Source organism: Drosophila melanogaster, chromosome 2L (assembly GCF_000001215.4).
Source record: "Drosophila melanogaster chromosome 2L".
NCBI lineage: Eukaryota > Metazoa > Arthropoda > Insecta > Diptera > Drosophilidae > Drosophila > Drosophila melanogaster.
Genome location: NT_033779.5, coordinates 21,851,979 through 21,994,108, shown reverse-complemented (window position 1 = coordinate 21,994,108; position 142,130 = coordinate 21,851,979). Strand labels below are relative to the sequence as shown.

Below are 142,130 nucleotides of genomic sequence, written 5' to 3'. Positions count from 1 at the left end.
AATTAACTACCACTGCAGAGTCACAGAACAGAATCAAACTTATGCAGGATCGTCGATCTTAATTCTTCAGGGAATCGGAGAAGGCAGTGATAGTAGCAGCGCGAAAGAACGGGACAGCAACACAAATAATTCGCTTTAATGAGATCGCAATCTCGGCGATTTGCGACAAAAACACAAGCGTTTTCATCTCTATACCCTCCGTTCGAGATGCAGATACAGAACCCAATTCAGGTCTGCTCTGGTGTAGTGTGTATGCTTTGCGTGTGTCTGATCACTTCAGAGATGAAGACGAGCCAATGTTAAAATTCTCGATCTTGATCAAGCCACAAATCTGCAATGACGATCACAAAGCCCAGCTTCCAATCGATGCAACAACGTAGTATGATCGTTGGCTACCAGCATATGCTATGGAGGAACTACACTGTTTTATAAAATAAAGTCCAGAAGAAACAAATTTAGTCAATGGTAGCGATCTTACCAGCTCTCCTGTTAACCTGTTTTATCATAAACATTATTATTAATCAATTTCAAAATATTTAATGTCAGACGTTAATGTAACAGAAAGCTTATTGGTGCCAATTTGATTAGCCGAGGGTGACTTTAGATGACAAAGAAAAAAAAAAGTAAGCTTAACGTTGCAAGCACCTACAATATTTTATATAATTAGGTACGCGGCCCCACATATTTTTCACAGTGCAACTGTTGTAACCAACGATCTCTGCTGCTGGTGCGCTCATGTTGGCTGTCAGCGCTCTTGACTTGTTGCCTTTCTGGCCTCCGTCGCCCTTCTGTCTTTCTTTTTCCCGGGCTGTGTATCGCCCCTTGTTGACATGCTCAGCATGCTTAGGCTTACAAAAATTACACCAATAAGAGCAAGTGCACCAATCAGAAAGGCGCCCCAGAGATGTCATGTGTCGTGGAAGGGGGCCTTACGGCGGAATAGACGGTATAGATGGTATGCGCGACACATCGTATAGGAATTTAAATACTTTAATTTAGACCTCCAGTCTAATGGATAACCATTATCCTAACCGTTTGCATCCGAAAGGGCCTAATCATTCATTTGTGCAAACTGACGCACTGCTCTAGAAAGAGGTAAACATTAAAACTGTTAGGAGTTGGCTTACTAAGTTATGTCATTATACATTTAAAATTTGCCGTTTATTTAGGAAACACAGATACTGAAATTTATTTTCCATCTTTTCCCACTTATTTTTAATCGCATATTTATGTCTCGCTCGGACGCTTTGGTCCAGAGTCCAACGGACTTAAGTCGGTCAGTCGAGGAAGCAAGTCTTAGAATTGTGTATCCAGAGGCACGAAAGGATGGAAGATTCGAAGAAATGATACACGGGTATAAAATAAAAGACGTTTATCGGTGGCTTGAAGATCCAGACTCTGTAGACACTCAACAATTTGTGAATGCGCAGAACAACATTAGCCAATCCTTCCTTGAAAGAAGTGCGGAACGGGAGAATATCAATTCCAAACTGACAAAGCTGTGGAATTTCCCGAAGTATGGGTGTCCCATGCGTCACGGTAACTACTATTATTTTTTTAAGAATACTGGCCTGCAAAATCAGAGTGTTTTGATGCAGCAAAAGACTTTAGAGAGCCCAGAGTCTATTTTCCTTGACACCAATAGCATATCTTCCGATGGAACCACTGCAATTAGCCATATCAAGTTCTCGGAAGATGGGGCGTTCATGGCCTATGGACTGAGCGAAAGTGGTTCCGATTGGAATAAAATCCGAATACGAAATACCAAGGAAGGTATCGACTTACCTGAAATTCTGGAAAAAGTGAAGTTCTCTAATGTCTCCTGGACGAAAGACAGCAAGGGATTCTTCTATGGTCGATATACCGATCAAGACGGGATATTTGACGGATCAGAAACAAAGCTGGCTGAGAATCAGAAACTGTATTACCATCTACTAGGAGAGAGCCCCCATCAAGATATATTGATCGCAGAGTTCCCCGAACACCCGTCTTGGCGATTCAAAACCGATATTTCCGACTGCGGAAAATACCTTATCTTATCGATAAGTCACACGGTTCGTGACAATATGCTGTACTATGCTGAATTAGGATCGGAAGAGAAAAACGCATTCCAACTGGAACTTAAGCCAATTGTAGATAAATTTGAGGCTGACTTCGATTACATTACCAACGAGGGGTCTAATTTGTACTTCCACACAAACAAGGATGCCCCTAATTACCGGGTGATTGTGATTGATGTTAATAATCCAGCAGAGGAACACTGGACCACCCCAATACCCGAGCATAAGAAAGATGTTTTGGAGTGGGCCAAGTGCGTTGATGGGAATAAATTAGTCGTTTGCTATAACTGTGATGTAAAGCATATTCTTCAAGCCCGCGATCTTAGCACAGGAAAGCTCATCCGTCAATTTGGCCTGGATATTGGCTCAATAAATGGGATTTCAGGAAAGAAGAGTAATTCGGAAATATTTTATGGTTTCTCATCGTTCTTATCACCAGGTATAATATTTTACTATGACTTTGCCAAACCATCCGAAAAGCCGACAGTTCTGCGCGAAATTAGTCTAAATTTGGAGGGCTTTAGCCGGGATAACTACAGCGTGGAACAAGTGTTTTATAAAAGCACTGATGACACCGATATACCTATGTTTATTGTACAACGAAAGAGAGATATTGCGGAACCCCGCCCTTGTTTACTATACGGATATGGTGGATTTAACTACAGCCTAATGCCATCCTTCGGCATACTGAGTCTGATGTTCATGGATACGTTTGATGGAGTTTTGGCTTTTCCAAATTTGAGAGGAGGCGGAGAATATGGCATGGAATGGCACAATGGGGGTAGAATGTTGAGCAAACAAAACGTTTTTAATGATTTTCAAGCCGCCGCTGAGTTTTTGACCAAGAATAACTATACAACCAAGGATCGATTGGCTATACAGGGCGCCTCGAATGGTGGACTTTTGGTGGGTGCTTGCATCAATCAGCGTCCTGATCTTTTCGGAGCGGCCGTGGCCCAAGTTGGTGTAATGGATATGTTGCGATTCCACAAGTTTACTATCGGTCATGCCTGGTGTTCCGATTATGGCAATCCCGATGAAAAGGTACACTTCGCGAATCTTATTAAATTCTCGCCTCTTCACAACGTTCATATTCCTCTGAATCCAAATCAGGAGTACCCATCGACATTAATTCTGACAGCCGATCACGACGACCGTGTAAGTCCTTTGCACTCCTATAAATTTGTTGCTGCCCTTCAGGAAGCTGTTCACACATGAACACGAATATATTTAAAGACTTACAATTTTGGGCTCCGTTCATATCTTATGTAAATGAATCGAGAGCGATAAATTATATTTAGGATTTTGTTATCTAAGGCGACATGGGTGCATTGCTCAAAAACATGTAATTTAAGTGCACACTACATGAGTCAGTCACTTGAGATCGTTCCCCGCCTCCTAAAATAGTCCCTTAGTGGGAGACCACAGATAAGGTCCTCGCCGCTCAAGATAGGCAGATGTGCCCGAGCGTGGGACCTCGATAAGGCGGGGACTATTTACTTAGGCCTCTGCGTAGGCCATTTACTTTAAGATGCGATTCTCATGTCACCTATTTAAACCGAAGATATTTCCAAATAAAATCAGTTTCTTACAAAAACTCAACGAGTAAAGTCTTCTTATTTGGGATTTTACATTTGGTCAATCGAGCCTTTAATCGACTCTGCAGTTTCCCCCTACCAAAGGTAAGGAACTCAGAGAAAGGCCAGCTCCTTTAAGCATCTTACAGCTAAAGGTAGCAAAAATAAGTAACTCTTGTTTCCCCCTACCAAAGGTAAGGAACAGAGTATAAATATAAAAAGCAAAAGATACAAAAGAATCTTTTATGTTTTAAAACAAGCACCTTATAGTCTATAGCTAAAGGTTGCTTTGTGTACCATTATAAATTGTGGTAAGGCGTGCTTGAGGCCATACATCAGCAATTGTGAAATTAAAAAGTGCATAACAAAAGTGCCTTATAAATGCTCTAATAGCATTAAATCAGCTCATAAATAGAGTGCAGTGTATATGCCATAAGAGCATAAATTAAATAAAAAGTGCCTGAAAACAGTGCCTTATAAATGCTCTAATAGCATTAAATCAGCTCATAAATAGAGTGCAGTGTATATGCCAAAAGAGCATAAATGCCGAAATAAATGGCTAAAAAACAAAAAATCTGACTGGACTACAAAAATAATAAAACGTGCCAAAAAAAAAAAAAAAAAAAATCATCTTTAAACATCGACGGAGCCTTAAAGAAGAGAAGGAAGTCAAATTCAAAGGAGCCTCTACCAGCAGCAGAAGCAGCAACAACAGCAGCAGCAGAAGCAGCAACAGCAGTAGCAACAGCAGCAACAACAGCAGCAACAGCAGCAGCAACAACAACGACATCAGCTAAGTCAAAACAAGAATTTTCTGTTTATCCAAACACACATATATATATAAATACATATAAAATACATATACACGTACTATATATATTAAGAAATTACAAAAAATTTTCAAAATGATGTCAGAAAAGACTATTCAATTCCTTAAGAAGCAGTCCGAAATTATTTTGGAAATTAGAAAGTTGGAAGTAAAACCAACATTAACAGATGTAGAAATTCTAAAATTAAATGAGCTTCAAAAATGTTTCATTGCTAATCATAGCAATTTGTTAAAGATCGGCGTTGTCGATCATGAATATTTTAACGCGAAGCAGTATGATTTAATAATGATGGTGTTAGAAAAAATTAAAAATAAAAATGAAAAAATTAAGGGCGAGTCGGTAGAAAACACTTTCCCTAAATCAAACACTGTCCCTAAATCAAACCCTCCCCCTACATTAAACCTTGAAATGCGTGGTCACCCTGAAAAAGAGGGTATAGCACAAAACAACGCTTTAAAAGTAGAGCAGGCATTTCGTAATAATGTTGGCCAATTTCGAGTATATCTAGAAGATACGTCTAAACTAATAGACAGTAGTCCAGATTTCCTTAAAATAAGGAAAAATAAAATTGAATTTTTATGGCATAAAATAGATAACCTGATTGAACAGGTGAATAGTCATTTTGAGAGTTCGCTATTCGAAGAAGAAATTAGCGAACTTGAATTTGACAAACAAAATATTCTTACAGCCATTAATAGTCGACTCAGTGGCACAATAAATAAAGCTGAAATGTCGACGGTTGTTAAGGCGGAGGAGTTACCAACCCTGCCTAAAATACAGATTCCCACCTTCTTTGGTGATTCCAAAGAATGGGATCTTTTTAATGAACTCTTTACAGAGCTCATACATGTGAGAGAGGATCTCAGTCCTTCTCTCAAATTTAATTATCTAAAGTCAGCATTAAAAGGAGAAGCCAGAAATGTGGTTACTCATTTACTGCTCGGCTCTGGAGAAAATTATGAAGCCACTTGGGAGTTTTTGACCAAGCGATATGAGAATAAAAGAAACATATTCTCAGATCATATGAATAGGCTTATGGATATGCCAAATTTAAATTTAGAATCCAATAAGCAAATAAAGACATTTATTGACACGATTAACGAGTCAATTTATATTATAAAATTAAAGGCACAATTACCAGAAGATGTGGATGCAATTTTCGCTCACATAATTCTTCGGAAATTCAATAAAGAATCACTCAATTTATATGAAAGCCATGTTAAAAAGACAAAAGAAATACAGGCACTTTCTGATGTCATGGACTTTTTAGAGCAAAGGCTCAATTCTATATCATCATTCTCACAGGAAGTAAAACCTGTAAAGAAAATGATTAATAATAACAAGAATAAAAATTATAGTGACAATTGTGCATATTGCAAACTACCAGGGCATTATTTAATTCAATGCCATAAATTTAAAATAATGAATCCAGCAGAACGGTCTGACTGGGTAAGAAAAAATGGGATTTGCCTAAGATGTCTGAGGCATCCGTTTGGTAAAAAATGTATAAGCGAGCAGCTTTGTTCGACTTGTCGTAAACCTCACCACACGTTACTTCACTTTGCAGGTCATAATCCAGAAAAAGTGAATACGTGTAGAACAACAGGTCAAGCCTTGTTGGCCACGGCCTTGATTCAAGTAAAGTCGAGGTATGGAGGCTTTGAACAATTAAGAGCATTGATTGATAGTGGCTCTCAAAGCACAATTATTTCAGAAGAGTCTGCACAGATTCTAAAATTGAAAAAATTTCGGTCTCATACTGAAATAAGTGGAGTATCTTCCACAGGAACGTGCATCTCCAAGCACAAAGCGGTTATTTCGATAAGAAATTCTCCGAAAAATTTAGAAATTGAAGCAATTATTCTCCCAAAACTTATGAAGGCACTTCCAGTCAACACGATTAATGTTGATCAGAAAAAATGGAAGAACTTTAAATTAGCCGACCCCGATTTTAATAAACCGGGTCGCATTGATTTAATCATTGGAGCAGACGTATATACTCACATTCTGCAAAATGGAGTTATAAAAATAGACGGTCTCCTTGGGCAAAAAACTGATTTCGGGTGGATAGTTTCTGGATGTAAAAAATCCAAAGGAAAAGAAACCATTGTAGCCACAACAATAGAAATAAAAGAGTTAGATCGCTACTGGGAAGTGGAAGAAGAAGAAAAAGATGATATCGAGTCTGAAATCTGTGAAAATAAATTTATCAAAACGACAAAAAAAGATTCAGATGGGCGATACATTGTGTCAATTCCATTCAAGGAGGATGTCACCTTAGGAGATTCAAAGAAACAAGCGATAGCTCGTTACATGAATCTGGAGAAAAAACTAAAAAGAAATGAAAAACTTAAGGTTGACTACACTAAATTCATGAATGAATACATGGATTTAGGACACATGATTGAAGTGAGTGATGAAGGCAAATATTTTTTACCGCACCAGGCAGTGATTAGAGATTCAAGCCTTACGACTAAATTGAGAGTAGTTTTTGATGCTTCAGCAAAAACTACGAATAACAAAAGTTTGAACGACATAATGTGGGTTGGGCCACGAGTTCAAAAAGATATTTTTGACATTATTATTAAATGGAGAAAATGGGAATTTGTTGTTTCGGCAGACATTGAAAAGATGTACCGACAAATTAAAATAGATAATAATGATCAAAAATATCAATATATTTTATGGAGAAATTCTCCAAAAGAAAAAATTAAAACATATAAATTAACCACAGTCACTTACGGAACTGCATCTGCACCATATTTGGCTACCAGGGTTCTGGTAGATATTGCAGATAAATGTAAAAACCAAGTTATTAGTGCAATAATTAGGAATGATTTCTATATGGATGACCTAATGACTGGAGCTGATTCGGTAGAAGAAGCTAATAAATTAATAACATTAATTCCCCATGAATTGCAGAAAGTTGGATTCAACTTAAGGAAATGGATTTCCAACAATTCCAAAATATTAACCACTGTGGAGGACACAGGGGACAATAAGGTTCTCAATATTATCGAAAATGAATGTGTTAAAACTTTAGGACTAAAATGGGAACCTCAAAAGGATTTATTTAAGTTCAGCGTAAATTGTAATGATGAATCAAAAAATATAAATAAGCGCGTTGTGTTATCAACGCTAGCAAAAATATTTGATCCGTTAGGATGGTTGGCACCAGTCACGGTTTCAGGAAAACTTTTTATTCAAAAACTTTGGATAAATAAAAGTGAATGGGATCAGGAATTATCCATAGAAGATAAAAATTATTGGGAAAAATATAAAGAAAATTTATTATTGTTAGAGAATATTCGAATCCCAAGGTGGATTAATTCAAACAGTTCTTCAGTCATTCAGATTCACGGATTTGCGGACGCCTCCGAAAAAGCATATGCTGCAGTAGTCTATGCTAAAGTAGGACCTCATGTTAATATAATAGCTAGCAAAAGTAGAGTCAACCCTATAAAAAATAGGAAGACAATTCCCAAACTCGAGCTGTGTGCAGCTCACCTGCTTAGTGAATTAATCCAAAGACTAAAAGGATCAATTGACAATATAATGGAGATCTATGCTTGGAGTGATTCCACGATTACCTTAGCATGGATTAACAGTGGTCAAAGTAAGATCAAATTTATAAAAAGAAGAACGGATGACATTCGGAAATTAAAAAATACTGAATGGAATCATGTTAAGTCAGAGGATAATCCAGCAGATTTAGCATCCAGGGGAGTGGATTCTAACCAGTTGATCAACTGTGATTTTTGGTGGAAAGGTCCGAAATGGCTAGCAGACCCAAAAGAACTTTGGCCTCGGCAGCAGTCTGTAGAAGAACCTGTCTTAATAAATACGGTATTAAATGACAAAATAGATGATCCTATTTACGAACTAATAGAAAGGTATTCCAGTATAGAAAAACTTATACGTATAATAGCATACATAAATAGATTCGTGCAGATGAAAACAAGAAATAAAGCCTATTCATCAATTATTTCAGTAAAGGAGATAAGAATAGCGGAAACAGTTGTTATTAAGAAACAACAAGAATACCAGTTTAGGCAAGAGATAAAGTGCCTTAAAATCAAAAAGGAAATCAAGACAAATAATAAAATATTGTCATTGAATCCATTTTTGGACAAGGATGGGGTTCTAAGAGTTGGAGGAAGATTGCAAAATTCCAATGCAGAATTTAATGTTAAACATCCAATCATTTTAGAAAAATGCCACCTAACAAGCTTATTAATAAAAAATGCTCATAAGGAAACATTGCATGGAGGGATAAACCTAATGCGAAACTATATCCAAAGAAAGTATTGGATTTTCGGGTTGAAAAATTCGTTGAAAAAGTATTTAAGAGAATGTGTAACGTGTGCAAGGTATAAACAAAATACAGCTCAGCAAATAATGGGTAACTTGCCAAAATATAGAGTGACGATGACATTCCCGTTTCTTAATACTGGAATAGATTACGCAGGTCCTTATTATGTTAAATGTTCAAAAAATCGTGGCCAAAAAACATTTAAAGGATACGTTGCTGTATTCGTTTGCATGGCCACCAAAGCCATACACTTAGAAATGGTAAGCGATCTAACTTCAGACGCATTTTTAGCAGCACTCAGAAGATTTATTGCTAGACGGGGAAAATGTTCCAATATCTATTCAGACAACGGAACAAATTTTGTAGGAGCTGCAAGAAAATTAGATCAAGAGTTATTTAATGCAATACAAGAAAATATAACGATTGCAGCGCAGCTTGAAAAGGACAGGATTGATTGGCATTTTATTCCCCCGGCAGGACCTCACTTCGGAGGTATTTGGGAAGCTGGAGTTAAGTCAATGAAATACCATTTAAAGCGTATAATCGGCGACACTATTTTGACTTACGAAGAAATGTCAACTCTTTTATGTCAAATAGAAGCATGCTTAAATTCAAGGCCATTATACACTATAGTTAGTGAGAAGGACCAACAAGAAGTTTTAACACCAGGTCATTTTTTAATTGGAAGACCACCTTTAGAAATAGTCGAACCAATGGAAGATGAAAAAATCGGAAATTTGGATAGGTGGAGACTTATCCAAAAAATGAAGAAAGATTTCTGGGTTAAGTGGAAAAGTGAATATTTGCATACGCTCCAGCAAAGGAATAAATGGAAAAAGGAAATTCCTAATATAGAAGAAGGGCAAATAGTTTTATTAAAGGATGAGAATTGTCATCCTGCAAGATGGCCTTTAGGAAAGGTGGAAAAGGTGCATAAGGGGAATGATGATAAGGTCCGAGTGGCTAAAGTAAAGATGCAGGAAGGATATATCACTAGACCCATTACTAAAATTTGTCCCTTGGAAGGAATAAAGTCTGTTGACAAAAATGAGGCTGACCAAGAGCCAAAAAGACGAACTAGAGCGACATCGGGAATGTCCAAGATCGGAATCATTATGGCAATGTTGTTGTTTGTGTTAAGTTGTCAAGTTTCTAGCGCATTACCTAAAGATATAGCACCAAGATATTCTATAGACAAAATAAATAAAACCTCAGCAATATATCTAGACCCGCTAGGAGATGTTGAGATTGTGAGTACTTCTTGGAATTTGGTTATCTATTATAAAATGGATCCATATTTTAAAATGTTAACAAAGGGTAATGCGCTTATACAAAGTATGAGGAAAGTTTGCGAAAGACTTCATAGCTTTGAAGAGCAATGTAGTCTAGTCTTAGATAATATGCAAAGTCAGTTATCGGAACTTGAAGAAAACAATAAATTGTTTATGATACAGTCTAGATCTAGAAGCAAGCGTGCTCCTTTCGAATTTATGGGTTCCTTGTATCATATTTTATTTGGTATAATGGATGAAGATGATAGAGAGCAATTAGAAGAAAATATGAAGAATTTGTTAGATAACCAGAACAACCTTGATAAACTAATTCAAAAACAAACATCTGTGGTTGATTCAACTTCTAATCTATTAAAGAGAACAACAGAAGATGTTAACTCCAATTTTAGAAGTATGCAAATAAGAATTGAGAACATGACAGAAGTTCTTAAAGAAAATTATTATGTTTATAAGGAATCAATAAAATTCTTTATGATTACGAAACAGCTACACTCATTGATTGAAGAAGGCGAAAAAATTCAAGCAGGCATTATAAGCCTGTTGATTGATATTAATCACGGTAGGCTAAATACAAATATTCTCAGGCCAAATCAGCTTAAAAAAGAAATTGCCAAAATTCAGCAGAGTCTTTCGGAGAACCTAGTAATTCCAGGAAAACGGTCAGGTACGGAACTTAAGGAGGTGTATACACTGTTAACAGCCAGGGGTTTATTCATCGACGATAAATTGATCATTAGTGCAAAAGTGCCTCTGTTTAGCAGGCATCCATCCAAATTGTTCAGGCTTATTCCGGTGCCAATTCGAAATGAAGATCGGATAATAATGGTGCATACAACGTCCGAATATTTAATTTATAATTTTGAGATAGATTCCTATCACATAATGACGGAAGCCACATTAAATCAATGTCAGAAATGGCAACTAAATAAGAGAATATGCAAAGGAAGTTGGCCCTGGAATTCAGCGAATGATAATGCATGTGAGATTCAGCCTCTAAAGCCAGATAAAGCGGCGAACTGCATCTATAAAACAGTAGTCGACTCTAAAAGTTACTGGGTAGAGTTAGAAAAGAAAAGTAGTTGGTTGTTTAAGGTTCCTGCGAATTCAAAAGTCCGTCTGCAATGTACTGGCTCTCAAATTGAATTGTTTGATTTGCCTCAGCAAGGAGTTTTAAGCATTGCGCCATATTGTACGGCAAGAACCGACGATAAAATTCTAGTTGCCCACCATAACATTCAGTCCGAAAGTGAAGAATTATTATCAACACCTTATATAGGAGAAGTTAGTGAAGCGCCGAAGATTATTTGGGATCCGCTGAAACTATCAATATTAAATCATACTGAGGAATTTGAACGATTGAATAATGAAATTAAATTTATGAAAGAGAACCATCAAAAATTGAAAGATTTACATTTCCATCATATTTCCGGACATGCTGGATTAATTATTGCTTTAATACTAATGATAGTATTAATAATATATTTCATACGGAAATGTGCTGTGCAACAAAGAATGCAAGCAATAACCTTTGCAGGTCCGTTGCCAGTACTATAAATATCAATAGTAAATAAACAATAAAATAATATAACAAATAAAAATATACAGTCCACTATATCGTTGTTTAATAGAAAATGTACTTCTACATAGAAAAGGCAAAATGTTTAAAATAAGTTAATTGAGTACAAATTGTTGAATTAAAAATAATATAAACCATAATTGTAATCCAATAAAATTAAAAGCCAGAAAAACTAGGCCCATTGAAATCTTAGTTGCAAAATAAATGAACATATATCAAATAAATACAGTCCACTACTGTTATAAATGCAACTAATATACTAATGTACATCTCAGCTTGCTGGCCCTTTGGCAGAATGTTCACACATGAACACGAATATATTTAAAGACTTACAATTTTGGGCTCCGTTCATATCTTATGTAAATGAATCGAGAGCGATAAATTATATTTAGGATTTTGTTATCTAAGGCGACATGGGTGCATTGCTCAAAAACATGTAATTTAAGTGCACACTACATGAGTCAGTCACTTGAGATCGTTCCCCGCCTCCTAAAATAGTCCCTTAGTGGGAGACCACAGATAAGGTCCTCGCCGCTCAAGATAGGCAGATGTGCCCGAGCGTGGGACCTCGATAAGGCGGGGACTATTTACTTAGGCCTCTGCGTAGGCCATTTACTTTAAGATGCGATTCTCATGTCACCTATTTAAACCGAAGATATTTCCAAATAAAATCAGTTTCTTACAAAAACTCAACGAGTAAAGTCTTCTTATTTGGGATTTTACAGGAAGCAGTGCGCTACTCGGAATATCAACTGAATCCAATATTATTAAGGGTTTATACGAAGGCAGGTCATGGAGCTGGAAAGCCAACAAAAATGCGCATTAGTGAGGCCACAGACATTATAACGTTTTTCAAAAAGACACTCAATGTCGATTGTATTAATCTATGAATGATGATATGAATCAAAAATAAAATTGGCAATCATTTTGAAAAAACTTATTTTTACAAGCCTAATTATTTACCTTTACCAAAATGTGTTGTAAAATATGTTTATACATTTGAAAAGTTATCAAAAATAAGAGAAAATGCTATAATCGAGTTCCCCGACTATCAGAATAAAATTAGACAAAATTTATAAATTGCCTATTGCGTTAGAGTGGAAAAAAAAAATGGCAAAAGACTAATAAAACTATGAAAAATTATTTAAAAGCTTTTCAAAATCAATATAAATTTACAAGACTAATAAAACTGTGAAAAGATATCACCACAATATGCGCTGCGTGTTTACCTCTAGAATCTGTGTGCTGAATCTCAACCTTCTAGCTTTTATAGTTCCTGAGATCTCGACGTTCATTGGGACAGAAGGACATGGCCAGACCGAATTGGCTGTGGATCCTGATCAAGAATATATATACCTTATATGGTCGGAAACGCTTCCTTTTGCCTGTTACATACTTTTCCACGAATCTAGTATGCCCTTTTTACTCTACGAGGAACGGGTATAACCATAGTGAACGCTGTTGTCGAATTTCTTTCTTACAATTCTAAGTGCTTTGAGGACTAAAAAGCGCTACATTCACGTCACTAAAATGTGCATACTTAACATTTTTACCTATTTAGTCGAGGGCTACGACTATCAGATACCCGCCCCTCAGATCGAGAAATTAATCTATTTTCGAGAAGATGAAGGTAAAATAACTTTGTCGCACGAAATAGACGGCTTCATTCTGAAATTAAATTCGTAAAAATAAGTATTAAAGTATTATTGTATTATTTTTATTATACAAAATCATCATAAGCTATGGACGTTTCGTCGTACATCATCTGCTTAATTAGTTGAATGCAATTAATGAAAAGCCTCCCGAACATCAAAGCTGTCATGGCCCAGATTGTTTCCTTTGGAAAGATCCTTCACTCCATAATCGCATGATAGTCGAACGATTAGAGTTCAATATGGTCGATGAGCATGCGATATAAGGGGGTAGGGAGAACCGGACTGAGAACAACATCGGGAAAGACAGAAGCTGGGCTGAGGCGACCAGATCGCCTGGTCTGCCCACTGACTTTGGAGCTGGACCGAGAGAGGCTTAGTCGTTTTGTAATGTCTGCTGCCAACTTTAGTGTCCCAGCATGGGTCTACACATCCCGAATCCCATTCTCGGCCTCTGGATATCGGGGCCCCGCGATCGAGAATGGATTTATATCAATATCGACTCACTAACATGATTCCAATAAATTAATATGCATACATGGCAAGCACACAGGCAGCGACTCTTGTCTGGCTTTTGGCCGAAGTATGGGCTATGGAGCGCGGGATCTCGTATCTGGTGTCTGGAGATCCCGATCGACATCGCAACACGATGATGCATGTGCAGTGCCTCTGAGTTGTGATCGTGCTAATGTAAATAATTGCCAGACAGTTGGACGAGGCCCAGTCGAATGGTCCTGTAGTGTGGTATTCTACATGTAATTAAAATCTTTCTGCTTCTCAAATTTGGCCGGCATTTAAAGCAGCTTGTTGTGCGTTGCCCAAGAAAGATTGCTCTTGACTGATAGGCGAGTGCGACTTACACGCAAGGCTTTTTCCCTCGGACGTCCTTTATTTTGACTTTGGAATCCTGGGGTTGACAGGTAACGAACTTGAGATTGGGACTTGGAGCGCTTAAGTATCTTGATTCACTTAAATTGCCTTGTTATTGGTTTACTTAATTGCATTAGGTTAACGAATGGTTTGTTTATAAATATCTATTTATTTAATATCTATTTTTAATAATATATAATGTCCTCTTGAACATTTATTATCAAAGTCTCATCTTTTGAAATGTATCCATCGTTAACCTGTTCTTTACTTTACACTAAATGATTTGTTTTTTTAATTATTTTAAGTTAGTTATTTTAATTTTTTTTAATTTTCAGATTCGTCCCGAAAACAGTTTTATAAATGAAGATAAGTGCATAGAACCCAAACTCAAAATAAGGGGAAAGGAACTTGGCGACTTAGCTTTTGGGTTTCGAACTTCACGTACTCTTCTGTCAAGATGGCAAAAACGATCCGAGACAAGGCTTTTGTATCGATACACTGCACTTGGCCCGGCTAATTTATGGCCCTAGATGCAAAAGATATAGGGCCAGACTAAAACGAAGGCGAGATGGGAATTAAACAAGTAACTTTGCGTGGATTGTTTTAGAACAGATGTCGGTAAGCGCTGTTGGCAGAAAAAGTAACACAATAATAACCAGTGAGCAAAATACTGCCATTGCTGACGATTTCCTCAACATTACACAGCTGTGTATTTTCTCTAAGCAGATAAAGCAAACATTTGACAGTTATTAAGGAACCAAAGCACCGCATTTAATAAGTTTAGGCCAATTCAGTTCAAGCCCTACAATTTTTTTTTTACATAAATTATTTATCTAAAATTTCCCTGTGAGGACGGCAGTACAGTAGTTTATTTATTTAGTAGAATGTAAAAGAATGTATTAAAAGTAGGATCGGCACTAGTTTTTTGCCTTGTTCGGAGGTGTTTTTGTTTTCTTTTTTTTATTAGTCTAAACTTTACAATGAGTCCATCATAAAAGATTATATCATAAAGTAGCCAAAAAACGACCCGTTTAACGTTCGTTAAACCTGTCGTCTTTCGAACGCATAAAATTTTAATCCCATATCTTTTACCTTATTTATATCCGTTACATAGAGAGTAAAATGGTATACTCGTTAAAAATTATGTAACAAGGAAGAAAGAAGGAAACGCTTACGATCAAAGTCCATACATAGATCAGAAGATTAACGTCTAATCATATGCCAAAACAGCTTTTTGCCACGCCCACTCCAACGCACACAAATCGCCCAAACCTGGTACGAAAAATATTCTGATCTTCTTTCTTATTTGTATCAGTCTTATATCCATATCTCGATGTATTTAATAACACCACTTTTGCCACGCCCACTCTAACGCCCACAAGCCACCAATTTTTTCATTATATTCTCCAATAACTATCGATATGCCAGAAAAATGATGAAATGTTTGCGTGACACCGATCTTTGCCCGTTGATAGTTTCCTGCAATAAAATGAGTATTTATTTTCAATGGAGGCGCTCAAGTGCGGCTTCCACGAATATCATGGATACGCTGACATGCAGATTGAGATGCAGATGTCGATGCCGGAGTTGGAGTTCAGGTAGAAGTCGGTTCCGACGCAGCTGCAATCTTGGTCGAGACTAGGGCCGCTTGTTATTGTAGGCCCGTGGTACTTAGAGCAGTGCATGTGTTCTTAGTGCCGTTGGTGTTTTCCCCGACCGATTTGACTGAAATTATTAATGGGGGAGGCTGCAGGGCCTCAAGCACTGTGCATATCAAAATAATCAAGTTTTTGATTGAGTGCAGTTAGTGCGGTTGTGTTTACACATTCTAGATCGCGATGGTCGAAAGATCGATTCGACTCATTTTCATCGCCCGAGGAGCATGCGTTTCGTTTTCAGTTTTATGTCCAATCATGTTGTTGATATTGATAATGACATTGATGGCATCGACTTGGCCCGAGTGACTATGGGGCTGCACAGGGAAAAAAACTTTATCTTTAATTTTTGTCATACCAAAACGTGTTTCGTTGTCATTGGAGTGAAATATATATACTTTATATACTATACTTATATACTTTTTATACTTTTCTATACAACTAAAAATATCTATATTTATTTATATTTTTATTTAAATAGGAAATACGGTGCTAACGAAGAAGAATATCATTTTTTTGTATGTGTCAGTACAGTCTTACAACTTGCACTCGATCAAAATCCTGAGCTCAATTTCGAGTGCGTATGAATTCAATTTCTGTTTACGCGTTTTTTTTTAATTCGAATTTTTTCTGATGCCTGATGGCTGTCAATCCGGTGAAATCCGGCTCAGTTCGATGGAATTGGATATGGAATCGAGACACCCCAAGACGAACGATGATATTGACATTATCGAGACACTTAAAAAATGGCCTGCACACAGCCAAATGCTCAAGTGCCAATGCGCAATGATATGTTAAAAACACTCTTGTCGAATTGTTATGGTTTTCTCATTATTAAACTTGCGATACTCTAGTCGATGAGGCTTTGGCGCGTTCATCAGGCGAAGTCGGACTTCAACATGATGGATTCGACGCACTTGACATGTGAGATAAGCAAGCCCAAGTGAAAGCTGTGTAAGGTATTATTCGAATTAATTTGTGTTCAACATACTGAGAGTCCACTCAGATGGTTTTTTGTTTAGTTCGTGTGGGACTACTTATTGGGGAGTACACTATTGGAGGCGATACTTAAATTCCCCCACTAAACATCATTGACAAACCAACTTTTGTATAAGAAGTCTGTTGGTGCTAATAGCATCTTTATTTAACAGCCTCACAACTGAGTTCTAGCTGAGTAGCTCAATGGCAACAAGCCATTACCATTTTTACGTTTTACAAAATGCGATCCATAGAGTCCTTACTGTCCTTATAATTTTGTCAACAAGGGTCAACAGTTGGTTGTGCATGGCATAGGTGTGAGGGTATTAATTAATTCGTCGAAGTGGATGTTACAGGGATAACAAAGGTTTAAAATTGGCCCAATTAGAAAAGAATATCTATCTATTGTTTTGTGACCGATCACTTAATGCTGCAATGTAAGTTAAAACGTGACTTGGAACTCTTTGCTAATCAACACTGTAAAAAAAACCACCGGCTTTAAACAAGGACCAATGTTAAAGCTAGATTATTATTATATTATATATATGTATATCCAAACTAGCTCCTTAGAATTAATATTACTTACAACCATTCAATTTTCTTTATCGGAAATGATAGACAGTGTAAAAATTAAATGCATAAACTTAAACGTAGTACTGTTTAATATTTTCTCTGTATGTATGCATTACGCTTTTCGAGTTTTGGACGCTTATACACAAATCGAAAGGTCAAAACTCTTTCGTTTTGATTTGATCAAATTGTTTTGAGTGCACTCATACACTCTTGTAATCGGACGGCAGCCCCGAGGAGGTTTTGGTTATTTATAATTCGAAGCGATTGATTGATGGAAGCGCTGCGAAGTCGGTGACACTTCGCACTGAAGCAAAAATAAATAACCGAACCGATGCTGGGCGAGGCATTGACAGCTGATTGCGAAAGTCCATTAAGGGACTCCGGACGAGGATATGGACGAGGTGCTGGCCACATGTACTGAAGACCAAATGGGCAGAGTAAGGGACGGTTAGTGGAGTGCGAGTGCTGCATCTGCATTGAAGTTTTGTGGCCTTGGCAGCGGCATCAAAAGTGCAGTCAATCAAGTGAACAAAATTGGATAATTTGGTCCGGAAAAAGTAACGTTTCCGTTTGGTATTCGAGCAACTTCCCAGCCTTCTGTGAATGATTATCTGTCTATTCGTGGGTTTACCCAAATCAGACAACACTACGAAGTATTTCGAGAATCCTAGCCATATAATAACCAATTTCTGTTGCGGACAGGAAGCTTAATAAATAGAACGAAGATGCTACATTGCAAAACTGCTAGGCAAATCAGATTTTCATGAATTGAAAGAAATAAAATGTTCGTTTGTGACTTACCAAACCTACCATTTACGAAGGGATTGCAGGGTTTCCTCCACAATTGTATTTAAGTATAAATAATGACAGGAACCTCCATCCTTGACTAATGTCTATGTTTATTTGCTGCTATTTCTTTATAATTGGATCTGTAAACTTCAAAAAAGTGTATCACCGATTGATGATATATGTATATATAAGATATATCAAGTAGAAGTCCCTGTTTTGACAAAAAATAATTTCTTGTAGACAGCACAAATATTTTTCAACCATATTTACCCACTTGCCTGTCGCATGATGATCGGCAATAAATTTATCCGGAATTCGACCGAGCCTTTGGTGCGAAGTGGACTGAGTCAGCTAAAAGCACAACGCATAGACGGGTGGGTATATCGATAAATAAATCCATTTTATTGTAATTTGTTTAATTCGTTAAACTCGGAGATCCTTTAATTGCAATTTATGATTTATGAGCTTACGATGCATATCAAATTTCTCGCAATGCCGCTCCGAAGGTGGAGCACACACCTGAAAGAAGGCTAAATAATTCAAGCTGAAATCATTTACTCGCGCTTCTCACATTTACTTCACGCCGACGGTGAAGTGCTCGACTTGTCTGTGACATGTGGACGTGGACAATGGACAGTTAATGGTCATGATGCTGCTCCAGCTACACAGATAACAAACAAAAACGACCACAAAAATGCTTTGGAAATAAAACCGACTCACCAACGCAACATAAATTTCAAAACTAGCCCGCACCCAGCTTTTCCTGGGCTGTTTGAAGGAAAGAAGGGCACTCCGGCTGTATCCCCCATCTGCCACACACATTTCACGCAGTGACGACATGCATCCGCCGACATAAACACATAAACCAGGACTCCATTCCGTTCACACGAACGCACGAAAATACACTCACAAAAGATTAGCAAAGCATAATACACGAAGGGAAAAGTAACCCAAAAACAAAAATGGGCAGTAAAGAAAGGCCCGGCCGGTGCTGGGAAATCTGAAGTGTATCAACGGTACGTATTGTTGGCCTTACAAATTAGTTAGTATGTGTAAACTCCGTTTTAAGTTTCATATCATAGGTTTGAAGAGTGTGACACCTGTCGATGATATTCTACAATCCACATTTTATGCCTTTTATTTTTACAAGCTTTTTAAAATATAAATCGAGGCTGTGAACCACTCCGTAGCTGAACAACTAACAAAACTAAGGTTTGTGCTATTAAAATTTACGATTAATTGGACAATACAAAACATTTCCGTTCACTGTACAAATTAAACGTACTTATTTTTTCTGAGCGTAGAGAAAGCTAGAGTAGGGGATCCAAAAATAGCTAGAGAGGCCCAAGAGGAATGGGCACCGTTCCACAGGACATTTGCAGACTTGAGGACCAGAACTAGCAGACCTGTGGACACTATGTGGCGTGGCGTGCAGCCGTGGCCAAATTGGTTGATAGCTCGAAAAACAGTTTCTGCACAGCTCCGTCAAATTGCATTTGGTGTGACAGACCGCAAAATGCATCATCACCAACATGAGCGATGGGTGTTGTTGTTCTAGTTGTTGGCCCTCCGACGTTGTTGATGTTTATATTTTCCAGGCATGACCGTCCCTGCTCTTGCCCGTGCTGCCTTCATCTCCAATCAGCATCGCCACTCCACATTGTCCAGTAATTTACGAGCTTTTTCAACATGTCCGCTGGAATGGGAGTGCAATGTGTTGCCTGCACTTCACTTTGGTCTGTTGATGGCGACGGCGACGGGGATATTATGGGCAGTTAGCTGGATTCTGGGAGTTGAGTTGATAGTGTTGATAAACATGGGTAACATTCAAACCCTTCTAGGGCAGGATATAGCGCGAGATAAAAAGGTCATAGCTGGAAAGGGATTTTGAAGTGCACTTTTTCAAAACTATATATGGGTTTGTCCCTCAACACAAAGTGCATCGAATCCAATGTTAGTAATGAAGAAGGAACAGTTTTATAAGTATTTTTAATCGGAGTAATCTATACACTATAGGATAGTACGCCAATTTTCCTATGAGTATATGATAGGCCCACTGTGCCTGTTTAAAGCCAAAGAAACTGTGCATTCAGTTTCAGTTCACATTAATGCAGCGTGAGTTAAGTGTCAAGGACATTTTTTGGTTTTGGTGCGAACAACGCAACATGTTTCAGTCTCTGGTGCGGAGTCCCTTCTTTTCTGACCTCGTGCCTCTATGTCCTTGCCCACCAGTGGGTGGTGCTATGTTGGTCATTTGTCCTGCGTGTGTGCTTGTGCTTCGGGTGACCGAAAATGCGTTGCAACATTCAAGTAAGTGACATAAATGCATCACGGACACAGCAATCGCCCTCACCCACAGTAGGCGGACATGCAGACGGACAGAGTAAATCATCGTCATCACCATCATCATCAGCAGGGGCACGAAAGGACATTCACATCCACAGAGGACACACTCGCACGCAGGCATTGGAGGCAGTTATGGCTGTCAAGATGAATGCCATATCATCGCTGCACCGAAAATGGTGTCAAAACGTCACCAACGGCGGTTCAACACTTTAGCAGCAAAATTGCAAACAGAAAACAAGACCTTCACAGTTGTTATCCGGCTGAGTTATGCTGTGCCCGCTTGAAATGAAGAGCAGCTGTCTTCCGTTCTGTGGAATGCGGGAGAAATTTATCCCACTAATAAATATAAATGTAGAAAATTAATAGACAAATTAAAACCAACTGGTCTCTCATTACGAGATTCCTGATATTGAAATTAGTTAAAGGCTTCGGCCAGGAACATTTTTTTAATGAAAACATCTATATCTATGAGATAAAGCATACAGTTTCCAGAGATATTGACGCAGCGCAAGTTTGTTGATTCATGTTGCCACGAAAGCCGCACTAAGCTGTCATGCTTAAATTTTTGCAAAATGTTTTGATATTTTTTTTTTCATATTATTATTAGTCTTGTAAATTTCTATTGACTTGCGAAAAAAAACTTTTTGACACGCGCAATCTAGCGCCCTAAAGCCGCCAAACCCAGAATCCCAGAAAAATGATTAAATTTCTCGTTAGCATTTACATTTGGTGAGTAACGGGTATCTGATAGTCGGGAAATCGATTTTAGACTTTCCAATTATATTGTTTGTTGAATAGTTCTCAGTAATTAAAAAGGGAAGAAGGATGTAAGTGGTGCGCCGGGCACTAATCGCAGCTTGATAAGGTGATCACTACTGTCAGCTTCCACATCCGAGCACTGATCTTCCACATTTGATGTGCGATTTTAGACCACATTTAGTGATTTATGTGGACAACGGATATAAATCTGCAAAGGGACGGAGGTTTTCTCAATCGACCGTGAAGTGGCGTCGTTTACACTTGGCCGCAAGTGTCAGGCGGAATTAGATGACGAAAGTCGAAGACTCCAAAAATCGAAAGGTAATTCGAGCCCTAGGCGCTGATCGGTGGCTACAGCCGAGTAGTTTTTAAAATTTTCGGTAGCACATAAATTCCACGCCGCTAATCGGAAATTAATAAATGTCAGCCGTTCGCAGAACACGTCCTCAGCTTCCGTGTTTCAGTAGGACCGCTCTGTCCCAAAAACTTTAATTGGTATTACTTTTCCTTTGTTGTCGTATTTTTATACCCGTTACTCGTAGAGTAAAAGGGTATACTAGATATGTTGAAAAGTATGTAAGGAAGAAGCGTTTCCGACTATATGCAAATATATTCTTGAACAGGATCAATAGCCGAGTCGATCTCCGTCTGTCCGTATGAACGTCGAGATCTCAGGAACTATAAAAGCTAGAAGGTCGAGATTCATCATACAATTTCGCGTTCGCATTCGCACTTGCTGAACAACGGGTATCTGATAGTCGGGAACTCGACTATAACATTCTCTCTTGTTTAGCCTTTGCTTTGGAGAGGAGCTCTTTGATTGGGTGTCGTCTGCGTTCAGCTTGGCGTGAAATGTCCGAAGGAATTACTTGAGCCGTTGTCACAATTGATGAATGAGCATTAAATGTGGCATTTGGTTGAAGGTTTGGGCTGGATCGAGTTTCAGATGAAGGATTTCGGCCACAAATATACCACGTGACACTCTGGACACAGTGTCAAAAATAATTCGATTTTCTTTGTTTTATTAAATATTTGCAATGCTTGTGAATAATAATGTATAACAAGGCAGAAGGCTATGGTCGGCATTCTCGACTCACAGTTACCCGTCACTCAGCTAGTTAAAGTTCTAACGAGACTCTTTTTGTCATATCTATAAGTTGGCAAGCAAAATAATAAAATTTAAAAACATCTAAACAAATTTTTAAAAGTAAGGGACTAGCAGTTTTGGGCAGTTTGCGGGCGTAAGTAGGCGTGGCAACATCATGCAACAAGCTTGCACAGCGTCCATGTTTCCGGAGTTTGCATATCTCAACTGTATAGCTTTTGTAGACGCCCAGTTATCCTGATCACATTTTTAATTCTTACGAGTTTAGTATACTCCTTTACTCTACGAGCAACGGGAATAAACATAATTTCTTTAACATTAACATTAACATACATACATACATATATTTTAATTGCTTTTACATTTACCTTACCATGTCATTTGCCGCTTTAGTACATATTTCAGTTAGTTTTTTTTTATGGAGCACATCGAAGACATCGTATTCCAATAATTTTTAGTAACGACTTTGGCAAAAAATTAAGTTCGAAATCACGGGAAACTTTAAAGCAACGGGCATAACACAAAAATCGATTATTGATTTTTTCGACCAGTTGCGAAGCAGTCTAGTTTGTCGCAAAGGTTGTGCGAGGGGGAGGGGGGAAGATACGGCCAAACAAACACAATAAAACAGAGAGGCCCAAAAAAGGGAAAAGGAAAGCGACTGCCGACTGGCGGGCCCCAGACCCAATAAAGGGCGAAATTGGTTTGGTTTTTGCATGTGTATTTCACACAAAATCAACAAGTTGCCGTTGGGTTCGATGAATGGAAAAGGGGTGGGGAGGGTGGGTGATGGTGCGACTGTGGAACTTGAACTCTGGGCCAGAGCAAAAGAAAATGTTCTAGCAGACGGCAGGCAGACGCTCGACTCGCTGCCAAGGCCCAAACGCACGCGGGCACAAGGAGGTGGTCTGCCGCTGTGTGTGTGTTTGGAAAACGTGAAAAACGCAAGTCGGGCGTTTTTGTGCCTCGCAAGGAAATTCAACCCCGAATCGAAATTGAACTGGTGAAAAAAAGCAATTTTGCTCAACTTTTGCCCCTGTTGCTGCTGCCATGTCTCATGCCACAGGGACATCGGGTTGGCGAGGGGGATTTGGTCGTGGCCTTTGCCACACGGCAGACTACCGAGATATAATTCCTTGATTCTGCTGCGGCCTTGTCCTAGTCCCACTTCTGTCTGGCACAGTCGAAGGACCCTCCCATTGTGTGCATGTGGATGTAGGCGTTTTTTCGCAAATGGTCCCAAGCAACAGGCAACCTTGCGGGAAACGATACATTACCCACCTTCGTTTTTCCATGAATCAATCATTTCCAATCCCGATATAGAAACACTTACAGTCATTATCAGCGACGGTACAGGCAAACGACTGTCGCAATAACCTGCGCATTCTGGATTTTCATCAAATATTGAAGTGCACACAAAATGACCTTGATCTCCACTTCTGTAACTGATGCATCGTTTAGAGCAGCTTGAGAACTTTTATTTTTTTATTGAACCACTCTATAACTATAATTATAGATTGGCATTTTAAGCAGCACCATATAATGGTCAATTACAAGTAGAAAGACAGCTGGCAATTTTATTAATTGCCAATAAATCAGGGTCATGCGGTAACTAAAAATAAAGAAATCGTTGCCCATGAGGATGGAATCCAGAACAAAAGCCACCGACAGTCATACAGCTTGCAAATTGGCCAACATTGAAACAGACAGGCTAAAGCTGCAAGCGAATTGGAACAAGGCTCATGGCCATCCTGACAGATCTTCCATCAAACGTGCTCTCACGTCAAACGTCAAATGGAGGAGGCCTTGTCCGGCAAACCGAGGGTTAGATGAATGGGCTCTTGGCTGTGGATATAGATGACGATGTTCATGGGGAGACGTGTATGCAAGTGGATGGTCGGATGGCCAAAGGGGTCGGGAGAAGTGTTGTGAGTTATGACGAGGACGTGCGCAAGTTGATCCATCAAACTGCTCAAATCCGCTGCCTTTGCACTCGATTTCATGCATTGAACGATGGCTGCGACGAGAACGCCGACGTCGTTGGTCATGACAGATGGCTTTGACTGTGGTCGACACACGGATCGCAGCTGTGTACTGGGACTTTGGTAAATGTATCACGCTAAGGATAATTTGAGATGTCGATGCAAACAGAAACCCACCAACAAAGGTCAAAAAGAGTATTGACATGTTCTTCGTCCGACTGAGGTACTTGTCGGATTTTTTTGCATATTTGTATTGTCTTATCGTTTTTATACACATAAAACAAGGAGGAATTGCCAACGCGATGTTCTGTTGATAATTTATATATCATTAAGATGCTTTATGTTGTATGTGTTTAGAAAGTCTAACCCCTTAATTATACTAGTTAGTCGTAACGTAAAAGGATATAATAATATAATGTATTTATAATATATTAATATTTGTTAAAAGTATGTAACAGCTAGGAGCCTATAAAATATATAAATTATTGTTCTGGATTACTAGCCGAGTCAGATCGCCATGCCCGTCCGGCAGTGTGAATGAACGTCTGAATGACAGAAATCATAAAAGCAGAATAGTTTTGCCACTATTACTCAACGGCTCACAAACCACTCAAGACTGACTTACGAGCTCTTTTAAGTTATTGTCGTTTTATTATTTGTCCAGCCGATTTCTATTGAAATATCAAACACATTTTAACAGCGCCCACTTTTAAAACCTCAAACCGCCCAAAACTGCCACGCCTTCAATCCTGAAAGATTTTCGGATTTTTTATACCCGTTACTCGTAAAGTAAAAGGTAGAAGGAAGCGTTTCCCATCATATATTCTGGAGCAGGATCAAAAGCCGAGTCTGTCTGTCCGTCCGTATAAACGTCGAGATTTTAGGAACTTTAAAAGCAAGAAGGTTTAATTTAAGCATAAATATTCTGCAGTCATAGACGCAGCGCAAGTTCGTTGGCCAATGTTTTCACGCCCCCTCTAACGATCACTTTTGGAAAATGTTTTAATATTTTCTGATTTATGTTTATTAGTTTTGTAAACTTCTATCGATATGCCAAAATTCCTTTTTATTATTTGTCGTGTGAAGTTTTATCAATACTCCAAAACATATTTCTTTCGTTTTATCACTTGTCCTTTCAATTAATATTTATAGGCCAAAAATATTTATAACGCCAACGCCTACAAACCGATCAAAGTTGAAAAAATGTTTTAATTTTAGAAGGCTCAACATGACAATCGCTGCCTATATAAATAATTACCAACGAAATTAAACAACTGGCGGACTTACCCAAAATAAATATTAATATTCAAATTTATTACGATAAATAGTAACAGTTGTGAAATATTCGCTGCACTTTATGTTCCATCTTTTTTAGCCTTAAAAAAAGGTTTCAGAAGAACTAGTGCGCAGGATGAAAACGAAGAGCTTCGAAACTAAGCATTCCCTTAATTTTGACAAGACGTAACGTCTATTAAGAAAGTCAATCAATGTCTTTCAGGCGTGTTGACTTCGACTTGCACTTCAAGTTGGACTGGGACAAGAGACCAGCAAAATGGAGAACTCCTAGTGCCGGATTCGGGAAGATGAAGGCCTCCCAAGTAAAGTCCTAAGGTGACAGGCAGCTGAGCGGAGGGGATGGGTGCTGGGCTTGGGTTGGCAGGGTGAGCAATAGTGGGCGTGGGATTGACGTGTAGGTGAAGGCGTCGGCTACTTGACTGACAGTTGGACGCGGATGTGGACGTGCGATTGTTGCAAGGAGTCCTGGCTCCATGATTGAAAGGACGAATTCAATGTGTGCGTGTGGACACACACTCCATACAAATTATGGGAAAAAATTGAATAGACTTCGGGCGGACTCGGAAGGAAGAAGAAGAAGAAGAAGTTGGTTATAAAAAGTTGACGAAATGGGTTTCAAGCGGGGCAAAGTTGTTGGAAAGAGGTAATTGAAGCTGACAAGAACCCAAGGACTCTCACCTATCCTGGACGACGCCCGACAGGCAAAAGTTTTCCTCTTTTTTTCCGGCTACATAAATTTGTAAAAGTGTTTTTCATCAAACAGGAATTAATTAAGATGCGCTACCGTGGACCCAAAAGTTTCTGAACGGAAAAACCAGAAGCCTGAAAGGAATCAGAAATCCCTCCCTTATTGCTCAATCCAATCCAATTCAGTCCCATCCACTTCCGATGCCAATAATAATTGAAAATCATTGCTCGAGATTTTGCTAATTATGTGGAATTATCACCTCAATTATTAATTTTTCGATTTCGATGCATTTTTCCCATCCTTCTTCGGTTCTCAGACGTATTGATGTGGCCGACTCTAATTACTTTTTTCCTCAGGTGCTTTATAATCAAAGCTTTTCTGGATTTGTGCCATCAAAGTCTCTTCGAACTTCTCAATTAAACGAACGCATAAATCATTGGAACCGGCACGTCTGCAGATAATTCCCAAATGACCCACTCCTCTAAAAACCAATGGGCATTACAGTGCGAATATATGTCTATGAGCTCACACAGGACACTCATAAATCTGGCAAAATGTTTCTAATTAAAAAAATACGCATATTCCATCATCATACAGCTCCTCTGGACTTTGGCTCGACCCTGATAAAACCCAACTGAGATTTATGCCCCCATAATCCATAAATATGCTTTTACGCATCGCACATATGTATATACATACAAACACAGTCTCACGACTATGCCAAATCCTCACATATACATCTTCATAAATTAGCTCACCAGCGTCGGTCTTGTCATTCCATTACGCATTAATTAATAGCCACATCAACAATTTACCAACACATAAGATGTTCCCTCCCTCGCTGCAAAACGAATTGGGAAATGACGAGTCCTAGGAGTATTCTGTTGCCATTCACGCCTCGTAACCTGTCAATTGCTTTCACATTGAAAGGCGTTCGTACAGTACTCGTTAAATGGAAAAATATGTAACTAAAATTTGAAAAATTTCATGCAGTTCTTTTGCTTTTGCTTTTGTAGTTGTATATCTTTAAAGGAGATTTATTAAAGAAATAATTAACAACTTAGCATTGAGCAACTATAATTTTGCGAATACATCAGACCAGTAAACTGCTAATTGGTATTGATTAGATTCGAAGAGCTCACGAATCCAGATATCTGTTCCAACTCCCGCCCATGTAATTGTAGTAAATTTATCTGAGTCTGAGGCATATTGGCTTTGGCCCAAAAACTTTTGCGGATATAGTTTATTGGGGTAACAAATGTCGGCATGGACAACAAATGTGTTCCATATATGTGATGGATGCAAAGTGCTTAGTTTTATTTCAGTGGTGGGACAAGAAAACGCGTATCTCAAGTCAAGGTCTGCGGCTATTTATAAGATCTCTGCCCTGGCTCTCTAGTAACTAATATTGCATAGAAAGACGTTGCACTAATCACTTCATTAGCAAAACGAGGAGCGGAGGTCGAGGCTAAGACCCCGCCCAGACATATTTATGTAACCTGCACAAATCACAAATTCATCCATCATTCTTTCCTCGAGGCAGGACCCTCTGCTACAGCGACTGACAGACTGCCTCTGGCTTCCCTTCCGAAAATTTCGTCCGTCTTTATCACCAACGTCATCGTCTTTGACTGACATTTGACTTCGAGGCTGACGAGTACGGCGACGATGAAAGCGACAAGTTCATTGTCCTTGCCCTAAGTCGACTGGATACTCCTTTAAATAAATCCTCCCTTCTCCAAAACACCCAGTACCTTTTGCTTTCTTTTTGAGGGTTAGCGAAGGACGTACTTTGTTCGCAATTTGTTTTGTTTGCGTATTCCAAGCCGCACTCTCCTTGTCCTAGAGACCGTCGTCTTGGGGCTGCTTTCCGTCTAAATTTTTGTGTGTGAGCTGGAAGTCTCTTTCGTCGGCTACTGAAAATGTGTGTCGCGCATATTATTAAGGTCTCCATTTAAAGCTATTCTGACTGTTTAATATAAATTAACGGATTATGATCTTGGTCAAACCAGATTGACCAATGCAAGCTAAAATTTGCCATCCAACACCGAAGTCATGGCAGTTTTGCAACAACTTAGATGCATCAAGTGAACACATTCTAACCGCCTTAAATAGCCTTTGATTTCCGATTACTTTCTTTTTTTTTTCTATTGCAGGCAGGCACTTAATCAGCTGTAAGAGCAAATACCGATATACAGTATAAATACTGTAGGATTTTATCATAAAGCTGTCATAGGAAATATGTTCGAAAAGAAATTCTAGTTTCGTTGTTTTTGATCATAAAGTATTCTTTTCCTTTATAAATGAGATTATTATATATACACTCGTATCTACGGTCAGGGTATTTAAGCCATGGTTTGCCGAAGCTTGGCTTTAAAAGTGTAAAAGGTCCTCGAGCGTTTATCTGTATTTCGGAGAAAATATTTTCTTGAATTTCCGGTTGAGTTTGTAAGCTGTTGCCACCTAATTATCTTATAGCAAACATACCCCTCTTGACGTTAAGGAAGCTGCTCAATCTGTTGCACAGTGGGTGCAATTGGGCCGCACTGCGTTGATATGCAAACCGACAATGAATCAATTGCCAGCAAAGACCGGACACGTCCCCTGCACACAAATAGTAGGATGGAGCGGGTGCCAAGGCGCATTCCAACTCATAATTAGCTGTTCATGCGTCACGCAGCAGCAGCTGAGTAGACGACGAGTGGGCTAAATGGGTGGACCAAGGGCCAAGGAGATTTTACGTGGCCGAAACTGCGAATATTAAATTTGGCGTCAACAGCCAATTTTAGGCATTAGCGAAGCCTGTTGGGCAATTACCATCGGAATGCGTCGCCAACTGGGGGTTTTGTAGTTGAGTCCCACCAAGGATTACCAAACCGAATTTGGCTGGTCAAAACATTCTGAGGGCATGAGCGATGGAGAGGCAATCGTCTTTTGATTACAGCTGGGAAATGGATGCACCTTAAATTCGGGCAAAATTGCAAGCATTATTATATTGACTTCTATAGAGCAGTTGGCTCCACGGTGCGCTAGTGAGCAATTACGAAATGCCAATTTTTTCCACTCTTGGTATTTTATAGTCGAGAAACTCGACCACAGCATCAACTCTTGATTAATTTAATGCTGTTAAAAATGAAATCTATATATATTTTAACATTTATTGACCCTAGAAACCCAATAACTTTTGTGAATCAAGCCGATAATGCTGTGGGTGACATACGAATTAATAAGTAACATGGAACTAGTCCAGTATATTCCAGAGGCACAAACTAATCACACGACTTCTCCTCGTCTTTTGAGTGATTCATAACTAGGTGATGGCTTCGCATTGTTATTCAAATGCCGGGCGTGTGAAAAGCGTTTCATATTTCATTTTCGATGACAATACAAATTCTTCACGAGCATTTTCTTAAGGACTCAGCCCGCACCGACCCAGTCCCAACACCGAATCCCTCATCAATACTGCGGTCTGTCTGTCAGCGGCCATTCGGTCTTCAAGTGTAAGACATGTCATGGCCACTCCAATGTCCAATTTCGACAGGGGTCAGAACGGGAGATGTGTACCTTTCAGCCGGACCGAACCCACTCGCCCGACACATCAAAAGCATCAAAAGTTTTGTCATGATGATTGCGGATCTGGCCGTGCCACATAAAGTTTTTGCACCTGCCGCCAATACAAAAACGTTGACGTATTAATCCTTAATAGAAATTTCATCAGCAGCGGCAACAAAGGTCGGGCAATCGAGGATATGACAATGACAGGAGTCTGAAACGGGAATCGATGGACAAGCTGAAAGCGTGATGGAGTGAGTTTCCACTAAGAAAGGGCGGAAAGTGAGTAGTTGAATTTGGGCTTGGCCCGCGACAATTAAAGAAAATATACAAACATTTTCCAAAATTATTGCGCGCTAATGTGTAGCTAGCTTAGAACTTTGAAATGGTGCTCGAACTCACACTGCATCTGGTCATATTCATTCTAACAGATGTTATTTACTCCATCAAAAAATATATATATATTAGCTCTTTTATTGTTGCAGCAATAACAAAAATCAAGGATGCATTTTGTTCTTTTTGAAATAACATTATATATTGGGCCTCTATTGGTCCAAAATTAAAATCATTATACGGGAATAAAATTGTCCAATCCTTCAGAGACTGATTTATCAATTAATTGTGACCAACAAGAGCACTTGCTATTTAAGTCAGTTATATATGTATAGTTTTATATATATATTAAATATATATATATATTATATATATATAAATGTCATAAAGCGAGCAAACAAAGCCACGAACCTAAAATCCAAACACGTAAAATTGGCCTGCGCATGTAATGCATGTGATCGGCGTGCGGAACGGGGAATCTACAGTTCGTGGTCTGCAGTCCGGAGTCCTTTGGGGTCACGAAACTCAGGGGACTCAGTGGTCCGTCCACCGAACCCTCCGGACTCACTTGTCGCACCGCTCGAAGTGCGATTGACAAACTGTCAGGGAATGCATTCTGCTGGTCTCGCTGTGGCCCGACTCCTCTCCGCATCTGGATGCAGTGCGGCTGGCAAAAGAGGAAAAAAATGGAAAATTAATTGAACAATTTAAAGGCATTTTTTGCCTTCGGTGAACTGGACGTTAGGCTATAGTGGACATCGGCTGTCAGTGTCAAAAAGGACATGACCGAACATTTGGCGGCGAGTGAGTAAGTGAATGAGTGAGAGATGGTTTTATTGATTTTGCATATTAAAAATGTCACACACATGCTCGCGATACGAGCCCGTGCGTGAATGTGTGCGCCCGTGAGAGTCGACAATACAGCAACAATAAATTAATTAAGCCGATAGAGACAGTTTAATGTCATTTAATAAAATATTGAAGTGTCACTGACGCTGACGATGACATAACGCACACAGACTCGCACGGGAATGCCCGTAATCTATGGGCTCGCCATTTTGTTTTTCCTTCGCTGACGTTGATGTCTGATGGGTGTTAAAATCAATTGACGAAATCAATTGGAAACGACGGTCAGCCGAACGGATGCTGATTGATTGACGGGCGACATATTGGCAACCGTTAGTCCTAAGATTGATGGCCCTAATGAATGGTTTAAACCATGTATTCTCAGAGCTGCATTCGGAATGCATCAAAGCGGCACTTGTCAACGCAGACAAATTCGCATAATGAAATGTTAATTCTGACACGTCATTAATATATTTTGTTTGTCCCCAAACCACCAACCATCCAACCATTCAACCAGCCCAATCTATCGCCCATCGACCACCGGCCACGCCCATCTGGCCAAAACAACCTCAACGATTTGGCCAGGCTCAATTGACGTGCAGCGATGTCGTAATTAGTTTTGACGTTTCTCGTTGCACAAATTAATTTATTTGACATGCCCGACGCGACGGTCATCGTCAATTGACAATCGACAATTGTCGACCACTAGGAGCAACAACAGGGGTTGTATGTATCGCGTAATAGAGAAACATATCCGTGGCCACATAGTCGTAGGTTTCGCATAGTATTTAAATTTCGGAAATAATTGCTTCATATAGCATTGCAAGTTTTTTTTTGTTTTTTGTTTTTTTTTTTTAGCTCGAATCTTAAGCTCTTGCTGATCAACTTGTAGATGCAGGACACCTACAACCTTTTCAATAGATTTACATTTACAAGTTAATTAAGCTTTCGGTACACCCTCGGATTCTTTCTTCCATCAATGTTCAGTGCACTTTGTTCTCCGGCAGTGAGCTGCCTTACACTTCGCCCGGTTCCTGCCCCATTTTGCCCTCTTTGGAGCCATCAGTTGACACTTTGCATCTTGTGCAATCACCAAATATTGTCGCAGAATGTCAACGTCGAAGTCGTAGCTGTCGTCAGCATCAACTTTGTATCGAAGTTTGCACACAATCAGTAAAATATTTTGGCCAACCCTTCGGGGTACGACCTCGTTTCGTTCGACTCCTGCTCAGCTCCCTGGTCTCTGCTGAGATCTGCAGTGTTTTTCTTTCGCCATGAACATTTTCCGTTTTCCTCCCTCTTTTTTAATCTTTGGCTCTGGCTTTCGGTGTTCTTTCTTAGCAGCCCATTGCCATTCTATTGCGCTCCCTAGCTGAGGGCAAACTTTTTTGGCGTTTCATCTGCAGCACATCAATTTTTGTTGCTGACGAGCAAAAGTTGCAATGGTCGAGGCTGCCAAAAACCACCCTCCACCCTACAACAATCACCCACTGCCCACTCGGCACATAATGTTGCCTCACTGTCCCAGCGTTATTTCTACTTGGGTGGCAGGATGTCTGTCCGAGTGTCCGTCTGCTGATTGACGGCAACTGACAAGTTTCTCTTCGACTGCGCATTGACTTTTCTTTTGCAGTCGTTGCATTTTACGTGTGTGTGTGTGCTTCAACTTTTCGCCCCTTTACCCTTTACCCTTCACCCTTCACCCTCCTGTATAAGCAGAAAGAAAAGCATTTCAGTAAATTTCTAATCCTTAAGTATATATGGCAGAAAGCGTCAGTCGGAAGATGTGTGTCTGTCTCAGTATCCGTCCTTTTGCCTGTCTTGGTCCTGTCTCTCTTTCGCTCGCCAGCGGAGCGCCCATCCCTTTCCATGTATTGCGTAACGCGCACTGGAAATATTTATAAGTGCCTACTCAATTTACCCCCACACGAGATTTTAGGTCGCTTACGATTGTGTAAAAAATATATAATAAATGATTGGAACACTTGTTTTTAATACCCTTTGTAGATTTTAATAAAAGTTATATTTTAATAAAAGTTATTGTCTTAAAGTGTTTGTCCGGTATTGCCAGACTGCAACTAGGGTAGAGAAATGCTGGTCATTTCGTCAGTCAGTCTGTCTGCCAGCCAGTGGGCGGGTGTTGGGTGTTGGGTGGTGCTTGCTCTTGGCTCTGACAACGTCGGCAACGACAACAACAATGAACTCAGTCAAGTCTTTATTGCATTTTGGCGACAAAACTCCTTGGATCTCGACGTAGCTTTCAGTCCGTCTCCTTTTTTGCACTCTCTGACTTCCAGCAGAACGGATTTTGCGTTTCACTGACAACTTCTAAGCAAATTTCCTTGAAATGGACAATGTTTTTCTCTCTAGCTGAAATGGATGTGTTTGGGCTTACTTGCTGTTTCATGTACAATTTTGCATTACTTGGATTTTCGACTGATGAAGTTATCGCCTCCAGCTGAAAGGGGATCCCAAAGAAGCAATATTTTGCGAACTGCGAACCCTATAATATTTTCACTTAATTTTCATCAATACGCCTGCCAAATAACTATTCTGGCAACGATACTTTCGCTAAACTGCATATCTTCATCAATCAATACACAGACGTCTAATGAAATATACATAGTGCGGAAAACGAGCGCCTGGAGTATCTGAAGAGAATCACAATGCCGCCTTTTTTCCATTAGGAAGCAGAGTTCGAGCCCCAACCTCTTGGCAGAACTTTCCAAAGTAGCTCGCCAGCTTCATTCACGTCTATGGGTACGTTTCGGGAAATCGGACGCCTAACAAATGGCGTATCAGTCAAAACTGCTTGTGCCTGTCATCATGAGGTGTGCCACGTCCAGGCAAAGGCCACTGCAATAGTTCAAAATTTTGAAAGGTGAGAGCGCGAGCTGAGGCAGAAAACTTCTAGGTGACCCCAAAGTGGGATATCATAAATGTTTGGACCTTGCGTATCTACTGGAATCTATCTATATTGTATGATATATCAGTGTGTCAGACTTGGACAAATGTTTTCTAACTTTATTTTTATTCCTTTGATCTAATTACAGCATATAGATGGAATGTTATTTATGTTTTGAAAAACTGCATACGATATCCATCATAGCGCCGCAAAGATGAGCAACTGTTCTATAAAACCCAATAAAGAAGTGGAAGGAAGTTCGATACCAGAGCTGAAGTTCAGTCCAGCGTGAATGGTACGTCGCAGCAAGAAACAAAATGCCGAAGAGAAAAAACAGAAAATGGCAAAGACCCCACGGAACGTCAGAATAATCCTTGGGCATCATATTGCAGCTTTCTAACCACCAGGACCCGAGCACGGCAGCATAAAATAACCGGGCGCAAAATCTTGCGAATGCTCTACAGTATGCGGAGCCTTCGAACTCTTCCCATTTCTGTCATAGAAGCCATCAATCGTTTTGTTGAAATGTGCAATAAAAGAAAAGTCATGAAAAGTTTCTGCGCTGCTCGCAGACTCCTAAGGATGCTTGAAGGGGTGGGGTTAGTTGCCTAATGCCTGCGACAACTTGGGTAGGACAAGGATTTTCGCCAGTTTCCTCACTTATTCCCTCCCAACCGCCTTTGGGCTGCCCTCAATTTCGCTTGCATTTGACAGCGTCGTCGGCGACATTTGACGATTGACGAGGACGTCGAAGACGGTGGCCCTCCATTTCCTTCCTGGCCCGCAGTCGTCTTGTGGCCCTGGAATATTGTTGTTCTTGTTACTCTGTGTGATAGTAATGGCCAAGACGTCGGACAGGATCGGAGAACTGCCGAAGCCGCAGCTGCTGGCCAGGAGGGAAGTCGGTAAAGCTGCCGCCGGGAGTTGCGAATGTTTTTGTCTAGAAATTTCCCATTTCATATCTATATCCATTGAATAAAAAGAACTAATAATAACCAAAGCTGGACTCAGTTTAGCATTTATTCATAACTTGGTGAAGACATACCGAATCCTGAGAGCGAAGTCGGATCAAAACCTGCACTCCGCTCCTGAAATATCCTAATGATGTTTTGCCACCCAAAAAGAGCACAAAGAAAAACAGGAACCCGGTCCGTGGGTCAAACTGTCGTTCGCACGTTAAATTGCGGTTGGTAACTGGGGCTGGGTTGGATATGGCGGTGCTGGGTGGTGCTGGGTATTCGAAGCAACCTTATGGGGCAGCCAGTGGCCGTGTGTATTGGATTTGCTGCTGCTTTGGGCCTGACTGGCTCGGGGATTTTGTTGGGTTGGCGTCTTAGTGTCAGCGGCCGAGGCGTGACTGCTCCACCCCCACCCATCACCCAGCCCAGACACTTGTTCTTTCCCTTTCGCCTTCCAACTGCAGGCGACAAGTGCAGCCCAGCACGATCTCCCACTGGCCACCCACCTCCTAAGATGTGCTGCCTTCGAGTTCTCCTTGGTTCACGACTCGCTCTATCAATCCGCAGAGCGCATTGAACGACAGCGTCAGGATTTTTGCAATTTGAGAAGTTGCTACGTGACATTTCAATAATTTTTGAAAAGTTTCTTACGTTGCCCTATGTCGTCCATGCCTCGTTTTTTCTTAGAAGACGTCTTCATCAATACACTGAAGAAAGGGCTACTTATAGTGGCAAGGAGTATTATTATGTTTAATAATACCAACTTTTTACCGATCCTAGCCGAATATCCTCACAATGTCAACTTCAATATTTATCTTGATTTATTTATCATCGATTGCAATTATATATCCGTTGTGTACGTTCTGTCCTTTTTTTTTTTATATTTTAAGAGTGTAGATTTCTCTGCCTTGTCCTTGGACACAAAATCGAAGCGAGGCCAGGCAGACAGGATGTTCCATGTGGTTTGGGTTCACTTTTGAGTGTTGTTGTTGGATGTCGTTGGCGGCACCGGAACTAGGAATTTTATATTCTGCAATTTTCGTGACAACGTCATTTTGTCCACGACATTTCTGCCTGATGCGTCGCGTAGGTCCTTTTCTTCCTTTCGTCCTGCGCGTCCTTTTCCCTCATCGCAGTTGTCGCCATCGTCCTTGTCAGTGGCCAGCTGTACCACCGTTGGCTTCTCATCTGCTGCTCCGTATCCTCTGCCGTCTTATATAAGAAATTTGTTGTGTGCATTAGGAACTTTGACGCTTCACTGGATAGCTGTCAGTGGGGTTCGGGGTTTTGAGTTCAGGGCTCTGGGTACTGGGAGCTTGGGGTTTGTGCTCTTCTCGTTTCGACGTTCGTTTTGACGTTTGAATTTTGATGCTCCGACAGTCTTTTCAATTGTTTTTCTCGCTTTTGGTCCGAAATATTACGGAAGTGCAGCATCAGAAGTCATCTGCCTTCGTGCACCTCACCGTCACATCGCCTGTTCCCATCTGGCGCTGCTTACGTAGTAAGAGGAAATTGCTGGTCCAAATGACGCTCAACTTGAAGGACTCAGCCCGTCGTACCAAGCCCTGGGATACGACATGCTGGCCGGCCATCTTCATTAGAATTTATTTTTATTGTTTTGCGCAACTTTCAACTTCTACAACTTTATCAATATATGAATTTAGATGCGCTCCGCAGCGTCACTTTCCGCAGCCAGCACTTTAATAACACAATTTTGCGGACCTAGCCGTCATAGGGATTAAGAGGTGTCTCTTGAGTTCGTAATTAATCGAAGTTAAGCCAAATGTGATTTCAATTTATCGAAAATAAAAACATAACTGCACTGAGAGCTTGAATGGAAAGTGTTTGTACTCGAGTTTCACCAAATAACATTCATAAAAATATACATTCATAATTTCACTCGATACTCGTACAGTAAACGAGTAAACTAGATTCCTTTAAAAGTATGTAGCGGGTAGAAGGAAGCTTGTCCGACCATATATATTAAAATAATATATTGATATAATCTAAATACACGAATGCATGTATACATATTATACATATATATTTGAAATTTAAAGCTTTACACCTTTAATCGGAATTAGAACTTACTTTAATTGTTTTGCTGTGTGAACTCATTAATCAGGCTGCTTACTTATTGCAATTCAAACAATTACCATAAATGACGATGAATCGGTGGTTTTTAATCAAAGAACCATAGAAAGTCAAAGTCCAAGTCGAAATCCGAATGGAATGGTCGAAAGTGCGCAGGCGCAATCCGGTTAGTCGAAAAGGCTGTCGTTGCAGTGCATTTGTGTACTTTTGTTCAGAGTTTTAAACGGCAGGAGACGATACTGGAGACACGACTGGGACCACGTCCAGTGACTTTCCCAGCGAGCCATGGCACCCATTTGCCATGAAATATAACCTCAATCAACATTCGCTCATTACCTGGGGACTGGGACGCTGTGGCTTTGGTTGCATCGTCGGTGCGGTCAGGATGACATTTTATTTATGAATACCAAATTGTAAATTATTAACATGTTTCACGCAAGTTATGGCCTGACCCATGACAACAACGGAACTCGCAGATACCCGCGATAGATCTCCGACTAGCATGGACACCTGGCCATGTCGTTGAGCTTATTTCAAAGCTGAGTCACTTTGCAAAGTAAGATGTTTATGCCGCCCCTATACTTGCAGATGAGGTAAATGTGGCCTTCATTGAAACTGACCGTCGAGCAAAGAGCTTAATATGAACTGGGCACACCCCATACTTTTCCTTGTTGCCTAAAGCGAAGCTAATGCCTTTTAAAGTGCTTCAAAATTGGTCCTTCATTCATTAGTTTTTATAAAATTGTTAAAAATATAAACTATTCATACCCCGTACATTGAATATTCAATAATTATCAATATATGAATAGAACTCATTTAATAATAACCACCACAAATGTATGCCACCTATCAGTTTGGTGCGAACTGAAAAAACTGGAAATGCAATCCATGTTGCTTTTTAAAACACATCGAATGATATCGCAGAAATATCTCAATTGACACGGCCCCTTTGCGCAGAATTAATTTACAATTCACCGATGGAGAAATTCAGGCGGAGGTGACGAATGATAGCGACCGATGTTGCGGACAGGAGAAAAAATTCCCCACTGAAAGTTGGCCAAATACTGATTGCGAATTTGTCCACCGTCGTCCAGCTCCAGCTGCTGAGTTCCCTGACTGGAGACGTCGTCATTTATCTTTCTCATATTTTCCTGCAGATAAACACGAAAAGTAGACGGACTGCAAACAAATCATGCGACTGACTGCATAAATCACACAACACATTTGACACATTTGGGATGCCATCGCCGCTGCCTTTGCACCATCAGTCCCACAATTTCCATGTCAACTAGCCAGCACCTAAGGATGGTGGAAAAACGTTTTGCCATAAAACAACAACAAAATACAACCCATTGCATTGATGGGTAATGAATTGAACCAAGCGGAGGAAGTGGAGAGGACCAAAGGGAGCCAAGAAATCTTCGCTGACCGAGGTCATTGTAATTGGGATTGTGATTGAAAATGGATAGATATCTTATGGCTTGTTGTCAATTGGTATTCTGCACACATTCCAAACAAATTCTTACTAAGTAACTCAAAGGTTATTTACCAAAAATTTCGCTATTTATCCCATTTCAGCTTTCTGAAGACAATAGTACATATTCATGCTTCCAAGGTAGCTTTCATTCGATCAGCACTGACTAACTAAGATTGGCTTCTTTTTTGTTTATTTCAACAGCTTAATGAGGGCAAAGAGTTAGGGAGTCCGGCGGGGAGCCCATGGATGGCAAAGTTAGTCGCGAATCCCGTGGCTTCACATGCCACCCATAAAGAGAGAAGGCTCTCCGCTTACCGCTTGTCGATTTCAGGTCCACTTCCTTGCCGACACCAAGTTGATTACACTGATGGCGTTGCCGTGTAGCTGTCAGCATTGCTGCTGATGATGACGATGATGAGAGCACCGGGCTGCGAGCTCCAGGATGCCATGCCGTAGTTTCTGTTGCTGTTGCCTCTGCTGATGCTGCTGCTGATGCTGATGCTGATGCTGCTGATGTTGCTGCTGCAGATGTTGGTGGTGTTACTGCTGCTGCTGCTGGCGTATCTGTTTGTTGTCAAAGCGCCTTCATTGGCGGTGCGGTATGGCTCAGCTTAACCGTGGCCAGAGGTTGCCCCAACTCCAACCTACCACCAGCCGGCTGTGTAATAAATCTGTCAGTAGGTGATTTTTATGGCCGCGCTCGACACTCGCCGATGCTCGCTGCTGTTTATAATCAAATAATAAATGCGCTTCAAGCTAAGCCAGCCCGGGATGCGGAATCCGACGAACCCATGATCCCCAGACAGAATCTCTCTGGGTCTCATGGTTGAACAGAGTAAGCTAAGCCATCCAGTATTCAGCACAGTTAAATGGAGCTCTGCTACGTGGGAGTTGGATTTATTACGGCTGTCCGAGTATGAGACAATTGCATATCAGGTGAACAATAAACATTACGGTAAGGCAGAAGATGAAGTCAATGGTCTGTCATGGTAACACCATGTATGCTTTATTGCGATGAAATCGGAACTCAAGTACTTTAGCTGAATCTGTAACATAGGCCGGTCATGTCTTGCTTATAAAGACAGCCAATAGAAAAGGATTCTATGTGATTGAATCATATCCTTATACCAACGTTATGGATTAGACTAGATACTAGAAAAGAAGTACAATATAGGGCGCACTAGAAGAGCGTATAGGGGCGTCATATTTTATGTAGTATTAAATTCCTTGACCTATCGTTAAATATGTAAAAGGTTTTTGGCTTTATTGAACATGATACTATTATGACGATTAAAACAGATTTTTCTATCGCACTAACTCGTATCCTTAAATTGATTACCGGTAGAAACTGAAGATAGAAGGCTTCATAGTTTCTGTTAAGAGTATTCAAGTACATTATGTTTTTTAAAAACAAGAGAGAACGCTATAGTCGAGTTCACCGATCATCAGATAGCCGTTACACAGCTGTTTATTGTAGCCGTTTCAGATATATTTCTCTACGAAGCCAAGTAGAATCTAAACATCTTATTGATTTCGGTTTTATTATAACAGTATTTTATTTTGTTGAAAACTATAAATGTTAAATTCCTTAACCAATTATTTAGGGAAATTGATTATTCATCTTCGCTTTATTCATTCTTGTATTTACAATGATTCCACATGAGGAGGATGGTTTCTTGTCAGATTTGTTAGATAATATTTCACTGCAATATGCTATAGAATTCGGATTGTCAGCGCTTTTCACCCGTTGACATTTAATTGCAAACAGATACATTTTGTCAGAATGTAAACTGAATGGGAATAGGAAGACGGCGGGACAGGTCTCCGCCGTATCTGTCGTGCCATCTGAATCTCATTGCCATTTGAGCATCCGGCCGTAGGAGCTACTGGCAAATTAAGTGGGTGACGCGAGATGGCGTAGATTCGCGTTCGCATTCAGAATAGAGATGGTGATGCCTGACAACTGGCAGATACAGATGCATCTGACTCTGAGGCTCACTAGCCTGAGTACGGGAAACGGTTCTCTCGTGAGAAATGCGCAATTTTTGTTATTTAATGCCAATGCATATCGAGTGCAAACGTCAAGCAAATACCATCAGTTTTCAATCACGATCTGATTTGCCATCCCATCCTGTCACGTCTCTCAGCCCCATTTGCAAGTACCGCTCCTGTGGTTCACTTGTTGCACTGTTGAATCGCTTGGCTTCAGTGTCATCTCATCAAGTACCCCCCGACCCCCAAACTGGTGTGAACAGCTTCCCATTCAACCAGTGCTCCCGCTGACTGATGGGTTACTCATCCGGAAATGTTTTTTCAGTCAGCCTAGCCCCAGCCAAGTGGCAAGCTCCATCGACTTCGCGGCCAGCGAGACAGCAGCACAAAGCGTCTTTTGTCAACTGGCTGACAAATTGGGGTCTGTTAATATTTGTACAATGGTTCTCTCGGGAATGGGTCCTAGGCTTAGACTTTAATTTCCGCAAATATGTTGCACATTATGACCAATAAAGAGGCCCTCTCCCTCTCTCATTATGTGCATGTAAAAATTTGTCTTATTTTTTAAAACAATATAACCTAAATTGAGAATAAAGGAGTAGAAAGAAGGAATGATATAATCGAGTGCATCGACAATCATATACCAATTACTAACACATTTAAAAACCAACAAGTTGTCCAATTTTATTGTTTAATTGACATAGATAGAATGATGTTGGTCATTAAAATGGTGTTATATCTCTCACTTTAGAATATTAACACTATGACCCTCGAATTGAGTAGGTGGGGTTCTTTTCACGATTTTAATTTGCATACAAACAATTTTGTTAAGGCTCTTTTAAACACAATGATCAGAGCCACACGCTGTCAACAAGTATTGTCTACTGCAAGTTCTGGCTTCTTGCTCTTAGCTCCTTTTTCTGCACTTTTCTTTTATATTCTAACTGAGCCTCCTTGGGAGGCTTGGGTGCAGCAAACCATGATTAGCATATCGCATAGTGATACAAGTCCCCTGGCGAAAGGCGACAAATATACTTGTTTGGCCAATCCCCAACCCTAATGATGTATTTTTGATGATGCCTTAAAGCGCATCCAAATTTGCATAGTCGCTAAGCGCAGCAAAAAATAACTCAAACATTATGATTCTGGCAGTTATTGGGACTGAAGCGCAGATCCGAGCGAAAAATTAAGCCTGTGACACATAGTCACGACCATCAGAAAAGGCGTCATGCGACATTTGTGATAAGCTTCCCCATTCTGGAGCTGCGGACTAGCGCAACGTTATACGGCTCATCAGCCAACGCCTCCGTTGTTAACCTCATCAGTTTTAGACGAGTTTCACGAAACCAGATTGTCAGCAGCCATGTGCCAAGGCTCCATCTAGGTCTCTTCTCTTGCACCAATCCACATGCACTGAGCGCGAAAGCTCTTATTTTGAAGTAATGCATATGTACACATGATAGCTGTAGAGTTATGACCTGGGCGTTGAAAATCTTTTTCGATAGTCCGTTCAGAACCATTTCTATGTTTCAGAAAGGTATATATATTAAAGTGATTCATAACTGCATAGTTTATCTTAAAGGAGATTAGAAGTAGTGGTAAGGGAGTAAAGTAAGAAAACTATAAAATTAGAAGTGCAGTTGGAAACAGGGTAAGCGGATAAGCAATAAAAAGAAAAGAAAAAAGAAAAATTAAGAAATGTTTTTCCAATTGAAAATATAACAAAACGTGGGCGTGCCGAAAAGCGCATAATTTCTTTTTGGTAGTAGTATATTTCTTATTTAACTTAAAACAAATATTAAATTTTTTTCCCTGTGTGTTCCTATCTTCGCGGTTATTCTTAATGTTGTCTGGCAGCGACGAAGTCATCATCACCCCCATTAGTTCCATATTTAGATACAGAATCCGTTGCAGCACACATCACATTGTCATTGGGAATGCATGTTGCTCCCTTTAGTCTCCATGGGCTACTAATGCTTGGATGCATTTCATCTACTTCCTTGACATTCCTTGATTTATTATTTATTCACGGGCAAAGAAACGGTATTGTCATGTGGATCGATTATCAGCCAATAAATTTATAGATCAGATGTGCTAATACATCTCGATGGCCCTCAGATCTCGTCGTGCGGATTGACTAGACTTTAAAGAATGTATTCCTTTCCACTGTTGCGCATTTTGCAACCAATATGGTATTCGCTTTTATAGTTCAAAATGCGGGTACAATACATTCAATTTACGTTTAGAACTTGAAAAACGTGTGATACATAAAAGTGGTTTAAAAAATCTTTTTTTTTTCGAAAATTACTCAATACTTTAAAAGCTGTGATGAAATTTCGTAATTTTGTAGTTGTGTAAAAAAACGTAAAACGAACAAAATGACTATATTTATAATAATTTCACATAAATCCACACATCTTATACATATGTATATGTATGCCCCAACTCTTGGGATAAAACATCTCGCACTGTCACAGAAAAAACCACGACCGTTGGTGCGTTTCGTCTGCCTCGTCACTCTGCCGTATGAATAAATGTCATATTCTCGGATGGTAATGACGAACTGCTGACAGGTGGCAGTCTCTAATTGGGCTTCTTAATTTTCTGACACTTGAGTTTGGTACACGCATGAAGAAGCAGACAATTGCCTGGCTAATCTCGCCGCCTGAAATTCAGCAGAACTCTACTCGGTCGTTCTCGTCATGTCGACAGCCCAGCCCCAAATGGTAAAATCCGGCTGCGCGAATCGGACAACCACGCGTTCATCACCATAGTCGTCACAACTTAATGCAAAAAATGACAGTAACAAATATTCAAGCAAATAACAGTTGTTAGTGTAATTAATTTAATAAATATTATAGGATATATGTTTGTATATTGAGCTTTAAGGTACAGAGAATATATATATTGACATAGGAGAGGCATGTCTAATCTCAATTTGTTTGCTTTTCTCGATCTCGACGTTCGTACGAGGGCTCGGACAGACATGGCGAGATCGATTCTTCATACTGGTAAAAAAAATATATATAAAATCAATCTGCAAGCTTGTAATAAAAAACATAAGCTATCGGCCGGACACAATGCACATATTTCAACGTTGGCTATGACCACTTGGACCGGCTGCAAAACGCAGCGCCCTGATTAAACTCTTTCACCTCCCCAGGCCCATATTAATGGTGTTCCACCGTAGCGAACACCATTAAGCGGCCAAATTCAACCAAGGCGACAACTTGGATGCTGAGATGCTGGGATGCGGGGATGCTGAAGCTTGTCACTTGTCAATTGTTTGTCATGTGACATATATGTGAGTGATATATAAACACACAACGACTGAGGAGATGGTGCTGTGTCGCCAGGCGAGTATTCTACACATGCACTTAGTGAAAATGCTCTCGTACTTAGCGGCATGCACTCCCGGTTTTTTGGTGCCAACTTGCCGTTCTGCTCTGCTGTGCTCATTCACTCATTTCGGTGCCTTGCGTGTTTTTTGTCAGCCAAATTTATTGCTTATTTGTATCGGTCCACTACCTCAATGGAGGGGAACTTTGGCGGGAATGTTAGCCTCAGTACATCGCAGCGATGGTTTATTTTTCATATTTTTCAGATTGTCAGTGATATATCATCGGACAAGTGGTGGCAACATCACCATCCGTCGGTGCCACTTCCGCTCATTCCTTTCAAGAATCTGCAAGGAATCAATCAACTCTAGGCATCTACACATACTGTCGGCTCTATTTCTTAAGTTTGACACGCGGTTGTGCGAAATGCTTTAGAGGGAAGTTGTTCTGATAGTCGGGAAAGTCGACTATAGCATTCTCTCTTGTTTTATTATTAAATTACAGTAAAGTTATAAAAGGTTCATTGCTTATATGTATATAATATAAACGTAGAAATATAAGAAAGGAACAGAGCCATCTGAAAATGGTCTGAAATCGAAAATGCCTTGTCAACAGAACCCAGCATTTAATTGTCGTATTTTGTGGTCCCCAATGAAATAGTGTGGTGGTCAGGCATACGTGCCTATCCCATCTGTTACGCATTTGAGGAGGAGTAAAAGCGTTTATTATGGGCCTTGACTACAGAACGTCACGTAATTTTGATTGACGAAACCGTCGAGAAAAGGCAGGAGTCGAAAGTTAGGTTCGTCCTGACAAATCGTCAAAAGGGATGCCGAGCTGTGAAACTTTTGGCAATGCATTCGCACGCAGTTGTCCCCACAATTCCTGCCTTTTTTCAGTCCTGGAACGATTTGTTTAATACGTTCGCTAGTTTTCCACGATGAACCTTCTGGCGCTGAAAGTAGGGTACATATATATGTACATGTATATGTTTAGGCACATAAACATATACATATAATACTACAAGTTATTTAATCTCATCTGCCCGTCAAACTGTACATCAATTTGCCAGGCAGTCACCCAGCTAGTCAGTCACCCCCATCAGCCACGGCAATTCTCGTCCGGTACAGTGGATTAATTTTGTGTTTGCTGTACTTAAATTTTGTGATTACTATTCCTTAATTTATAAGTATTTTCTTTTCCGTGCCAAAGTAAATTTAAAAACATTTTTTGGTTTTAGGTTATGTTTTGAAGAAATCATTTTGTATAGTTTTATTCGCTTCATTCACTTCAATTATATGTTATTCGTTTCCACTGTTTAAGAACAAACGATAGTCGTACCGCTTCGGAGTAACTACCGACGGCTGTCCATCATTTTGTCTGCTCTATAAATTTTCTATTTTAAATTGACAGCGTCTCGTCCAAAACTGAAACTAAATCGTAACCGAGAAGAATGGAATGATTTCAAATGGTTTAGTTTGCCAAGGTTTGAATTGAGTGAGTGAGTGACGGCCTGACGTCCTGTCTGGCCGGGTGAGTGAATGAATTGGACAGATTGACATACTACCCGTTACCATTCAGACGCCCATCTATTTAGTGCTTGAACTTGAATCCTGAAGCCAGAGAGGTTCTCCAGACTGTCAGATTGTATTGCGTTAAATGGCCAAGGACGATAAATTTAAGTTTAATAAGTTATAACCGCTTTCCTTATGGGGTCATGGGACATGCTTGAGCTGGATATGATTTCGATACATTTTTGTTGCGAGAGTACAAAGAGTTCAAGTAATTCCATTTTAATATATTTAAAAGAACAAAGAAATAGTGTATACTTTATTTATAAATTTTTGGTCAACATGCGAAAGGAAGCTTTTCTAACCATATGCAGGACATATATTCTTAATCAGGATCAGCCAAGATCCAGTTCGCCAAGTTTTATTTCCAATCGCAAGTAATTAGCTTTAAGTCTTGACGTTCATTGACCGATGGTAACAATCTGAAAAAAACCATGGGCCCCCCAAATCCTGGTCCTTTGTGTCCTTTTAAAATTATTTTCACTTCACTGAAAAATCATTTTTACTAAGGTAGCACGCATGTGTGAGTGTGGGGCGAAAAGTTCATGGCCTGTCCTATGTCCTTTGTCCAATGTCCGTCAACTGATAGACAGACTTGTGGGTTTGTGTGTGCCTGTGTTTGGGCTCGGACCGGCCGACATTATGTATATGAAAGGATAGAAACCTGTCTCTGACAAGTCATCGTCAGCTGTCAACTTATTCTTTTGAAGTGTATTTAGTGTTGACTGTATTTGTGTTGCAGACGCGTCGTCTCCGCTTAAGGACAGACGGACGAGGGGACATATCCTTGGTCCTTGTTGGGCTGGTCAATTTACGTCCCCTTTGCTCTCATCCCGAGCGGATGAAATGACTGAAAGATTGAATGTTGCAGAGTTTTTTTCTTACGACTACTCGTCTACTTTTCCATTCTGGCATAGTGCTGTTGACACTGACACGTAATATAAAAGTAACGGTACAGTTAATGTCCAACAAAATGTCAATGTCAACCATGTCCAATAAATGCAGGCACACCTCCCGATTGGACCATCACACAAGTGCGGTAACAAAATGGGCTCGTATAAAGGCAGGTAACTAAAGTTTAGACAAAGAACCAGAGAAAACGCTACAATCGATTTAGCCGACTATCAGATACCCGTTACACAACTAGTAAGAGGGAGAAGTAGTAATTTTCCTATTGTTTTAATCAAAGTTGGTTGTCGGATCCGGCCTGTTCCGACTTACTTACCTTACCTGCATTACAAGGGGGACTTTTGAGAAAGTTTTTAAAATTAAGAGAAACGGACAGATGGACAGAAAATATACCTTATATGGACGCAAATGTCTATGTGGAAATGAACCTATGGGTTATGAAATCATAATACCGACTCTAGGGGTATACAAATAGTTAACATTGTTCTCGACGTAATTTAAAATAAATCAAGTTTCAAAGAAAACCGAAAGAAAGTTCGTTAAATCAAAATCTCAATTGTGACAAACTACATACATACAAAGGCGGTACGACCCTTCATGAGAGGACAAATTGTTGAGGTATTAGGAAGCAGAGTGGGCAAAGTACATAAAACCTATGCGAATAGAGAGGATGGAAAGATATGCTGACGAAGTGCAAGCACAAGATGGACAAATGAAAAGCCTTAGGAAGATGGACAATATTGGACCAGTTCCTATCCTTCTCCGCCGACTAGCAAAGAGAAAGGCTAACGAAGGGGCAAAAAATGAAATAAAGAGTGGGGTATAGTGAGAATCGGGAAAGGGGCCTGACATCCTGACGAGATCTGAAGCGACAGGAGAAAGCAACAGCCGTTGCCTTGACTTGAGATTGAGTTGAGTTGATGACGAGCTAGATGACAACTTGAAAATATTTCTAATGAAGGACCTTATCCAAACACAAAAGACATCGGTCTGTAAGCCCACATACATACACACTTCAGAATAAAGGCAATTCAAATAGCCAAATGACCGAATATACTGTTACGTATAATATTTATATATGTGATGAACCATAGAGCTTTTATAGTTCCCGACATCTCGAAGTTCATTCGGACGGTAGAACACACTAATAAGCATGATGCAAAATGCATATATTTCATTAACTTTTACTTTTACTGATATTAGTTACATGGCGATGCCTAATTTCATTTAGAAGTTAGATTTAGATTTTCCGGCAGTTCTTTTTTACGAATTTCATTGTCGTCCCGGCAAGTCGCATAGCCTCCTTCGACGCATGAGAAATTACAAAGTTACTGCCTCGCTTGCCTCCAGTTGTCAAACCCTTGAAGGATCTTTGTTATCTGCTCCAATGCACATGCGGGCGGGGTGGGAGATGTCCTGTGGACAAGGCGACATTTGGTTTGACGAAGACGCCGAGGAGCAACAAAGACGTCGCTAAGTGGACAGCCAAAGTTAAAGGATTTGTGATAAATGAAAAGCCAGTAGTAAAGCGTATGAAAGCAAGGTCCTATACTCCTGTGTGCTCCGCACAGTCACATCCGAGCCATGTCCATTTTCGCAGACATGCGGCTGACAACTTTGTCAAAGCTGAAATATTCATTTAACTTTGATGTTCTCCTCAAGCGTTTAACGCAAACTGTTGGAGAGGGAAACCATTATAATTAATATTTCGGGGTAAGCGGTTGAAATCTTAGATTTATTTGTAGAAAAAAAATACAATTAGAGTTCAAGCTGAATTATTTCCGAATTTCAGCCGTCCATTAAAGTCATCAATACATCTAAATTATAGGCAGTACAAAAAACTTAATACTAGCTATTTTATCCTCTAAATATTTAAAATACAAAATTTGAGTTTCAATACATTAATTTGTTAATTTTAAACAGAAAATTGATAATGCCACTTCTCATCGGCTTGAGATTTTAAGATTTGTAATATTTGTAATATTTACTAACTCTTATAATTAACTAACTCATAAAAATTGAACATGACAAAACGCTACCACGCCAAAAAGGGTGTATTATTTTCGTTTTAATTTTTTTTGGGGTAAGATGGTCGACCCTTCACGAAAGATGTCTAAAATACTGTCGAATCCTTCAAGTGTGTCTGTGACACACGATATAATATTCCGGTTACATATCAACATCTCTCATTGTCCCTTTTTGCTTTTCCTTCTTGCTCATTGTCTAATATGATTTTCCTTTGCAGAGGGTAGATTTTTACGCTTTAGTTCATTAGACAATTCGGCCTCGTCGGCGGGTGTTTTTTAATTTCTGATCGAACTTTTCTGCCGACGGTACCAAGACACCATTCACCTCACTTCAATGTCTGTCTGGGAAACAATTGCTTGAATGAAAATTCAGCAAAACAGATGTGTTTTTCCCTTTCTGCAACTTGGCAATTGTCATTCCGTATTTTGTGCCCGAAAACCCACAAGATGTGTGGGTCTGACTACACTTCCACCGTCAACCTTACTAAAGAGGAATTAGTCTACAGCTCTGCTACTTTATGCAAATAAGTTCAATCACCTCTCGCCAATCAGACAAACTCGGACTTCCAACTTCGCCTCCGACTCAAACCTTGACATCGGCAGTGGCTGCTCGTCAATTTTCGTTCGAAGCACTTTCAATTTATTTTCCTGCCACCCACCACTCTTTTAGTTACCCTTTTGCCGCTGTCACACTCTGCAAACATCCATCTGATGGCGTCCAGCTTGAGTGGCGCTCCCTCGCTAGTGTCCGTGAAGGAGAAACGCAGGAGCCCCGAAGGATTTTCAATCGAATCTGTCAAATATCAGGAGAACCTTCAATCAAACCAAAAGCTCGGCGTCTCATTTTTCCTTTGATGCCACCATCAGGATGACGACGACGATGTGAAGGAAGATACTGTTGTTTTGATGGCATATGATGAAATCACCTCTTACCCAACTTCTTCGGGGTGACAATGAAAATGTCTGACAAGTAGCGCAAGCACACATTGTGTCCGAACGGGAAGTATAAATCATGGATGACCACCTCCTGGATTGGAACAACTTCAGAACACAATACGTATACGTATATCAAATTTACAATTTATTTTTCTTGTTTATTTCATGTATGTGTTGAAAAAGATGTGCTTAGTAAGTTTTTGATTATTTATAAACGTTTTATTCACAATTTTAATAGAGAAGAGCATACAGATGAATTAATAGTGTTGGTATGCCATTTCCTTAGTTACCTTTCAATAATGCTTATATACATATTAGTCGCATTAAGGCTGCAAAATAATCTGGAAAATACATTTCGATCAAGGTTTAAATTAGTCACATTAGGGCATCATAGCAGATTTTCAATTTTAAGGCTGCATATTTGCACACCACGCTCTTGGTGTTCAAAAAGAGTTTAATAACACAGAAATTACAATTTCATTACTGAGTAAGAATTAAATCGATAAAAAAAAAAACAATTGTTTTCAAAGTAAATTGGGCCAACCTATCATTTATATAAAAGTGTTTCGAAACATTATTTGTTAAAACTACAAATGTTTGGCCACGCCCTTTTAATGCATGCAAACCTCCCAAAACTGTCACGCCCACACTTTTGGAACTGTTTAAAATTTGAATTTCGTGTTTGCCAATTTCTATCAATATAACACATAAGCGAAGTTTTTCATTCCTACTAGCCGAGTGACGGGTATCTGATAGTCGAGGGACATTGCGAAATAGCGTTCTCTATTGATTTATTTCTTTCCTTAAATTAAAAATATATATAAATATATTATATATTATATATTTATATATATATTAAATATTCTGGGTTTTTTTTATTAAAATTGCATCCCACTCTACAGTGCACTGTTGGTCGCGATTTTTATTGTTGATATTATTATCGTCACACGTCGCTCACTAATTGATTTTTCTTGTCGCTTGCCTTGCGGTCTGCGGCGCCTATCGTTGACCGATCTGAATGATTGGCCTGAGGCAGTTGGCGATGAAAATGTTGTGCGAAGTCTGCCAATTGCGTGAAATGGCTGCAGTTGGAAATATCATTGCGATCACTTGGTCCGGCTAGCTGTTCCCAACTTGTTTGGATTTGACATTTTGTCACTTCATTTGTTACCAGATCTGCTGCTGCGGACACAGGTTGTCTTTTGGCTAGAGGCCCCAGCAAATTGCTGGCGATTGCAGATAGGGCCAGTCTTAATTGGACTTAACGGAAACTGCAGACGGCTGAAGACCCCAGTCCCAGTTGGTGGTGGGGCATGCAACAATGTCTCAGACGCCAGGCAATGACAGCCAGATCTTTGGTGCCGTGTCGTTGCGAACTTTGCTGCGGTGCTTGACTGTGGCTTGGTTGTAGACCAACTGATTCTGGGAACAGATCAGTCGTCTTTGACGTGCACTTCGCCACAAACAGATCGTGGGAAAGAAAGTGTACGTTAGTGACGGCACGATTCGGTATAACACCTACCATCCTGCAGGATCGATTACGTATGTGTGTAGATTTAGATATAGATGGCGATTTGAAATATAAATATTTTTCAACAAGCTTAGTCTACCCGAGTATACCCTTACAGTTCGTAATCTCATAATAATAATTCATTTTCCTTCCGCTTTGACTGATTTTTCCCTTAAGCTTAGAAATCTTAAACTTATCGATAAGACGATGGTCGTCGCTTTATCGAAACACCTGTGCCTTTTTTCACGTTGCTGCCGCCAAAATACGTTTATGACTGATGGCGTCGACTCCACACATATGCCCAGACATGCATATGGCATATGGCGATGGGAGTATAAAGACAGATTGGCACACAGTCGTTGGTTCGTCGCTTCCAGCGTTGCACATTTTTCAGAAGGCTTAAAAAATCCCTGCCCCCAAATCGTGGCAAACTAATGCGAACTGAGCTAGCAGGGAGCCAAAAAGACCTTCGGTGACTTATGTTCGACTGCCGCTACACCCGACACATCTATCATATATTATAGATTAATTCATCTGCGTCACAGGGACTAGTAGGTGTCCTGTGTGGTCCACAATATTTATGAATAAATTGGATTTTCGACGGTGACGACTACTTTGAATGGATTCTTGATCCAACTATGGAAACTATTTATTTTACTTTACCATATACAACGTATGTATAGACAGTGAAATGGTTAATTGTATTCAATCGTGCTCTTTTAATACTTTACCTTAACAATCTATTTTACTTCATATACCATTTAATGTAACAGTTTGAAGAAACCGTTTTCGACCCGATAAAATATTCTAGATCAGGATCACCAGCGGAGTCGATCTGGCCATGTTCCGTGTTCCAACTTATGCAAGGCTATATTATAAAGCGTGTAAAGTCTAGTCCCTTGACTGTTTTTCAGCTAGTGGAAGTAAAAGAAAGAAATTTCAAAAATCATTTCAAAAAACAAGAGAGAATGCTATAGTCAAGTTCCCCGACTATCAGATACCCGTTACTAAGCTGGTGGAAATGCCAACGTGAAATTTCACAATTTTTCTTGTTTTGGTTTTAAAGAATATCAAAACAGTTTGTGGGCATTAGCGTGGGCGTGGCAACAACTTGCTCTGCGTTTATGTCTCTTGAATCTGTATACTTAATCTCAACCTTCAAGCTTTTATAGTTCCTGAGATCTCGACGGACAGGGCCAGATCGACTCGCCGATATTTTTTCAAACATTTTACTCTACGATTACGGGTATAATAAAATAAATTAAAGAAACAAATAATTTTAAAAAATCTGCATGCCTAATCTCAATTCTTTAGATTTTATAGTTTCCAAAATCTCAGCGTTTAGAAATGGTTTCCCCAAAGTTCGGGAAATATAATCTTTTGAAATTCAGCCAGTATTGGGTGATATTGAAGTCGAAACAGACATCAAAGTGCCTTGAACTGCACTACCAAAACGATTTCGACGCTTTCGATCTACTACCACACCTAATACATTTCTAAAAAACTCGCAGTTGCAAGTTTTGTTAGAAATCTCTCACATAATCATAAAACGACTTGGCGGGAAAGGAAATGAAGCAGGCCAGAGGAAATTTGCCGGACAGATTTATGCACTCGAGAAAGCTTTGGCTCCACTGCCAGGCACGGCTCCTAGCTCCATCCCAGTAGTTCCTCCGTTTCTGTGCCTGGTCTGGGTTATTACACAGTTAAAATGTGACGGCAGCGCAATCGCTTGGATTTAGTTGCAATTATTTTTAATGTTGTTTACTTACACTTGAATTGATGATGCCAATAACTGTTTCAAAAACTTTTCGTTCAAAATCGAAGCGTTCTCCCTAATGGCTGACCTAAAATAAGCTTGTAAAAATTGCTTTTAGGAAAACTGTCTAGAAGCCGGCTGAACGCAATTTAAATGAAAATCTTACATTTATATAATAATACTTATATATTTAATTTATGTAAATATGTTAAATATTTTAATTTTTTACATATGTTAAAATCGTTTTCACTTCTGTGTGTTCTTGAATATCTTGACCAGAAACTTTAATGATCGGATTATTACTTCAAATTAAAATAGCACTGCCAAAAAAAAAATGGCAAAAAAACATTTACAAATACATATGGCGTATATGTATATTGTATATTGCATATTTATATAATTGAAACTACAAAAGTAATAAAAAGATGATTGACCGATAAACATTTTTTAATAGGGAGATTACAATCTCTCACTTTATTTTCTGTCTTGATTTTTTTTATTTTTTGTTGATGTGGGATATATTCAGGGATATTTATTGCTGTTGTAAGGCAGTAAGCAAACAGTACAAACGTATTTAATATGGAATTTTTTCTGACGTACTTAAGCTTATTTCAAATCTAGAATTTTATGCAACCCATGGTCGGTTATCAGTCTAATGTTGATTGTTTCCAGCCACTCTCCTCATCTAGTTGGACTTGGGGGACGTGCTATATATGGGCGGTACGTGTGAATTGCCTGGCCAAATGTTGCCGGCGGACGTTGGACTTTGGAATGATGTTTTTTGAAAGCTTTCCCTCTGGCTGAAGATGTGAATCTGATAGCTGCATTATCGGAAAACCTTTCCGACCAGATTATCCATTTCGGAACCGTATTACACCACACACGCCAAAGGTATAGTGTATTTTCAAAAGAAAACGTCTAGGATTTTTAAATTTAAGGCCACATTCTTATAAAAAAAAGTTTTGAAAAATTCACGATTGAAGTCACAGTCAGCAGTAACAAACAAGAAAAATCGGTAAAGTGGATTTCCTCAGATTATACAAGCTAAAACAGCCCTTCAAAAGAAATATCAAGAGAGAATACTACAGCCGAGTTCCCCGACTATCACATATCCATTACTCAGCGCGTGGCAAAAGAATTTTGGCAAATCGATAAAAATCTACAAGACTAATAAAATTATGACAAAAAATCCAAAAATTTTTGGATATTGTGCGGATTGTGGGCGTTACTGTGTCTCTATAATCTGTGTGCCCAATCTCAACATTCTCGCTTTTATAGTTCGGGAGATCTCCACGTTCACACGGACAGACGAACACTCGATTTTATAAAACGGTGATTTTGCATTCTTGAACCTTTAAAGGAAGTGTGAACAATAAATTTCTAAATTTATCTGGTATATCCATAGAAATTGGATAAATTGGCACATCGATTGAAATTGAAAAGACTTATAAAAATGCGTGTTTCATAGTTTTCAACGAATCTAGTATACCCTGAAACTTTACGAGCAACGGGTATAATTAATTTTTTAAAAAAACGTAATACTTTGAAAATAATTTTTTATGGTGTATCCCACATCAACAGGGCTGGCAAGTTATGTCGCACGCGTCAAATGAATGTTTCATAACCGTAGAGTGTCGCAAAGGACGTGCTCCAGAATCAGGTTTCATGGCTTGAGGCCTCATCTGCTCCAGGCCTTTGACATTTGATTAGTTTTTGGTTTTCTGCGGGGTACTTGTCGAAAATCGGCTATTGACAAGACCACGGAAGACAATAAGGGAATGTTAGTCTCTTATCTGGCTTTCATTTTGATGGGTGATTTCGTGTTTTTATACTCGGCAAAGCGTTTTATACAACTAAGATATTAGGTCCCTTTTTAAGTGTACAAGCTTCATCACTTGATTTACCAAGTTTATTTTTCCCGCCTCGGCCTTTTAGTTAAGCTAACTCTGATTGCCACTACAAAATCGAGAGCAAGCCAAGATGACTGCGTATCGTGGCAGCTCGCGGGATCTGCGTTGCACACATCAGATGTCGCATGCATAAACAAGGTAAGTGTATGAGCGGAGCTGTTGTCCTGACCCCGTTCCCCATCCCCATCAGTTTCCACGGCTCTCATAGACAAACTTTGTTTGTGCAATCCAGAATGATTTGTGCAGTTCGTGCGCCTGTCCTGGACCGAATTGCCACAGGGTCCCGAGATGTGAGGAGCTATTCTGATAAACGTTCGTTTTTTGGCTAAGTTGGTCCTGCTTGTTTCTCACCTGTCGTTCATCCCCTTCGTAAAGGAGTGCTGGGTGCCCCAGCGGCACCATTGCCCATGAAAAATATGGGAAAACGGTGCCGGTAATTTGTGCAAATTATGTGTTGCCAAATCGCTTGTAAGGCCTTGCTGCTCCCATGTTGGAAAATTCGTGCACGTGCTAATGGCCAGTGCAGTCGGTGAAGTGCCAGGAGTTCTTCAAATCAAGTTCCATGGCAGATGAAATCTCGTCAGCGGGCCGCGGACCATTAGCATTTTGGTTGGGAATTTACGTTTCAAGTGCGTGATCTTATAGTTGGGAATATTGGCATGCTGTTGTCATCATCATCTGGCTGCCAAAATTCTGGAAAGGAAATCAGATAATGTGTAGTGCTTTTTTAAGGCAGTCTATCATCGGACTCTAACTTAAATTTAAATTCTCTCAGGTTTTGGAATGATTATCGGGACATCGGGTACTTCACAAGCTAAAAGATTTGATGTGAACAGTTTAATTTTGTTAGTTAGCTAACAATGTTTCGTTTTAATTATTTCAATATTAATGGGTTTTTTTTTACAGTCTATTTGGTATAAATAATTTTATTTATTAATTGCCCTTAAGAAAATTTATTTCACATACTTTTCACTCGACGAGTAACAGGTAAACAGAAGAAAATGCTAAATGATACCCGTTGTTCAGATAGTGGAAATGGGAGCGCCAAATTTAATACTTTTTCTGGGATATCGATAGATATATGTGGTCAAAAACGCTTCCTACCTTTTCAACAAATCTAGTATACCCTTTTACTCTACGAGTAACGGGTATAAGAATCATCTTTCTCCTCGGGAAATAGTAAACCCCTAATAGCGATATGGTGTCAATATCGTAATATGTTTCCATTTTAACCAGGTGAAATCGGTGGCAATGTTGCGATGGCGGCACATCGATTGCTAAACGTCAGAATAAAAATGTATTACTCCAATAACTTTACCGTTATGAGGACTTAATTTATGAGTCGCAGCAGCATCGAGGACGGCAAAAGCGCCACTGACAACGCAACAACAAATGCAAAAAGCAACTGCTGCACTTTTTGCTGCCACGTCCAGGACCTCGCAGTCCGAGTTGGTGTCCTGTACCCGTGTCGCTGTGAGTGTGTCTCTGGGCTTGTGTGTGATAATGTGCTGTTTAAATGCAATAATTTCAACTGCAATTTTCCGCGGGCCATAACAGGACACCGCCCAAGCCCGTAGACCTTCCCTCCCTCAGTCCCGAATCCCAGCCGTAGCCCTGCTAGAACTCTTCCCTTTGTGGCCATTCCTCCACGGTCGTCGGACTGTCAGGACGTGTGACGACCAAATGACTGCCAGCTTGCATTTATTTATTGCTGACTGACGTGGCCCTGGTTCACGTGTTGTGCATTTACCAGTGCTGTCTCTTTGGCTTCCAGGCATCTTTTTTGTAAGTATATGTATTTATTTTCATAATAAATAAGTGGTAACAAAACATTAAAAAATTATTCTAAATAATTTTGCTAATAGTACTTTCGGATGAGCCAACTCCAAGCTAATACATGAACGAACGCTACAGTCGAGATCCTCGAGGGCACAGAGTTCATACGGACTGACGGACGCACAGGCGGACGGACGCGCATGGCCAGATCGACTCTTCTAGTGATCCTCATCAAGAATATGTAAACTTTATACAATCGGAAACAATTTCTTTCCTACCCTTTTATTCTACGGGTAACGTGGATATCGCAAAGGACAATCGTGTATAGTATTTATTTCCATTAACCACTAACATGACTTCAGTTTTTGTAACTGCACCTGCCAGCACTGACTCAGTTGCAATTGACGACTACGGCACACGCAGGTTGAACATTCACTTCAGCGAACCTTCTCCTGGGGATCAGGGGGCCTTTAGCGTCAGTCTGTCTAGTTGCAGTCATAAAACCGAAAGTTATGACAACACTACCGGGATTTATGGGCATTTTGCAAAATTATTGTTATTTATTTTATTGATGTCTGGGCTTTATGCAATTTCAAAAATATTTTCCTGTATACATTTCAACGCCCAAGTGGAGTGGTTCAGGGCGTGAAGCCATGGGTTTTGCATCGTGAACGTTAAATGCACAAATACAGCCTTTCACATTTTTCGCTGTCAGCGCAATTTATGTCCCTGACTGCGATAGGCATTTCCTTTGAAGTTTCAAGTGCTCTGCAATATTAGTCCTGACTCCGTTTAGTCCTAGTTTTGAGGAATGATTGAGCCAAGTGCAACAGCTGTGCGCCTTTTTCGATAAGGCTCCGCAAGTCGTCTATTGGCGGAGCGAGCCATAAATAGCACCACGAGTGCTACAAAATCCATTTTTTTGAAATTTAACTAAGATAACATTCAGCATGCAGAGTTTGTCTACTGATGTTGCCACCGACTAAAATTGTAACGCCCACACTTTTGAAAAACTTTTTGATAATTTTATTATATTGTTTGTCCTGCCAGTTTCCATCGTTATACCAAAAACACATTGGCGGCGCCCCTCCTTTCACCAACAAAACGCTTAACTTTTAAATAATTTTTTCTCTCATTTTATTCCTCAATATCCCAGAAAATTATGAAAGCTCGCGTTACCATTCCAGCTAGGTGAGTAACGGGTATCTGATAGTATACCCGATGATAACTCGACTATAGCATTCTCTGTTGATTTAGGAATAATATTTTACATATGAACCTTTCCGTATAATTGATCCTTTTCAACGATTGAAAAAATAAACAAGAGATAATGCAATATTCGAGTTTCCCGACAATCAGTTACTTAGCTAGTGTAAATACGAGATATCGAGAGTGACCGGTTCGAAAAAATATCGAAAAATTGTTTCAAAATTTGGGCGTGGCAGTTTTGGGCGGTTTTAGGGCGTTAGAGTGAGCGTGGGTAAATCGATAGAAATTTACAAGACTAATAAAAATGTCAAAAAATATCAACACATTTTTCAAAAGTTGTCAGTTTTGTTCGGTTTCTATGCGCTGCGTCTTTGTCTCTGGAACCTGTATGCTGAATCTCAACCTTCTAGCTTTAATAGTTCCTGAGATCTCGACGTTCATACGGACAGACGGATCCCCGGCTATTGATCCTGATCAAGAATATATATACCATATATGGTCGGAAACGCTCCCTTTTGCCTGTTACATAATTTTCAACGAATCTAGTATACTCGGATCCAAACCGAGATTTTCAAACGGCGAAACAAGCTGAGACACTTTACGCTTGGATGGAGCGAGCATGGAGATGGAAGCTCGAATAAAATAGGAGAAAGAGTATGCAAAAATCTGGACTAGTTGGGAAAACTTGCTACTGATAAATGATGCCCGGGGCTGTGTAGAAATTGTTCTCTATTTCGGTCAATCGAAATACTGATGGGGATGGGCGTGAAATGAATGTGCGGGTATTTTCATCGGTTGACAGTATTGTGTCCTCTGCGACAAGCAAAATATGTGGCCAAGATGTCACAGCCAACAAAAGCTGAATACCACAGAGCTGGGGCGCGAGTTACGAGTTTTTGGAGAACGATATATGGGTTCTAATGTTCCCCAATCCTTACGCTCGCCGCTTGAGTTTTGCATGTTTTGCACGCCACTTCTCTCGCTTTGACAGCTCGGCGGACTGTCGTCCGTCCTCAATTTGTCCTTACATTTTTGGCGTTGCCGGTTTGTCTTCCTTTTCAATTTTTTTTTTTTTTTCATTTCGCCTGCTTTGAGAAAGAGCAGTGCGAGGCGTTGGACAATCCGCGCCACACATTTGAAATTTATTGGCGTGCCTGTCAATGATTTAGAAGGGCGGGGAAGCTCGAATTGGGAAAAACAAAGGCAAATGGGTGTAGAGCTTAAGTTTTTTAAAGGATTGCATAATCACACCTAATATGTGCGGTTCTTGTGGTCTTTACCGGTATATCTCTGGCCACATTTAGCAACGTTTTAAAACACGTCTGTGCAACATAGCGTTTAACTATTAAAAATAGAATTATATCCCTAATCTTTTTAAACGCTAATACATATGTAACTCCAGATATCCTTTGCGTGTAATGGCATGAAATTGTTATCTGTAGTTCAGTCGGTATAAGCGCGTGTATTCTTCATGTGGTCAGATATAAAATCAACATAATCTCATTTTTTCCCCCGATCAGAATGTATAATAACGAGTTTTACACTATTCATTCAACAGTATTCATTTCTTCGGATACAAAACTTTACTCTTCAAACCACTCGCATAATTTCCTCCTTGGTAGGCGTCGCAGCCTCGATGTCTGAATTGCGATCCACCGAAACTGTCCCACGCTGTTTAGCCGAGTAGTCAAGTGAAATGGCCAAAACACTCACCTTAAAACTATCTGGCAATCGCGTCGCGAGATCGGCTCCACGCAAGAGGCCCGCCAGGTTGTCGGTGACAGTCGTTCTGCCACAAGGTTTTGCCGCACCGCTTTGTAAGACAAAGGTTTTGTCACCCGCATGTGCTTGCTTTTCTTTCCTCTTTTGCTCCCCGGCATTGACTGCGGGAGCAATCAGCAATGTAGGCGTTGAAAAGCCACTGGTACCTGCCACCGGGGCTGGCGCTGTTGGAATGGGCAGCAAATTTGCAATGTGTACTTCACGGATGTATTTCTCGTTTTGCAAAATTGTTTACAAATTTGGTGGCTGTGGTGGCTGTCATGTCAGGGAAGCGGGGACAAGAGCGAGTGGGTGACATATATCTTTATTAGAAGTCAAATCGATCCCGTTCGAGTTCTGCGTACGACTTTGAGGCTGTATCTAATGCGCTTTTATGTTTATTTTCGCTATGTTATAATACATTTCTATGGATTTTAACCGATATGATTTTTTACCGGAATAGGTTTAAGCCGTTATGGATATGCTATCCAGAACAACCGAAAACCAACTTATTAATTAAGTTCACACTGTTTGCTGTGCGTCAATTAACTTGAATGATTGAAATCGTTTTCGTTGGAGAAACGCCGCTTAAAAAGGTTCTAATAAGCTACGCATCCACGGCCATCCCTCGAGGCAAGAATACCACAATGGCATCGAAGGATAACAGAAGCGCCGGCACCCACAATCTAACCCCAGGGCAAGGGCATGGAAGTTACGCATTACAGACATTGTCATTGTCGTCATTGCTGCCGGGTCTAAACTCTAGTCCACTCAGCTTTACCTTCTCTATTTGAATCGACTCAGGACACGGGATCTGACTTGGCCGGGCCGTCGCACCCATCAAAGTGTTGTCACTGTCAGTGCGAATGTCACAGACACATCAGGGATTAACGCGATGACGAAGAAGGAGCCGGGAGCCGGGAGCCGGGAGCCGGGAGCCGGGAGCCGGGAGCCGGGAACTCCGGAACCCGGAAGCCGGATTTAAGGGTTTATGCGCGGTTGACAAATACACCGCCAAGCCAAAGCGGCTAAAAGGAGGAGAAAGATGGAACGTAGAAAGGCGCCGAGCATGAGACTGAGGCACTTGTCGCCCACAGCGGAATGCTTTGGTATCATACACGACAAGAAAAACGGAAGTTTGAGGCAAGTACGCGAGAAAGGTATATAAGGTAGAAAGCTTTCGAATACTAAATGTGAAAGTTACAGAGATTCTAATAACGCATTTAACTAAATTAATATAAAACTAGTATCGGTTATGATGTTATTGTATTTGGAAGCCAAAGCATTTTTTCAGTGTTGTTCTATAGGCAAACAAAACGATGTCAACCGCAATGACAACAACAACAATAATGAGGGCAAACATCAACAGCAGACAACTCAGGCGACGTCAAAGGATTGTGGGCCAGGAAGGCGGACCGGAAGTGAGGGGTGCGCCGGAACGGTGGTGGATGGTAGATGGGCACCGAGTCTAGTGCCCATTTCGTCATTACTTCAACCACATTTACATGTGTCAGGACAGGCAGCAGAAGCGCCATGAAAGCGAGGCAGCGACCCTTTGAAGCATCAAGTTAACGGGGACAGCAGTGCGGCAACCCCCATCTGACCAGCAAGAGTCGAACCCCTGCCCCTGTCCTTGTCCCACCCACCTTTCTCGCTTCCATCAAAGTCGCTGGAAGTGCTTTCAAGTTGCGAAAAGCCGGGAAGTTTCTTCTCTTTTGATGCCTGGATGACCCCTCGGGCTCACACCACACCACACCGCCAGCCAGCCACCCACTCATTACGAATGTCCTGTGGCATTGTCGACATGTCCTTCGCATTATAAACGAATTACTGTCGTCTCAGCAGCCCCCTGGCCTTGCCCCTTGCCTAACGCCGCTCATGTGGAACCCGGACCTCCGGGGGGCTGCAGCTTTGAATTTTGGCCAAGCCAAGTTGGTTAATCGCCGGTAAATTTAATTAGACCCTGGTGTGGGCAAACTACGGTGAATAAATGTCTGACAATAAGCGGGTGAAAGGGGTTGGGGGCTGAGTTTTAATTCTAAATTTACCAATTTAAAGGGCAAATGGCCCAAATGCGTTATTTTTTGACCTATGAGGCCGTCATTTGTTATGCGTTCTGTAAATCCTTGCAAATGATAGAAAGACTCAGAGGCAAATTTATTATTAATTTATTTACTCTATTGTGTTTGTGTACAAACATCATTTGGATTTTTATTTGTATTTTATTTTATTTCGCACCTGACCCATATAAAATCCCCCAGGTATAAGAAGCAATCCATCCATTCACTTCATTCACAAGCCCCATCTCTGCTATTTCCTTCTGAATTAAGCACATGGCGCGGCGCCACGAGAGATAATTAAAAGGATCCACATTTGGAAGCTACCTGCCATACCAGAGCTTGAGATAAATAGCTAAACATAAATGCAGTTACAGATGCGTTTTACAAGATTGAAGACGCCAGGCCGGCACCCAATGAAGCAGGGAGCCGGTCGGGGAATAGTTATACGGCGAGTTATGAGTTCCCCTCCCAACGAGCGACTTCACACATGCGCCTGGCTGGCTCGCTTTTTATCGCCCATTCGTGCACTTAATAATTGAAAAGGAAGCGACGATCTGCCAGGCTGCTGCCTGCTTACTTCGGTCGCCGCTAACGCGCATCTCCTATTTGGTCTAGCCCCCTACCATTCCAATTCCAATTCCTATTTCAATTCCCAGTCCCACTACCACTCCTTGGCCACGGCCCCGACTCCGTGTTGCAGGCCTCTGCTCCGTCGCCTGTCCAAATGTTTGTCGATAAATTTGCGGATGTGCGAGTGTCTTGTGCGTCGCGCTCTTGGCGGATGGCGGATGCCATCACTCGCGAATCGCGATTGCTGGGCGCCGTGCTCGAGCCGCACAGTGGTGCAGGTCCAGGGAAATGTTTTGATGGAGCCGGCCTACAACATAGAAAAACCAGATCCGCTTGCACGTCATTTATGAATCACCAAAGCATAAGTATAGTAACAGTACAAAATATCTGGATTTCCTACATGAGTTTATTCCATACAAAACTTAACAAAATTAAAGCACTTCTAAGATGCTTAATTTTAAATCAATTACCATTTTGCCTTTAGTTAGGATGTAATGTGCCCATTTATTAAGCTGTTTCATCATATATTTTAAATAATTTAAAGTGCGCAACAGGAAATTGCATCGCGGAAGTGGCTTTCTTCCATTTATTACGACATTATAAAATGATCAGTAATGGTATAAAAACTCTCCGCCTAAAAACCAAACTTCAAACTTTCTTTATTTCTTGAAGTGAACTGTCAAGTTCTGTATGCCCGGTGTTTTTCACTGGATTGGCATTAAGCGTTTGAGATCGGTTTAGTTGATTTTCAAATGGGACTCGATAGCAAACTTCGTTGTGGAATTCCCCAAAAAGGCGGAGTGAACGTTTGCTTACCACATTTCTAAATGTCAGAGCAGTGTGCGCCGCCAATCCTTTCCACTTCCCCTTGGGCCAGTTGCATCGACATCGTCATCGGCTGCATTTTGCATTCTGCGGTTGCTCGTTTGGGAAATTTGAATTTGATTTTGTAATGCGGGTGGGCAATAGGGGGAGGGCGGGACGACGAGCTGGCAATCTGCGCTGCGCAAAGTTATTGACAATGGGATGTATCTGTCGGGCTGGTGTCATTAATGGCGAATGCTTTATGATCGCATTGCTTGTGCAATTTTCAACACATTTCGCGCTCGTTTTCAGCCCGCCCGATGATTTTCATGTTTATTGAAGTGAAGATATTTTTATCTATTTAGAGGCGCAAGTGTTTATTTCTACTGATTACATGCCGCCGCATCTTTGTGCTATCGCTTTGCACTTAGTAAATATAAATTGCAAGAAATTTTCCATGTATTTGTTCTTTTAAACGGCTGATGAAATTATAGGAGCCCATATGTATTTAATTAAATAGCTCTCTTGTGTGGCGGTTCGACTGAAATGACTTCGGGATAAGACTCAATGTGTCATCAAAGAACGACGAAACGAATTGTTGGCCAAATCTGGAATCTGTATGATGAATCTGACTGACTATCGATTCGGATGGTGATCCTAATCAAGAAAATATATACGAAATATATATACTACCGGGTAACAAAAGCATAACTTTAAAAGGAGCTTAAGGTGTGCGTACTGGCTGGCGTGTGTATTTGTAGAACTTTCAAAGAACTCACATTATGGACGAAGGTTCACCTCAAACTCTTGGCCACCGCCCATTGCCCGGTGTCCACATGACTTTGTTTGAAGCAAGTTTTCTGAGGCCATCCAGTAAACAATTTACGATGGCTCTGATGATGACATGGCCAAAGGGAATGACTCTGTTCCGAAGCTGATGCCGCTAAAGTTGATGATGAAGACTATTCCGAGTTTCGAGGAGAGCAGCTGTTGTGTCCATCGCACTTAGCACTCGAAACACTTCCCACCGCGTATCTTCTTTTCTGTGTTGTTTGAAACTGTGAACTGATGTTTGGAAAATCCTACGGCGATTTGTGTGGCAAGGCGGACTCGTTTCAACGCCTGTGAATCCTCCCTCGGGGAAGTCCTGCAAAAAGCATAAAAGTCAAATACACTTGCCGGCTTGTCTGCTAAGGGAATCATTTTTCAACTCGTTATGCCGTCTCGGCCATAATGGTGGGCACTGTTTAAGTAACCAAAATCCCGCTTTAATATCTTTGTTAGTGATTTACCGTACGATCAGGACAACCGTTATGTGCTTCTAGACCGACCGAGCAAATAAACACAGGAACGTAGTAGTGGCGTAGTTGACGGTTTAATTGAAACTGAGTAATAGGAATTTCACAATGACTTCTTAAGCTATAATTGAGCGTTGCCAGATCAAAACATATAAAGCTTATTTAAATTATAACGTAATTTCAACAATCTTTAACACTAATATTATATGCTCATACTCCACGGGCATAGCAAGAGAGAACGCTGTAGTTGAGTTCCTAGACTAATTCCCATATACGGTTTATGGGAGCATAGCATTGCAGCTACACTTTGAAAAATTGTTTTAATTTCCTACCGTTTTTTTCTTGTAATTTTTTTCCATTTGCCAAAACACTTCTTGCCACACCCACTCTAATACCCACAAACCAAACTTTTGAAAGATATTTTGATATTTGTATTTGTAACGCCCACAAAAAGAACAAAAATACCACACCCACATATTAGAAAATGGTTTTGATTTTTTTTAATTTTACAATTTTTTTTTAATTTCTATTAATTTGTTTGAAACTTTTTTTTCGCAACCCCACTAAAGTAAGGGTTCCTAAAAAGTCAAGAAACTTGACTTTAGCTTTCTCCCTTGAATCATTTTGATTTCCCATTTTTCTTGGCATTTTCATCAGCTGATTAATGAGTATCGAGTAAATTCGATAATGCGTAAATAATGCGTTTTTCTTTGTTTTATCTTGACTGAATATCCCAAATATTATATCATTTTTTTCAATTGATAGTTCATCCCTAAATTTAAACCCTTTTTAAATGATAAGATGAAATTATTCAGATGTGGTTAAGGTATATCAAGGGAATGAAGTTGGGGATATAGCACAAAAAAGTGTTATAGCAAGCAAAGGAAAAACAGTGAGAAAGAAGCCAAGAGAACGATGAAGCTCTGACAGTGACATGGACATCACTTACAAATGGATCTTCATCTCCATCCGAGTCCAACTGCACGGCAGAGATATATGTATATATATATATATTCATATATTATATATATATATATTCATATATATTCATATATATTCATATATTCATATTCATATTTTTATTTATAAAAGTGCAGCAAGGGGAAATGTGTGCGTTGCCTATTTATGTTTTCTCTGAAAATTTATTGTAAAACTTAAAAGTTTTGATGGAAAAATGAAATAAATAGTGACATCACTAAAAGTAAAGAAATTATAAAGTGTCACTGGGCGTGATAAGTGGGGCTACAGCAACAATAAGAACGGCAAAAACGTCAACAGGAGCACTGGCATGGCCAGCAACAACCGGTCAAGTTGATGTGGGCACCTCCAGGACTTAAGTAAGGACACTGACCAGAGAGGATTGTGAAACTAGTAAAGGTGTGGGCAAGAGACTCGACGTCAGCTCCTGGGCCCTTAACAGATTTGTGGGTCAAAAACCTAAGAACGTGTGATCGAAGGCTGAATTACTATTAAGATGGTAATACCAAATAAGAATATATTATGATAAAAAAAAAAACTATGAATAAATGATATACTGTATATTATTATTAAATAATTGTTCCGCTCTTCAAAGTTTATTTTAAGTCGTATTATTATGACCATTAATACCCATTTATGCATGTTATAATTAAAAACATACATTTTCTATTTAAATTTTATAATTAATCTTAAATTAACAGAGGTAGTAGTTATCCATTAATCCCTACTACTTAATACCTGTCAGGGAGATCTAGCACATGAAATCTTTTAAGTCTTCTGACGTTGTTATTATTATTTGCCAAACTTAAGGCTAAGTTATTTTCATATGTTCTTAGTCTGTCAATATATTTTTTACTATGCTATTTTTGTTATTTTGTTTTTTTCTTTAACATAAGGGATTCCTAAGTCTTTATGGATACTTTCATTTGAAATATAAAATGGAGCATTAAGAATTTGTATTAATCTCAATATTTGAGTTGCTGGCAGTACCATAGAGCTGTATGCCATAAGTTCACACGGGCTTTAGTATAGCTTTGCATAAACAGACTTTATTTTCCAGAGTTTTTCAATTTAGTTGCTTTTATGTGGTTTTTCCACATTAGTCCACGATCGAGGTGCAAGCCAAGGTACTTTATGCAATTACTTTGTGGGCAGTCACCTCTTCTTAATGCAAATGTTATTTGCGCAGATTTCAGGGCGTTGATTTTAATTTTCCAAAGAAGGAACCAGCTTTCAATAAGGCGTAGCTCTGCTTGCAGGAGTTGTGAGGCTTCCTCTTTAGATGAGCTGGTAGCTAATATAGCTGTATCATCCGCGTATGTTGCCACAGTGCAGGTCTTTGTTACCGGCATATCGGCCGTGTACAGGGTGTATTAGACAGGTCCTAAGACGCTTCCTTGTGGGACTCCAGCTTTTATAAAATGCAAGGGAGAGTATTCATTTTTTGTTGCACATAAAAGTGTCTCGTGGTTAAGTATGACTTTAATAATACAAAATAGCACAAAAAAGCACTTTTTGATTTTATATAATAAGCCATCATGCCACCCTCGATCAAACGCTTGTTGAACGTCAAGAAATGATGCAGTGCAGTATATTTTGCTCTCAGATACTGAAAAAATTTCATTTATAATCCTGTGACATTGATCAAGGGTTCCGTGGCCCCTTCTGAATCCAAACTGGTGTTCGGGTATGATAGCGAATTCGTCCAAGATTGGCAACATTCTCTACTGATTTTACGAATGGGTAATTTGGCAGGCAGATTTCCACGTGAGAAGTTTAAAACTTAACCGCCAGCCCCGAAGGATCAGTGGGTGGAGTCGCTGGGCTTCCCACCAAATACATGTCTAGGACCTAGGAAGCTTCCGTCTGTGCGACATTTTTCACTTAAGTTGACAGTTATGTACTCTGGAGGGCAGTTGCCTCCCCAAAATCCCCACCTCAATCCCTTTTTGGGGGTCAGCTCGGTGTTCGCTCAGCTGTCATTCATGAGTTGCCGTTTACCGTTATTAAAAATTACATACTTACTGGTCTGAAGGAAGCAGCAGAGAAGAAATAAATTCAAAAGTTTCACATGCACTCTAAAACACTGGGGAGCGAGACTCGGACCATTGGGAAGTATTGCGACGCTTGACACGTCACAAGTTTATAGTGGCTTTTGACAGCTTGGACATACTTCTTTCTCCCCCCGGTTGGCTTTGCTTCTCTTTTTTTTTTGACATAACAACGGAAAAGTATTTGACTTTTTCTATATGACGGTTGATTTTATAATTTTCTTCCTGTCGCTGGAGGTGGGACCTCCTCTCGCTTTCTAGTTGGAGTCTAGCTTTTCCCAATGCAAATTCTTGGCGCCCAGCATGAGCAAAAAGTGTCTGCAATTTGCCTCAACTCCTTGTTGATGATTTTGCGGTCACTCGTGCTTAATCCTTGGAGACATGTGTCGAACAGGAATTTCGTTCACAGTGAATATAAATAATAATTTCTGGAGAGCCAGCTGGTAAAAGGTAACTCAACTTTGAGTGGGTGTGGAATACTGTATATGTCCCTGTCGCTCTCCTCAGGTTCTTGCCATATTTGCCACAGACAGCTTGTCGATCTTTATAATGTTGTAATTGAAAACTTTTTTCTCCCCTGCATCCATTTTCGTTTTTGTTGTACCCTAGAAAAACATTTCTTTTAAAATATTTTATACTTTTGATATGTCATGCTGGCTGAAAGCTGTCGAACCGGGCCAAGGCAAGTGGACAGCAGCAAATTTTGCCAAAAATATGTTGGTAAGCACTCGGACAGGGGTGGGACCTTTGGGTAGTTATGTGTTGGGTTTGGGGACTTTGGACTTTTTGCAAACTGTGACAAAGCCTAAATGAGATTAATAAATTGGTATTTTTATTTGAGCGTCTCACATGCTGAGCTTAACAAACAGACGAAACGGCTTTGAATAGAGCTATGGCGTTAAATGTAAAAAAAATTAATATATATAATGATATTCCACTTTATTTCGATTTTCAATATTTGATATAAATTATTTATGCCTAGCAAACCAAAGTTAATCACAATAAATGAGCCGCAGTCCTTTCCAATACAATGACAGTGTCCTGCAACTTAAGCCTTGCCAGAGACTCTTGGACAAAAGAACATTTTCCAAAAAACAGCCTGGTTGAGTGACAATCGGCATGGCAGCCAGCAATGTTCAGTTTTAGAATGTTAAGATGACAAACGGCAAGCGACTCTGTGACAGAAACTCACAAACACACTGCTGTGCAACTCTGTCTAACCGAACACGTTTATATGTCAGAAAGTATTTTTAGGTTTAAGCAACAACTGCCAATAAACTTTGTTGGCGGATGCATCTTGGACAAGTGACAGAGGAATCAGGCGGAGGCGACAGAGGAGTCAAACGACAAATTGCTTGATAGACCGGACTATATAGAAATAGATATTCGTGTCGGGAACGCTACCTACAGAACTCCTTTTTTCCCAACCCAGTACTTTATGGGTTCATCACTGGCCGGTGAAGGCTGTTATGAAATGAGCAAAGTCCAAACTAGCAAAAGCTTTTTGTAATTTCCTTGTGGTTATGTACGCAAAAAATATTTTATTTTATTCTAAAGCCCAGCTCTCAAGTGAGCAGGCATGCACGTACTGGCCGATAAAAGCCTTTAAGTCTCGTTTTTGAAATATAAAATAAATATTGGACATTTTCCTCTCGTCCTATCTGTCAGCTGATGACAATGACAGGCATACAAATGCATTTAATTGTGGGTCACAGGTTTTACGCTTGACTTGGACTCAAGATACTTGCCAGATCCCCATAGGTCGTTATCTTCAAGAACGCAGAGCAGCCATTTATTTTCATCGACCGCCCTTTTTTGGACCAATTAAGAAATCTATGTTTTTAGAATACCAAATAATTAAGTTCCTTCCATCAAGGGATTGCTCTATATACATAAAGTAGGCAATTAAGGTCAAATATACATTTTCCTTATTGATTGGGATTATATAAAGTATACATATACTTGGGCAGGATCATTAGATAAGTCGACCTGGCCATGTCCGTATGACGGTCCGTATGAACGTCGAGGTCTCAGGAACTATGAAAGCTAAAAATTAGACATGCAGATTCCAAAGACATATACGCATCGCAAGGCTTGTTGCCACGCACACAAACCGCCCAAAAGTGCAACGCCCACACTTTTGGGAAATGATTTACAAAATTTTGGCCACGCCTACTCTAAGACCCTTAAGGTACACAAAACTCCCACGCCCATATATCTTAAATTTTTTTTGAGCTGTCCCATTTCCCATGTGCTACAAATAAATAATTTGTCAATTGCAATTCAACTTAAAGCTATGTGAGCATTTTCATAAAATACGTTAAGTACAACAAGGCTATAAAGCCTATGAAACTGACCATTTAAGATGTGTGTTTCAGTATTAGTGTTTCGGCTGGTCATTAAATGAGCGACAACTTCGACTGAGGGCATCATTACACCAGCATTAATATATCACATGACCAAAAGAGACCCACCCCCGGTATTTTTCACGCTGTCCACCATAATTGGCAAAAATTAATTAAATATTTTACAAATGAATGATTCAGCGTTACTGCGGTGTCCCAAGAGGGTGTGGTGCGGAACTGGTTGGCCAACAACAGGGAAAATTCGTTAGCCCATAATACTCCGGACCCACAGAAACATCAGATCAGCAGCGGCGGGCCCCACTTAAATCTGAAATGCAGGACTGCATTTGAATTATGTCAAATCCATTTTGTTTTAATGAAACGTTGATTGTTTCGCAATTAATTTTCTATTGTTTGACAGTAATTATTATTTTATTATAATTTATACTCGAATTGTTTTGAAGGACAATGCCAAATACAATACAACAATAGGATTACAAATATAATACTCGGGTTAAAGTTAAACGTAGTCGAAATTTGTACATATTTTTTGTGTGTGAATAATATACAAAGAAAAAACAAAGTTAGTTTCAGGTTTTTATCGCTCTTATATATAAAAATAAATATATTAAACATGAATGTAGTAATCGCGAGTGGTTACCAATACCGGGTCATGTGTTTCAACTCCGGCCACCGCCATCTTGAGTATGGACCCATAAATCGCTTGCATTGGTTCGTCTTCGTCAGTTAATTTAAAACATGTCAGACAACTCCGACAAGTTTGGACAATTGATTGACGTTTTAAAAGTTTAGCACAGAAGGCGTTCTTGCATCAGCAACAACCACACGTGCAACATGCAGCTCGGAGCAGGTTCTTCCTCCCCCGATCCCTTCCTGGCCCGGACTATCAGACTGGACAACGACCAACTGTTTGCCGCCCGACCAGAATATCCAGGGACGTTTTGGAATTGCAAAGAGGCCAAGCTCCGACAAGCCTGGGCCAAAGTAATTTATTTATTTTCCATTTGTCTTGACGATGAGCAAACGAGCCAAGTGATGGCCTGATGGCTTGGCCTCGCTTCGATGAATGGCGTTGGCGTTGGAATGGCCTGTGCGGCCTGGTTGGGCTCGGATTCGATAGCAATGGTCAGGGCAAGAAACGGGCTCCACAGAATGGATGGGTGAGAGCCATGCCGTTAAAGATGGGAATACATTTCATTTTCGGCTGTGCACTTTTTGTATATAGTCGGATGGCTTGAAGACTGAGCTGTAAATAGCGAAACGATGGCGACAGTAACATTTATTTACGTATCAGTGTTATAAAATAAGACAAGAGAGTATGCTATAGTCGAGTTCCCCGACTATCAGATACCCATTACTCAGCTAGTGGGAATGCAAATACGAAATAACATAATTTTTTTTGATGTCAATAGATATTGGGGGGAAAAAAATTTAAAAACTGGGCGTGGCCAAAGGGTTTTTGATATGCCGACAGAAATTGGTAAGAAACATTTTTTAAAAGTGTGGGCGTTGTAATTTAAAATGTTTTTTTTTTTAATCGATTAAAATTTACAAAACTAATAAAACTATGGAAAAATTTTAAAATATTTTTCAAAAGTTGTGTGCCGTTTGTGGTCGTTAGAGCGGGCGTGGCAACGTGGGTAAAAAAAAATGCACTGCGTCTTTGTCTTTAGAATCTATATTCTAATTCTCAACCTTCAATAGTTCCTGAGATCGGAAACGTTCATACGGACGTGGCCAGATCGACCCGGCTATCGATCCTGATCAAGAATATATTGACTTTATATGGTCGGAAACGCTTCCTTCTACCTGTTACATCCTTTTCAAGGAATCTAGTAACTCTACGAGTAACTGGTATAAAAATGATCAACTAAGGATGACCCAAGATTTCAAATGCAGAACCTCCGATCAAAAAGAACAATAGCTATGGAGACTCTGATGATGATAAGTATCGCAATTTGCTTCTTTCTAATTAAAAGATAATAATATGCATATAGATCTAAAGGGCCAAGTTAGCCGATCAAAGTTTACTGATCATAAAGTCCGCTTTTGCCGTGCAGTCCAATAACTAGTAGTAAAATATTCCTTCAATAAAAAATAATTTGCGAATAGTATAAGCAGTCACGAATATTAAAATACGCAGCTTAACTTTTTAGGACCTATATAAATAAATACGGCGTCTAGCGCTTGTCAACCATAACATCTGTGAATGATATTCTCTCCCGCTTGAAAACCCTTCAGAATTTGTCTCTATCTGTACTCTTTTTAGATTCAAACGTCTGAGGTGGCAAACCATCGCGATGGGATCCTTCGACCACTTCATCAAAGTCGGACGTTATTGAGCTTGAATACAGTTCAGGCTGCGCCTCTTTGAGACCCGGCCCCCACACACATCCATCCATCTATTTTGGAGGACGACAGCTGCAGAAGATTGGCTTCGCCAATGGTACGGGAATATCCAAGGACATGCCAAGGCGCTCGACGATGGATTATGAAGCTTCCGTTCGTTGCAAGGAAGCGCAGCGATGCTAGCGTCATCGTCATCAAGCTGGACATCGCATCGCGTTGTTTACTCGAGTCCGACGATATCCTTTTTGTTGCTTTGTTATTTTTCATGTCAGTCAAAGAATTGGCAACGGACATGGCCGATGAAATATGTTATACATATATAGCGATCGAACGGCGGGGGACAAACTCGGTCATGGAGCACATTGCATCAATATTGAAACGTCAACATCAAACTTGCCCAACGGCCAAAGGGCGATGGCAGAGAATAGACAAAGGACGTTGTGCAGGAGGCTGCCTCGACCCAAAAAGCTGATGAAGAGTTCACATTTTTCTTTGTTTGATTTGACGAATGAGCTGTCATCTTGCGTTGGAAAGTTGTCCGTATATCTGCCCATTTTCTCCCTGGACAACTCAGAACAGCTGATGGCCTTTATAGTTGTATTCCTTTTTCGAACAATGTTTATGGCAAAAAGTTGCTCAGCATTTCACCGTTTGATGCTTCGTTAAGGGAAATAATCAAAGGCTATAGAGGAAAGGACAGAAAGCATCAGATTGAACTCCTCCTTCAACTCATTCAACATATTAGTTGGTGACACAATATGTTATGTGAATTTCGATGTACTGTTAAACTGCCTTCCACGTATCATTTCCGGTATACATTCCTATATATTTAATAGTAATATAACAACCTCTGTATTCTATTATTCAGTAAACTGCTTTAGAAGTCCGACACAGCCACCAAGTAACTCGCAAGAAACTTTAAAATGAATAATGAATTCAACCAAAAAACGGTATCTATAATCGAACTGATTGTGAGAATCGCACAAGCCCTACCACCCTTCGCCTCAGAATGTTTCGTCTTTTCGGACTATTGATGGCAGGGGATATTTTTTATTGATGTCCAGACACTCATCACGGCTTCTTGCAGCCGGCAGACGCTTCTTGTCACTCTCACGTTCCGTTTCTGGAACCCTCCGCTCCCGCAAATGGCCATCAAAAATGATGCGATACTGTTTTCAACTTTCGGACGACAAGGCCACCGGGCTGAGGAAAAATCAAGAGATATTTGCCAGTGAGAATGGTATCCGTGAGCAGGAAAAGAGTATTGTCGTGACGTACGTTTGTTTGAAAAATGCACAGGACATTACCAGGAGCTTCTGCTGCTTGGATCCGTGATATATGACGACCGGGCCGGGGAGTGGGAGGCGCTATGACTCCAGGCGCCAGCTGCTCCATCACACCGTTGGCTCCGTCCTTGGGGAGGAAAGGACTTTGCTTTCGTCATCTTTCGGGGTCCTGACTGACCGTCAGCCCTGTCTCGACGTTCTGCTAATGGCTCCGGTCCATTATCTCGTCATGTTTGTTACGAAATTTAATTACTCTTATTTATTTTTCACTGCCCGTTCTCATCTGCATCCGCGTTCGCGTCCTTGCCCTGCTCCGGTTTATGATTTTCAGCTTGGTCAAAAAATGCAAAAGCAAAAATTAAACGTGAAAAAATGAAATTAAAAATACTTTTTGCATAAAGCGTCCTTAGGGCACTTCCCTGCGCCCCTTTCCTTTCTGTGGTCTCATGATTTGCCTTCGTCTAAGGTTTCGTCACTTGAGCTCTCAATAAAAGCCGTACTTTTTTTCTGTTGACGGGAGCTAGAAGTTCCGGGGATGGGTCATTTGGATAAAATCTAATAAAACGTTTTAAAAATTATGTTTGTCATTCTAGACAAGATGCCGTTAGACGAATATACATATGGATGTCAAGGTTAAATTAAAAATCGTTTATTAGATGAAACGCCAATACGTTTGTGCACAATGATATCTATGATAGCTTTACATCAATACAACAATTTACAATATTCACATTTTCGCTTTAATTTTATGGGTATTTCAATAATGCATTGTTAAGGTCTTCTGTATTCTAATATTGAAATAATTAAAGCCCTCAAAAATTGATTCGCAAATGTCGGGATCGGAAATCTAACAAATTTCGGGGACTTTTTTCTTACTATCACGATACGAGGAAAACGTAAAAGACCTTAAAGGAATTGATAGCGAGTATGTTCTCAGATCCCTGAACATTTCCCCTCTTTAACTTGCAGTCGTCGAACAATCCTTTTGAAATTAAATGCCCCACGGAGATGCTGACTAAGGAAACTGTTCCATTGACCGGCGATGGAAGATGGAATTCATTCTGCTCTCCTGCAGCCCCGTGCATGTCCATCAATGCTTTTGTCTTTCGGTTTTGTTTGCACACGCCACTTCTTGCACAAAATCCTTGCAACCCCAGTGGCAGCCTCTTAGACCTGCCACGCCCCATTGGCAACGCAACCGCCCACGCCCACGCCCACGCCCACTGGCATCCCTGCAGCTGTCAGTCAATGTGTCGTGTCACAGTGTCTCTCCATCTGTCTGTCACTTGCATGTCTGTATGTCTATTCTACGTGACACCAGGCGAGCGAATTTCCAACTCCTCCCGCCTCCCGACTTGCGAGCTTGCTGGATGCCAGCTTGGTTTCTTGCTTTCCTGCTTGCTTTCTTGCTTTCCTGCTTACTTGCTTGCTATCCTGGCAGGACGAGGGCAGGGGAGCGAGGAGCCTCGGTGAAGGATGTTCTGCAAGCGATGGATGGATTTTTGGATTCGGAACTTGCACTTGGATTACAAGTCTGATTTTGATGCGTGCATGTTTGTCCCGTTTTCAGTGCAACGTGGAAGGGTGAGGGAAGGAGGGACTGCACTCGCAAGCGCACTGCTAAAAATTAATTAAGCATTAATAAATTAAAAAAAAAATACTATCCAACTAAGTAACTAACTAAATTAGACTTAAGAACACAAAGACTTATTGTTGCTTAATTACAACAAATTAAATAATAAATGAAAATTTGCTTAATTAACTAACTTAATTAGAATTAAAAGCGAAAAAAGTAATATTATATAAGATTGATCCTTCTAAATAAAATAAAATTACAATAAAAATTATAATAAATAAATTCTATATTAATACTGACTCAAAGAATGAGTCGCTATGCAACGGATATCTAATAGCCCAGGTAGTCTTAATTTAACTAAATACTTCACTATAGCCTTTTTAACACACAAATAGATGGAAATACTAGGGTTTTATAATGTATTTTAGATATTTTCTATATTTCGCTACTAAAATCTCAGACTTACACATACATTTGCATGTGTATGTATAGATGAGCATATTAAAAAGAAACTAGACTTCAGGGCTCATATATTTTCTTCCGTGTAGTGGCCCCAAAACCCTTCTCTATTATGGGTCAACCTCACACAAACACGAGAGGCTGGAACGGTATGGGAACATTCAAGTTTTCTTATGCTTTGTCTTCGTGTTCTTTTATTATTTTATTCTCTGGCCTTGTTTTAATTCACAGCGTCTGCTGCCGCGTCATCCTTCTGACTCGACTTTGTCTTCGTGGCAGTATCCTTCTCCGTCTCCGGCAACATTGTCTCAGTCCGCATCCTTGGCAAGGATGCTCACTCACAGACACATGTGCCTGAGAAAAGAGGGAGCTGTAAGTGCAAGGCAGTGGCTCTTGTTGTTGGGTTGTAAGTGACATTCGCAATTTTCAAAACTATTGAATGAGTGACAAGTTCTGCAGACACGATTGAAACTGACAGTTAACTCGAGACTCGGAAGGCAGTGACTTGCATTGAATATGGGTGTACTAGATGGGTCTTCAAATGTCTTAATGGGAAGCTCCAACGATCACTGAATATGGATCAAAGCTTGGGCTTTAATAAAGGCAACATATGCATTTCACCTACCAGCTACATTTTTCTTTGTATAAGTCTCAAACTTGATTTGTTGCCCCTTTAGGCTATTAAATATGTATATGTTAAATATGTTGATGTTAAATTTGTCACCTGATGCTCTGGGAATATTAGGGTATGTTAGATTCGCTGAATTGTATGGCGACAATCGACCATTTCGGGTTTTCACTGGATGGATTCACCAATAAAATGTCTATTTTAAAAGACTTTATTGGCCGTCGGACAGGTCCTGATGCAGCTGACAATAATGACGCTACCAACTCGATAAACTCGGTGACTCACTGGCCATTAACAATTTCATTTATTTTGTCACATCGGGCGAGTGAGTTGGGCTTGGTCTGTCGGGGACATTCGACCCAGTCTGTCTGTCAATGTCAACATCAATGTCACTGCGTCCTGGACCAGACATTTTGACAAATAATTCAAACCGCATTTTATAATGAATTTCCCAACGCCCTGGGAAGGATGAGCTGCCCAGAGGAGGGTGTGACTGCACCTGATAAGCCTTTCCCCCTTATTGGGCCAGATACATGCGGGAGATTTATGGGGAATAAATTCCAAGGCAGAAAAACACACAAAACTGATAATTACACTGACGAGCGGGCTTTATTTTTGGATTCAGACCTTAAGTGCCCAAAAGCGACGACTTGGCGTCACTCATACGCTCATCATACTCCCATAAAGAAAATGATTTTATGGGGCAGATGCTTGTGGTGACTCCGGAATGCTGTGCGATCGTAAATTTATTCGGTCATGCCCAGTATCAGATTGCCAAGTTGAATATAAGTATCGGCTGCAGAGCTAGAAAACATTCTTACAGTGTTCGGCACGAATAAACAAAACAATATTTAAGCGAAAAGATAACAGACCAACATTTTACCATTTCTCAATGTCCCAATAAAATTTAAAAAAATCGAATACACAGTTAGTCACGCTGTGTCGAATTAATTCGCAACCTATATACAAAAAACCTGCGTTCATTAAGACGCCCAAAAAGTCAATATCCGGAAGAAAAGAAATATTGTTATTACCGCTGACAGCTGCACTTACATTGTATATTGGCACGCATCATGAACGTTAATAACCATAAAAACACCCAAAATAACTTTAAATTTTGAATCTGCCAAGCACTTTTGCGAAATCGGATGAAAGGGGAAGTCGTGGAAGTCATTCCAATACTAAGCTTCCAAAAAGAAGATAGCTGCGTGCTCCTCCTTGTGATCCTCGATGTCTGGCAATATTTGTCCGCCAATGGGAAATACAATGGCTTTGAAATTGTCATAGATACGTAGGGTTTCGAAGTGAAAGCCGTTTTCAACTACCACGTAATTTTTCTGGGCCTTGTGTGGCTTTAAAATTGGCGACAAGTCAACGTTGGCGCAGTTTAGAAAAAAATAGGACGAGCTGAGGGCCGCCACGAGATCGTAGCATCCAGTTAGCGTTTCGTTCCAAATGGAGACGGATGCGAAGGCCAACGATTCGCACTGACTTATGGCAATGGCCTCCTGGTTATTGCGGAATGTGTGAAATGTTACTACTCCAGTTGGGTAACTTCCCAGCTTATCGTGCGTACAGTCACACACAAAAATGGGTGAAGCCATTGGTGGGGCAACCTCCGAAATGCAGGCCCTTATTATGTTAAAGTTGGAGGTGTGGCATTTCTCCAGTGCTGCCAGATAGCTAGGATGTTCGGCCACAAACTTACTAAGAGGATGTAGCTTAGACAGGATTCGCTCGACGATCTCCCCGCGAATTTTCTCTTCAACCAGAACCATGGCCACCGCATTCGAGGCAAAGGGATTATGAACCGACTCAATAATAAAGTGCAGTGCACTGTTGATGTCGCCTTCTTCAAATATAATCATCAATTGGGGAGATGAAGTGACATCGTGTCCTATATGCCGGTCAGCTTCCGATGTCATTTCGATGACACTGTGATCAGGTGATCTTCCCTCCGGGTTATGGACCATATCGTAGGTGACGACATGATCCAGTGACAAGGACTCATTGTGCTCCGACTGGGACGGATGCTCGGAATCAACTGAACGCGGAAAGTATTTAGTTGTATCGAACATGGCTTATCAAAAACTTCACTGTAATGTAAAAAATTTGTTTTTATATATTTTGAGATTTATTTGAATGGCAAACGCGATTGGATATGATTAAATGAAACATTTCTGACACATTTTCATATTTCAATTATTTTGTTATTTTTTTTAATCTACCAGGAATTCTAATATCACTTGAGTACTAAGTACTAAACCGCTCAATGCGGCGCACTCTGAGTCCTAACCATCGGCATTTATCAAAAGCAATATAGTTTTACTGGCCCCTTCCATCCATTGCCACATCGAGGGAATTCAAAAGAGCACCCATAACCCACGGTGCCCCTTATTTGTTAATCGCTTAATTTATGATCAAATGCGACAGTAAAATTAAAATATCACAAACAGATACAAAACACCAAAGTATTTAGCCATCGTCCAAATAGAATGCCAGAAATGCATTGGATTTGTTGAAATTAGCATTAATAATTATAAATATTTTGCCAAAATATTACAATTTTTATTGTGCATTTCGAACTACACCCTTTTTGACTTACAACAAAGAGCATACGATTATGAAATAACAGAACAGAGCCAACAGCGACAATTAAAATATTTAAAGCCACAGAAATATTTTTTCGCATGGCCCATTGGCGAACTGAAAACCCACAACAAAAAGTGCGTAGTAAATTTCCTAACGAGTTGAGGGACATCCATGTGGACATCAAGTGCAGCAACAATACAGCCATATACGGAATGATAATTTTGCTAACGATGACCATTTACATATATCAAGAGTAATTATAATAAAATGCCGAAAATAAAATTAAAATTAATATAGAAAGCCGATTATAAAATCATGTTTATACCTACAAACAGTTATCGCACACACTCTCATTCGTTGTAGCAAAAACAACTGTCAAAAATAGCAAATCCCATAAATCAACAATGAAATTTTGCCAGAAAAAAGGAATTGAAACACAAATAGAAAAACCTGCGTGATTTCGTATACATACATAATTGGGAAAACAAAAATTTGAATTTATGTGGTAGGCCATTATTTCCAGCTTCGAATATTTTGTCAATTTGCGTAGAATAAAATTGAGCTACGTATATTAAAATAATTCTCAAAATGGTAGAGGGCATGATAAAAAAGCTAACTGCTATTTTATTTGGGGTAAGTATTTAATCAGCAGCCCGTCTTCAAGTTTTTACTGACAACTTTTCTACACTTAGCTTGTATTGGCTGTGTTATTTCGAGTAATTATACCCTTTACTCTGCGACTTAAAAGCGCTGAAATAACCATTAATGTGCTTAACTGTTTTAATTTTCTAACAAGTACCGTTTCCATTACCATTTGCCTGAATTTGGTCAGCCTATACTTAGCCAATTTGCGTGATGATTGGCTTGTTCTCGGGGTAAGGACTTTACCAAAAAAAAAACGTGAGGTTGATAATTGTAAATTAGCTTATACCGCTGCAGATACTCGTCCTTCATTGGACTTACTTCACAATTTCAAAACAACTAGAAGCCATGAACAGGAGCTATAGTACATTCATGGATAGCTTAAACCTTAAATGGCTGGCATACTCCAATTTTAACGAGACAGATTGGCCTTCGATTGAAAATGCGGTATGTGTTATGCCTTTGCTCATTTGCCCTTTCAAGGGTTTTGCTTTTCACAGGTTTTATGCTGTGGACTGGAGGGTCCCCGTTCTTATATGGATTATCTACAAGGGGTTCCAACCCACTGCTACCATCCCGACCTTATCACCCAAGGTTGCAGTGACTTTGTTAAAAACATTTTTATGCCGATACAACATATAAGTCATTTGCAGCTCAGATTGGCTATTTTTGTGGAACTGGTAATTTTACTTATTCTTGCTGCAACGCTTTTGAAGAAATGTATTTCTTTGATCGGCGAAAGGAAACATAAAAGAGTTATTACACACGGGCTTGCGGTACTAATAGATTTAGTTAAAAACACATTTTGAAACATTAGCCTTATTAACCCTAACCAAATACTACTACTCTATACACTACCATGTAACCATTCTTGAGTACTAAATGCAGTTTCTTGTAATGTTTGTATTGTTTTAATCTATGCCACTGTATTGCATACAATATGTAGATGACAAATCGAAATGGAACAAAGAAATAAATTGAAATAAGCTGTCTTTTATTGCCGATGACAATTTGAATAAAATTAATATACAGTTTATCCTATTTTTAATTAATAAATGTCAAACATTTTGCGAGTATTGAGTATGAGTATTTAATTGTCTGATTTGTAATTTGGTTTTTTCCTGTTGTCTTTTTGTCATGGAAAATTGGTTTTGTTATAATTCGTTCGATGAGTACGAAAAAAGTTTCAAATGGCGAATGGAGTGGTAATAGGGTAGCGGAAACACACTTTGGTCTTGTGCAGCGGAAACGGAAGTGAGTATTAGAAGGCAAAATAAACTTTCGGAATGGAAAAACAATTCACATTAAGCAAAACGTACACATTTTTGACAATTCCATACCGTTATTATTGGTCTGAAAATGTACCGGTTTGCTTTTCCAAATTATAATTTATTGTCTTTTTTGGTTTAAAAATGTATATAGATAATATCAGGAAATCAATTGTGGAAAATGCATGAACGAAGGCGTGACCTAAGGTAGATGTATGAACAGTGCTTTCTATTAATTTAAAACAAATTGAATTTTCTTTATTATTTAATACCCCGCTAAAGAGATATTTTAAAAACAAGAGATAATGCTCGGATATACCGAGTTCCCCGACTGTGAGATACTAGTTACTCAGCTAGTGTGTATACGAACGCGAAAGTGCATCATTTTTCTGGGATATCGATAGATATTGGGAAATAAAATGACCGATTCGGAAATCGAAATATTGTTCAATATTAATAAGTGACTAATAAAAACGTGAAAAAATATAAACACATTTTTCAAAAGTTTGGGCGTGGCATTTTTATGCCGTTTCTGGGCGCTAGAGTGGGCGTGGCAACATGGGTCAACGATCTTGCGCTGCGTCTTTGTTTCTACAATCTTTATGCTGAATCTCGAACTTCTCGTTTTAATAGTTCCTGAGATCTCGACATTTATACGGACTGACGGACATGGCCAAATCGACTCGGCTATTGATCTTGATTAAAAATATATGTAGCTGTGTTCAGAAAAATAGCAGTGCGAAGGAAACTGAGTAATACAAAGGTATTCTTCCAAGTCCCTTTTCGGACTCGACTCTTTTTTACACGTACACTTATTACGCACTACACGGCTAGTTTTTCATGTTATCCTTTTTTTATTTACATTTTACATTACATTGAGCAAAATCACAAGTTTTAGACTGTTCATAAGAATAGCAGTGTCTGGTTTTGACCAACGTAAAGTCCCGAAATTATAAATATTTTCTAAAAAAAAGTGAGTTTGGTTAAGTTAATTCGCGTATTTAAAGGGGCAATAATTTAAAAAAAATTATTTTAGTGGGTAGAGGACAGCACTGCTCCCAGGAGAAAATAATGTTAATTTTTAAGCTAAGAAAGGAAGGAAAAACATACAAGGACATTCAAAAAACCCCTGAATATTCTGCCAAAATGGTATCCAATGCCATTAAATATGAATGGAAGCCGAAAACCGTGGTACCAAAGTCTATCCTTTTGCATCCCCTAGGGAGATAAAGTCTGAGCTGAGTGACGTTACTATTCGGTGATAACTACCTAATCGAAATTTAATTGCGAGTAGTCCCAGAAAGGTTCCCGTACTTAGCCCAAGGCATATTAAGGCAATGTGAAACTTCGCTAAAACCTACCTAAACTGGCCAGTCTCCAAATGGTGTAATATCCTTTAGACTGATAGGTCAATAATAGTGATATTTGGTGGAACTGGTTCACTACAGTATATCTGACGACCTCCAAACACCGAGTACCACCCAAAACACCCAGTGAAGAGTTTCAATCACGGTGAACCTAAAATCCTGGTATGGGCTTGTTTTTTTTACAATGGTATGAGTCCATAACATATGATTTATGGTATTACAGACCAAAACGCAGATGTAAATATACTTATTGATGTCTTACTGTCATATTCTGAATATAATATGCCCTTAAAATGGACATTCCAACAGGATAATGATCCGAAACGCAGAAGCAAATCGGTTAAGAATAGGTTCACCCAAAATAGAATAGATGCAATGCCGTGGGCAGCACAATCTTCCGATTTAAGCCCTATTGAAAATCTGTGGGGGGACATTAAACAATGCCGCGTGGGTGTAAGGCTGTGCTGGCTAACAAAGGCTATCCAACCAAGTATTAGGCCCTAATTAACGTATTCAAAAGGAAAACTATGTTAGTTCTAGGTCAATTTGAATTTTGTTACGGTTTTTTCATAGCACTGCTATTTCATTGAACACCAGAATTTCTGCCTTTTATGTTGCTTTAATCTATATTATCGAAACTATTGAACAAATAAAAGTGAAACATTTGTTGAATTGTTTGAAATGAAATACCTAAAGATATTATAAAAAAAAAAATTTCCCATTAAAACTGTAATTCATAAGAATTTTTTATCTTAAACTCTCAGGTCCAAAGCACTGATACTTTTATTAACACAGCTGTATATACTTTACATAGTCGTAAACGCTTCCTTCTGCCCATTACATACTTACATAATGGGTATAAAAACAAGTGCTGAAAAATTGGGGATAGAAAATGTACATATATTGGCTTCAGCAAGAGAATGACCCAAAGCACACTGCATTGAATCGAGAACGATGGCTGCTGTATAAATTTAAAAATCCTGAGTCCTGATCTCAATCATATCAAGCATTTGTGAGATCTTCTTGAAAGAAAAATTTAAAAACACACTTTAACTTAAAGAAAGCGGAATGATGTCATTTTGGAGGTTTGGAGTATAATAAGTGCGGAGGATACATAAGAAAGTTTTTATTCTATTTATATTCTATACCCAAAGTATTTTTTAAAAACAGTCTATTTATTTGTTGAAAAATCTGAAAGACGATTTAATTAACGAAGACATTAAATTAAAGTTAAGTTACGAAATGGGTTAAAAACCAGTTGTGATTAAAGTTTACATTTAATTATTTTTGGGATGTACGCAGAATTATGCGATCGATCGTATGTAATCTATAGGGTATGAATAGCTTCCCTCATTCCATGACATAGTTTTCTTGAAATCTTTCTCGAAATCGGTATGAATAGTTAAGATTGAATAGCTGCAATTTAATTTAATGCAAACTGTACTAGTTCATGGTTTCCAAATAAGAGAAACCAGCACGGAATTCCTAAACCAAAACCTTTTCAGACCCTTGGCCCCGTAAGGCATCACTTGCTACTCTTAGTATCGGGCTTATAGATTTTTTGCCAGAGTGAATCGTTAAGCCCGTAAATGATTCAGAATACCACAAATGATTGCGAGTGTTGGGGTGGTGGCTATAAAATCACATTGATTGATTGCAGTTCCCGATTTGACGACGAAAGGAGGACCACACGCTTGTGAACTCTGTCAGTGCTAAATTTAAAAATATACACATCGTGTGCGATAATATGAAGCCCCGGTCATAAATACAGGCACCCACGAAAGAACTCAAGTGGCTCGTACGAAATTCCGGGCTGTGCGGATGAGTGCTCGCAAATATTTTGTGGCTGGCAAGTGTCAAACACTGGCCATCGCAGACAGGCAGCCATCAGAGTGAGACTTATCATTTGCTCATAAAAATGTCAAAACTATCAAGCTGACATTGACTGATGACGTCGACTCGGGAGGGAGGAATGACATTCCATTGGGTTCCATTTCATAGCCGAGATGCCAATGTTAAATGCTTCGCCTCCTCCAATTGTCGCATATCCAGCTCCGACCACTCCTGCTATCCCGGCCATCCTTCAACACGCATCCTTGCATTGACTGATTTCATTTCATCCTTTCCCGTCGCTGTATTTTTTACTCGGTGCCACTGCATTCACCCATCCGTCTATCAGTCAATCGAGTGACTCAGAGGTGCTCTGGAGACATCAGCATAACCATTACCGTCTCCTCCGTTTGGCATGATTCATGACTTCGATTGATTTTTGATTGACAATATCGCAAGCATTTAAAGTGTCTGTTTCCGCTTTCCGTGTTTTATGAATATTTTTCTCCACTCTGCTTGCAAGTGGCTTGACTTTTGGACCGCAGGGCTTAGGTGGAGTGATTTTAAAAATCATTTGTCCTTTGACAGAAGAGCAATTGATTGACATTGTCGGTTATGAATTCATCACTTTTCCAGAATGAGTTGTCAAGACATATATGCGTTGAGGTGTTTCAGTGGAGTACTTGGGGCATGTGCTTATTGCAGATAAACTCGCAGGAAATATCCAATCAATTTGTACCTATGTACAGACATATGTACGTCTGTATGCTTAGCGTATAATCGCCCTGATTTCGTAATGCCTTCACAAAGAAATATAGTTCGTTTAAATTTATAACCTTTAATATGTGTCATCCCCTGCTAGGTATCGATTGCAATCCCTATTATGAGCACCTACTCTTCGGGCATGGACGCACACATTAATTAGCGATAAGATCACCTTCAGTTCTATGGATGTGAAAATATCAATTTCATTTTGACATTGATGGAATTAATTTATGAGCCGTGCCTTTTTGAACGTCCACACCTCACCAGTTTATTTATGACCGTTACCAATTCGAACCAAATCAGAGCGATTTGAGTGATTACCTGCTAGACCAATTTGAGATTTATGCTCCGAAACGGACTAAGTGTTGTCGTGCCAGATAGAAATCTATTCGATACGGAGTGCGGTGTTTAGAACTATCAAGACCACTGGTGTTTTAAAAACAAATATTTTTTTCGATTTCGTCTGTCGATGTAAATTGTAATTCTAATCTCACTCGATTTGCACATTCATGACCAAAATATTCTTTTCACAGAATAGTATTATTTTATTCGGTCATCCACGGGAATCCGGCGTAGGCAGGGTTCGTCGACATACTGGAATTACACTTCGGTTCGAACGGGGGCCCGAACCACACAACAATTCATTATCATTCATAATGTTACATATTATTTTGCTATGTTTTCTATAGCAGCAGTGGAAATACCCTGTATTCACTTTCATGTGACCTACGCACGCACATGATACAATTTAATCTGTGAACCTCAATGGTTCTCGTACTAATCAGTTTAAGATATGGCTTCCTTCGCCGTGCGTTGGAAGCAACCATGCTGCATTTTTATTTATCAATAAAATACATGTGTGTTTAAAGCAAATGGAGCAGTCACGCACTCTTCTCCATGCGGTGGAAGCGTGGGAGTGATCACGTCCAGTGAACGGGACATTTCAATTTACTCGTCGCGCTGTTCACCACATGTGCAACCTGAGGCCTGACAACAATCGCCAACAATCAATGGAAAAAGAATTCATTTTAGGACATTTTGCAGTAATTGAATGCGACTTGTCATCCAAATGGTTTTTAATTATTTTTTAAAATTTATAACTACCGTCCTGAATCCCACTACAACTCTGCACGTGTATAGAAGCTTCGTTCCCAGCAAATAAATTGCAAATTATTACGGATTTTTGTTTCGATGTGGCACTTTAAAATATTTTCATTTTAATTCCACTGCACGTCGCTCATTGAAACAGCCTCTGTGGCACCACTGGCTCTTCAAACAAACCGACATTTTGACGCAAATTATCCGCTGTGGGCCCACGGGCTATGGAACATTGTCTTTGAGCTTACTATTTGATTAATGAAATTTATTTCAATACTCCTTTCACCCAATCGTCGTATTCCTTTATACGCTATTGTAAAGTTTTAATGAACCAAATGTGAATATTCGGCGCCTACATTCTAGTTCTATTAAAATGCAAATATAGATTTGAGAAAATGCATAAATACAATCATTTGGCTATATACAAAAAAAAAAAAGATTACATTTCGCATTCGAATTTCCACTAAAGTAGTTACGAGTACCTGATAGTCGGGTTAGTCGACTATAGCATTCTCTTTTGTTTTTTGATAATTTGTATAATTTGTTGACCCCTTCCCCCATAAGTATTCGTATGGTCAATTCCGGGACTCTGCTGGTACTTGGCATCTTCAGCAGTACATTTTTATTTACACATTCCCGTATGAAATCATTTTACTATACTTTGAGCATCCTTTTAGTGGTCTATATTTTAAATCAGTCCACCAAATACATCTCTCAAATACACAAGCAAAATATTTGCAGGTCTGGATCGCCGATGCAGTGGGACTGCCCCAGGTAATGACTGACCCGGCTGATGGGACTGGTCAACAGTAGAACGTCCGACAGACGAACGGTGGCCTCGTAAACCCCATTCCCCGGACTCGTCCGCACCCGCAGCCTTAACTCGTAGACGAAGGACTCTTCGCCGAAGTCCAAGAAGTGGGCCAGTAAAACCATTTCGAGCTTCAGTTGCCGGCACTGCCCGAATGGTTTGATAAGCTGGTTGATGGATTCCACCATAAAGCGACTGCTTCGAAGGACCAGACCGTCGTCCGTGGGAACTTCGGTGAGCTCCCGGCAAAAGCAGAAGAGGGAAGGTATGTGAGCCAAGTCGCAGGTCCTGTGGTCGGGAATCGGAAGAAAGAGGCTAATGCCCCTGGGCAACCTATTTGGGGGATGTGACTGGAGCCTTTTCATGCTGACCTCTATGTTGGCGTCCTTCAGTTGACCGAGAGCTATAACATCCGCTAAGGTTTCGCGAAGATCGTACGGAGTGATCAGACTATGCGCGTTGCTTTCGAGGTTCCCCACTGCCAAAGGATATTTCCGCTTCAACCATTCCGGGTATATTGCCACCATTAAAGGCTGTGATTCTTCCTTCATGCCCTGAAGGCTCATGCGGTATTCACCAGCTCGCAGGCCGTGGTCGGACATCAGAAACAGCAGAGTGTTGTTCAGAATATCCGCGTCCAGCAACTTCTTCAAAAGCATCATATAGGAAAGATCCAAGTGCCAAGCGTATTCATAGTACTCCTGGACACCCTGCGACTGCCAGAAAAACGAGAAAAATGGCATTCCTTGCATATAGGGTACCAGTTGGAGTACAAAGTCCCTGAGAACATCTTGGAATTTACGGCCTGCCGTGCAGTGGATCATCTCCTTCAGATCGATGCTATAGCGCGTGTGATTATTCATCTCGACAATTACAGGAGTCAAATCAAAATCGACTGGACTTTTGGGAAGCTCTTTATCCCCGTTCCTATTGGAGAGGATACCTTTGGCGTTATCCTCACCGTAGGCAGTGCTGTAGCCTTCCATCTTGAAGCTGTCCCACAGCCACGCCTTCTCGTCGGAGAGAATGTCTGAACCAGCTGCCCGACTGCTTTTGCCACCTAGAAAAGGGACTAAATTGGCATTTGCATCCAGGCCCACACGACTGTAGCCGAAGAATTTCGTGTGCGGGTGGTTTTCTAAAAAGGCCATCACGAGGGGAAAATATCGCACAAAATGCATGTGGGAAACTGAGTCAATGCCCAAGACCATCACAGACAATTTCTCAGAACTCTCTGTCGACATCAATTTGGGATCGGGCGGAGACAAAAAATAAAGCACGTCATGGTATTTGCTTGCTTTAAACTTGTCCGAGCACCTAATGCGAACTATCTGCTCTCCAGTGCCGATCTTAATTTTTCTGGTCGCACCCCTTTTCAGATCGAAGTGTCCATACGCTGTGTAGTGCCCTGAATGGTTGCGGGTGTGTCCAGATTTTAGCCAATACCTACAACTCAAGTCCTCTGAGATCCTTTTGGCCTCCAGAAAATTGCTACCGTCTTGAGTTATTGCAGTAAGTAGTTGGGTCATCCGGCACCGCAACTTGTTGACCGGCTCAATCGCAGAGTAAAACGCCGTCGGCTTCCATTGGCCACTTACATGACACACGGAGGTGTTCACAAAGACTACTTCCTCGGGTGCAGTCACTAGATCCTTTCTTTCAAACCACTCTGTTACTGGCTGGAGCCCAAAGTAAAGCGTAAAAAATACACCGGTCAGTATCATGGATACTTTCATTCGCAACATCAACCGAGCCATTTCATGGGTTATATACGATCCGAATTAGAACTTTTGAATGATGAATATTGTCATAAGACGTTTGGTTTCAGGCCTGCTGTAAGCGCAGAATAAAGGAACCCCAACTTTCCCGTCAGAAAATTGGTCAAAATATTTTAATTAGTTTAGTATTTCAAATGAACACAGGCGTTGTCGCACTGAATTAATAATGTCGAACAGAGGTGGACCAAAAAGGGAATGTTTTAAATATTCTCCACGTGAGCTAAATATATAGGAGAAACTAATTAGGCCGGCTAAAAATTATTAGAAACTACGGAATTCAATACATGCAAAAAATAAGAAAAAACTCAAATTTGCTGGCAAATGTTGATCCCGCATTTCGATAGTGCTTGAAATGAAAAGGGGCAAATAAAATAAAGCCACTAATAAATAAAGAAAAACCAAATACATTTTTCAGAATAATTTTTATTATTGTTTTAAATAAATAATGTGCAAAACTGTACTCCCGAACTTGTTTGGCCCGGCTTAGCCATGCAAATTATAAAATCTAATCACCTGTGTTTAAAATGTAATGAACGCAATAATTTTAGAGGATTTGTTTTTACATATCATTGCATTGGTAGTGGGCTGAATATGGGTGGGAAAAGGTGTTCGGGCCGTTTGCCGTAATGCCGGGATGTAAAAAAGACCAGCAGAAGGCATAAAAACTAAACATTTTCAAAAAAACAAATAAAACGGATTTGTATCTATAGACGGCCAAAACAAAACAACAGAGATTATGGAAAAGCATAACAAAAGAGTTTAATTTCTCATTTTTATTTATCATCGTATGCAAATAGGCAGTTTACAAATACCAGCAACCGAATATTTGAATAGTTTGAATAAAAATCGTGCAATTTATTTAACAAATTATCCATTTTAGCGCTGCTCGCTTTGTTTTGTCAAATGAGGTTAATTTGTGTTTAACCTGACTTGTGCTGGTCTCTGCCTCTTTCTGTGGTCAAGTGTGGGCAAACGCAGTTTGCTGGCTTTCCGAGCCGTTAACAGTGTGGATAAATGCAGTTGGAAGCGTCGACGCGACGGAATTTAACAAATTGTTGGTCATATATGTACATAAGTCTCTCTCGACATAAAAGCGGGAAAGCGACTGTTTCCGAGATTGTTGGCGCCTGAGCGCCTATTGAAATCTTAATTTATACAAAACTTCTAAGCAACAAATAGTTCAGAGAACTTATGGCGTTTAGCTTGCTGTGGCTGAATAAACATTTACTATGCAGTTGCCTAGTTGCTTCTACGTGGATGACACAGTACCATACCACACCTCATAGAATTTATCACAAATACGTAACTATTAAGCATATTACGGAAGAAAAGTCTTTCAATTGATTTATCCTTAATTTGTTTGACATGAAAGAAAATGCTACCTATAATCTGCATTAAAGTATTTGTTATTGAATATTTGTTATCTTAGATTTAAGTTCACGTTTGATCGAAATTGTCGCTTATTTCAGTTGCATACATATGTATTACATAACTACGTTGGCTTATTTTAACATGCATACAGATATTCATACATATGTACGTAAATAAGTCCAATACAGGATAATTGCACTGGACATGCCAAAAAGCACACCACGGATTGTTTTGGAAAAATGGGTGGCTGGATGGTGATGGTGCGTTGACGTTGTCATCAAAATAAAAATTAATTATGCATTCTATGCGCTGCATTTGAATTGCTTTTGTTGTTTATTACTGTCATTCCCATTTTGAGTGCGTTTGTTGCGGCGGCGTCGCTGTTGTTGTTGCTTTGTATCAGGCTTTGTTGGTCTGTTTGTTGTGCGGGATTAATGTGGCATTAAAGCACCGCGCATACTTTTTACCATTTGGATCCGATAACTGCGGGGCAAATAAATTACAAATATAATAATTAAGCAGCATTATTTTTGACAAAACAAATGCACACACGAAAATGGTGGCAAATCGGGGCGACTATCCGGTATAGCCGTAGTTCCCACCTCTCGGCGGTAGAGGGCGACGGCGCTACTTTCGACGTGCTGCGCGTTGTTATACTAAAATGCATTTGTGCATAGGAATTAATTACGCATAATGACAATTTGATAAAATTGAAAAATTACATTTTATTTAAATTGATTTATTGTAATTAAAAATTCTATAATGGCTCCCAGGGTCCGAGTTTGCGGTCATCCCAGAAATGTTTTTCTGAACAATGCGAATTTAATTTATCGGCATTGATAAGTGTGTAACATTTACTGGCAAAAACTATTCAAACACAGCAAACACGCCATACGCTAAGACATATACATAAGTATGGATCACAGTGGGAGTAAAGGGAAAAGTCGATCTCATTGATTTCTTTCCTAACCTCCAGCAAAAACAGCAGTCCGCAATCCATTTGAATTACATAGGAGGACAAAAAATCATCTTTTATAAATGTAGCACTCGCATAATTCATATTAATAAATTTTCGACTTGAAAAAGCTTTGAAGACTTCTTACCCACTATGATAATGTTGCTATTTTTGAACGTTTAGCATTAAGATATTAAAATAAAAAAGCAACTACATTGAAGCGATGTCTAAAGAGACAGCTCCCTCAGTTAGTCAAACAAATCCCTGAAAAGAGCTGCAATGTTGGAATTTAATAAAAGTAGAACACATAAGATAGTTTTTCTTTAAGCCACTGGGAAAAACCGACTTTTTTGGTAGTGCCCTTGGACTTATTTTCTCCACGGTTTCCCATCAGCAGTTGATCGGAAATGATCGCGTTTCTTTCATCCGCGGCATCGACAATAGCCATTCCTGTAGTTTCATTGTCAGGGGGATCGCCATTGCCCTCTGAGCATTGCTCCAGAAATTCACTGACGGCATTCTCGGAAACGGGGTTCTCAGCTGTGACTTTTACGCGAATATCCCCGCCATATCCAATTTTTTGGCCATCGTAGCTCAGCGCGATTCGGGCATCCTCCACGCTGAAGTACTTCAGGTACATGCGATTGGTTTTCGTCAAGCTTTTGGCAACAATGCCACCGATATCGAGAAAGAAGCAGTAGACAATGTAAGCCCTGTCCAACTCGTAGTCGCTTACGGATACCCAAAAAGACTGTCTGGGATCTTCGCCATACTTCTTTTTATTATCCTGCAAAATGGTATGGTCTGAATTGTTTCCAACGACTTGATGGAACGCCTTCCGCGACAGACCATCCATTATGGGGTCTTCAAGATATGTTGGTAAGCAATGGTCTTTTTGTTGTCCTGAAAACAAGATCCCTGCGTACTCTGTTTTATCGATTTTCCTGTTAATTTCCTTATTTCTAAATTTATTCTGTCAATCTGACAAATTGATTGCCTATTCTAACAGTCATGTTTAATTTTGACGAAAGATGAAGACAGGCAATGAATGCATTGGTAATGTGATGAACTACAAAAAAGGACAGAAAGAAATCCCGATTTTTACCAGTTTAAGGGATAATAAGTTTAAAATAATCTCTCGCCTATCAGATTACGATCATATAAGATATAAGTGGGAGTGCAAGGGGAAATATCAAAATTAAATTGAATAATCAATAAAAATGACAAAAAACAAGAAATAACGCTATATTCGAGTTTCTCGACTCGTTGCTAAGATAGTGGGATTAGAAGACTAAAAAAAAAGTTAAAAATATCAAAACAATTATCAGGCGTGGCAGTTTCGGGCGGTTGGTAGGCGTAAGAGTGGGCGTGGCAACGCTCTAAAAGAAAATTGCTCATCGTAGGCGTCACTAAAGTCAAAGTTCATACGACCGGCATGGCTGTATCGACGTGGCTATTGATCCCGATAAGGAATATATTTTTTTACGCTACCTGTTACATAATTTTCAACGAATCCCCCCTCCCCCCCCCCCACCATTAAAACGATGATTGTTTTACACAAACCCAATTCAGTTGGGCAAATCCGTTCAGAGCTTTATTTATAAATTGTATTTTCCGATTTCTGAGGAAATATATGATTTAGATTTAGTTTACCTCATGACCCCACCATCCGAGTCACAACAACAGAACAACATCAAACGGCCGGCGGACCCCGAACAGCCGGCTTTGCTTTATTTACGCATAATTTCGTGCAATTTATGGGCTAGGTACTCCACCAAACACATAAATATCTCAGGTCCGGAGCGCAGGGAGGTATCCGAATCAAGGCGAGTTCAAAGCGTTTTTCAGGTCCAGAGTCTATAAAATATTAAAAATTAGCTGATACAAATACATATAAGTTATACTTGGAGGCGCCAATTGCTGTGTGGTGCGTGGAGTGGTTGAGATTGTGATTGCGTGATTGTGGTTTCGGCAGCAGTGGTTGCCACCCACAATGAGCAACAAAAAGGCCGACACGGAAGTGTCTTTCAGCTAGGCCAATTGTGGGCCATTAACGCGATCGGAGATTAAAGGCGGCTGCTTCCGAGGCCAGGTCAAAGGAACTTCAAACGGAGGAACGTTCGAATCAGCCATTGCTGATTGGTTCCCATCATAATTCTAGCAATCGAACGAGTTCCTAATTTGTTTGTTTGTTTGTTTGCCTGTAGTGGCGGCGGCATCCCTTTGAACCGCCGGAGTCTATCGAGCTCAGGTGCGATCTGATGAATCTGCGTACCTTTAGTATGCAGTACTGCTTTCATAATCCTAGATGCCTGCGACCGAATTTCCAAGATGTTAATCATCCGCGAACCGTGAAGCGCAATCTTGAAAACGTTCCAGATCAAAGGCTTATCTCTATCTTGACCTCATAAAATGCAATGAGCTATTCCCTAACGAACTGTGATCTACCTGTAAGCCTAATGATTAAAATCTCTTGCCGCTTGCACTTTCTTTCCTATCTTAATTTGTTTTTTCAAATTTACTGGAATATTAAAGGCAAATAGTCTTTGATATTATAGATATTAAGTGAAAAGTGGGACATAATTTATGCAAAAACTGTCCAATTTAGCTAAACGGCAAACATATGTGTACGTATTTTATTACCTTATTTTTAGATCGACCTAAGCCGTAGTCTCCTCTATAACTAACTTATACATAAAACAAATTAATTTACAATGAATATTATAAATTTGATATAATATTATCCAAGTGCATTTATGGTCTGAAGGGAACTTAACATAATTATTTGTAGCATACAGTCTAGTATATGCTCTAAGGACATAATAGATGTAACCATTAATTACTCAATTCCTTACCATTCATAATTGATTGATGTAAATGATACAGTTCAATATTCCTGTTTCCAAGCTCGATCATTTACAATATATGAATAATAGATGGATTGTGATTTTTTCTCATTACTATTAGTGGTTCTCTTAGTTGTCTTGGCTGAAATTTTTAAATTTTAAAATAAAAAGGCAAGTCATTTTTTAAAGCTGTGCTCGTCGGCACTACAATCGGCATGCGCATCTCAAATTTTTCAACTTTTATAGTTTCCGAAATGGAATCGTTCCTACGGTCATATAGACGGCGGGCAGACGGACATGCCCAGATCGACTCTAGTAATCCTGAGTAAATCCCATGAGTGAATAGGATGCAAAACAACATTCGACAGTTTTATTTTTTTTTTTTTTTGAAGAAACCGATAAGATTTACATAAATACTAAATTCGTACATGGGTAAGTGATGCGACATTTTTTTACTTCTTACTTTTACCTCTTATATTATATTTTATATGATCAATAATCGAGTCGATCTAGCTATGTCCGTCTGTCCGTATGAGATGCAGCATACAAATTCTAGAGACAAAGACGCAGCGCAAGTTTTTTTACCCACGTTGCAACGCCCACTCAAACGCCCACAAATCCCACTGAACTGCCGTGCCCACACTTTTGAAGGACGTGTTGATATTTTTCACATTTCTATTTGTCTTGTAAATTTCTATCGATTTGCAAAAAAAAAAAACTTTTACCCACACTTTTGAACCAATTCTAAATTTTTTTCTCATTTTATTCCCAATTATCATTTATCAATATCTCAGAAAAATTAATCAATTTTGCGTTTGCATTCACACTAGGTAAATAACGGGTATCTGATAGTCGGGGAACTCGACTATAGTATTCTCTCTTGTTTTCTGCTTAATTAGGTAAATATACATACACATATTTTTCATATTTTCAAAATAACTGTTTCCTTATTTAACGTGGTGGTTTTCTCCAAGCTTTATTGGTGTATATTACAATGTGATAATATAGCATACATATAGCTTACAAGATTCTACTATCCTTGAATTGTAGGATGTTCTCAAAAACAAGGATAACATTTGAAATTTGAAAAAGACAAATAATAAAATGAAGCAGTTTCCACAGTGTGGGCGTGAACAGTATTTTTCCTCTGAACAAACTACTTTTTCACAGTCTCGCACTCGTGCCTCCAAAATATCCGAAATTTTAGGTCGAACATCTTGCAACGTTCTTGTGCTTATGGAAGTCTTATCTACTATCTACTGATCATCAAATGCGACCAATATTGTCGTTAACCAGCTAATACTCTCCAACTCCAATTGTGATACTATAATTATCTGTAAACGTAAATACGATTTCAGATTCCTTACCAACGGAATTTGCTGTGAACTTTCGTCGAACGTTGTTTTGAAATCCCAACCGACACAAGCTACTGGGGTTTTGTTTATTGTGCGTTGTTAGTATGTGTGTGAGTGGGGTGCTGCGGAAGTCGTGCGTCGACGCCTCTGCCGTTTACGCCGTCGAAGAAGAAGAAGTGCCGGTAATTCAGCACTTGCAGCGCTGTTTGCTGGTGTGTGTGCGTGTGTGGTTTGGGTTTGTTTGCGTTTTTGTTTCTCCCAATTGAACGCTCTCTCGTGCAGCGCTGTTTCCAATCAGAGGGGAAGAGAGAGAAAGAGAGAGAGAGAGAGAACAAAAGAGCGAAATTCCTATTAGTTTACTCTTTATTTCCCCTTTTGCAGAGACAGCTGCGGTTTCATTTCAGCCGTTCCTATTGCCCCGTTTTTCCCCTTATACAGCGTTTGCTCACCCCCGTCACTTTTCAGATCTGCTTTGCTTTCCCCTCTGTCAAGCAGCGGCGCACAACGCGGTCTCGCTCTCGCACCCAATAGAATTGGGCTAGATTAAGTTTTGTTTCTTTTCCCCCTTTTAGTTGTTTGGTTTTTTGAGTTTTCCTTGTTCTTGCCTTCGCGGAGGGTTAATTGTTGTTGGTGCCAAAGTGAAGCACAATGGTTGACGGGGAGGTGTATTGTCATTTACCGTCCAGCTTTTTTTTTGCAATCCTCAAGCTGACGGTTATTTCACAGTTCTCCCTTCTGCCTACCTTCACCTAGCTACACCAACATGTGTATACACGTATAATAGTTCGTCCCCAGGTGAGAATGCATCAATACACATCATATGTACATATGTATGTGTAACAAAATACAACATATGTACATATGTATTTTGATGCCTTATACAAATTATAAGGGATCTCGCATACGTATGTACATACATACCGAGAGTAAGTTTTCTCTATTTTTGACAGCTAATTTCAATTTGAGTAGCCCAGTTATGAGAACGATGAAGATCGTAACTGTGTAACTATGCAACATAAACCTGAATCGCAGACAGTTATCTGAATTAATCTGAACAGGCGGAAAGAAAGAAAGATATAAAACGGTCTGTTCATTAACAACATTTAACATTTAAAAGTAAACAATTTTAACGCAAAGCCCAATTGAAAAATAAGTAATATATAACTATTATAGTTCGTGACAGAAGAGTCGAATCGATTATGACTGGCATTTTTGTTTTGTAAATGTCTTTCAAATGTATCCACGTTGTCACAACCGTCGAGATTTCGTACTGGTTTTGCTGAAGACGACTATCCCGCGTTAGCCAGACTGCGTAGCGGATTTGTGGTATCTGCCAGGTGGATCAATTCCTGCCGACCACTTCTAGCACAGGAACATTACAAAAAGTTAAGCAGAGCTGGGATTAATCCGATTGAGTGGCTTGGACATATTGGACAAATACATATGTGCATTTTCTCACTTGAGACGCCCTTTACAAATTTCATATGACAGTTCTATTTTAGTTGGGGAAAATATATTTTGAACTAAAACAGTTATTGCGAGAATGCTCAGCCTGAGGAATGGAATCTTCGCGGGCAATCTTCTCGGCAGCGGCTTTTGCCTTCAGCGATTTGCGCCCTGTGCCTGTCGCTCTTCGCGAAAGCCTCCGGCGGGAAACTCCCCGAAGAACCCATACAAGCAGCTGAACAATGACTCGGTGGAGGAGAAACGCCTGTCGGTCCTGATGGAGCTGGGGTGTCGATGTCCGCAGAAGTCGCACAAGGAGCGTTGGTTCCTCACCAACCAGCGCATTATTTTGGCCCTGGCCACGACCCTGAATCGTCCGCCGGATTTGGTGTCAGACTTTTTGCACACACTGACCCTCCAGAACTTTTCAGAGATCCTTCATCCCGCCGAGACGGAGACCTTAAGCCCCTCTTGTAGAGTTCCCTTTGTGAACTGCGGTGCCTGTGAGAACTTTATGAGAATTTTCGATACTCATGGGAATGTAAGGAGCCGCCTTAGCCAGGACTCACTGCAGCTACTAATGAGCGCCGTGCAAACTGTTTTGAAGCAATCTCCACCCACTGAGCTCCGTGCATTTGATGCAGGCGTTAGCGGCCTACGAGGGACACTTAAAAGGGATTCCATAGCGCGTAGAGCTGGTATCGATCACGACTCAATCGCTCGTCAAAACGGCAGGAGGCGATTAAGAAACTCGGAAGCCAGGGCCTCAGAAAACAGAAGTCATCTCAACACCGGCCTGGAGCAACGCACAGCAGGAGATCCTGGATATGTTTTTGGATCCAGCCTTGAGTCCGCGGGCTTAGATGTCATGCACACGCCCGAAAAATGGGTTTTCACGGATTCTTTAGCTTTAGAGCGGACCAGGCGGCTCGCCAAATTGCTCATTCGCGTTAATGATAAGACTTATCTGACGCGCGATACTGAGAAACTAATAACTGCCATCAAAGACCTCAAATTGGACAGCAATGTCACAAATCCAAAAAAACAGCCGCCACGGCATAGCATCAAGGCCAATGTAAATTCCGATTCGTACTATGAAAGAGTCAAGGCTTCTGCTTCGAAAGCCGTGCTCAAGAGCCACTCGGCACGCGGCTCGAAGAAAAGGAAGAAGGCCAGCGATGTTGAGCCTGTTCCTAAGCGGACCACGAACCGAGTGTATTATGGCGATCCGCTCCCGGTGCTCCTGCACGAACCATTTAATCGTGAAAAGCCGTGGACGTGGTTGCGCCGACATCCCCAGCAGATGCGCATGGATGAAAAGGGTCAGGTGACACAGGGAAATATCCGTCGCTACCGGCGCCAAACCGTAGAGCAGATGATGCAGAAAGCTAAGGAGCGATCATCGGTGATCACTGTGATCTCAACAGGTGACGAAAACGATTCCGTGAATGCGCAGCCCATGTTTGGTCAGGAAACTTCCGGGAACTAAAACAAGGGCTCTCCCGACCGTGAATTTTTAAAATTCCTTGGTAACGAAAATACTCGAAATTCGCATGGCAAATATTCTGTATGCATGTCAGTGATCCATGAACATTTATAATTCAATAAGGATACTCCACATAACGTGCATAAATAAAAATGAAATACATTTTCCTATTGCAACTTGGAAATGTATTTAAATATGCTTAGATATACTTATAGCATTTCAATGTGTTTTTGAAGTGCAAGCTTCTGAAAGCCAAATAATCAAATGTACAAATTACTTGATGGTTAGATCGTAGTCCCTCTTCAGTTGCCGTCCCAAAATTTGATGTTAAAGCTTGCTTTTTCGATAGTTTACCGCCCTGCGGTGCGTCTATTAAATGTGCCATCCAATGGCATTGGAAATCTGCCTAATGTCACCGCGACTGTGCTGCTAAATCATTTTGATAATGTCACCCGAGGGGCAGAGGGCCCCTAAAGAAGTCGCCTGCCTTTTGGGCGCTACGAATATTATTTTTAGACCGCGCCGCCGCGGTCGCATCTTGGTATATTTCTGTGAGTTGAGTTTTATGACGTGTAGTAATTTGTTGGCTCGTTAAGTTTCTTTAAAGGGTGTGGGGGGTGGGGGAAGGAGATTCACCGCGGAGCAAGCCGTTCGCTGCGTATCAAAATGATCTTGCATTTCGCCTGGCTCTCTGGTCAATAAAATTCCAAAATTTTTTACGACCGGCGAAGGGAAATCCAACCGAAATGCTTTTATTGCACCAGAAACACTCAATAAAAGCGAATTATTAGTGTTGGATTGCTGCTCTTTGTTTTTGTGTGCTGGCGCGCCTTCCCAATCTATTCCATATTTTTGGCTTGCTTTTTAAGCTTTTGTTGCTTCTTTATCCCTTTTTTGGTGGAGGTGTAAATGCATTTTTATTACACTTTTAAAGCCAATAGCCGTTTTTAGTTGGGCTTTCGTTCCCCCGGATTGGTCTATATATATACATATGTATGTACATATGTATGTACATACTCGTATCTATTTGTGTGTGGTCTCGTGTTAAGCCCTAAACTTTTTTGTGGAGAGGGCTTTGTTAAATTGCGGCGATCTGTTGTTTATTAATACTCACATTTATAATGGCATTTATATTTCGAGAATTACCCCATTTGATTTATTGCTTAAATGGAGCTTTCTGCGAAGACACGTGCATGTGCTACGACTTAGTGCATACCCAAAGAGTTCTTATCCATTGAATAAAAAATGCAGCCTGCAACAAAAACGAAGTTATTGTGAAAAAGTCAGCCGCTTCTGCTTGAATCAAAATAAACTATTGGGACACAATTTTAATGAATTAAAATGTTATCACATCAACTGTCTATCCTATAAATGCAAATAAATTGGCGAGCTGCAACTAGAGCTAGTAGTAAACAAAGTCTATTTGGGCGAAAACAACACCATAAACCACGACGAACCGTGCTCCACTCAGCGGCCCAGAATGTGAACGAGAATGTCGCCTGTCAGACAGTGACATCATAATAGTGTCATTGTCATCAGACCTATTGCATCGGGGACTTGGCTCGACTTAAAAACTGCCAAACAGGACGTCGAAAACGAGCCGAAAATGTCAGAGCCATAAATCAAAATGCGCCGCATGACGAGCAAACAAGAAAAACAATTAGAAATAAGCGCAAAAACTAAACGGGCCATACATGCAGAGGATGAGGATGAGAATGGGGATGGGGATGTGGATCTGGATGTGCGCTATGAGCCCCATATGAACCATATGCCGGGCATAAATAAACAATGCAGGACCAAACAAGGACAGCACCGACGACGACAACGACAACATTTCATCAACGCAAACGAGCGAAACGTTTATCAACTGCTCAAATGGCCATTAAACGTGTGTGTGTCCCGACATCAACGCCCCAAAACAGTGAGGCGTGAGTGGGGGGAGCGGAGTGGCAGGACTATCTGCCAGGACATTCATCAAACGATAAATTGAGTGAATGACTTCATGATGGCGATGCAAAAGGGGCGCACTTCCTCACATCCGGCCTCACGCACACTCCGCTGCCCGGGCAATTGGCCAGGACATGCTGCAGTTGCTGGCCCGGAGGCGGTGCGCTTGCCACGCCCCCTCGCACCATGGCGAAGAGCAGATGGAGCCCCGGAGAAACTCCATTTTGAGCGACTGTCTGCTGTCTGCCTTAAATTGCCATCACATCCTGTTCGTTGGCCAGAGGACGACGGCTTGCCAATTGTTTCTCTGATTGGTATTCATCCAAGTACTATCCGGTGGGTGCAGCCGTCAGGACCTGTTATCCTTTCGGCTCCGGTTTTTGCCCGTTTTTCGCCTGCACTCTCGTCTTCGTCCTTGGATCACATCCATCACTCGGCGCCTGACGTGACGTTAGTGTTTTAATGGACTCCACTTGTCTGCCTTGATCACAGGACTCTAAGGTCCGGAGTCCAGAGTCCAGAGTCCAGTCAATACCCCACATCCTTTGGCTGCATTGTTTGTCTACGTGTTGGCAGTCGAGTCTGTGTTTCGGAATGAGGGTTTTTTATTGCAGTCCAGCTCGGATTCATTTGCATCTTTATTTGAGTCAGTTGCTTACCTAGCATTCGTCTTCTGAGTTGATTTTATAAACTCCGGAAATATTTTCCAGTATACTCTAAAACTACGAAAAGAAACAGAGAGCTGCCCGGTATATTTCAAAATAATTTGACGTTCATTCGTACAGATTTACAAATAAAATAGTTCCGAAGTAAAATGTAAGTTTTCGAATATACTACCAAAAATTTTTGAGCTGCTTCAATGATTTAGTGTCCTAAAGCCGGTGCTGCCGTTTTGATCATTTTCCAAGTAGATCGGTTATTTAGTAAATGTCCACTATTTATCTTCCAAACTTTGGTATATTTGTTTAACATAATATATTATTATCTAATAGATTATCCAATGCGTACGTATTAGATAGGCTCTAGTAAGGGATAATAATAAATGAAAAATAATCACACGGACTTCAAGATTATCAGACTTAACTAGCATAGTTTTTCAAAATAATGTCAAAGCTAACATCATATATCAACACTAGGATGTTTTGGAAAACTATTATATCTGGTAGCACTTATGAGTGAAAACATAAAATATAATTATTGCTATAATTAATGCTTCAAACAATGTGCTATTTGTTTGACTTTTACTCTCTTAGTTGCGATAGTTGAAGAGTGAACTACTAGGATGAAAACCCGATCGTGTGGCGAGCTTGGAACAAAACAACAAGCTCTTCCCAGGCTTATCAGCCGGAAATACTGGCAACAGTGTTGCGCACTTAATGAGCTTACAATCGAATGAGTTTTCGCGATTGCAGGCGATTCCATCATCCTATATTGGCGGCTTACGTCAAGCAACTTCCTGACTTTAGCTAGACGAGACGACGGGCTCCTAGCCGATTTTAATCGCTGCTAATATTAACTAATTGGCATACTTAGCCGGAGATAAGTGCGATGGGAGAGTGTGCGGTAGTGCGCCTCACAAGCTCTTCATCGAGATGCGACACGGACTGAAATTATCTAATGAATTTTCTCATAATCCGAATCAAAAGTGGTGATCAAGACGGGGCATCCGTTGCATCTGTTGGCATCGTCAGCTAAAAGAAAACTCTTGCTTGTGCTGTGTCGTTGGCTGTCATAATCCGATCATCAGGCAAAACCGAGGCCCAAGAGACCCAAGGCCCCAGAGTATCGTATGCCCAGGGGCAGGGGGTCCCGGAGAGGGGTTGGCACCCAAGATCTGATCTGTGAGATCGTCAGCACGATCCCTCTCTTTTCCTCCATGCTGATCTGGTGATTCCTCGCGTTGATTTTCAGTTCATTCTCGCTAATAATTCGCCTGACAGATATTCAGGCATAATTAGAGATTAATTGTTCTACTCATAATTGGTCTTGGCTTGATATTTTTGGACATTTGGCAGGAAGGCGAAAATTGCATCAACGTGGGGCTCATAGCCGTCACAAATACGAAAATACTAATGGGTGGCAGGGTGGCCAGAGAGATGAGGCTGGGAAAAGGGCTCAGAGTGACAGCGGCAGTTGTCCGTACGGAATCGTATTTACATGTGAAGAGCTGTATGAATGTGGCAATGGTTTTTTCTTGAATACCGTGAATATATAATATATTGACTATTAGTGTCGTTTAACGAGCAAGGAAAATCAACATAGAGTTACCAGAGAATCGTCTTAAAATTAAATTCAGGTTAATTAGTCCAATTTGCAAGTATTAATTAAATACTTTTACTTTCAAGTAAAAAAAACATTAGACGAAAGATATTATTCAAAATGTTCTTGGTGTATCGACAGAAACTTGTAAGGCAAATATAACAACGAAAATATATCAGCAAATATTTTAAAAGTGTGAACGTGGCCAAGATATTTTTAAAATGCCGCTACAAATTTTTCAGACAAGTGATCAAACTAAAAAAAAAATAAAATCTCAAATCTCCCACAAAATTGAATTGCAGAAATGGGTTAAAAAAGCATCAATTAACACCTCGTTGGTTTAAATCCAGTGCTCAGTACAACGACTTGCACAAAAAAGATTTTGGTGAATTTTTAATATTAATATTATTTTATATTATTATAATAAATTTTTTCTGCAAAAACAATATATATAACTAAAGTTCGGTCAAATGAACTTTTGAACACCTGAGGCTATAGATTTTTACTCTATGTATTATAAAATGCATGGCTATCTTTTCGTGTATTTTCCTTTTTTCGGCTATTATTTTCCATAAAGTTGATGTTTGCCTCGTTTGTTTGACATTTCGCAGGACATGACCAAGACTGGGGCCCCGCAAAGTGAAAGTAGAAGCATATTTTATTCCCCCTAATGACAGCGCGTAAAATGTCTCGAAGGAGCAAGGGCCGGTCAAACAGAAGCTAGAGCCATTACAAAATAGCCAGGCATAAGAAGTAGCACATAAAATGTGAAATTTATGTTCTGGCTTTTCTTTGTTTTTACTCAAGGCGTTCATAGATTATACGGAATTATGACAAGCGCGTGTCTATCCATCGAGCAGGACAATGGACGAATGTCGCCAACAGACTGGTGGACCCAAGCAGACTTTCTCGTCCTGCTGATATAGTTTCCATAAATTAATTTTATTTCATTTGCGGAGCCCAGACCGAAACTCCTGCGTTCGATTCCAGACAGTTACATATTTCTTTCCTAATTGTGCGTCAGTTTTCCTTCGTCTGCTGGGCGAAATTTACGTAGATTAGAACACTTTACGTCGATTTGTAACGATTTGGCGTACAAAATTGTATTGCGAACCCATAAATATTTATATTTATGGCTTGGTGAACATTATGAATGGCTGCAAAAGTTTTCCTACGCGCAAAATTGGAAATGGAGAATGGTCTGCATAGCGATCGCGTTTCGTCAATCTAGAATGTCAGCAATTTCCTGTTACAGCAAATTGTTCAAGCAAAATGTCGATGTGGATTAAAGATTTAGTATATTCTGATAATAGAAGAAGTAATAGTAGTAGTAGAAGGAATCGCTTTTTATCCTATTAAGCACCAGATAGACATCCGAGTCGATAGGAATGCTACAATGTTCAAATTAAGAGTCCATCTACGCTAAGCAAGTTGGGTTTCGAACGTTGCCATGCCCACCCACCAGTTGAGCCTAAAAATGTTTCGAATATTTATTATTGGTTTTTCTAATCTACAATATATTCATATGGCAAAGGCATATTGGCCACGCCCAATCTATCGCCCAGAATCACACACACGAACACAAATCGTCACCCAGACAATTTTAAAACTCGTTTTGATTTAATTTTGTATCACTATTTTAAAAGACAACTTCTAGGGATATGTCAAATGAATTTTAAAATTTCTGCCTCGCAAATCTAGATCCTTCCTTGGCTAACAATCCTCTCCTGTTTTTTTTTTTTTTTTTTTGAAATAACGAAAGCCACCAAAACTGTTTCGCTTAAATCTCAAGACTAAAATCGTAAAAATGAATTTTTAATGCCTGGTATGTTTGGCTGGACCAAGGCGATAGATAGGAAAAGAACAGATTCGCTCGGAAATGTAAACACAGATAGTGAAAGGCTGGAGGAGACAGATATTTGGCTTGGACCGGCCAACCATCATTTCAAAATAACGTATCGTAAATTTTCAAGTTAACATCAAAATTGTTAAAATTATGTACAATCCCCAGGAACAGAAACGAGTGCAGACCGAAAACATTCATAACCAAATTTATTGCAAATAAGAAAAATGTCCGCCATCCGATAGACGGTCGGGACGGAATGAGAGTGAGACTTAGAGGGGGTGGTTGGAAAAACTGGGAAAACCAACAGATAGACAGGAATGTGAGCGAGTTGAGTGGAAAACTTCAGAGCAAGGAGGACATGGCAGTCGAGCTGTGAACGTAGTAAAAGTGGCCACAGGACAACAACAACACTGGCTCCTGTGCTGTGTAGTTTTCCCATTGGGTCCCTCCCTCTGTGGTCAGCAGAAAATGTGGAAAAATAGATGAGAAGCAAGGCATAAAAAACATAAATTCAGTCAAAAAAAAAAAAAAAAAACAGATACACAGGGAAAACAAGAAGAGCAAAAAATGAGAAAAGACAAACATGCGCCGCAAGGATAATGGACAGTGGCAGCGAAGCGGGGTGTAATTTAGCGAGACTGGGATTCGGCGTTTAAGGACATCGGGTGGCATCCATCGAGGCAAACAACAGGCCACGCAATTGACATGTGCCGACCGTCCGAAGAGCCATAAGATCCACTCCAGAGTAACCGGGTTGACTGACCCGAACGCGAAAGTGTTGGAATGTTTCGGAGTGAAGGGCGGTGGCCAGCTGAAATTGACAAAAGAAATCGGTCGGAATGCAGGAATATTTTTTGTCAAAGCAAATGAAGTTAATGAATGTTGGCACCCAGATTCCTGTTAAATTCAGATTAGTATACCCACATCTATTTTTTAGGTGGTTGGGATAGTATGCTCAAGTGGCTCGCTCCATCAGCTGATTTGCTTTGTTTTTTTTATATCTTGGGGTTTTTGTACATATGTACGAGAGCGACAGTTCCCGAAATAACTCTATAATGCCAATATTTAGGAGTTAGATATGACTAGAGAAGAATATTTTTATGATATCGAAATTCGAAATCGAAGTAATGAGATAAAAACCTATAAACAATTTTGAGAAGTGTCTAATAATTATACCGTTTACTCGTAAAGTAAAAGGGTATACTAGTTTCGCTGAAAAGTATATAGCAAGCGGAAGGAACCGGGTCCGTTTGTATAAAGTATATATATTCTTGATCAGGATCAATAGGCGAGCCGATCTACCAATGCCCGTCTGTTTTTAAATTTTTTCTCATTTTATTCCCCAAGATCTATCGATATCCCAGAAAAATGATGAAATTTCGCGTTCGCATTCCACTAGGTGAGTAATGGGTATCTGATAGTCGAGGAATTTGAATATAGTATTCTCTCTTGTTTTTATTTGGATAAATAGACAGATGAACGGTGCTGTTGTTGCTGATTGAAATTATTTATGCACTGTGGGGTCGGAAAAGCTTTTTGCTACTAGTTTAGTACCCAACTAGTACAACGAACTAAACATACGCTTTTAATTTACGAGTAACAAATTCAAAGCCCCAAATAATATGTCAAAATACAGACCAAATTTCAGTTAACGTGTTGGTTTTTTTGCGCAAGGGGGGGGGGGGGGGTTTCTGTGCTGGTCATGTAAGGGGGTAAGTAATGAAGTGTCGTCCGTAATTATACTTGCCACGCCCACGCGTATGACAAGCCAGAAAGTCTTGAAAATGAAAGGCTCTCGATGTGACAAACAACGAATTGCTTTCGAACCGAAAAAAAAACCAAATTTTGTACAGATTTTTCAGCTGTGTCAAAAATTGTCAGCACAAAATAAATGACAGGCCTAACTTCTCTTCCAAACACCACCGTCCCAATAACAAATTCAGTCCCACATACCCCCTTTGCAAGCCTCTGGCTACACATTCGTATATGTCGTGGTAAATATGAGTTACATATTGCTGCAGAAATTTGACACATGATATTTTGAAAATTGTCTGCCAGCAAACAAACAAAAAGAAGAATTAACCAAATGGAAGTGGCTTTTGAATTTGTGAATTTCTCGATCCACTTCTAATTAGAGACAACTTTTTGCCAGACATTATGGTTCCGATTTCGCTTGTTGAATTCGGAATTCTGAACTTATTTGGCAGTTGTCATTTTGACAGCTTGTGACAAAATTCGAATGAGATGCATATGTCGAGTTTATGAATTAGCATGAAATGACCATACAATATTTGTTCAGGCACCTTCAACTCATTCCCTTCCGATTTTTCGACTTTGGCTGGATTTCGCTTCTTTTTGACGAGCCAATTTCATTTTGAGAGGAGCGCCGAGTATACCATTTAACATGTTGTACCCCATTAAGAGAATTCATTTAGCCAAATTAATTATCTTGTTGTTCTTAGCGTCAGCAATTACGAACGAGAGAAAAGAACGCTTCCATCATCATAAAATATTTGCCGTTGAGGCGTGGAAATTAATAAAAATTATACAAATATATTTGCGAATATATGTATACTCACACATACACACACACATAAACACATAAGTGAAGAGCATTTCGTTTAGCTACTTACTGCGTTTTTTCGTCCGCGCTGCTATTAAATCATAATAAAAAAATGATAATTGCGATTCTCACCCGACAAGCCGTAAATTAATGACACGCATGCGAGTGAGACAAGTGTAAGTCGTGATTCAAATTGACGCGCCAACAATTAACATAACTCTTGGCCGAGAAAGACGCGGCCTCCAAATGGCCAAGGAGTACTCACGCCCGCCCACGCCGTTGAATTTCCGCATTTCGGGTTCGGGATCGGGTTCGAGTTCGGGACCAACGGCATTCGTCAATATCTCTGTCCGCGCCTTCATAAATTGCAGCCCAGTCCCCAGTCCCCAGTCCCCAGTCAGTGGCATCCAGCAGCTGCATCATCATCACATTCCGGCCAAGCGGTTCGAAGACATTTTCCGTTGACACCGCGGATTTGCTGCTCCGCAGGCCCCTCGCCGGCGAATCGCGTGCGGTGCGTGGGTTGGTTCTTCTCTGTTGTGAAAGATCTCCGCTAAGGAGGAAAATATTTGGAAGATAAATAAACTAATAAATCATTATGTTAAATTGGCATGATATTTATTTTAGTGCCTTGGTCTTGGTCTTCGGCGCGCTTTCCGAAATTCAAATAGAACGGTAACATGTGTTATGTGGCAAATGCTTTTGGCGTGTTCAACTGTCAGTGAGCTCTAAGTTTACATGAGCCTAGTTGGATGGACAGCTGACTGTGTAGACGACTCCAGATCCCGTGGTATTAGCTTTATAAATGTTGACTTTGGAGCGACCCAGAATACTTGGCGCTTTTTCATCAAAAAATTTGCACCGCCGATGATCCGATTTTGGATCATATTATCATATAATTTGTATCACGACCACTAACCGAGTCGATCTAATACTACGTCTGTCTCGAGAACTATTTATGTATTTATGTTCCGAAAATAATCATCTAGCTTCGGATAATTACACTGAAAATTAAGAGGCAATAATAATATCGGACTGAAGAGTTCATTTGTATAAGTATGAGTTCAAGTTTAATAGTGAAATGGCTTGGGGTTTTGCATGATTTTTTCGTTTCTACCCCAGTGATCTTCTTAAACGAGGCACATTCAAATAGAGCGGCCATCGTCTGAAAAATGTCGGTTTTTATGTGCTGAGTTCTGCATGTGGAAATGCCAAATTTAATGTGATACTCCAATAAAAACTTCTTGAACATGCAACATGTTGCAGGGATCGCAGCATGTGTACACGGGTGCGCTTATGTATGGGCAACGTCCGCATTCCTGCATCGAACATTTTCAAAATATTAACAACGTGCAACAGCAACAAGATTCAGCAACAGCGCCAAATTTTTTATTAATTGCAACGAAGCGGCAAAAAGTATTTGCGGCAAATGAAGAAATGAAGTTGCCCGAGGCATCATCACCGTAGCAGGAATGAGGGAATCGACTATTATTAATACCTCATTCAGTGACAAGTGCTTGTCATCTAGAAAGATCGGGGAAGCGCGGACAAGCGAGCTCCACACCGCTGCCGTGGAGTGTACCAATAAATAACAAGTGGAAAACAAATGGAAAATATTGAAAAGTGATTGATGCCGCGATGGCCTGTGTCTGCGTCTGCGTCTGCAGTGGGTGGTGGGCCCATTGGGTGTTGGGGGCTGGCAAGGGCGAGGCGTGAACAAAAGCGAACGACCAGGGCGAGGAAAACAAACGAGAGCATGCTGTGTTCTGCGATGCAAGAAGAGTGGTGTCGAAACACCCTATAGACGCACAGAGCAAAACAGTGCCCCCTGATAATATGGATAAGTAAACATTCCTATAAACAACGCACCGTGTCGTAGAATAGCAGTGTATACACTTTTAACTTTCTTACTAATAATATTTGAAAATTATCTGAAAATACAGAACTAGCGTATTGGGGCTTTTGATAACCTTATCGACGAGATAATGTAGTATTATGTATTTCCAGATTTAATGGCTTAGAATAATAATAATCTAAAACAGATCCGAAAATATTTATACATTTTTGAAAAGATTGCCAAAATATTCGACTAAAGGTTTCTTTCGTTATTTTTTTTTTCACGGCAATTAACAGTAATCAAGAGAATATCTTTAGTATTATGTATTTCTAAATATAATGACTTAAAATAATAATAATAATAATAATAATAATATGTGTAATTAACAACAGATGCCACTTTTATCCGAAAATATTTATACATTTTTGAAAAGATTGCCAAAATATTCGACTAAAGGTTTCTTTCGTTATTTTTTCTTCACGGTTAATTAACCGTAATCAGGAGAATATCTTTGGTATCTCTATGAGGACAGCATCGAACTGCAAGAAGAGTCCCATAAATGGATAGATTTGCCCCAGTCGAGCCCTGTGTGCTTTACTGCTGCATATTTGAATGCTGATGAGCCCGTGCCAACGGACAGTGAAAGGCATTTTACATAATAAAACGAACACGAACAGATCGCTTCGTTCGACTACAGATTGGTCATATGTACGAGTATATGGCGTGGAGAAAATTTGAATAAATATCCAAGCTGCTGTAAATCACAATCAAGTCAATCGAATGGGTTGAGCAAGACACCCACTATTTATAAAGTATCTCTTGGCGACTTGTCGCCGCTATTTCCTTCAGATTTCGGCGTTGCGTCTTCTCTTTGGGGCTAAAACAAAACTAAGTTTTATTATATTTATCGCCGCGAGTCCGTCATAAATTTGTTATGTAGGACGCACATTATCAAATTGACCGATAAACATTTTATTATAGACCAAAGCAAACTAAAAACACCCATCCAAGCACTTTCTATAAATGGATGGCTTTGGCAATTAGTTATACATAGTATTTATTGATAAATCGTTCCGTTCAAACATTTAAAACGATGTGGATTAGACGCGAAACAGGCAGTTTCAGGAAATCTGGGCAAACTCATATCTTACATTGTCGTCACCGTTGAGCATTTCGTTTGCCCTGGGACTCTCTACAGATCCATAAATAATCGTCAAAAATATGTAGAACGCCGAAATTGTTGTTGTGGTTGTTAAAATTATAAAACTCATAAATCCCGAGGCTAATCTTTGGAAAGAAAATGTCTGAGAATTAATCAAAATGTTTAAAAATAAGTTTTAAGTTTTTGATTAAGTTAACTACTAGTTTATAGTTTTTGCACGACGTCCTCTGCTTCGATGAATTTAATGAAATGTAGTGATAAAAACAATCCTGAGTGATGATAATGGCTTTCCGCCAAACTAACTAGCTAAGTCCATCTTAGACTCACTCAAGTCGTAGCTCCTAATTACAAATATGCACAAATGCACCTAAACTTTTCAGCCGATGTGACTTCGATCAGGATGTGATGTCAAATCAGGTGGGTCAACATGTTGGCGATGGGTGGTAGAAGGCAGTCGAGTTAGGCATGGGAGCCAGCACTTCTGATCTCAATCACAAGTGCAATCAAAGCGACTGCGCCTGGTGATCCGACAATTTATTATCACGCATCACGACCAGGGCAGCAAAACCTGACAGCCTGAGCTGCTAATGAATGATTGATGTGTGTGGCAATTGCAAACAGCACTACAAAAAAATTTAAGTAATATCTATCAAATCTGTTAGTGAATTACTTGTGAAGCAAAATTATATATTCAAAGATATCAGGTAAACCCAAGCCCAAACATTGATACTGATGCTGTCTAGCCTACAGTCAGATGAAAATTATTGAGTTCCAACACCATCTTTAAATTTTTTGATTTGCTAACTGTATTCATTATATATTGATAGCTAACTATTTCCTCGAATGGATAGAGTGATTGCTTGTATATTTCGGTACAAGGCATGTACACATGTACATATAGTGAAACACGCAGGGCACTTTTGAATTCTGGGCTTAAGTTCTGAATAGCCTGGATGCAGCTGGAAATGCGCAATTTTCAGAGCAGAGGAAAAGCTGTTCAGCTAAGTATCGCAACATTTACAACGACATAACTGTTACAAGTTTATGATCGAATATATTTTAGTAAAGTTTAAAAGTTTAAAGTATAAAGTTCAGTTTAAAAATAAATTTCTGTGCATTAAAGCATGCTTAACAACTCAAGACTTCAATTTGTGTGCTTTGCACTTGCATTAATCATCATTGATTGATCACTGAACCCGGCTAAATACTGGCATCTAGACTGAGTCTGGCTTTTTGCGGTAGCAAGTCGAAAAAGAATTCGATATCAGTTGACTGACTGAACGGCCGGGAGACTAATTAGTGCGACGAAAGCAGCAAGAGGGGGTCCAGCTTATATGGCGTATACGGCCAGCATCGGATCCGCCTTGATTGATGGCACCGCGAAATTCAAGAACACAGCTGCTGTCAAGTCATCGCGAAAAGGATTAGTTCGGCGCGATGCGATGTGAGCGGATGTGACGGGATCGGATCGGGATGCAAAGCGATCAAATGGTGCCGACACATCAGCTCCCAGCAAAAGTTGACACTGGCAAAGTTCGCGCAGCGGGCTTGATGGATAAGGGGCTTTTGGTGGGACAGGGACCCAACGCCAACTCCGTGCATATTCCATCAGCTGTCACAAAATATGTCACTGTCAGCCCCGATGAGATTTGCTCACAATTCTCTGCTCTCCAGCAGATTCTTCTTAGTTTTTGGAGCGAAATTTGCCAGACACTCCTCATTCGCTCTTTCCTGCTTTTCAGGAAGATTGACAGGGGAACGCTGCTAATCCAATTTAATTTGAATGTCAGTTCGTCTGGAAGACAAGACTCAACTCCAGTTGAGTTTATCCGACTCCCTAACTTTCGGACCAAACAACCACATCGACCGGAGATGAAGATTCATGGGTATTAAGGAACTTCTTCATCCGATTTGCCTTTTACTCTTACTACTAATTTTATTGTTTTCGCTTTGCACGCTGCTGCTGTAGAGGCATTTAAAATTTGTTTCCCAGACATATGTTTCACTTTATTTGGTTCACTGGTTTTCTAGAAAACAAAAATCAAAAAGCCTTCAAGAACATTTTAAGGTCCAAAAACAGAACGAAGACGACAGAAGCTGAAAAGGAGTTAAAATTGTTAGAAACTCGATATGGCTTGGGTTTTCGTAGTAGTTTGCTGGGGTGTTTATCATTGGTCATCGCGTTGTGACCAAAATAAGCAAACCATGGCGAAGTTATACCTACAGTAGTGATTTGCGATATAGTATTAAAGCCACCATCAGAATTGATGATATCGGGTAAATAGCAGTGAGAATCCAAAAAAAAGTAAGAATCCAAAAACCACTGTAGAGAGGACAAGGCCGTCAAATTGAAAATCAGGTACAAAACCTGATCAGGGCCAAGCTAATGAAAAGTTATTCAGGTGCTCTTTTATATTTCATACTATTAGTTTATGCTAACATTTTAAAAATTGTCGCCGGTGTTGTTCAACAATATTATATTCTGGCTTAAAATCGTCGATTAAGAGTTCTAGAATCAAAAAAGAAATTCAAAAAGCTCAAACTAACCACCTTTTACCTACATATCACATTCACAATGATATAATATAATTAATAATAAAAAAGGTGTTATGTACTTTATAACTTAAAGTCGCAAAATTTTACGTAATGGAAATTCTCTTAAGATTCTGACGTTCACAGTTGCTATTATTTTCATAAAGTCGGATTTATATTTTGTCATGCTATTGTGTGTCGTCCGATTATTCATGCCCCTTAGATTATCGATCCATAATATTGATACTCTTCCTCTCATACGGCATTGTTTTCGCTGTGACATTTTTGGCGAGCCATTCCCTTCAAACTCCGCAGCATGGCCCCTGGAGTAGGTGCCTTTATTTATGTTTATGGCTCATGAGACACGACAACACTGCATTGCATTAGCTGAAGCTAAAGCTGAAGCCGGAGCCAAAACCCTGCTTTGGCCAGGTCCACCCAGATCCAGATGCCATTGCATTGAGAACGAAAATAATGGCACACAATGTGATCTTTCCCATTGACATTTTGGAATTTGCTAAGCGCGCGCGTCCATGTCTCATCAGCTTGTTAGGGAGTTGAAAAATGCTCCAGCTTGTGATACAGCTTGGAAGCTTGGACTTAGCGATGGTCAACCACACCAAGGGGGTATTGTAACAGATGGAAATGTTTTTCTTCTTCTATATTGACGACTTTTTAAGATAACTATTTAATAAAATACATTATGGTCGAAACATATAAAAGCTAATTAATCTATTTTAAATGTAAATGTTAAATTACAGGTAAAAGTTGCGAAACCAACATTTAGTTTATTTTGACATTTAATTCTTCCCATGGCTATGAATTCCGGAACTTAAAACTGATGAATTTTACCTAATTCTTTTGGGATCACGAGGCCACCTCTAGTGAGTGAGCCAAAGTGATCCGATCGATTAAGTTGAGACCAAACAAGAGAGAACGCCTAAGTCGATTTCCTCGACTGTGTGATACCCGTTGATCAGCCAGCCAACATTTTGTTGGCGTATCAGTAGAAAATTTTGATCGTCGCGGAGAGGAAGAATTGGTCAGATCGACCCGTCTAGTGATCCTGATCAGGAACGTATATAATTCATATACTACATTAATTATTTTATAGGACCGGAGACGCTTTATTCTACCTGTAACATGCTTTTCAGCTAATTCAATATACTCTTCTTCTCTACAAGCAACCGGTATATAAAGTCTATAAGAAAGAGACATGAAGAGGCAACAAGAGAGATGTCCATCGAAATTGCATGGCGGTAACTGAGTTAGTAGCTGCTCCTCTCGGCCTTATTACCGATCGCAGCGCGATCCTTGACAATGACAACAACATCGAGGAGGAGATGGAGGATGGGACTAAGCCGAGGATGCGGATGAGAATCAGGCGGAGTCAGAGTCTCGTCTGTTGTTCTTCGCACGCGTGCGCATTTATCGAAATTTATTGGAGTCTTTGCTCTGGAATTTTGGGCTTGTGTTCTCTGTCTTTCCGTCACTCGCTGGCTACCTTAGCCTTATCCTTTTGGTCAATGTTTGACCAGAATAGCCAGCCGGGCGGTGCATGAGGTGGCTTGGAGCTTCGAATCCATTGTTTTTTGGCTCGCTTGATGCGATCGATTTGCAAAGAAAACGCATTGCCAACGGAGAACACAATGTGGCTAGTTTTTTTCTGCCTGGCCTTACTCTTGATCTTGGAGGCTGTCATCGGTTTACGCATCCCCGCACCAGAGTCAAGTTTTTTAAATATTTTATCAGTCGACTCGAGTTTGGTGGAAAACGGCGATAAAGATCGCGCCATTTTTTCCGCAACCTGGTCGTGTAATGAGTTAGTTTCACAGGCTTAAAAAAAAGGAAGACCTGAAAAGAAAACACCTTAGGAATTTTCGGCAGAGTCATCAGGAACTTTGGGACCTAAAAAAAATCTAATAGAACTCGAAAATAAAAGAAAAAATAAATCGCTTTTGAATAAGTATTTATCGGTATAATAAATTTATGCATATACGATTTACACATGCAGGGTTAACGAATCCTAGTATACTCTTACTTTTACATATCGATAGAAATGACAAGGAAAAAACTAAATGAAACAACAGGAATGCTAAGATCGACTTCTTTTGCACTTCCCATAACTGAGTAACGGGTATCTGATAGTCGTTAGACTTGTTTTTAAATCTTTATTGGCAATACTGCATAGTTATATGTGCTTTGGCTTCCCGAACTGAAAATACTACATTTCTTTGATTGGAGTTCTGCTTTCACCTGCGAAACAATTATATCAGCACCCAACACCACCCTATGTGGCTTTTAAAGAACAGATAAATATAATTAGTTTAGTACTCTTAACATAAAAAACGCGTAGCATTGCGTTAAAAATGTGAAAATGGAAAAAATGGTTATATAGATCGTTGTCTATCGAGCTGATCGGAAACAAATTTATTTATTTAATAGTATTGAAAATGCAGTTCCCGAGATGGGTGGCATTGTCTGCTTCTGGCACGCTTTATTCCAATTCACGTTGTATCTGAGCGTAGATCTCAGGACTCAGAGACTGCTGCAAAATGCACAAAGCGCAAGAAAAAGTGTCGCTATCCGTTGTGGACTTTCAAAAGTCGCTCGATCCCTTGCAACAAGAATTCCCACTTGTACGCCATACCCAGTCCGTTCTTTGATGGCCAAAACGAACTGAAAGCCGGCACAAGTCCGCAGTCGTCTGCGCAACAGTTCAAAGTTTTGAGGGCCTCTGCATGTGCCGCTGCCAATCGGTATCAAGAAGCCAGGGAAACAAGCCAGCACAAAGCACGATGGGGAGACTGCTCATCCTCGATAGTCATGTCCAGGTCTCGGGCTGTCCACAACAACGGCGACACAAGCAAATCTCCGATCTCTGCAGAAAAACTGCAAGATTTCGCTGCCGTCCGACTGTTTTGCCTACACTTCAAGACCATCAGCACCGAAACAAAATGCGTTCGGCACAGATCAAATTAAAATTACGTCCCCAACTGTTCCCCATATCGATGAAGGGTAGTTCAGGCTTTCAGGACTATTATATTGGAGAGGCAATTTAAAAAATATTGTAATTTAACACAATTTAACATAACACAATAATCTTAAACCAAAATAAACATTAATGTTTTTGTATAATATAAGACTACGGACTGACACACCTGACTTTCAATGTTTAAAGAACTAAAAAGAGTATCCCCAGATCCAATTCCGATTTTCACCTTCACTCCACGCTGAGGCACCTACTGCTCCCGACATTGGGGATCGATCGCATTTGATATATTTGCTCCTCGAGCTCCGCGACTGTTTACCAACTGCAGCATTGGATGTATTGGATGTGGTGGCAATGGCGTCGTTGTTGCAGCCTCTTGCCTCCCGCCTTCTGTATTCTTGTGGCCCATCCGCAGCGATCGTTGTTGTTTCTGGGACAGCATAAGCCGCTGATTTTGCTGGTAGCTGTCGGAACTGCAACAGTTGCAGGAGTTGCCGCTGCCTTGCTCCTACACCTCCGAAAAACCCGCTGATTGCAGTTCGAGGTTGGAGGATGGCGTTCGAGGCTGGTCGTCGAATGCACTCGATCTTCTCGTAGTGTTTATGTCGTTTTTGTGAAATATCAGCTGCTCATGTATAGAGCTGCCTTGTTGCTTCTGCCACATTTGGTGCCTGCTCCGTGCTGGTGTTGCTCAGCAGCGTTTTGTTTATGCCACTGGCGGCCATTGGTCAGCGATTGGCTGCCGCTTGAGTTTCAAATCATTGCACTCCGCCTGCCAAGAGGCTATAAAGTAAATTATGCAAGCAACGGCGGCTTCGTTGACGGATAATTATTTAGCAGCCTACAAATGATCGATGGTTTAGGGAGAATTTTGAAAATAATGCTCTTCATGGTACTAAAATGTTAATAAAATATAACCAAGCTGGTTAAACGCAGAGCTCTATTTTCTATTCGTACCTGATACTCAAAATGTAGAATTTAATAGATTCCTCGAAAGAGAGGTACGAGGTATTCAAATGCGGTAGTGAGCCAATAATGTGTATTGGCTTTTTTCTGGATCACTACAAGCTTCCATCTATCTTGCTATGTCCGTCTGTCTGTCCGTCGGTCGGTGTGAACCTCGGCTTTCCAAAATCCGTAAGGTTGAAGAACAAAATAAGATAGTGCTTTTAGTAGATCTTAAAATCCAGATTTTATTGTTTTATTTTATTTTGATTGCCAATATTGTTCTTAAATTTGATATGCTATAATTCAAGTCCAGGTCTAAAAGTATAGCGAACGCCAGTGTCATGTATTTAACACTTCCAAAACTTGCTAGAATCTTATTATAGTTAAGTTCCGGGCTCTAGAAATGCCTGCACGGTGGAAGTTTTTATTTGAAATCAACTTTAGAGTGATCAGTTGGTAGGAAGAACATTTGCTGATTATCTTGGTGAATGCCCAAAAATGTGATAACAGAAGTTTTGCATTTTTTTTTAGGTGCAATCACATTTTTGGTTGGGATATCAAAAGTTTGTGTTTTTATAGAATAATTATAAATTTGGACAATATGCTCGATACTTTTGAGATAATTTATGGGTACTCGAGAGTTCATAAAAACCCTATAAACCCTATACTTTTAAAAAACAAGAGATATCCTCAACTATCAGGTACCCGTCACTCAGCTAGTGTTATTGAGGACGCGAAATTTCATAATTTATCTGGAGATATCGATCGATATTGAGGAATAAGATGAGAACAATTTTAAAAATTGTTCAAAAGTGTGGGTGTGACCTGTTTGGCGGAATAAAGGCGTTAGAGTTGGTGTGGCAAAAAGTTTTTTGGCAAATCGATAGAAACTTACAAGACCAATTAAAATGCTTAAAAATCTCAACACGTTTTTTTTTTAAGTGTGGGCGTGGCAGTTTTGTACCGTTTGTGGCAACATGGGTCAACATGCGTCTTTGTCTCTAGAATCTGTATGCTGAATCTCAACCTTCTAGCTTTTATAGTTTCTGAGATCTCGACGTTCATACGGACAGACGGACATAGCTAGATCGACACGGCTATTGATCCTAATCAATGGATGTTTATATATTCGGAAACGCTTCCTTCTGCGTGTTACATACTATTCAACGGATCTAGTATACCCTTTTAGTTTACGAACCTAAAATGAAATGCGAATGCCAATTTTGAGCTCTTACCTGAAAAAGGGGCCCTAAATTATAATGAACATCCCGCCCTATTTAGCAAAATGCCTTGGAGTGAATTCCAAAATAATTAGGCGCACAAGTAGGTAAACTATTTACCTACCTGCCGCAACTTTCACCAGGTTACCGAAGTGGACCGCCTTTTCCCCGATGCGCGGTAATCCGTGCTAATCCATCAGAAAGGATGGATTCGGCAATGTTGCCGAATCGATTTTCCGGCAACTGCATAAGTTTCAAAACATTTCCCGCAGATTTCACAAGGAGAAACGTGTGTTGGCACAACATTTGCACATTTTCTGCCTGCATTCGATGGACAAGAAAAGGGACAAGTCAGGACGCTGATCTGATTTATGGTCCGCAGAACTTCACTTTCGATGCAGTTGCAGTTCATCACTTGGGATTCGTTTACATACGAGTTTAGGGCCTGTTCTATGGCTTCTTTCTTTGTATTCCGACTGTTGTCTGGGCTAGTCTTTGACTTTCCCTCGTAAATCACTCAAACGCTAAGTCCTCGGCTTGACGTCTTCCGTCAAGACAATAAAACGGTCGGAACTTCGCCAGTCTATAGTGCTACCGAAGTGAAAGTGAGCTCAACTAACCCGAGTTGAGTTTCGGAAAAATCCCTACTCGGTGGCCTACGGGATAAATAGAATTTATTCGAATGTCTGGCTAAAGGATGTGTGTAATTTTTTTTTAAATTAATGTGTGGCAAATAAGTTTTAACAAATTATACATCCACCTTGAAAGCTGAAATAAGCTTTCATGTCTACATTTGTGATACTCTCTGACCAGAAAGCATTTCCATGCATTTTCAGCACCTCCATGCACCTGCTTTTTGTTTTTGTTTTCGGTTTCTGTTTGTTTCCGACATTGTTTAAAGTCTTATATATATTTTTGACAAATAATCGCCGGCGGTTAATTTTAATTGGATTCTGACAAAACCCAGGCAACAAAAACAGCAGCCGTCTGCAAACTCAGTAAAATCAACAAAAATGAACGGCAGCAGGAACAAAATCCTTTTAATAAAATTAAACATCAAACATTGCGTGGAATTTTTTGTCGTATTACGCTGACAGGCGCAGGATTTAAATTAAAAACACGCCAAGTCCACAACAATAGCCGAGGCCAAGATCAAAAGGCATCAAATTATTATGTGCCAAGAGGCAGAGGTGAATCCCCCTCAGTCCACCCACTAACAGCAGCAAGACGAAAAACCCCGCCGAAAAACTTTTACCAGCGTCGACGGCGGCGAAACGGAAACGGAAATCGACGCGCAAAAGGTTGCAGGTGTCATGTGACAAGGTCGGTGTGGTGGTGGCGGTGGTGGTCCTGCCACGCGCACAAGTTCGCGCAGGTTAGTGGGTAGTGAAGGATGGGTTGAACGGGGTCATCTCGGGATTTCCACCAATTGATTAAGCGTGCGTTCAAATCGCGGGCGCAGCTCGAAAAAGAAAACAAAATCAAATCAAAGTGTTGAAGCCTAAGAAGTGGAGCGATGCCGGGTGTTGGGCGTTGGGTTGGGTTTAAGGGTTGCCTGGGGCTCTGCGAGGGCAGGTGAACGGGGTTAATTTGCTGCGTCTCCGGGCATATGGCGGTCTCTCGCTTTCGCTCCCAAGAAATGAGTCCCCAAGGCTTACAGCAAAAATCATTAAAAAAGTTCAGCGAGTGTCTGGCCTTAAATTAAGGACGAAGAAGGCGCTCGAGAGAAACAAAAAACCCAAAAACAATTGAGTTCAGGTGGGGTGGTGGGGCCTCAGGCTGAGAGTCCCGCGCCGGGCGCCATTAAAGTGACAGCAATGCCATAATTTTAAATGCCGAGCTTTTCGAATCCGAAGAAAGAACGAAGAAATAAAGGTATTGGCAAATCTTCAGTCAGTGAAAACGTTGGTTTGTGTTAGTGTGTTTCTGGTGCTCAGGCAGTCGTGGGGGTTGGCATAAGAGAACTATTAAAGTGTTTTATGGTGGCCGAGACAAGACGAACGTTGCAAAAAGGGCTGGGGGAAAATAAATGGCAACAGGGCCAGCTCTTGGACGAACCCAACCAACACGATTTAGTGGTTTTCCCTAGCATATTTCCTTTTTTCGGTTATTTTGTGGCTTTCCTTATCTGTTTGGTGCTCCAGACAGACTGCTTAAGACTGACGAGTGGATAAGCAGAATATTGCGATTTTTTAAAGTTGCATATGCGTACTAATTTCACAACAAGAAAGTTTGAAATACAGATGGGCATATCCCAATTTGAAATCAAGACAAATTATAAATTAATGTTACTGTGTTAATGTTAATAAAAGGTCGTACTAAATTCCTTGACCGTGTCCTTTTATCTGTCCGTCTGTCCGTATGAACGTCAAGATCCTCGGCAACCATAAAAGCGATTAAGTATGAGGCTTGCCTGTATTGTTCACCCGCCCACGAAGTAGCATCAGAAGTATCTCTCATGATGCTACTGTTCTGTAAACGGGTACAATTCGTTAAAAGCTATACTAGATTCGTTGATAATTATGTAACAGATAAACCCTTTAGTTGTAAAGTATATATATTCTTGATCAGTATCACTACCCGAGTAAATCTGACCTTGTCCGCTTGCATGAATGTCGAGATCGCAGGAACTAAAAAAAACTGGAAAGGTAAATATGTCTATTCCTGTGACATAGACGCACCTCAAGTTTGTTTTCAAATGTTGGCACGCCACCTCAACAGATGGTTGATTTTTGTTAAATTATTTGTCATGTTAATTTCTATTTCTCAGAAACATCCCATAACTGTCGCGTCCACACTTTTTGAAATTTTGTAGTTCCTGAGCTCAAGGCGTTCATACGGACTGGCATGGCCAGGTCGACTCGGTTCGGCTAGTGATCCTGAACAAGAATATATATATATATATATGTGCATACCTTGAAGGGTCGAAAACGCTTGATTCTGTCAGTTACATAACTTTACGTAACGGCTTTTTTCGAATTTTAATTTAGAAAGGCTGTTTGGGAATGTATTAATAACGAATCATCGGATTAAAAAAAATATTGTATACTATATTTTATATTATATTTAATATTTTTTGTACATTTTTCATTTAACTCTTTCACCAATCTTATATGATTTTGTGATCATACAATTTTTTAAATCTTCGACTCTACATACTAGGTACTATATTAAGTACTATTTCAAGTAAAGTAAAGTATAAAGTAAATTAAATATAAAAGCTAAAACCTATATGAACACTTTATATATTTAGTCTGCCTGTGATCACCATTAACATCTTTAAAGTAAACTGCTAAGAAAATACGTTTATTTTCCATTGGTCTAATTCATTCGCATTTCATTCTCTGCCTTGAGTTTATTTATTTCAGAGCAAAATTTCCGAAACATTTAACAATAGAACCTGAGCGACTTGGAATTGCAATGCCCAACAAGAATAAAGAATACCCCTGCAAGAAGCAAGAACGACAAAAGTGTCGCTGCTCATTTAACCCCAAACTCTGCGGCTCAGTCTGGAAAGTAGTCGAGTAACCCAAGCCAGCGAACCGCATTGAAAAGTACCTTCAGCTCAATAATTTAACGGATTTTGGCCAGAGGCAAAGAGTCTAATGGGTGCTGGTGCGATGATGGGAAGTGGTGGTGCCGGGTAGCGGGTAGCGGGTAGCGGAGAACCCTCCTCAGCACAATGAGAACATTTTTGGGAAAACATTAACATTAGCCTAAAATATTGTCCCATAATTTGCCGCAAGCACTGTGGATGGTGACAATACCGGGTCCAAACTCGGAGTGGAGGTGGTTGTGGGATGTTGGGGCAGGAGGCCGCTCGGTGGGATGGTGAAATATTTCAGCGCCAGCAAATGAAGCCACTTGCCAGCCGGAGAGGATGTGAGGACTCGGTGGATGTTTTTGGCGACAATTTTAAAATGCCAAAAGGCGGCAAGCGGGCGTTTATCAAGCTGAGCGACAAAATTTGAGCAAAGAAAACAGAAGCAGCAGCATCAACCCTCGCAGCGTTTAGTGGGCCCATCAGTCAAGTCGCAAAATTAGGCAATTAAAAATATGCCGAAGGCGCACTCCAGCAAATAAATGGTTTCACAGGACTGCAAGGAGCAGGGCAGGACGTAGGCCCACAGCATCCATTGACATTAAAGATAGCTTTTAGCAGGGCGGCTGCTTCGCTACCGAGCTGCCATGGCGTATGAATCATCAGATCAAAAATCCCTCGAAGACGATTGTGCATGTGATGCTTTTAGAACGAACTTAAAAATGGAAGGGAAGAAATTATTCGAAAGAATGCCAAGAAATTGTGGTCTTACAAAGTGAAGGATTGAACAAGGCTAATTAGGTAAAAAGTTTGAAAGCTACAATTTTAGTCCATCCATTTTATCAGATTGAATACTAAAGTATTACCTTTTGGTATAATTCAATAAATAAATAAATTGAATGAATGGATTTTTACAGTGTTTTACACTAAAGTAGGAAAGTACAAGTTGTAAAAAACGATTTAGTCGATTTACTCGAATATCAGATAACAGTTTCTCAGCTAGTGGAAGTACTAGAAAATATTTCAAAAACAAAAGATGTGACAGGTTGTGGCCGTTAAAGTAGGCGTGGTCCAAATGCTTATATCCTAGCAAAAAGAAAATAAAATGAATAAAGTTCGATCATTTTTTTAAAAGTGAAAGTTTTGAGCTATTTAATCTAAAATTTCTTGATTTTATATTTCCCGAAATTACAGCAGGAAATTACATCCAGGTCGGCTCGAATAGTAATCCTGATCAAGAATTTATGTAGGAAAGTAAGATTCTCCCTGTTCAACACTTCGAGAAACCGGTATATATTATATAGTCTTCCAATATAGTCTGTCCCGACTTAAATTCTTCACATACTTTTCGATTATCGAACAAAAATGCCGCCTTGTTATAGTAATACCAATCGTTTGCCACTATAATCACAACGCGTTTATACTCTCTCCGCCTCCATCCAATTTAAGCCAAGGTCCGCTATCTAATATGCAATTTTCCCAGAGCAAAGCACCAAACTTTGATGCTGTGACATTTGCCTGATTCAACAAACCTCAAGGAGTCGTCAACGACGCAAACGACATCTTGCGTTGACTGCCTGCCAAGCCAAAGCGTCAAGTCAGAGGAATGGTTCATAGAAAGTAATGGGGTTTAGTTTGGAGGCCGAGTTGGCACCCTAGCCACACCCTAGACGGCCACCCCCAGCAATCCTTTTTGCGCCGTCCTGCCAAGAAGACTATTCTAAATTTTCGGCTGCCCTGTCAGCTCGGGTGTGTTCTGTTCTGTCCTGTTGGTTAGGTTTGGCTAGCTGTGCTTCGGCCTGCTCGTCAATAAATCGTAGAGTGCCAGTAATGATGCCAGCTTGGCAGAGCTCTGGGCATAGCTCCACTCTGCGATAGCAGCCGTTAATGTCAGGCGAGCAGAAATATATGGGGTCGATGTCGGTGGTATGGCTGTGGCCGTGCTCCTTCCTCCTCCTTTGCGACTGTCTTCGGGTTTGGCCAAAAAGACTTTCGTCTCGGCCACGATGACTGCCATTGATGATAATGATGACGAGCCAGCCGGCGAAGCCGTATTCACCCTCCTCCATCGAGGCAAGTCCGTCAACTCAATGCAAGGCAGACCTTGGGGCTTGGGGCTAGGGACGTGGTGTCTTGGGCTCCTTGGATTTGTTTTATGCGTCATTCGGCCAAATATTTCCTGCCTGCCCCGCCCCTGCCTTGCCTAGCTCATTGTGGCCCTGCCGGGGACTCGAATTCGTACCCGGACTCTGCTCGGACTTTTGGACTCATCATTTATATAAGCAGTGAGCGGCCATTCCCGTTGTCAGTTGTGGAAGGATTTACGCTAGCCAAGGCAAGACGTCCTGTCTGTCTGTCTGTCTGCTGAGAGAGAGAGAGAGTGTGTGTGTGTGTGTGAGTGAATTATGGCCTCTGCTGATTTCTTTTTCGCCCTTTTTTCGTCCCCCAGCGGAATCGCCCTCGCAGCGCATGGAGCTTGTTCCCTGCTTTGGCACAGTGGCAAATTTATTGACAGATATAATTCCTTATGCGTATAATTAGAAATTCGGCAATCATTAGGCGGTCGATGCGCATATATCAAGTTAATGGCCTTTCCGCACAGACCCAAGATTGGATGGATCGATTGTCAGGGCAAAAGGCAGAGTTATGTATGTCCGCGCGATTTGTATGCACTACAAACATCAGATATTAGAGTGGAACGTAGCCATAATCAATTGTTTACCAATGGGAAAGACTCAAATGTTTTATTTATCTTGGCTAGAATCTGAATTAAGTCCTTGAGTTTTACAAACCCATTATATAGCGGATGACTTAATATCAATATGTATATATATAATGTATAATATTTGCTAATCTGTACCTTCTAAAACAACGTAATGGCAAAAAATGTCATTCATTACGCACAAGCACAACACTCAGTGGGCTTATTTACGGTTTAAGTCCCATTTGCCATAAAATAAAATCTTTCATTCAAATAAATAAACCAAAAACTCGAAAAAAGAGAGTGAAAAAGCGACAGACACAATTACCAAATTTGCATTTGCATGAATGGCAAAACAAACATATAAATTCAAACAGCAAAATGAAACATAAATAAAAAAAAATTATTTATGACTTGGGCATATATAGAATGAAATCCAAACGAAATCGAGTACTTTTACTTAATTTTACAGATGTCAGAATATATAAAATTGCGATGAAATCACACGGATAAGTTTGCAACTAAAGGTGAAAAAGAATTGCTATTTTTATTTTATAAGTTATTAATTAGGTTGTTTATTAATATTTATCAATATTCAATATTTCCTAAAATGCAGTATCCAATTTCTAATTTGTTCAATTATTATTACAGATCTGTGCCCCTATATTTTTGCCTTTCCAGTTGCTCCGATATGGCTCCTGGAGCGGGTCCAATCCACACGTGAAACTTCTCCTCCCATCTTTGCACATCAGTTTTTGGGGGTGGAGCTCAATGATGAGCAAGCTGAAAAGTGGTAGAAGTGGGGTGGGACGAGGAAAAAAGATGTTGCACAGAATGGTGCGCTATATATTCTACATGCGAGTATTCATAAATAATATTTATTAATGTATTTTTATGTGCGCAAAGAGTACACAGCGTAATAACTTATACAGTTGCCGTCGACGATTTTCGTACTGCGCTACTGTTGTCGGTGCTGCTCGCCCTCAACATTATGACGTCTACAATTTACTGTCCATGTTCAGTTGTTTACTCAGATGCTGATGATGATGATGATGGCTGACTGGCTCGGTGGGTGGCTGGGTGGCCCGGCAATGTGACATACTGGCTGGATTTTTGTCGTTGACGAGGGTGGCTATGCCGCCCATTAACAGCCCTCTCCACCTCCAATTCCAGTGGCCCAACTGCGGCGGCGTGCAAATAAAAATGATTAATGATGATGCCCGTTGCCACAGTCATCTGAGGCAAATTCACTAGCAGCAATGCCCGCCGAGTAGGCGACAGTTCCTCCTTTGACCTCATCTCTGATCCCGAAATTTGTGTCGCTCAGGAATAGAGAGGAAAAGGACAGGCCTACACATATTTACAGCTTAAATCTAATGATTAGATTAGATTGATTAAATTAGATAAAATAACAATGTTTATTCAAAGTCATCGGTCCAAGCTGATCCAAAATACTATAATTTTCTTATTTAATTTAAAAACAAAGTATCTGTAAGTAAAAAAGTAAGAATTTTTTATTCTTCTTTATGGTGTGATTAAAAATAATACCCTTTCCGTTTCTTATTATCTTCCGTTTATGCAACGATTTTATGTTGGCTCTTGCAAACAGATTTACTTCTATTTACCTTTGGGCAATGGTCACTTGCTTTTTTGTCCAGTGTAAAAACGGGAACTGTAGCTGGAAGCTGGAATTAAACAAATTAAACAAATTTCTTTAATTTTATTTTGTTTAAATTCCTATTTTAATTTTCTTACTGCCTCGGCTCCTAAACCATGCGGATGGAAGCGCGGGGGACTGGAGGATACGTGCAGCAAACATGTAGAGTTGGGCGGAGCAAAACAAAGGTTAATAACTGCCATAAGATGATGCATAGCATGACGCGGGCACAGAACACTTGACAGTTGACTGGCAGCCGGGTGAGAACGAGGAATGGTGGTGGAACGGGAAAGCCATGTTCTCTCTTGGCAGCCATTTTTATGCCTCTGGGCGGCGAACGTTAAATTTGGCCAAGCTTAGCCTGGCCCCCTCCCCGCACTGCCACCCAACAGTCGCGATAATCGCACCTTTGCACCTTTCTGCCAGCTTGTTTGCGCGACTCAGGTGTGCCACGAGAACAGACATAGCCGCATCGGGGCACGGACGCAGGTACAGATACAGATACACATTCAGACACAGACACAGAAACAGATACAGATACATTGGCGACTGGATCTACGGGGCAGCCAACCAGCGAGTGAACTCAACTCTTGCCAGCGGGGTGCATTTTCATTAAGAATGAAAAATGATGAGCAATCAATCATTTGCCCGGGAGGGTGTTTCTTATATACGAGTATGCGAGCTGCCTTTCCTTACCCGGCACTCAGCTCCATACCATCCCTTTCAACATACTGTAGTGCCGCCTCTCTCGCACTGCAGTGCATCTGTTAGATACAGCTTGTAGATTGATAGCATTACCTGCCTCTGGTGTTCGGAATGGCTCGCCGTCTTCCAGTCCTCCATGTTGTGGCTGCTCTTTGGTTGGTCAATGCCTCACATTTCGTATAATTTACATCTTCATTTTCATGTATATAGACTCCTCCATTCGCTTGAGGTCTGTGTTTCCTCTTTGCTGAATTTTTATCGCTCGCCGAATATATTTCACCCTTGATTTGTGGGCTCTACCGAATACAACGAAGTGCAAGGGAGCACCGCTTACGGTGTTCAGATGTGAAATGTGCACTCCAAGCAAGAGCCTCCAATGAGAAGTCGTTGTTAGACTGATGATCCCGAAAATTTGGTCAAATTAACACAGCATCGAAGCCGACTGCGAGGAAAATGTGGATGCGTGCGGTGGCATAGTATAGTACACGTACTAAATGGGAAAACGATAATAATGGGTATCAATTTGATTTGCTTCGAATAATTTTCTTATATAATTGTATAAGGTTATCTTAAGAAACATGGAGCCATAGTTTCAAAAGGGTGAAAAAGTGCTAACATTTGTATTCCAATGTCTTTACGTTATATGGTATATAGAATACCTTTTTAGTTTACAAGCAACGGTTATAATAGACCCACTTCTGTCTGCGCCACGCAGTTGATGGTTTTATGTCACTTTATCTGAAATTGTACAATGTTTGTTAAATTATCGGTAGAGAACGTTGGGGAAACTACATTAACAAAAATGCTCTCCAGATGGGAGCCGCGAACGTAAAAACAAAAATCCTCCAAGACAGCCACAATAAATTCATAATTCGTCGGGGTGCGTTCCTATTTCAGATTCGGAGAGCGCGATTTACATAAATTCAACGTTCCATCCGTCGATTCACTACCAAGATGAAACGGTCCCGGTTCGGGCTGACCAATAATAATAAGCAAATGTCAGCTGGATTCGACCAAGGGAATGAAAGATAATAAAAAACCACAGAGAAACGAAAATCGACGATGAACGCCATCAAGCAACGGAATCAATTCGAAAAAGCTATTGAAAAACAGACGCAGCAACTGTCATCGGACAAATGATTTGTATTTTTGTTTTAGTTATTTATGTTTCATAAATTATCGGATGTATCTTTTTACGATATTAATTTTGCTCCGACTGCCCCTCAGCATGGTCTCTATGGGCCTCAAAACGGATGCCGCGACTTGGTCTGCCTGCCGATCAAGATTTTATTTAAATGGAACTCATCAACGCTCATTTGGTGGGTCTGTGACTTCATCTCCATCCATGTTGGAGCTTCGATTCCCGCCTTTTGTTTTCTTTCCATACTCCGTACTGAAAAGGGTATATACATTAAATGATCAGCGAGTACTAACCTAACTATACGGTAAGGATGGTTTGAATACATAACCCATCAGCCAACGACTTCGCTGATTTCTTCTTCACTCAAGATCATCAAGACCTAGGGAGCTTTCTGACGATTTACTACTGGGTATGCCAAAGTCTTATTCCGACACATTGATACAGTTTTCCTCAGTTGCTCTTGTCCACATTTCGAGGCTTTTGGGCCTCTCTCCCGGGTTCAGCCTTAATTATAGAGGTCGACTCTGCTGATGATGCCTTAATGTCAACGTCGTCCCGCCGCCTGCTTCGTAGTTAATTAATGGACTTCGTCGTATTAAACTCATTAGTTCGCTTTCTGGGCATAATTTTAATTAATCACTCAAAAATCCACGCACACGCAACCGCGGAGGAGACTGCGATACAGATTCGAGTAGAACGACAAACACGTTTGGATCGCCTTATCAGAAAGTCTTTGCATATTAAACGATCTGCTGGCTACCTAAAAACACAAATCGAAGTCGGATCGCAGATCCGAAAGAGAATTCGAATCGGAACCGAAATCCATATTTAAACGAAAATTAAAATTCGCTGAACAGCGAACAGATCGACAGATTGTTCGTTACTCAATCGATTTTTAATTTTAAAATGAAATAAATCAAAATTAAGAAAAAAGAACGCAAAAACGAACGCTCAAAAGAGACTCGCGCAAAAAGACGAAGCAAATTAACATTCGCTTGCCCGCCATTCGATTTGATATATTAAACTCAAAATGTATATTTCATCATTAAAAAAATGAAGAAAAAAGACAAAATAAGAGCCGAGCGCTCAGACGAAGAACGAAATGCTGGAAAAGATCGAAACTAGTTTTACAGGTAAGCCCCGAGATGAAGTTGAGATCGGATCAGATCGGATGCTACGAGATTCCTCCATCGCCATCGCCATTGGGTCTCGCGCCTCTCCCTCTCGCTCACACTCGGCTGCCGCTGCAGCCGTCCCGCTCGCCACGACGCTCGTATGATAAATAACAAATCAAACGCTGAAATGTCGGTAATGTATGTGGCATGTCAGGGTTCTCCTAATTTATGGCCTGGATCAATAAGAATAACGCCCCAATCAGTGACTATAAATTAACGCAAAGACAAAAACGAAAAAACGTACATTTACGTATACAACTTCAAAAATGTCGAAGGCTGAGAATGTTTGGCGGCTGGAATGCATTTCATTTCATTTCACTCCCTGATACTCAGCTCAGAGTTATTTGAGATTTAGCCCCGAAAAGCTTTGATCCGGAATGTCGTTGACTCAGGCGGCACCTGAAAGCCGAGCCCGATATCAGAAGATATTTCGATTCGCAGCATATACGTCTGGCATTCGAAAACAATTTTCGAATTGGGGATAAACAGGATGTCGTACTAGACCATATGTTAGTAACAAAAATAAACAAAACCTTCTATTGGCAGCTCAAGGTAATCAATTTGTGTGTTCCTACATATATATTGTAGTTATGTACATGTGTTGTTACCTTAATCCGATTAGATTCTTTGCTGGCTCCCTTTACCACCATTCCCCCTAAATCTTGGGATACCAATAATATTTAATCCAATCTAACCCAGAGTTTGATCAATTAACTGAACTGTGAACACTGTGACTTTCATCACTTCTGAGCCTGGCGACTGCCACGGAAACCAAACCAGAGCAGCCCATTATTCCGCGATGGAGTTGGAGTTGGAACCAAGCAACTCTATTGAATTGCACATGGGGCCAGTGGGCCAATATGAAATTATCAAAACGCAACTGACAACTGCCGGTGAAACTGAAGTGGACAAGGATACCGTTACAGTCTATACAAATGTCGCCGACGCCGCACACGCACTTTGACACACGCAGTTTTCCGAACAGGTGGAATCCAGGTGGTTTCACCAGTGATGAGCTCTCCTTCGAAGCCATTAAAATGCAACATTTTTAGTTAAAATCAAATGTCTCACTCTCTGAAAGCATTCGGAGGAATTATTCTTCAAATAATTTAACCGTCTGAGCTTTTTTTATTAAGGCATTTCAGCTAACATTCCAAAAAAATTTAAATGTTAGTAGAGACTTGATTGTAATCTGTAATCTGTATCCCAATCCTGAATAGAAAGTAGCTAATATCTTATTACACCACAGTTCCCAAGTACGTGGGATAAACAATTGTGTCATCACTGGGGAGAAAACCACCACTATGAGAATGATGTATGAATTGCTTTGAATTTAGTTGTCAAAGCTATGTTCTGTTGAATGCGGAGCATGGATATCACAGCGCTTCGTAAATTGTTAAAATGTGTCAGAATTGCACAAAACGCGGCATAGCATGTACAACAAAACCAGCGAAAAATGGCAGTAGAACGCAGCTGACAGTAGGGTTTGACAACAAAAGTGAGCATAACTGACAGCACGGAGGAAAGTCTACAACAGTGGCAAAAATCAAAGCAATTCCCTCAAAAGGGAAAAAGGATTGTGTGAAATTAACAGGCGTATGTTAAATCATTACTTTTACGAAACTATTTCAAATCATTCCTGTCATGCCGTGACAGTACTTTAAGTTTAATTGTACCTTAATAAAAGGAGTATAGACACTATTCCAGTTTGCATTTAATAATTGTTTGTAATAATTTCCTATGCCTTTCCTACCACTGTGCCACGTCCCAAGCACTCACGTGGTATTTAGCCCGCCGAAGTTGCATGCTGCACCCGTCTTTAACATCGCAGCGATTTCTTGTCCAGCCGGAAAATGCATGTATTCAACAAATGACACCTTTACGCGCATTGGCGGCAATCTTCGCCTGTCAGCACCGCACCTCTCCACACTCCACACAAATGCGGAACTTAGCCAAAGAAGTTGGCCCAAACGCCTCGCAAATTTGGATGCCCGGCAATCGAATATGTTGCCGCATTGTCTTTGTCGACACTTCAATGCTTCTCCTTGCGCGAAGTTGGTTGTTTTTAAGCCACGCCAAATCGAACTACTAGCAAAAAACAATATCTTTCGCCGCTTTCCTTTTAAAGCCGAAATTTTGCTCATTTGGCATAAGAAGCCTGAATTAACCTGTTGGTTTTCGGCTGAATGTGACGAAACTGCAGGCCAAAAGGAAACGAGGCAGCTGCTCGCGTTGGCGTCGCCAATTGGCAGTTGACGTTTGTGCGCTAACGAAAACTCTCACTGGATATACCGAATTAGCAAATAAGTACGTGTATGTATTTGCTGGATGAACAATAGATGATCAGCATACCCGAACAAGATGCTCGCAAACTTTTGTAGGAGGACTGAACTGCAACTTACAGTAGAAGAAATCTGAAATAAACCTTCCTTGTTTTTTATCGATTCGGTTTTAATTCGATCTCTCAATCTCGATTTCTCAGATAACTCCATTTAAGATTTATAAAGAATTTAACTTTACAAAAGCATTTCAAATTTCCAGCTGCTGGCGATGAAAATACGAGTGTCACCATATGTTAGGCTATATAATCTTGGATATTATGAGAAATACCTTTGGAAATTAAGTTAAATAATTTAAATATTTCTACAGCCTAATGGATTTGTTTACATGGTCACTCAGAGCAATTTTTCATTTTAGTGGAAAATCCAGTAAGTCCACTCAAACGCTTTATGCTGTACAAGGGAAGAAAAAAACATTTGAATCACACGGCAGGGAAAACCAGTTTGTTTATTAATCGTGCGAGAGCGAGCGAAACGGCCGACGAGATGGCGCGCGAAACAAATGTCAGAGGCACCGAACATCAATCTCCAGCGGTGTTGGCCGACTAAGCTATAGCTGCATATAGCTGCCAAGCCACCGATCCGAGCATATCCTATCCTATCCGATCCGATCCGATCCGATCCGATCCGAGCCACATGGCAACCATTCGGCCTGGCCAACAAGTTCTTTGGTCTCCACAAAAGGAAAAGCGCTTGCGCCGCGGGCCAATTTGCAGGGAGCGAAGCGAACGAGGGAAAACCGGCTAAAAGGTGGGCAAATGCGTTTCGGTCATCGCCGCTGGTATTGTTGCTGTTCTGGCTGGTTGAGAAACTACAGTTGGGTTCATAACCTCATTTCAAATTGGCAAACAGGTGCGACACAAATCGTGTCCACGATCAGCGCTGTCCGTAGTGCGAGATGATGAAAAGCATATGTACATATGTAAGAGCAAACAATTTTCTTTTAACATGCCCAAATAAATGATTTTAAAAGAATACCATTGTTTTAATCAAGCAACAAGAATAAATACAAGAGGGCCCTAAGTAAAAAAAGTACGCGGCAATAAAATTAATTGAAATACGTTATAAAATTATAAGTCAACGCCCAATTTTAATTCATATGCTGCATATGTTTTGCAAAAATGCACAAGTTATTTTCAATAAAAAATTAATGTGTTTAAAAAGGAGGCATCGGCAACTCAGCCACGTTTTGCACACATATGTGGCATGTTGAAATAGAACGGCCATATCAACATCAGCAACACAAGCTGCATAAAAGCGTATATCAAAGTGGGGAAAAATAATGAAAAATATAAAGAGTCGGAAAAACTGAACTCAAATCGAATGAAAAACGATAAAAATCACACAACTGTCCAAAGACCGCCTGAGGCCGAATGCAAAATGCTTCGATTTGAAATGTTGCAACAATAATTGTCACAAATTGAACTCATGTCATGATTTGCGACGACGACCGTACACCTGATCACTTCCTGGACTAGAGGGGCAGAGTAGGGATTGGAGGAGAACCAGACATGAGTCGGGAAAAATTCGATTGTCTGGCAGGTGCAATTAGACTAGGTTTCTGCGATAAAAAAAAGCAAATGCCAGCAATAGTGCACTGATTGCTTTTCAGCCGATGAGAGGAACTCAGTGTATTTGTATAACAACGTGATTAACTTTTCGGTAACTGAATCGTCTAATAAGTTCATAATTGCCATTTAGTTGAGGTGGTGAATTTTGAAAAATATCGTATTTGAAATTCGTAATTTGGTAAATATTTATGGGTATCGTTTCCCGCTATATTATCGGGATCAATGGACGAGTCGATTTGGCCATGTCCGTTTGTCCGTCCGTATAAACGTTAATCACCATAAGAGCTGAAAAATTTAGATAAGACATGCCTCCAAATGTGGTCACCCCCACTTTTTCGCATACAAACCGCTCAAAATTGACGAACTTTTTCGTTTTATTTTCCAATTTCTATCGGTATACCAAAAACGGGAAATTCAAGGAAATGATTTCTTCGAGAAGGAATTCAGGAATTGAGAAGCATCAACAAGTATAAATATTTACGCTAAGCTGCATGATTAACTGCGTCAGCAAACGTAATCCCAACATTAAATTCTGATCTAATTAGAAACAAGATCAAATATTATTCATCGGATCGCGATCGGCCAACTGGCGTTTAACAACTTTATAGGGTTTATCTCGGAACGCCTTTGATAGAATAGCTTAGTTTACTACGTTGGTAAATATTCGGCAAACATATGCCAGGCTAAAATAGGCCATAATAGGTGCTTTATGACTTTTTAAACTCTGGGTAAATATTGAAACCGGAAGGCGGCCATAAAGCTTCAGCACCAGCTGCTGTGTGTAAACACATACGCTTCACCCGATTTTCAGTTAATTAAAAAGACCAAGCGTTGCAAAACCGCCGAGAAAGTGGTCCATTCGGGCTTCGGCCCTCCCAGATTTGATCGGCAAACACTGCGGCTGGCTAATTGGCTCCCCCACAAGAGATCCACATTCCGCTGCCACCCTTCCCCTTCGGCAATCACGATCACCTTTACGGCGATGGCGATAGTTCATTTCTTAATTGTTCTGCCGCCAACGCCGCCGCCACTGACAACAATCTTGGGCTGGAGATAAAAATGTATCCGGCTGATAATCGCCAGAAGGAGCCCAGCACCATCGCCGAAATTGTGTTTGCTTCCCGCCGAGATATTTTGAGAAACAAATATGAGAAAATATTAACTCTGTAGTTCAAAAGAACTGATGCGCCCATTCCCTCGATTCGGCATGACAATTAATATGTGCAAGTAATCATCACAGGTCTGGGAAGTCTTCTTACAGCCCCCATAACTCTCGGCAAGATCAAAGGCGGCGACAATAGGGCTGCAGTGAAGTGTTCTTTGTTTGGATCCCCGGGCACTTGAGATCCCCGAATTAAGTTCAGATTTGTCACTGTTTAGTCGGGCCCTCTAAGTACTTATTTGCCTGCTGATTGCGCAGGGCATTTTTTACGGCCCCGGTAAAATATACACTAACCCAGCAATGAAAACCCACTTAATTACTAGTAACACCATTTGGGTTTGGCTTGTTCGGCAGTAAAATTTGCATAACGCCAGATTTCCTTCGAATTTTTCCTATGAACAATAAGCCATATTGCCCAGCCACTCCCCTACACTGGCCGAGCCGACCCCTCGCCCAAGCCGTTCTCTGTCTCGAATGTTGTGGCAAAATTATGTAGCACGTCCAGTGCTGAATATGTTTAAAAAATATTATGCACGACAAGTTACATGCATCAAACTGCGCCTGCTGAATTTCTGCCGCCGCACCGCTGCTTTCCGCAAATCTACAAGCGAATGCTATAAAATCACGGCACAACCAAGAAGGCGGTAGGTCCCCAGAACGATGATGGTCTTTCGCCGTGAGAAGGCGATTTTCGGCTTGGACTGCCAATTGTGGCCAGTACACACACACACACACACACACATGCATACACCTGCATACACACAGGTTAACACGAATGCAACACCCAGCGGCCATCGAAACCAGGCAACCTGTTGCACGTCCGACGCACTCGCTTGTGCACATACGTCTTTCGAAGTGCATTTCATTAGGGGCGCAGGCGACCAACAAATTGTCGCTGCCCGATAATCGAAGAGCTGGCGCGGACCTGGAATAAGAAGGAGCTGCACAATGGGCATCTGGTGCAGATCGAAAATGTGTCTGGAGTCCAGAACTTGGAAATTTCAAGTTAGTTTTGCGTGAGCATTACTATATGAGAAGACCTGGCATTCGCTTAGGGATAAATTTTTTTTTTTTGTGTTTATTTATATAAGTGAAGAATCCGTACGGATCTTAATTATTTGAATTCCGATTATGATTTCTTTTCTATCATTTCAATTTATGTTCCGACGATTTTGTTTTTCCATTATTAGCTTATAAGTTGCCTTCTGTTTTTATGGAAACTATTTGACATATATATACCACAAAATTTTCCTATGAGGGCAATACAACTTATGTTTATACTAGCTACAATAGAAAGATGACTTTCGCTATAGCTTCATGCTAAAAGCTTTTAAAACTTAGAGATTCGATTGCGTAGAAAAAAACTAACGAACATAGCTTTATCGACGTGGCTGTTGATAAAATGTATACATTTATGCATAATATTTGACTTACTGCATTGCAAACTCTGATTTAAAACAATACACCCTCTGCAAGAGTATTAAATAAGTTTTGCTGGTTTTAAATCTCAGAAGAATCCATAATAGTTGATCCCACAAATGATTTCGAGCATTCAGCGCAGTGGCCCATTCGGCTCCTCTCGGCCCAGAACCATTCGCACTTTAGCCTGCCGCCTCAGTCCGATGAGGCCGAAAGCCAAGGTGACGATTCGGAGAAGGGAAAACTGGGCCCTCTCAGTCGCATTGTTTCGATTGTCCTTCGCTTTGTCCGAATCCAGTGCGGCCAGGGGTATCTACATATGTGCCGAGGGGAGCTCCACTGCTGGGTGGGTGGCAGTGGCATCGCACGACGTTTGTCGCTGTCAATTAAAGCTGCAACACAGCAGGAACTGGAACTTGTTGCACAAGCTGCACTCTCTGCTGCAGTTGCCATTGCAGTTGCCGATGAGTGTGCCACTTTTCTATGGCACTGTGGTGCTTTCTGATACTCACCGCCGCTGCAGCATCTGCTCCTGCTGCTCCTCCTGTCTCTGCAGTGCCCCACTCTCGGGGAATCGGAAGCCTTCGTCCTTCAGTGCGAGGAACCATTCCGCTTCGCGCCTCGGATCACGGCAGCTGCATTGTCTGCTGTTGACCAACTTTGGTGGCAGTCCAACTGGGCTCGTTTCCCTTTTTGATATCGGTTTTCTGTCAATGATATGTTGACAGCCTCTGAGCCAACTGAACGCAGCTTTTAATGCCCGAAAGGAGAGCGATTCAGATAATGTGCGCTAATTCGAAATTTTCAAATTCTTGTGCGGAGTATTTCTTTTCGCAGCTAGACGAGTGCCTTAATTAGAAACTCCCGAATGATCAATCGATCCCAGCATCTCTTAGATTGTTACTTTTGTTTCGCAGCGTGAGGTGGTACTCCTAAGCACGAAACGTACTCTTGCGTTGCGATGTTTCAACGTGCTCCTACCAGATGCATGTATTTCAGCACCCATCATCATCCTCCAAATGGTATAGAGGCAGCTGGTGATCCGAGGTCCGAGACAAGCCAATGGTGATATCCCAAGGGCCGAGAAATGCACCAAGTCCATCATGTCCGCCGCCAACTGTGAGGGGCACCTTCGTCGCTCTTAGTCAGGGTGGCAAGTGGTGGCCACGATGGCAGCAGTTGCTCAGCCACGTCAAGCTCCTCTGGTTACCAGTCTTTTTTACCTCGCTGCGGTGCGTCGATTCGTTGCAATTCACGTGGTGCATGGTGCCTGGAGCCTCTGTGTATGGGCATGGTACAGCTCCATGTTTATTGCTGCCACTGACAGCAAGTTAAAGATGACGATAATGATGCCCTCTTCTTATTTTGATCGCGTGCTCTCTGTTGACTGAAGCAACGCAGAGGAAACGAAGACTTTGCTTGAGCCTCAATCTGCCGTAAATTAGCATTTGAGAAAATTAATAAAATTTTTTATTCAGAATGAGCTGCAAGCTTCCCGTCCGCAATCATATCAAGTGACATGTGAGAGCTAGAGCAAAAGCATTCGCAACATCTGAATCCCAATATAAAAAAAAAAAATAAAAATTTTGTATTTTTATCGCATTTTTAGTTTAATAAGATTTTATTTTATAGATTGATCTATGATTACAACGCGCTGGTAAATGCGAGTGTGTTATCTCTTACTCCTAGCAAAAATTGTGCAAAATTTGAGCGATTAAGTGAGTGCTTAAAATCTTCATATGGTAGAACCAAAGACACTAGAACTATTCTAGTTATTCTAGTGTCTTTGGTAGAACTGATGCCAATCAACTATTCGCTGATAAAAATTTTATTTATTTTAAATTAAAAGACTAGGCGTGCCTAAAATGTTTACCGATTACTGACCAAAAATATACATAAAAATGAAATGGCCAAAGAAAGAATAAAGGTAACAATAGTGGACCGACACATTGCACTCCTATTTATTAGTTTAAGTACTTATATTCAAAAGCTTTAGTATTAATTGAAATTATGACGCCTTCTAAAGAGGTTGTGTGTTGTACAACGACTAATACAAATAATTCTGTGGACTGACGGTGAAGCTCAAATAACTCCTCTTTAACACAGCTTCGCCTGGCCGTCAGTTTATCCCACAAATCAAATAAGGAGAAGGATGGGAAATCGAATCACGACTGTCTCCGTTTCTGTGCGTGCCAACGCTCCGTCTCTTTCTCAGATGAGGCCCTAACATCGCCCGTCTCTTTCCCGCTTGTAAGGTAGACCGGCAGATCCATCCGCTACAGGGCGTCGAACAGCAGCGTCATAATCACACGGCTGCATTTGGCTTTTGGAGGCGCGATTGAGTGGTAGGGAGGGGCTTTGGAGGCTCCTGGGGGCTTGGAGCTTTAGATCCCTCCTCAAGCTCCTCAATAATTATGGAGAGAAATAAATTGTGTATGATTGCTTGATTGGCGATTTATTGACTCACATTATTGGAAGCTGCCGCGCCATCATCCTGCTCCCAAGCGCAACCATGGAGCCGGTGTCTGGAATCTGAGCGCGAGTGCATCCATGAGTATTCCTAATCGATGCGGGCCTGACAGGGTATTTATTACCAAATGCGTACAATAATTCTCCTTTTCCTTTGACAATAAAAAGCACGGAATGGAGTGGGATGATGATGGAAATTGCAATTGTCATTCAAGACCGGAAGCTTTTAGAACTCTAAAATTGAGAGAGCACTCCCCTTTCATATTAATAAGGACAGAATTATAATAGTAGATTTGATAAAAGTTTTATTTTTAATACCAATTTTAGAGGAAGCACTCAAAATGTTTGCTTAATTATACCCGTTACTCGTAGAGTAAAAGGGTATACTAGATTCGTTGAAAAGTATGCAACATGCAGAAGGTAGCGATTCCGACTATATAAAGTATATATATTCTTGATCAGGATCAATGGCCTAGACGTATAGACGTATGAACGTCGAGATCTCAGAAATTCAGCATACAGATTCTATAGGCAAAGACGCAGCGTAACTTTGTTGACCCATGTTGCCACACCCACTCTAACGCCGACAAACCGCAAAAAAACTGCCACCCCCACACTTCTGAAAAATGTGTTGACATTTTTTCGCAAAAACTTTCTAACGCTCTAAAACCGCCATGCCGCTCACCCCCTTGCCTTTGAACAATTTTTAAGTTTGTTCTCATTTTATTCCCCAATATCTATCCATATAATGAAATTTCGCGTTCGCATTATTAATAGCTGAGTAACGGGTATCTGATAGTCCAAGAACTCGGCTATAGCATTCTCTCTCTTGTCTTTTTTCTTTTCTTTTTTTTTTTTTGATTAATCTTGATTTAATTGAAACTTCGCCATCGGATTATCTTCCTTTACAAATTAATCACTGGCCAAAGATTAACATATCTACCCATGGAGATCAACGCAGCACTTTTTATTTGGGCTAATAAGTGATTAAAGTCTATGTTGGCAAACATGTGACAGTTTTGAAAATAAACCAATTTAAAAAACTAATAGCAACATTTTTCATTGAAAATTAAAATGAAAATTCATATCCCTATTTATGCGAATGAAAAAAGTTGTTATATTTGAAATACAATTAGCTTATATACATAAATGGATAGGTTCGAAAAATTTTTTCAGATAAAATTGTTCAGGAAACCAACAAAAACATTCTATATCAATGGGTTTTAGGGGCGAATCGAGAGTTTTAAAGCCTGAAATGGAGAAAAAATGGAAAAAGAAATGAAAGATATCCGTAGAAACAAAGCATTCACACGCACATATTGAATAGGTTCAAACAAAAGCACATTCAATTTTATTTATTATCGCCAGGGATGGGATATCCTTTTGTATGAGTGTATGTGTTGCTTCCTTCATAGCCACACTTGCCATTTACCCCGACGACTTTCACTCAAGAAAATAATTTTGATGTGTTCTGTTATCTAGTGAGCAGGAGAAATGACCCGGGAGATGCATCTGAGGGTAATAAATAAACCTTGAGATTGAAGAAAGGTTCGGTAAGGAAGAAGGCTCAGAGAAATGTCAACAAATAAAGTGTGTGGTTCCAAACTCAAAGGCTGTAACTCTGTCAGACAGACACATTCAGGCAACAAGAGATACACGATGTATGTTCCTGTATCTCGCGCTTGACTTTATGTCTGTGTGTGTGGAAAACGCAATTTCAACTTTCCAATGATGCGGCGATAAATCACGGATAATCTACTTTTCAGGATCATAATTTTTGTGTGAATTGACAGTCAGGCAGTGACAAAAAGAAAGCCGACTGACAGATTTATGTACACGCACTAACACACGCGCACGAATTCCACAGTGCGATAGGGAGGAATATAGAACAGGCTGAAAGGACATCGTCGATAACAGCGATATCAATTTCACATAAAACTCACGCCGGATCCGCTCTAGAATTACGAATTTACGAATGTGGATGACAATGACGCGTTTCCTCCGTTTTTGGATTCGATTTCAGATTTCATTGCTTTGGATAGCTTGTGGTCGTTAGAATGGGCGTAAGATAATTTTTGATATAGGATTTTCTTTTTTTTTTTATAACAAAAGTTAATACCAAAACTTTTGTATGTTGCAAATGCTGTCTTCACAAAATTTCTTTAAAATTCCTTAAAAGGTATTTTTGCTTGGTTGTCTCGAATACTTTACAATATCTTAACATAATAGAAAATCGGTTATGGTGTATATCTTACTTGGAATAATGGAAGCCTCAAGAGACCATATGGCAATGGTGCGGCCATCTTTTGTTTTTCTGGACTATCCATGCGGGTCGCCAATGCTTCGAATGTGTCGCACGTTCCTGCTCGCTTGTCCGTCCATTTATTGGCGTCATTAAATCATTCTATCAATCCCAGGCACAAAACCCACACACACCCACTGGGAAACCCACCCTCACCGACCATCATTAGTCATTAATCGTTGGAGTGACTTTAATGGCATTAAATAGTCGCAATTATATTTCAATGCGATCCCTAAGACCAGAACACAAACGGATGTTATTCGTTTTCAGGGTGACTATAAGTTTTTTCCCAATGGCGACCACCAGCCAGGATTAAGATAATTGCTTTCTTTTTCTTTTTCCTTAGAAGGCTTCTTTATGCCTGCAAAATCGTTATTGCTTTAATCAATAATCGTCTTACTTTGTAAATAGTAAATATTTTAAATACAATGAATATTAGAAATCATTAAATTAAATCTGTAGCAGTCCCTCTTGCTTAGTTATTTTGTTAGTATTCATATGCCACCTTTGCCTTATTTTATGTTTTGATCAAGATAAATTGGCCAGGCAAATAATAAAACCAATAAATGAATCGATTTTTTCAAATACTCGTATTTGGACGTAGCAGCTGTGGGAATTTTGTATGCGTTGAGTTGGCGTGCCAATCTCAACTTTCTAACTTGTATAGCCTCTGAGATATGAGTAGAATAGTAGATTCGATATAACCGTATTAATTTATACATATATTTCTTTGCTTGTACAAATTATTTACTTTTACTCGGCCTATTTCGTTTAATCGTTTTATATTCTTAAAGTTTTTTTTTATATTAAAAGCATTCATTTGATATTATGCATTTAATTTTACTTAAACCAGCTATAAAGATACTCTTTGAAATAAGATCCTAGTTTTTGAAAAGATTATATCTTAATCGGCTTCTTGCAGAGCTATGCTGCAGAATCTTTTATTTATAAAATATTATTAATCATATTCCTAATATTATATATATTTTTAATTTGATATATATTTTTCTGTATCTTCATAACTTAATAAGCCTAGGCACAGGCCATTAAATCGTCCTATGGGTGTGTTCACGTATGTGACTGAATAAAAATATATATTTTAAGGCCATGCGAGTGGCTATCTGTAAATGTAACCCCTTCTGGTTAGATTTATGACGGGCGGTATTGACATCGCTTTAGGAAATGACAGCAGAAGGAAAGGAGAAAACAGTAGAAGGGAGGCAGGCGGAATCGAAAGCAACTAATCAAGTTTTGACAGTGGAAATCCACCTCGGGAGCCAGCTGAGTTCTGTTTTGTGGCCGACCACATTAGATGCCGATGGTGGTGGCGCGGTTTCATCTTAATAAAGTGCCTCCGTATCCAAAAATTAACATACACTCGCTTGTCCGCATCCCTCCAAGAAACAATGGTTCGCAATCAAAAATAAAAAGAAGAAAAAATGTCAAGTTTTGAATGATTTACGCGAGGGTGAACAGAGCGAGCTCAATCGAAAATAGAGCACTAGAGGAGTACAAAGTTAACCTCGAAAATATATGCCCACGTGAGGGGGAGGGGGGCCCTGAAAGATAAGAAAGTTGAAAGTAACCGTGGCAGCGAATGGAACCCTTGGCGGTGACAAAGACGTAGGTGTCCCGCCTTCGAGCACATGCTGCGCTTTCTTTTACGCAAAATGTGACAAATTTACGAAACAGGACACCCCGCAGGAGCGCTGATGCAACGCTCGAGTCACGCGGACTGGCTAAAAGGGACAAACGGCCAAAGAGCCAGAAGGACGACATAAATCACGGGGCCCGGCTAATTTGGCAGAACGAAATCGAATGCGCCGCATCCGTCAGACACTTTAGCGCAGGCGCGCAGCTGCTGAGCCACGGAGAAATATGAAAATTATGAAAATACATGAGCTGCACGAGAGGGCAGCAAAGAGTGCCCCTATTCTAGATTTACGGCCTTGACAGCCCATCGGGGTACCATTTTAAACGCGATCTCTAATGCACTGGAACGGCGGCCAACCGGCATCGACTTTTATCTTTCCAAGAATGTCCAAAAAGACCATATTAGAAGAATGACAGAGAATTTTTAATATTTTTATGATGTACATTTCCGTTTTGCAGTTGTCTATTTAAGGTGGCTGGATTTTCTAAATTCCCTCACTTAAGATTTATGTGTTTCATCGATTGTGTAAGCCAATAGAAATTTTTCGGTTCCTTTGGCTTCTTTTCCTTTGGTGGAAAGTCAATTATCAAATTTATGGTTTTCAGTCCATGAGATTTTCTCTGAGGCTCTTTCTTTTTCGACGGTTCGTTCGTTCCCACATCTAGCGTATGATTTGCTGCATGTTTGTAATTATCATTAGTTATTAGTCATAAATTTTGATTTTTCACCCTGGCCCCTAACAGCTCTGAGACATTCGAATAGTTTTGTTTTTGGAATTTGGTAATTAAGTGTTATTACTTGGGTTCTTTCAATGAAGACGACTAACCAAGTTCATAATTATATATGTAGGTTAATAGCGTTTAATAATGTTTATAGTATAATTTTTATAATATTTAAATGTGTACATCTTTATTTTTGTACAAGCTGTAGTTTTATCTGTTATCTATTATTTATCTATTATTATTATCATCGATAACTATGTTCAAAAGTTTCAGATATTAAATTTTGGGACGATTATTATTAACATGAATACAAATGTATATACAACAATTTAGCCTTAATTATTTTTTAGTCCTTTCTAAAACGAATTTCTAACTGATTTGTACCAAAAGTATAGAGATCTCAAGGGATGGATACAGAGACTTGGGTAAGTAAAAAATATATTATAAAAATATACATTATAGAAATATATATTATAAAAATATATATGCAAAAAATGTATACATAAATATAAATAAAAATGTATTTAAAACAATAAGATAAAGAACCGTAATGACTTACCCTTATACTGCGAATACCTTTTGAACCTTCTATCGAATTATGATTTTTGAAATTTGCTTTAATTTTGAAGGCAATAATTTCGATAAGCAAAAGTCTCTAGTCGAATATTAAGGGCTTTTAAAATAAGCTTTTTATAGCGATTTTCCCGCTAAGGTAGTAGGTTTTTCATAAAAAGTGGTAAAACTTATGTTTTTCATATCGAAAAGAAAAAATATTTAAATAACGTTCTGGAAATGTTTTTAAACAGATTCCATACGAATTAGGTCGCATTACCATTATTCGGACCTCCGAACATTTCATTTATTTTTGTTTATGTATATTTTGTATATGTACATAGTAGATGTCTTCACAAGCTCTCCTTTTGTGATTCGTTACTATGCGAACTGCCGTCCACACCAATTGAAGCTTTTTTTTTTCAATCGGGCTCTTTCAGTCTTTATTACAACAATATCTGTACAAAAACTTTTCCAA

The 142,130-nt window shown here is 40.1% G+C and overlaps 6 protein-coding genes and 12 long non-coding RNA genes across 23 annotated transcripts, besides 39 other annotated features; 9 read left to right on the top strand and 9 right to left on the bottom strand.

Annotated features, from left to right (window-relative positions):
* The first annotated feature begins 1,175 nt into the window (after positions 1–1,175).
* Positions 1,176–19,360, top strand: CG2528 (uncharacterized protein). Of its 2 annotated transcripts, NM_001316405.1 has the most exons (4): positions 1,176–3,218; positions 14,505–14,787; positions 16,306–19,180; positions 19,234–19,360. In NM_001316405.1, exons 1-2 carry the CDS (start codon positions 1,230–1,232, stop codon positions 14,697–14,699), a joined length of 2,184 nt encoding a protein of 727 aa, NP_001303334.1. In that variant the 5' UTR covers positions 1,176–1,229; the 3' UTR covers positions 14,700–14,787; positions 16,306–19,180; positions 19,234–19,360.
* Positions 3,266–12,371: a mobile genetic element.
* Positions 12,658–13,093: a mobile genetic element.
* Positions 19,361–21,039: 1,679 nt separating the features above from the next.
* Positions 21,040–21,279: a mobile genetic element.
* A 513-nt stretch (positions 21,280–21,792) lies between these two features.
* Positions 21,793–22,056: a mobile genetic element.
* A 275-nt stretch (positions 22,057–22,331) lies between these two features.
* Positions 22,332–22,388: a mobile genetic element.
* Positions 22,389–24,811: 2,423 nt separating this feature from the next.
* Positions 24,812–24,935: a mobile genetic element.
* Positions 24,936–25,126: 191 nt separating this feature from the next.
* Positions 25,127–25,415: a mobile genetic element.
* A 3,993-nt stretch (positions 25,416–29,408) lies between these two features.
* Positions 29,409–29,450: a mobile genetic element.
* A 4,678-nt stretch (positions 29,451–34,128) lies between these two features.
* On the top strand, positions 34,129–34,510 carry lncRNA:CR44804 (long non-coding RNA:CR44804). The gene has a single exon (NR_124433.1). It is a non-coding gene; the product is annotated as a long non-coding RNA:CR44804 (long non-coding RNA).
* A 487-nt stretch (positions 34,511–34,997) lies between these two features.
* Positions 34,998–35,646, bottom strand: lncRNA:CR44803 (long non-coding RNA:CR44803). Its single transcript, NR_124432.1, has one exon. It is a non-coding gene; the product is annotated as a long non-coding RNA:CR44803 (long non-coding RNA).
* Positions 35,647–35,748: 102 nt separating this feature from the next.
* On the bottom strand, positions 35,749–36,289 carry lncRNA:CR44217 (long non-coding RNA:CR44217). Its single transcript, NR_073820.2, has one exon. It is a non-coding gene; the product is annotated as a long non-coding RNA:CR44217 (long non-coding RNA).
* Positions 36,290–39,908: 3,619 nt separating this feature from the next.
* Positions 39,909–39,972: a mobile genetic element.
* A 2,973-nt stretch (positions 39,973–42,945) lies between these two features.
* On the bottom strand, positions 42,946–43,235 carry lncRNA:CR45703 (long non-coding RNA:CR45703). Its single transcript, NR_124431.1, has one exon. It is a non-coding gene; the product is annotated as a long non-coding RNA:CR45703 (long non-coding RNA).
* A 216-nt stretch (positions 43,236–43,451) lies between these two features.
* Positions 43,452–43,527: a mobile genetic element.
* Positions 43,528–43,587: 60 nt separating this feature from the next.
* lncRNA:CR45704 (long non-coding RNA:CR45704) lies at positions 43,588–44,260 on the top strand. The gene has a single exon (NR_124430.1). It is a non-coding gene; the product is annotated as a long non-coding RNA:CR45704 (long non-coding RNA).
* Positions 44,261–44,282: 22 nt separating this feature from the next.
* Positions 44,283–44,320: a mobile genetic element.
* Positions 44,321–46,499: 2,179 nt separating this feature from the next.
* Positions 46,500–46,555: a mobile genetic element.
* Positions 46,556–47,410: 855 nt separating this feature from the next.
* Positions 47,411–47,449: a mobile genetic element.
* Positions 47,450–49,879: 2,430 nt separating this feature from the next.
* Positions 49,880–50,064: a mobile genetic element.
* A 1,488-nt stretch (positions 50,065–51,552) lies between these two features.
* Positions 51,553–51,639: a mobile genetic element.
* Positions 51,640–51,737: 98 nt separating this feature from the next.
* Positions 51,738–51,998: a mobile genetic element.
* Positions 51,999–53,616: 1,618 nt separating this feature from the next.
* Positions 53,617–53,858: a mobile genetic element.
* Positions 53,859–55,465: 1,607 nt separating this feature from the next.
* Positions 55,466–55,535: a mobile genetic element.
* A 1,816-nt stretch (positions 55,536–57,351) lies between these two features.
* Positions 57,352–57,481: a mobile genetic element.
* A 72-nt stretch (positions 57,482–57,553) lies between these two features.
* Positions 57,554–57,988: a mobile genetic element.
* Positions 57,989–62,410: 4,422 nt separating this feature from the next.
* Positions 62,411–65,045, bottom strand: lncRNA:CR45334 (long non-coding RNA:CR45334). Its single transcript, NR_144658.1, has 3 exons — positions 64,883–65,045; positions 63,415–63,782; positions 62,411–63,292 (listed from the first exon to the last, which is right to left on the bottom strand). It is a non-coding gene; the product is annotated as a long non-coding RNA:CR45334 (long non-coding RNA).
* A 537-nt stretch (positions 65,046–65,582) lies between these two features.
* Positions 65,583–66,667: a mobile genetic element.
* A 2,234-nt stretch (positions 66,668–68,901) lies between these two features.
* Positions 68,902–69,112: a mobile genetic element.
* Positions 69,113–70,638: 1,526 nt separating this feature from the next.
* Positions 70,639–71,168: a mobile genetic element.
* Positions 71,169–73,784: 2,616 nt separating this feature from the next.
* Positions 73,785–77,809, bottom strand: CG11634 (uncharacterized protein). Of its 2 annotated transcripts, NM_001299200.1 has the most exons (2): positions 76,680–77,809; positions 73,785–74,580 (listed from the first exon to the last, which is right to left on the bottom strand). In NM_001299200.1, the coding sequence occupies exon 1, from the start codon at positions 77,702–77,704 to the stop codon at positions 76,808–76,810; it is 897 nt and encodes a 298-aa protein (NP_001286129.1). In that variant the 5' UTR covers positions 77,705–77,809; the 3' UTR covers positions 73,785–74,580; positions 76,680–76,807. The 2 variants fall into 2 exon arrangements, with proteins under 2 accessions (NP_001286129.1, NP_610128.2); NM_136284.4 differs by lacking the exon at positions 73,785–74,580 and having other exon boundaries at positions 76,659–77,809.
* Positions 77,810–78,750: 941 nt separating this feature from the next.
* CG31600 (uncharacterized protein) lies at positions 78,751–79,840 on the top strand. Of its 2 annotated transcripts, none has more exons than NM_001299199.1 (4): positions 78,751–78,851; positions 78,911–79,093; positions 79,158–79,307; positions 79,361–79,840. In NM_001299199.1, exons 1-4 carry the CDS (start codon positions 78,807–78,809, stop codon positions 79,667–79,669), a joined length of 687 nt encoding a protein of 228 aa, NP_001286128.1. In that variant the 5' UTR covers positions 78,751–78,806; the 3' UTR covers positions 79,670–79,840. The 2 variants fall into 2 exon arrangements, with proteins under 2 accessions (NP_001286128.1, NP_724367.1); NM_165401.2 differs by having other exon boundaries at positions 79,143–79,307.
* Positions 79,841–80,414: 574 nt separating this feature from the next.
* Positions 80,415–82,338: a mobile genetic element.
* Positions 80,839–82,298: a mobile genetic element.
* A 3,293-nt stretch (positions 82,339–85,631) lies between the features above and the next one.
* Positions 85,632–85,721: a mobile genetic element.
* Positions 85,722–85,789: 68 nt separating this feature from the next.
* Positions 85,790–87,820, bottom strand: CG1428 (uncharacterized protein). The gene has a single exon (NM_136283.3). The coding sequence runs from the start codon at positions 87,754–87,756 to the stop codon at positions 85,903–85,905; it is 1,854 nt and encodes a 617-aa protein (NP_610127.1). The 5' UTR covers positions 87,757–87,820; the 3' UTR covers positions 85,790–85,902.
* A 2,549-nt stretch (positions 87,821–90,369) lies between these two features.
* Positions 90,370–91,116, bottom strand: CG1421 (uncharacterized protein). Its single transcript, NM_136282.2, has one exon. The coding sequence runs from the start codon at positions 90,957–90,959 to the stop codon at positions 90,393–90,395; it is 567 nt and encodes a 188-aa protein (NP_610126.1). The 5' UTR covers positions 90,960–91,116; the 3' UTR covers positions 90,370–90,392.
* A 402-nt stretch (positions 91,117–91,518) lies between these two features.
* Positions 91,519–91,580: a mobile genetic element.
* A 1,579-nt stretch (positions 91,581–93,159) lies between these two features.
* Positions 93,160–93,274: a mobile genetic element.
* A 165-nt stretch (positions 93,275–93,439) lies between these two features.
* Positions 93,440–93,831: a mobile genetic element.
* Positions 93,832–95,819: 1,988 nt separating this feature from the next.
* Positions 95,820–97,443, top strand: CG11629 (uncharacterized protein). Its single transcript, NM_136281.2, has one exon. It carries the CDS (start codon positions 95,848–95,850, stop codon positions 97,237–97,239), a length of 1,392 nt encoding a protein of 463 aa, NP_610125.1. The 5' UTR covers positions 95,820–95,847; the 3' UTR covers positions 97,240–97,443.
* Positions 97,444–98,758: 1,315 nt separating this feature from the next.
* On the bottom strand, positions 98,759–99,882 carry lncRNA:CR43762 (long non-coding RNA:CR43762). Its single transcript, NR_073819.1, has 2 exons — positions 99,843–99,882; positions 98,759–99,765 (listed from the first exon to the last, which is right to left on the bottom strand). It is a non-coding gene; the product is annotated as a long non-coding RNA:CR43762 (long non-coding RNA).
* A 3,131-nt stretch (positions 99,883–103,013) lies between these two features.
* On the top strand, positions 103,014–104,351 carry lncRNA:CR45362 (long non-coding RNA:CR45362). The gene is made up of 2 exons (NR_124428.1): positions 103,014–103,402; positions 103,531–104,351. It is a non-coding gene; the product is annotated as a long non-coding RNA:CR45362 (long non-coding RNA).
* Positions 104,352–104,489: 138 nt separating this feature from the next.
* Positions 104,490–104,739: a mobile genetic element.
* Positions 104,740–112,305: 7,566 nt separating this feature from the next.
* Positions 112,306–112,547: a mobile genetic element.
* A 944-nt stretch (positions 112,548–113,491) lies between these two features.
* Positions 113,492–113,533: a mobile genetic element.
* A 2,478-nt stretch (positions 113,534–116,011) lies between these two features.
* Positions 116,012–116,500: a mobile genetic element.
* A 2,361-nt stretch (positions 116,501–118,861) lies between these two features.
* Positions 118,862–118,936: a mobile genetic element.
* Positions 118,937–119,044: 108 nt separating this feature from the next.
* Positions 119,045–119,190: a mobile genetic element.
* A 159-nt stretch (positions 119,191–119,349) lies between these two features.
* Positions 119,350–119,495: a mobile genetic element.
* Positions 119,496–121,044: 1,549 nt separating this feature from the next.
* Positions 121,045–121,325: a mobile genetic element.
* Positions 121,326–123,456: 2,131 nt separating this feature from the next.
* On the top strand, positions 123,457–124,153 carry lncRNA:CR44920 (long non-coding RNA:CR44920). Its single transcript, NR_124427.1, has 2 exons — positions 123,457–123,621; positions 123,691–124,153. It is a non-coding gene; the product is annotated as a long non-coding RNA:CR44920 (long non-coding RNA).
* A 196-nt stretch (positions 124,154–124,349) lies between these two features.
* Positions 124,350–139,015, bottom strand: lncRNA:CR44917 (long non-coding RNA:CR44917). Of its 3 annotated transcripts, none has more exons than NR_124422.1 (4): positions 138,678–139,015; positions 125,806–125,884; positions 124,540–125,636; positions 124,350–124,469 (listed from the first exon to the last, which is right to left on the bottom strand). It is a non-coding gene; the product is annotated as a long non-coding RNA:CR44917 (long non-coding RNA). The 3 variants fall into 3 exon arrangements; NR_124425.1 differs by lacking the exon at positions 138,678–139,015 and adding an exon at positions 126,581–126,842 and having other exon boundaries at positions 125,240–125,636; NR_124426.1 differs by lacking the exons at positions 124,350–124,469; positions 124,540–125,636; positions 125,806–125,884; positions 138,678–139,015 and adding exons at positions 126,272–126,539; positions 126,611–126,842.
* On the top strand, positions 126,089–127,255 carry lncRNA:CR44919 (long non-coding RNA:CR44919). Its single transcript, NR_124424.1, has 2 exons — positions 126,089–126,591; positions 126,656–127,255. It is a non-coding gene; the product is annotated as a long non-coding RNA:CR44919 (long non-coding RNA).
* On the top strand, positions 127,818–129,163 carry lncRNA:CR44918 (long non-coding RNA:CR44918). The gene is made up of 2 exons (NR_124423.1): positions 127,818–128,014; positions 128,085–129,163. It is a non-coding gene; the product is annotated as a long non-coding RNA:CR44918 (long non-coding RNA).
* Positions 131,579–131,672: a mobile genetic element.
* Positions 136,776–137,253: a mobile genetic element.
* Positions 139,016–142,130: the final 3,115 nt, after the last annotated feature.

What these genes read in the sequence shown, in the direction of transcription:
- CG2528 (NM_001316405.1), top strand. Translation starts at nt 1,230, where the DNA reads ATGTCTCGCTCGGACGCTTTGGTCCAGAGTCCAACGGACTTAAGTCGG. An exon ending in CAGCCGATCACGACGACCGT is followed by an intron (nt 3,219 to 14,504) that starts GTAAGTCCTTTG and finishes TTTAATTTTCAG; the next exon opens with ATTCGTCCCGAAAACAGTTT.
- CG11634 (NM_001299200.1), bottom strand. Translation starts at nt 77,704, where the DNA reads ATGTTCGATACAACTAAATACTTTCCGCGTTCAGTTGATTCCGAGCAT.
- CG31600 (NM_165401.2), top strand. Translation starts at nt 78,807, where the DNA reads ATGGTAGAGGGCATGATAAAAAAGCTAACTGCTATTTTATTTGGG. An exon ending in TAACTGCTATTTTATTTGGG is followed by an intron (nt 78,852 to 78,910) that starts GTAAGTATTTAA and finishes TTCTACACTTAG; the next exon opens with CTTGTATTGGCTGTGTTATT. An exon ending in ATGATTGGCTTGTTCTCGGG is followed by an intron (nt 79,094 to 79,142) that starts GTAAGGACTTTA and finishes ATTGTAAATTAG; the next exon opens with CTTATACCGCTGCAGATACT.
- CG1428 (NM_136283.3), bottom strand. Translation starts at nt 87,756, where the DNA reads ATGGCTCGGTTGATGTTGCGAATGAAAGTATCCATGATACTGACCGGT.
- CG1421 (NM_136282.2), bottom strand. Translation starts at nt 90,959, where the DNA reads ATGGATGGTCTGTCGCGGAAGGCGTTCCATCAAGTCGTTGGAAACAAT.
- CG11629 (NM_136281.2), top strand. Translation starts at nt 95,848, where the DNA reads ATGCTCAGCCTGAGGAATGGAATCTTCGCGGGCAATCTTCTCGGCAGC.